The sequence below is a fragment of the Barbatula barbatula genome (assembly GCF_947034865.1).
Source record: "Barbatula barbatula genome assembly, chromosome: 14".
NCBI lineage: Eukaryota > Metazoa > Chordata > Actinopteri > Cypriniformes > Nemacheilidae > Barbatula > Barbatula barbatula.
In genome coordinates this window covers 4,887,242-5,010,663 of record NC_136777.1, presented here as the reverse complement: position 1 = coordinate 5,010,663, position 123,422 = coordinate 4,887,242, and the positions used below count along the sequence as shown (strand labels likewise).

Genomic DNA, 123,422 nt, shown 5'->3' with positions numbered 1-123,422 from the left:
ATGCATATTCCACCTATCAGTGGCATTTCCTTGCTTCTCTTTCTTCGCTGCTACTTGTTTCTTCTCTTGATAAATCGTGAGTCGTGACATCTCTCTCTCCACTCTTTCTACATTTCTGGAAGCTTTTGTTGTCTACGTGGTCTCTAGATGTCTCTGTAGGGAAGTAAAATCTCGCTGCAAAGTTATAAGGCAGTAAAAACAAACCCCAGCACCTTAACAAAAATCTAAGAAACATTAGATTAAATCCCTGTAGGCAAGATGTTACAGCTGTCACCAAGATATTGTATCAAATCATAACAGTCTGTTGCTGTGTCTGCGTACAGATGTTTATTCGTCTCAATGAATAATCCAGAAAGTGTCTCTCCGTCTTTCCAACAAAGGAATGTCATGCATAACGTCAAACAGGGACTCATGAAACCACCTCCACTGCTGGTTTCATCCTGCCGTATACAGCACTGCCAGTTTAAAATGGCCTCACTTCGTGGATTGAAATGATTTTCGAGTAGTTTTTGAGACCCTTTCGAGTTGGCTGCCTATTTTTCTTGAACTACTTAATGTGTAGGTTTCTTTTTAAAAATGTTACGGGTCAAGCCCTCATTAAATACAAAACATGAAAAGCCAAGACGTCATTGCCATCTAATGTATTAACATTATGCATGTGTAGTACATGTGGAGCAGCATGTGTTTGTGAGAGAGAATCAAAGGCCTTCATTGTTGGAATGAGAAGCAGATGTTGGGTGGAATTCTCCTGACTGTGGCAAAATTTCCTACTCTTTCTCTTGTCGTCATTTATGCATTATATCTGCCATGTTTGTAAAAAAAAATACTTGGATGTGTATTATTTTATTTATTTTAAGAGTATTGTGTATGTGAAGTGGCGCATTAATCTAATAGCTGGTTCTTTTTATAGAAAGAAGTGAGGCTGATTTTGTTCTATTAAGTTCCCAAAAAAGAAAAGCATCAAAAGTAAAAATGTTTGTGTTGTATTGTGCCATAATAGATTATTATTCCTAGGGGGTATTCCAGAAAGCTGGTTATGTGATATACCCGGCAAAGCTTAAGGGTTAGTTAGCTGATAACCTCAACTTTCGGTTCCAAAAACAGAGGTAACCTCTGGGTATTTAAGTAGCCATAGCAACTCACTCTCTGAAGGTAACCTGCTCTGGAGCAGGTTATATTCCAGGGTTAGTTTATTATAAGGAAACGTTAGCAATAGGGATGCACCGATACCATTTTTAAATGCAGAGTACGAGTACCGATACTTTTTTTTCTGGTACTCACCGATACCGATGCCTTTACCTTTTAACACAGTAAGACTAAAACAATAGAACTTCACATTATTAAAAGATTTCATGTGCTTTTCACAAACTTTCAAAGCAAATTTCACAACAAATTTCTGTCAATTATGTCACATGGGGCATCGGTCTTTGCTATCGATGCATTTTAAGAACGAGCTTAGTATCGGGCCCAATATCGGTTACTGTGGATCCCTAGTAAAAGCTTGTGTGCGCTTTTGAAGACCGTCAAGTGGGTGTGGAAACACAGATTACTTAAATTATAATATTTCAGTATTGCGATGATAACATTTCCAGTCACACCCATTTTGATTTACCATTCACAACTAATTTTATGATTTGTTACCATTCAAAATATAACCATTGTCAAATTATCTTTAAATAAAATAATGTGAGCTGTTCTTAATAAATGTAATGTGTTTACATTGAATACTGTACATACTTTTAATTAGGTCTATTATTAAATCTCCAAATATGATTGGATGCATAAATAGTATGCACACCTTTCTTGAAATTCAGAAACTTCAGAAAAATGTATTAAGGAATTGCGTCTTATTACTCTTCCCCAACCAACTCTACTAACTATGTAATATTTGATATTTAAATATTTCAGTATAAGAAAAGAACATATATTTTTCTTAATTTTTTTTATATTTCAAATATTTAGTTAAATAAGTTAAGGCGTTTCCCATATAAATTAAATAATATTATTTTTATGGTTTTTTTATCCCGCACTTATACACTGATGCAGATTTAAGCCTTCAGTTAAAAAAGACTCTTTATAACGCTTTTTTTTTACAGTTGAAAAACTTAGTGATCCATTGACCCATGTTGTTTCTGTGAGCACGAGTACGCAAATCTCTCTCTCTCTCACTCTCTCTCTCTCTCTGTTTAACAGTTTCAATATCTCCATGTTTGTAACAACATAAAAAAATTGTAATAGTGAGTGTTGTATCAAGTATGCATCATGTCTTGCTTGTGTCCTGCAATCTTTTCTCATTTTCTGAATCTGCTTCACAATTATAAAACAGATTGTTGTGGTCTTTACTGATTGGTCAATTGCTGTGGTTGGTTCACTGTGGATCTCACAGTGCAACACCCATTTATAATCTTTGTTTTTGTTGCATAGCAATGTTCTGTTCCTGTTTAAATCTAATTTTAGAAGGATGACACGTAATGGTTTTTAACAAAAAATAACATTTTATGAACACACATGAACATAATATTTTGTGGTGGTAACTGTTTTTTGAAAACAAATCCACTCCAGGCTGTAAAATGCCCCTTATGCATTGTTGCTTAGAAAACTATTATTAAATACAGCTGTTTTTGAGTTCCTCTTCTGGTCTTGTTGCTGTCTTTTTCTGAGGTAATAAATGTAATCACTTCATGCTATCTGGACTGTTCTTCAGACGCATTCTTGCCGAAACAACAAACTTATTTTACGTTTCATTTTTTTCAAAAGCAGAGTTTAAACCACGTCTTGTAATAATTGTGTATTTTATGTCTTTTTGTCTCTTTCAGAGTTTGACATCGGGACTCCTGTGTGTTTGTGTGCTTTGAGTGTGTGTCCATCCAAGAGAAACTGTTGCTTTGAAACTGTCGTGGGTGAGCTTGAGTTTCTCTGGTCACAGAGGGAGATCGTCTGTGTGTGTTTATGTATGTGTGTCTGAGTTATCTGATCCCATCATAAGTGGGAGGTGCTCAGGGGCGGAGCTCCAGTGAGGGGCAGAAATCCACAGGCTGCAGCCTCTCAAACATGAACAAACTGACTTTCCACAGTAACAAGACGATGCAGGACCGTCGCTGTGTTTGCGTGTTCCTCCCGAATGATGAAACGCTCAACGTCATTGTCAGTGTGAGTAAACTGTTACATTTAGTCTCAATCTTGGACACACTTGTTGTATTTCTCTTTTATATGTGTCTCATTTGTCTCTTTCAGGTAAAGACTGTGTGTCAGGAGTTGTTGGTGCAGGTGTGTGATCTGCTCCGGTTGAAGGACTGTCATCTGTTTGGTCTAAGTGTTATTCAGAGTAAGTCACAAAAACACACACCTTTAACAGCCTTATATTTCTTAAATGTTAACCTGAATCACAAAATCTGTCATAAGTAGCACAAGTATATTTGTAGCAAAAGCCAACAATAAGTTGTACGAGTCAAAATTATCTATTTTTCTTTTATGCCAAAAATCATTAGGATATTAAGTAAAGATCATGTTCTATGAAGATATTTTGTAAATTTCCTACCGTAAAAAAATGTAAACTTTATTTTTGTGAGAGGATGCAGCAAAATCACAAACAAAAATGGCCGGAGACACGCCTACAAATTTCGCTGCTGCCCACTCTGTGGGATTTACCCACTAAAGTTTGGTATCTATGTAAAGATCTACTCTCCACAACGTCATAACAGCAGAGTGTAAAAAAAACCTTCTTAGCAACAGCCTGGTACGGGTTCTCTGATGGACGACTTTTGATTTTCTCTATATTTAGATTTTTTGCACCCTCAGATTCCAGGTTTTCAAATAGTTGTAACTCAACCAAATTCTGTCCAATCCTAATGCTTTTGTGGTCCAGGGTCACATATGGTATTTAAATCGGCATAAAAACGTTTTTATAAATGCTTTGATAAAATCTAAAGTGTATTTTAATTGTTCTTTTCCTCACAGATAATGAACACATATACATGGAACTGGGACAAAAACTGTCTAAATATTGCCCAAAAGAATGGAAACGCGAGGCTAGCAAGGTATCACTCATGCAGAGCATTTATCAGATATTTTAGGGAACCTGATCAATTTAATTTTGACAAATGTTTGTGTTTCCACTGTAGGGAATTGATCAATTTGGGCCTCCTATGATTGTTCACTTTAGAGCACAGTATTATGTGGAAAATGGCAGACTTATTAGGTGAGATCTTATACTTTATCTCCGATACACTAATGCAATACATACACACAAACAATTAAACCACACTGCAGATAATGAATGACATGTTCTCAATCTTAATCATTTTCTGTCTTTTTATTTCTGTCTGTATTTTAGTGATCGCGTGGCACGCTATTATTACTATTGGCATTTGCGGAAGCAGGTCCTACAGTCTCAGTGCATCCAGAGAGAGGAGGCTTATTTCCTGCTTGCTGCATCCGCGCTGCAGGCCGACCTGGGGAACTTCAAACGCAACAAACACTTTGGTTCCTATTTCCAGCCGGAAGCTTATTTTCCCTCTTGGGTGAGTCTGCACAGCATCCCCCATTAAAGCGCTCTCTGATGACTCATTATGCTGATCAGGCCTGTAAAATGCTTGCGATCTCTCTGACCACCCTCTGCGAGGGAGGTTTATGGGTCACACTGTGCCGTCCCGAAATATTTCAGCAACACTGAACAGCGTCTTTCACAAGAAGAAACTTCATACATCAGTGCATTTAGTGGATTGAGCTTAAAAACAGTGAAGAGCTCTTATAGAAAATCTGGGTGCATTAGCTAAACGAATCCAGAGATGTGCTGTCAGCTGGGAACAAATGGGCTGAAACGGTCCTATTGCTGCAGGATGTTTCACTGCAGTCGTATTGCAAAAAAACATCTGATAGTTCTTTAAAGAAACAAGTTTGGAAAATGTTATGCTGTAAATAATCATATCTCCTTCGGCAAAGAAGCGAAAACGTGACATGTTTGTCCTGCCATAGTGCTTCGAAAGGGAGGGGAGGGGTGGAGTGAGTCGTTTGGTTGCAATTCACAATCTCACCTCTAGATGTTGCCAAAAGATCTACGTTGCTCCTTTAAATAATAATTAAAAGCCCTGTCTTTATTTAAAAAAAAATTCTAGGTGATTGCGAAAAGAGGATGTGACTATATTCTCCGTCATATTCCAAACATGCACAAAGAGCAGTTCGCTCTCAATGCATCAGAAGCCCAGCTGAAGTACATTAAAGAAGCAGCGCTTCTGGACGACGTGGCTGTTCATTATTATCGTCTTTACAAGGTTTGTGGGGGGCTCTGATTCTTCTTGTGTATGTGCGAGTGTTCAGATTTTTTGCATAATGTGAATTGTTATTTCGGCAGGATAAAAAGGAACTGGAAGCCTCTTTAACTTTGGGACTCACCTTACGTGGAATTCAGGTTTTTCAGGTATGTTTTTGGTTTTTAAGTGAAGTTATACAGCTGTCTTTGATCTTGATGTTATGCATTTCTTTGATGTGGTCATTTCTGTTTGTTTGTTCAGAATGTGGGAACTGTCAGGCAGCTCTTGTATGACTTCCCCTGGACCAACGTGGGAAAGTTGGTGTTCGTGGTCAGTATAATGAAATACTTTTTAACATTCAGTTTATACATGCTAAAATATGAAACCTGCTTTACACACCTGAATGTGTTACAGAATTGTTTAAAATACAGTTCTTTATCTCTACATAAAACAAACTTCTTTATTTATGAAGAATAACATTTCATAACTCGCACCACCTGATGCTCCTAACCTGACATGCAGCTTTTACTTATTTTCTTTCTAGGGAAAGAGGTTTGAGATTCTTCCTGATGGTTTGCCCTCCGCGAGGAAGCTCATCTATTACACAGGCTGTCCTCTGAGGTCACGGCACCTCCTACAGCTGCTCAGCAACAGCCACAGACTGTTCATGAACCTACAACCTGTGCTGAAACAGGTTCGACGTCTGGAGGAAAATGAAGGTATCTTGAAAAGAAAAGTTGGAAAAGCTATCACCTCTGTTAAGTCTGATGTATTGATACATTATCAGTCAAGCGGCAGATATGTTTGTGATCATAGAATTGTTGTCGTTATTGAAAGATTAAAAAGCACTGGGTTAAAAAGAATGTTAATATTTTGGGGATACCAATAAATAAATCCGCAGGAAGTATTGACTTGAATTACATTTATCTTCTAAGGATAGTGATCCAAGAGACATGAAACTAGGGCAGCTGATCAAATATACAATGTATTAGACGTTACTCGAAGGAAGTAGACAGGAAGTATAGAATAGAGACCGGAAACAGCAGTAGATGTGATGGGAAACAGGATCAGTCAGTGACCTATAGCTGAGCCTCGTAATACTTTTGTGTGATATGTTGGTGTGCTGTCTACGGGACCATGGTTTTTCAAAAATATTTGTCTGCAGTACACTGACAATTTGAATGAAGTTAATGTGAGAGACATGAAACTGTGTGTGCGTATTCAGAAAAGAAGCAGTACAGGGAGTCATACATCAGTGATGCTCTGGAGGTGGACATGGATCATCTGGACCAGCGTTCACGGGCCAGCGGCAGCAGCGTGGGCAGCACATCACGTCCCAATCCCTTTTCACGACACTCCAGCACGAGTCACGGCAGCTCCCGTACATCTGGTGTCGACACAGATAGTTTTCGTACTCCTACAAACACACCCCACAGACCACTGAGAACGCACTCGTCCTCCAACACCAGCCACGCCAGCACACACACGTCCGGTATCGAGAGCAGCAGCAAGGAGCACTGCTTGGATGAAGATGGTATGACACATTAGTAAATGCAAGCTTTGTGTTTATGTTTGTAGTATTAAGAGTTGTCGATAAGTCTAGACCAGCTCTAAAGACAGTATGTAGATGCATCTAGAGGCAAATCTGTATTTTCGCTGATGTCCTTCTGAAACTTGTATTTCCATATTTTGTTTAAAAAATTTGCCATGAATCGTTATTATTAGTCACACTTTATGTTTGTCACTGGCTTTTGAAAATGAGAAGTATTACATATTTAATCATTTAAAAAGTACAGTGTTTTTTCTATTTCATGAAAAACAGCAAATCTGGACATCTAAGGTTTCTGTATAGAAGACACATGCATATGGAGACTTTTTGAGGAGTTGAAACTTTAGCTCTTAGCTCTGAATGTCTGTTCACGTTTGTGTTTTGTTAGAGATTGAGATGTTGGTTGATGATCCGAAAAGCTGTGAAGATCTTGATGACTTGGATCTTAACCAGGAGCTGTGTATCCACATCACAGAAGAAATGCTGACATTAGCACAGAACAACGGCTGCTCTGGTATGTATAAGCAAACAGTCATTTGCACAAATTTAGCTAATGCTAATATACACTCATGGCGAAACTCCTGATCCCATCCTTTATCTCCACAACGATATCACAAATGACAAATGATTGAAGTGCTTGCATTTGGGATATGAATACACAGTGCTCAAAAACGGCAGTTTATCTCAACGTCATTTAATGTGAATTTGGAATGCGACTTCTTTCTTCTATCACCATAGCATCTGAAAAAGTATGCTAATGTGAATAAATAAATAAACACTGTAGTGTTAGTAATGTAAGTTATTTGGAAAATGAATGCTTTGTGACTGCGGCTCATGTGTGTTTTATATTTGTGTTCAGGGTTAGTGGTGAAGGAAGTAATTTCCTCCACATCCAGCTCATCAGAGACAGTTGTGCGAATGAGAGGCCAGAGCATCGAATGTCTCCCCCAGGTGACACACACGTGCATACACAAGCAGCTGGCACCTAAACACCAACATAACACAAACAAACACGTTTGTATGGTTTCCAACAGCTGTTAATTCAAACCCCCAAAAAGTCATCATTTATTAACCGTCATGTCCCTCAAAACGCTATTTTGAGAAAGTGGTTTTGTGTCCGTACAATGTAAGACATTGGGGGCCAATGCTGTTTGCGCAGCGATTTGAAATGGCATGATTGTGAGTAAATTATGACAGAATTGTAATTTTGGGGTGAACTATCCCTTTAACCAAGGGATGTTAAAGGGCTTTTCTACCGTGATGTGATGCAGGACATCGATCTGAATTTTGAGCTGTTTCATTCTACTGTTCAGTAATGCTGTAATCTCTTTTAACAGTGCTGGTAACCCCACTTCCTCTTAACAGTATTTGTTTAGGGCAGCCTTACCCTACACCCAACAGCATTGTCGTTTCTCATCTGTGAACTCATGTGAGTGTACAGCTAACCGCTCTCAGAGATTTTAGGGTTAGTGGAGAGTTAGTGTAGTCTGTGTACAGTTGCGTGTTTGTTTACTGCAGCTTGTTAGTTTCATGCGTGCTGAATTCTGTGTATTTCTATTTGTGTTTCATCAGACGGCGATGGGCAGGAAGGGGGAGAGCTCCACAGATCGACACAGCCAGTCACTGGATGATGTTCGTCTCTTCCAGAGGAACTGTCAGGAGTGGGCGGAGCTTTGTCAGGACACCGCACACAGTTATACGTTCGGCTGCGAACCGGACCTGGGGGAAGACGGCTGCAGGTACCAAGGACTTGCAGACCAGTGTGCTGGTATCCGGAATAACCAGCACGTGTTCGGCATCAAGAGAACCAGCAAGTATTTCTCTCTGGATCTTGACAGGGAGGATCTGACTGTAGGGCACATGAACAGTGAAGCAGAGCCAGAGTTTGTGGTGTGATGCAGAGGATTAAAAAGAGCCCCAGAACAAATCAAGAATAACGGGATGCTATTGTTGCAAGAGTAGTTCTCCAAAAATGAAAGTTGTGTCATCATTTACTCGCTCTCATGTCATTTGAAATCGATTGAAAATGATTTTCTTCCAGCCGTAAGCTATTTAGTGTTTTTATGTAGTGTAGCTGTTGACAAGGGCTGTCAGTGGTTCATATGATTTCTGTGCTAAATCTTTTGAAGTCATATGATAGCTTTGTGTGAAAATAGACTGAAAATCTTATATTTATTCGCCGAAAATGTATTTCATGCATTTGGATATGCACGTAAAATTTAGCTTTTCCCCCGGTCTCCATTCAATACCACTGTGTAGAAAGAGCATTCTTCTAAATCAGATTTTGCATTCTGTGGTAGAAAGAAAATCATGCAGCTCTTGGAAAGACAAATAATCATGTTGTGAGTAAATAATGTCAGAATTTACATGTTTCCTTGAACTATTCCTAAAAAGTCATTAGCGTGTGCGTTCGTGTCTGAGAAACTGCACCATCTTAATGCCAAAATACTAAAATCAAGAAACAGCTGCCTTACCAAAGCATTCAGAACAGAGATGTGTCTGTGTCTGTCTGTGTATGTGTGTGTGTGTGTGTGGGTGCTGGCTTCCCTAACCCATAGTGCCTTAAAACACTACGCAGGTTCTCAAAGTATCACTCCGGTTAACTCCATTCATTAAACCATCCACCCTCGATTCCAAGGAAACACCCCTCTCCTGTCTCCAAGAATAACATTAAACCTAATGAGCTTTTGGGGATTGTGGGACCTGAATCATGTAAGCATCATAATCAGAGGGCAAGAGACGGGGCGTGCCGCTGCACTGGAGGAACGGCCGATGGGATTTTAGGCCAGTGTGGCTTTTGTACACCGCCAATACTGGAGCTGCTCAAGGGTAAAGAAACTGTTTTCCATCAGAACTGTCGTCTTTAGACTCTCTCCAACTGGAACTTGCGTGTGGAGCGTAGTTATTTCTTTATGAAGTTTTGTAAAGAATGACTGCTTTGGATTTTTATGGTGTGTTGCCTGTCAGTATTAAGCTGTTATGGGAGACAGTATTAGAAACCTTATGTAAAGGTTAAGCAATGCATTTTTTACATCTAAATGAGGTTGTGTACACGGTTCAAAGGAAGGTAGAAATACATATTAATGAAGCATATCTTATTTGAGCATAATGTGCATAGATGATTCAGTGTAGATTAGTGCAGAGCACTGTATCACATGGAAATCCACTTTTTGTCCAAATGCAAGCTTCTTTCTTTTCAGGTTTGCTGTTTGGAAGTCTTTAGAGGAACAGCACTTAAAAGCTCATGTGTATGTGGGACTTATGGTGAACACTAGTATTAACTTTTTATTCCCCACAAACTGTCTTCTCTTTACCCGAACACCCTTTGGAACGGCAGTGATTAAAAAAAAACTTGATTTTCACATTTTGGTCAGTTATATTCTGTCTTAAAATATATTTCACTCCACATGATTGATGGAAAGTTTGAGTGTTTTTGGAGTTAAAATCAGATTTTATGGTGATGTTGGTCTCATGAATCAGTTCTGTGTGCAGATGAAAGCCAATCATACATGGACCCCATGTACTGTTTGCAGCTAGATGTTGTCCTTTCTGTGAAAGGAATTCCCTATGTGACAATGAAATGAGATTTTCCCTGATGGTTTGAAGACCCGTATGAATCTGTTCCCACATTGAAATGTATTCTGTGCCTTGCAGGTGCCAAAGTCCTCAAATGTTTGCAATAAAAGGTACCTTCATTTGTAAGTAACTCTTTTGCATTGATTCGTCTGTTTTTTGAAAAAGGTAGCGGTCTACTTGATTTTCATATTTGATTTGTTGGTTGAAATTAAATTCGGAGAATCCAATTCCAAAATTAACACTTATATGGGGTTTTGTTACTAAGCAATGTTCACAGGTCTAGTGGACCCTCATGAAGATTATGTACAAATACTTAATATTTAACTTAATGCCAAATGCAAGCAACATAAGTAGGATATATGATTAAAATTTGTCTGAAATTACATTTATGAAAAAGGTGCTGTTGAGTTTTTGTCAGAAAAAGTATTTTTTGAATACATAAAAATAGCTGAGGTTGTTTGTAAACTCTGGAAATGGGTCTTTCAGATCTGATCACAACACAAGGGTTGAACCTTATTTTTTTATTTTCTTGTTTTTTCCATTTATAAAGCTTGAAATTGGTTATTCAGGATAAACATCATTAAAGTAAATTTAATTATTTTATCTTTTAATGTATTTATAGACTAATAGTACTGTTGACAGTTTATTACAGTTTGTCTCTGTTGATTTGTTGCAGGCTTTTCTCTGTACAGATTTCATTACAGCAATATAATGTAGCATAAACTGACACTGAAGCACAGTCTAGCAATTATATTATATAAAAATATATATCAATAGAAAATGTTATGCTATGTGGCACTACTACTGATGTCTAAAGACATCTGTTTATTCTGAGTGATGTGGGCCATACATATCCAGTACTGCCCTTATGTTGTCGGAGCTGTATCTGATTTGCAAAAGCATATGTTATCTTGAGTGCTTGTACGTATTGCTCATGCAGAATGCTTAAAATACTGAAGTCCGGCCATGCTCCTCAGTTCTGTGACATCCTTTTGGAGCCATCGTATCTCTCTGGATGTAAATTATGATAAAAATGACAAAAAACAAACACCAATCTTAACTCCGCCAAGGCTGCGAAAGAGCATCAAGGCCTCTTTGAACACTTGAGCAGTTTGTAATCTCTGAGGAATTCAAACCTATGATGGAATGCAAAGAAGCTCCTTTTTACACATTTAAAAACGCAAATATGAGGACATGCATTTAAAAACCTTTTTAAAAAGCAAACGTACGAACATCTTAAATATAGAACCATGCAATCATAAGTCCGTAATAAAAACACGATAAATAGAATTGTGAGATTCAAGTTTAAAATCTTTGTCACCCAGCAGAGGGCGACAATGCTCACTAATAAAGGAATTAGACCATAAACTAAACATTTGTTTACTTTTGTGCAATGTTATAGCACCTTGATACTTGTAAAAATCTAAACACATTGACTTAACTACTATATCTAGGTCTATTATCTACTTTTAAAAAGTTATGTAATTAAAACCCTGCCCCCCGTGGAATAATTTATATGATGAGTCCATGACTGTATTTTTATACGACGCATTTTTCATTAGTTTGTGTAAATTGTTAACTGACGCAATAGTGTTTCTACTATAAATATCTGATTTAATGGACACATTTTTAAGTCTGAAACTAAAGACGGTTTAAATAAATTCTGCGCGTGACAGACAGAAAAAGAAAACGCTGAGATTGCGCTCGCTAAACAAAGAAAAGATATTAAAAATGTGCTCAAACAGATTTCTGATAATGAGTTTTTCTTTTGCGGATTCTGGGGATCATCGTCTATTTGCTTATAGTATTAAATCTGAATAATAAAAAGCTTCATTAGCAGTAATGAGAGCGAAATAAACTTATTTAACAAAAGTTTCGTAGCAGGTAGACAGTAGGAGAGTTTGAGAAACCTTTGCGACAGTTCAAATAAAGATGGACAAAAAAAGTTGTTTTCAATCATTTTAATGATTACAATATTTAATCCTCTCTCTCTCTCTCTCTCTCTCTCTCTGTCTCTCTCTCTGTCTCTCTCTCTGTCTCTCTCTCTCTCTGTCTCTCTGTCTCTCTGTCTCTCTCTCTCTCTCTCTCTCTCTCTGTCGCTCTCTCTCTGTCTGTCGCTCTCTCTCTGTCGCTCTCTCTCTCTCTCTCTCTCTCTCTCTGTCTCTCTCTGTCTGTCTCTCTCTGTCTGTCTCTCTCTGTCTGTCTCTCTGTCTCTCTCTGTCTCTCTCTGTCTCTCTCTGTCTCACTCTGTCTATCTGTAATGTATAAGTGGTTCCTGGAAACTGTGTTCGCTTTGGATTTTCAGAAAGTCTCAGTGGCCAAACACTCATGTATAGGCTACTGATGGTCTCCTCTGGTGCTCTGAAGGGCCAGCGGGTGGCGATGGGCTTTTCTACTGGATAGACCAGGGGTCTCCAACCTTTTTGTAAGCTAAAATCCTCTAGAGGGCTATTTGTTGATAACATACTTTCAAACTTTAAACATGCGATGCCTTATTTTTACACTCACATAACCAAATTCAGATTATTTTCAGATATTTTTGCATTTGAATATATTAAAGCTTATAACACTTGCTAATAATAAACTTTCATGAAGATGTAGCACTTGGCTGATCGGTATAGTCACAGATTTGTCAACTGTCTTGAGCATTATTGGAAAGCCCTGTGTTTAGCGGGCACGTTACAGAGTTCATGCGGGCTACCAGGTGCCCACGGGCACCACGTTGGAGACCACTGGGATAGATGTTTTTTTGTTACTGTTACTGCATTTTGTCTTCATCTCTTGTTTATGTGTGCTTGTTTTTTGACATGTTTGTCTCTGGCTAATCACTAAACAAATGAATGTGAATAGAGATGTTTTTACTGCATTTCAACTTTAATCTACTTTAGTTAGTAGGCCCACTGCAAAACCTTTAGGTGTGTTTATTTTCCTCCATTAAGGAAATGCGAGACCTGAACCAATTGGATCTGTAAATGAACCGGATTATCAGACAATCTTCCATGACAATTGAACGTGTGCAATGAGCTAAACCGTTCGAATCAGAGAATTTTAATATGAACGTGCTGCTAAGACCAAAAAATAGGCTTTGGGATGAAGCTTTATCGTTCAACGCCCTTTTCCCCTCCAACGCTCAAGATGATTTACGATTTTGTCCCAGATTTCATTTTCCACAACATCTGGCCTTAAAAACATTCAGCAAGTTCAGTAAAAAGAAATTATCAAAAACTATCTCAGCCCTGTAACAGTATCATTGAAATTCTGCTAAACGGTCAGACATTTCAGAGAATTTAAGCTTTACGGAATGAAATATCATGGAAAGAGAAGAAGGAAAAAGGCGACAATTTTGGTGCTTTAGAGTGTCAGATCTGATCTAGTAAAGCAGAAAGAGACTTTTTTTTCCAACCATCGGGCGAGTGATAATCTCAATAATCTGTTCTTTTCTCATGAGCAAATGTTCAGGTAGTATTAAGGTGTCTCAGTGTAAACGTGGGGTTTTGATTATAAATATGCATCAACACGTTTCTGAGCCAACCAGCAAGTTTACAAGTTTACAGCTCAAAAATAACAAATATTTTTCTTAGGTCCTTGAGTGTTTTTTTCTGTTCTGTTAAGCATCTATTAATGAATCTTTTAACATCTTTTCCAATATAAATTTATGGAATTATAGTCTGTTAGGTGAATAATTCAAAGTAATACCGCGCTTCTCCTCAACAAGTCACACAAATTGAGCTATCATTCATGTTTCTAGAACAAATGGTGCGGCAAAGTTGAATATTCGAACAAAACTATAACCTAAATTGTAGAAGTACTCCTTTCCTTGTGTGCTTTTCATATGAACCTATTCTTGTGAAAGTCTTTTGAAGAGTCTTTCATTGTAAGACTTTCACATAAGCTTTTCTACCCATCATCATGTTTTTACTATAGTATAGACTCTCTCTCTCTCTCTCATTCTCACACAAATACTTACAACCTGTCTCTAAATCAGTTACTTGACCTAGACAGCCCAGGTTTGAGAAAAACCTGCATGTTGCCATGGCAGCAAAGGCCTTCCATCTTCTAACAGAGGGTTATTAAAAAAATATTTTCTTGTGTTTGGAACAGCTTTTCTTGAACTAGTCTCAGCAGTGCTTCAGAGTTCAGACTCTGACGTCTGGTGCTTCTTCCCTGCTAAGGTGTCAACCATCAGAAGCCAGTTCTCTGCACCCCAAGCCAAACCATCTATTTCACCTGGCTCGCTCGTATAACCGCGCTAAAAAACAACAGTTAACCTTACAGTCACTGAAAACTGACCTTAAAGTCACACACCTGTCAAAACCCCTGAAAGATTCTGCCTTTGTTTTTGTCTCTACAACGGCGATGGGTTTTAAAAGCAGATGTTCCACAAAGACCACCTTCGTGCCCACCGCTGTGACCCTGCGGCTGCCGATGGCACTCTGAAATTGGCCCCCGCCCAAACTGCGATGGCTTGACCACAACCTCCCAGGCAGATCTTTGAAGGTATATGGGAGGGGAAAAGTCTTAAGTCACATCTAATTTGTTTCACTATACTGTACAGCCTACATTACTTCACGATAGGCCATTTAAACATCGCTGCTGCACAGGTCTACCTGTTGTTCTCAAAATCACAATCTGCCGATATCCCTGTCAGAAAAATGGTACAAAAAGTACACTTTTTTTTAAATCTAAAGTGTTCATATTAGTAGGCATATAGGCATCAAATGTATACATATCTGTACCTAAATGGGTCCCGTTAAGAACCTTTTTAAGTGGCACCGTTCCAGTGACAGTTTTTGTGTCTTTTTTCTGACAGTGTAGTTTTTCACAGTTACTCAGCAAAATGATTTTGCTACAGCTGTTGTACTCAGGTTTACTCATAAAATCTATTATTGCGATAGTGATATTGTTGATTTATTATTTATTTTTCACGTCTGCTAAATGAGTTAGAAGTATTGCATATAATGAGAACCAAGTCAAGAGATGCAGGATTGGCCAGCCTTGGTTAACTTTCATGTGTTAAGGGGAGTATGCGTTGCATCTTTCAGGGATGGAAGGTTCTAGATGCACAGTCTATTATTCTGACAGGAGAAGGTCTTTGACCAGCAGGTTCATGGACACCGAAACCTTACAACATCTTATTTTTCCATCAAGTTGACTTTATGGGGTAGTTCCATTCAGTGCAAGTCTTTGAACAGAAAATGACTTATCGTTACTGTAAAACTCAAAGTACTTGAGCAATTAAAACTAACTGGCCTGGAAATTCTGATAACTGATTTGGGGTCATCTAGCAGCTAGAATAAAAAAATCTGATTGTGAATCAGTTATAAGAGACAAGTTATTGCTTTGTATTTATTCACTGATGTCGAAAACAATATGAGCAACAGTCTTTGGCTAAATGTTGTTGCAAAACACTTGGTTTGTTCAACTGCCCTACTGTGCATCATAAAAAGTCCATTAGGACATGAAAGCAAATCTTGCAGAACTGAGTTTTATGACTCCCAGTCCACACTGAGAAAGAGTCGCAAAGAGTCATTTTTCTAAGTTACTTTTTGTATAATTATGATGTAAAACATTGTTCTAAACTTTCTTAGAATCTTAGAATTTTAGGACCAAAGCCAAACTGGTTTAAATGAAAAGGTGGGCTCTAGTACATGGAGACCTGTTATCTATAGAACTATCTCTCCCGAGCCATTAACTGAACCACCAATAGATCCATTTTCGAAAGTGAATGCCAGTTCATTTTACTAGCGACTGTCTATTACGGGAGATAATGGACTCTGCTGAAAACCCAGCTCTGCCCACTCCACCTGGCATTCGCCATTACTGCTTCCATGCAGAGACCAGCCGGAGAAATAACTGTAATTCAGAAATAATTACGAACGGCATTCTAGAGAATTAAACTTTCCCTGCCGAGAAACGTTGTAAGCAGCATATGACGGAACAAAACATTCAACTCGTTGCCCCCTCAGTATTCCTCCTCCCCCCTCTCTATCTCTCTGCCTCTTTCCCTCCCCTCAGTTTCTCTGCAAATGAAAGAGTATATGGAGAGATCTTGAAAAGGAACACACGGTTCTTTAATTCACCTCCCGTTCCAACTTGTGTTCCGCTATGGACGTGTAAAGCAGTTGGCCAGTCTTGTTAGATGAGAAGGAAATACAAGGATTTGCAGATGATTCTCATATCCCGCCCACCTTTTTTTTTAAAAATCATTTGTCAATGATGAAAGCGAGAGGGAGATAAAGAATTTCATACGTAAGATTTGAAAAACTTGAGAACAGAGGATGTCAGTGAGGTTGAAAAGAATATGAGTGCTCACGTGCAGCACTGTATCTATTCATTGATTCATTCTCAATGAGTCATTTTAATTGTCTAACATTTGCTAGAGTTTCTCTCCAGTTTTCTCTGTTGTTTTTCTTTGGCTAATGCTGCTCATATCTTTAAGTGCCGTTGATGTGGAAAACATCTTTCAGACCACAAACACTTCATTTGGACTCTGCTGTTGTGACACAGCTAATATTAAATACAGCATATGAATGCTAAGCATATGATGGATTCATTTGTAAAATAAATCTAATTCTTGAAAATTGTATTAAATTTTTTACTTATGATACATTTTTGTCTTCTGACCAGCTCCTTAAAAGCTGTAGCTTTAAGGTTCTTATGTAAAATCAAGAAGGACAAAAAGCATCCGGTTAAAGTCTGATGATGCAAAGCCTTAGAAACTAAATACTGTATAATGGAGATTCAATGAAGGTTAACACAATATCAGATTTAAGAGCATTAAACAGACATTCAATAAAAACTTAGGCAGATAAAAGGGATAAGGATCCATTAAATCAGGCGAAATGTTACTGTTATTCAAAATAATTTGCAAGTTTATGACTTACTGTAAATCTTTAAGGGACATTCTATCAGAAACGTATATTTACCTTGATAGGGCCTCACAATTTAGCTCGCCATCCTTCAAAAACATACAAAAACAAACTTAAAATCATACAATTCAATGACAGAACTCACCCTTGGTCAGCTTCACCTCAGTCAAATTATGTCTTCCAAAGGTGTATTGCACACATTATATGTTAACATGACCGGACCGACCAAAAACATGGGGACAGTTGTAAAATTGTACTTATTTGTAGAATTTATGTATAATTTCATGTTTTTAATCAATTGATATGAATTACGTGCTATGGATTGATTTTTCTTGTAAATAATTTTTTAGTACAACAAAACTATGAAAGCTGTAGGTCCAATTTGGCTGAGGACACAAGACATGATTTTCAAAATAGTTTTTATATATCTGAGAGCCTAATGAATGACATATTCCTTTACAGAACAACTCACATAAATCAAACATCGGTCAGTTTTAGATGTTGGATGAAATATTCACTGTAACAGTTCAAGGACAGATAATGTACGTTTCTGGTTTGTCCCTTAACCCATCAGTTCTTGGATCCTAAACCAAGTTTTTTGCCGGATCTATCTAGAATAAAACTCAGTTCGACTCTCGGAAATGAACCACAGAGATCCTTGCCTTAATGCATTTGAGAATTTTAATCAATTTACTGCAGTAGGCTACTGCTTTTTTGTCATACGTGTTGCAAACCTCTGTCTCATGCAGTGAATCTGGGGGCGGCTACGGGAGGGCGCGGCAAGCGGTGACGCGCTCTTTTTATCTCTGTATCCAAAGAACGATGTTTTGCCAAAGTACAGCCAGTCAAAGTGCGGTATTAGGACACTGCCAGGTGTTGCATCTCTCTCTCTCTCTCCCTCTGTGTACCCGTGCTCTTCTTTCGTTTTTCGTGCGCAGTAAACCAGATGCGTCTGACGGCTCTGCGCGTTCACAGCTGACCAAACAGATCTCTGCTCTCCTGCTCCACATCACCTGCTGACTGCTGTCGGTAAGTGGGTATTAATAACTTAACTCAAATGTATGATGTCAAGCACAGTATCATGGATAAAGCACCCTAGTAACTTTTTTTACAACCCAAACATGTCACCTTTGTTTTTTCACTATGATACAAAATTCCGGAAATATTCTTAAAGCTTTACGCAGTTTGAAAGGCACGCTTTATTTTTTATTGTGATTTTACTCACGTAACTGTTACTGCAGTAACTACGTTCCTGTATTTCTGCCGGAAACTGTGGTTACCATAGTACATTTTTGAAAGGGAACTTTTCGGACGCAATAAAGTTAATGAAAATCATTACGCACTTATGTAAAACTTACGCGCGTCTCCAAGCCCTGTAGTCGGACTCAGAAAGCGCATGTGATAGCCAATGCTTACGGTGTTTTGAAACACAACTTTACTGGAGCGCATTGCTTCGGGTGAACTGCGTCCTGATGTGTGTCTTGAGTGCTCCTCTAGCTGAATTGGTAGCGCACTGTTTTACCAACGAAAAGGTCTTGGGTTCGATCCCTATAGGAAACACGCACTACCATTAAATATGTAGGGTAGACGAAAAGTTGCGTAGGGCGTCCGATGCATAAATATAGAAGTGTAAACTGCTTTATGTGACACAAAAGCAGCTTTATCAAAGTTGTGCATCGAACGTCGCCTATACTTGATCAGTCATTTTTGAAAGCGAAGTTATATATTACCTCAGTTCAGTGTGTTTATTGGCTGGTACTGTTCTAAGATCTGTCTTGTTTTTGTGTATGCGGATGACTGACATATTTTTGAATTTTGCAGACAATGTTATTTAGCTCTGTAAACCCAGTCTTACTCAATGCTGAACATGATATATAATTGATATTATTGATCAGGCATTTTTAATAGGGCATATGGGTCCCTGGCGTGCAGTCATTTGAGGATAACGGACCGCCTGTGCAAAATAATATATTTTAAAAGAAACATTGACATTTCATAAGGAGAGATGTTCATAACATAGTATTTTTATTTTGTATAAATCAACCATCAAACAACTTGACACTTGTGTGTATTTTGTGAACCATGGTCACTAACACAGCCACCTGTACCATCTCATCTTTCTTTCTTGGTCGGTCATTCTTGGTCTATTTTTTATTTATTTCTTCGTTTACTTTATTCCAAAGAACATATTTTAAACATTTGCTCCTATCAGCAATTTCCCAGCTAATCCATCTCCCCTACCTGAAATGAAAGATTTTTATATGTGTGCTGTTGAAGGGAGACACCCTGGAGAATGTGAGGGAGAAAATCTGAGGTCTCTTTGCTCCTAAGCAATTGACGAGGGCTTCTGCTGGACAAAATGGCCCGTTATCACTCAAAATCACTGGCATTTGTCCTGATGGGTTCAGACTGTACCCTCTATAAACAAAGACTGTATTCTTTATCAAGTGCGATTTTAAGAATGAACCTTTCTTTGAAATGCTGGATGATCATGTCCACATAGCGGCAAATTAAAAATCCTGTTCATAAATATCTGTGCATCTTTAAGGGGACTTCTGCTTTAAAGGAGTAGTTCACCTCAAAATCAATTTCTCACCCTCTTGACAATTTAAATATGTGACTTTCTTTCTTCTGCAAAACACAAAAAATAGATATTTTGAAGAATGATGATAAAAAAAAAACAACGCTGGTCCCCTCCCACTTCTATTGTATGGACACAAAACCAATGCAAGCTAATGGGTACCACTGTTGTTCAATTACCAACATTCTTCAAAATATCTTCTTTTGTATTTTGTAGAGCAAAGAAAGCCACAGCACAGGTTTGAAATGATGACAGAATATTCATTTGGGGCTGAACTACTCCTCTAAGTGGGTTACATGAAAGTGGTAGCAACACATAGTAATTGAGAGATCTGTTTAATGTGTAATTGAATTTCTTTGCGATCACAGGTGTGCATGTATTGGCAGAGAGAGTATAGGTAATAGAAGATGTACTGCTTAGTATAGAAATGAGAGATTTCCTCATTTAAATACAGTTCTTAGTCCATGTATGCCCTGTATGCCGATTGCTTTGAAAGTAGCTGCACAGGGGTGTGGCCAAGATGGTCACCATGTGAGCTGACAGGGACTTTGATATCATTTATTTTACAATGACTTGACTGATCGTGCATGAGTCATCCAATCATAATTTAGATTTGGAAATGTCTGTTTTATTATGGGCTTTTCATTTTTACTGTGTGAAACAGTTTTCGCTCTGTTCCTTTTCACTTAGTTTTGTATGTTAGGTTTTCCTACATTGTGATCTTTGTCCACATAATGTTGAAGCAAGTCCAACCATCATACAAATAGAAGGTGGGCTGTTCCACTGTGTTACCACTCTATATAAAAAGTGACAGGTAAATTGGATCAAACTTCACCCTTTATAATCAGTCTGTCAATTGTCACTCAGTTTTCACTCTTATACTCTATTAATTTCTTTTTTTTGTGGTTATGTTTTCAAATAACTTTTTTTATGTTGTTCACTTTTCAGAAGGCCAACTTTTATTATAATCCCTCATTCCTAACGCAAGGAAGAGTGTTTTCTGTGAGGTCTTCAAACTTTCTCAATCAGGAGAACATGAGTGGTGTAAAAGGTTGGATGGCTCCAAATACAAATCATTTTGTGCATTAGTGAATGTGTGTTGACAGCTCTGTTTTGGTTACTGGGGTGATGTGGGGCTGTACAGTAGGTGCCCAAAAGAAAATGGAAACTTAATTCTGCTGTAGGTTCAAAGAAATTCTAAGTTGGCAGGAGAATCTTATTAAGACGGAGAAAGGTTCTCCAAGGCACTTTGGTGTGTGTGTGTAGGGGTTTCTTCATCCTGTCCTTGGCCTTTTGTTCAATGGCATGTGTGTCTGGGTTGTTGCCAATCAGAGCTTCACAAGAGAGGCAGTAGAAAAGTGCTAAACTCAGTTTCGCTGATCACAGTGAGGTTGTCTGGATTTAAAAGCAAAAATCTATAGAAGTCTATAAAAGCTGTGACCGTGCTTTTCTACTAGTAAAATTGTTGAAAGATCTTTTTTGATCCTGTAAACTTGAAAAAGATTTGCTGATTTGTGCGCAACTTCACTTAGGCTACTCGTGTTTGTGTAAATATCTCTTACATTGTAAGTGAGCATTTGAAGAATTGGCTTTACCTTTTTTTAAAAACATTTTTGGGTCAGAAATGAATTAATAATACCAAAAAGTGTCATTTACTTCATAAAATATACAACCAAAAAGGTTCCCCAGTAGATGACTATAAGCAGGGAGGAAGTGTTTTATATGGCTGGTGAGGGAAAAATGGCAAATTTCAAATTAAATGTCCGGTGGCAGTCAGAGTTGTGGCCTGATGGGTAGATGACATGCTACAAACATGTAGAGTGGTCACTGACATTTTGGGAAACATGGCATTTGTTCAATCTTGTGTTGTGTACTGAAATATGCAATTGCTTTTGTGCTCTTCTCAGGAAGAACACAGTGTTTCAGATGTTTTCGCATAGTAGAATTGGCACAGCGGTGTCTCACCTGTACTCTCTTTGTTTACTGAGTCAATAGGCCAGATGTCTGACCGAAGACCTGCAGATGCCTTTTAACCTAGAAAGCAGGGAACTCTGGGTATTAAAATGAATATTATTTTAATTTGTTGGATACTTTGCCTGTTCTATGTTACAGTGAATTATCTTTAACTTTCAATCGTTTGTTTACTCAGAATTTTCTCATAACTCACTGCAGAAACTTTGCGATGAATAAACGATTTTTGAGTGATTTACCTGGACTAGAAACATGAGGAAAAATGTTCAGAGAACTTTGTTGATGTCTTGGTAATAATTCTTTATAAGGTATTTGAGTAATGTTAATGCTGAATCCAATAGCAGATCGTACGATTGAATCGTTGAAATTTCGTCTCTTTTAGTATGATAGGTGCCGAATAAATCACTTTATGGATTTCAGGAGCATGCAGCGACTGCTCTGTTCTAGACAAACTAACACAGATCTCTTCTGGGGAATTTTGAGTAAAGATGAAACCTTTGAACGAGTGCGAAATGCATTATTACGGTATTTTAAACAAGAACACAGCAAACAAGAAACGTGATTTAACAAAAACGTTTTGATGGCGGATGGTGTCCGTGCGGAACCAACCTGAAGTGTCGACATATGTACTAACTGCTGTATAAATTTCTCTCACACACATGCTGGGCTGCTGTTTATTCTGGCTCTTTTGAGAATTATCATAGTCTGTTTGCTCTTCTTTGGTTACAATGTTACATAAAGCGCAGTGGACCCTGGACATTTGTGACAGGCTGTTTAAAAGAACTTTCCCCTCTAAATCTCTTACTGAATAAACATCTGAATTAAAACCAACAACTGACCTGACGGACCTCTACTGTACAATCCATTACTGCTGGTCCTAAAGACTCATTTGACAGTTATAGGGTCTTTTTAAAGTGTTAGATTCTTCTAAAAGTTACTGTATGGGATTTGTTTGAAAATTACAGACTTTGTGAATGTTAACAACCCTTTTAAAGCCATCTTCGCTGACTTTAAAATTGCACAGAAATCTTCAACCTGTAAAATCTGCTTTTATGGAATTCAACTTTCTGACAGCTATCAGTAAAATGTTATAACGATCACAAGGAAGTCATCCATCATCAAAGCAATTCTTGGCATAGCACTTTTCAATATGTCACCTGTATAAAAAAACAAGAGCCACTCTTTCAAAGCAGTTATGCTGTCTGTCCGGGTATGAGAAAGAACAGCATAACCTCCCACAGAGGCTGTTTACCTCCTTCCGCAGCACTTGTCTCACTATGCGTCATGTACCTGAGACACATTTAGAAATAATGATATTAAAAAATGTGCATCATGTGATTTCTTGCCGATGTTTTTCTCTTTTTCCAGTCACCTGTGCAGAGCGAACTAGTCAGTGGAAGAGTTTTTGACATTTGCTAAGGCCACCAGTTTTAAAGAGACCTGCGAAAATTTTTGAGAAGATGATATTGTCTAAGTCTGCTAAAACCACGGAAATATGAAACAGATTTAGGGACTTTTAAAATGAAATACAGGCAGCACTTATATACAACACTGACCACCATTAGAAAATAAAAAAAACTTATCTAATGATATTGTTTTTTCAGAAATGCTTTGTCCGATACAGTTGGGCCCTGCAATGCACTAATCTGTTAATCCAGGACCTCGCTTCAGTTCTCATTTCCAGAATGAGTTCCTCCCCTGGTCCGGTGGTTCAGTCATCCCCTCCCACCCTACACCAGGACCTGGTCTTCCGCAAGGCGGATCGTGGAGACTCGATTACCCTCTTACCCCCAGTCTACACTTCCTCGCTTTCCATGGACAATCAGACCATCTGTATTCCTTCTCCCTACGTGGACACCAGTCAGGGCTACTCACCACCGCACAGAGGAGAGTTCAACCACAGAGCTCTATCAGTTTACAGCCAAGTGTCCTCTACAGTGCTGGGGTACCCACGTCCACCCGTGTCTGAAAGCCTGGTCCCGCTCAGTCCGACAGTCTTCTGGCCTCCTCACGCCACACACACACCCATATCTCTGCACTGCCCTCCTCCACTAGCCTACAGTGAAACGCACACACATGGCACCTGGGAGGATGGCAAGACACACAATTTTAACCAGAACGGGTGAGAAAGCATAGACATCATGTACAGTGGACCAAAGTGTAAGAAAATGTATTTGGTTAAAATATATCTGTAAAAATGATGTCACCATAGAGACCAAAGGTTCCTTGTGTACTACTGTATATACGTATATATATATATATATATATATAATTTAATTATTTTTTATAGTTCTGTTCCTACCCAGACAAAGCTGTTAGGGCAGCAACTAGAAGGCAATGATGGGTTTAATCTTTCACCGGGTGTTGTGGGTAAAGGAGACACACACTTCTGTGCCGTGTGCCATGACTATGCCTCTGGGTATCATTATGGGGTCTGGTCATGTGAGGGGTGCAAGGCTTTCTTCAAACGAAGTATTCAAGGTAAGATCCAACCTTTTCTTGTTAAAAATACATGTTCTTAAACTGGACAAAATTCTGAAATGCAACAGAATTTAATGAAGAGCAGCTTCTGTTATTGGATTTTTTGGTCAGGGAAAATACATTATTTATTTATTTATTTATTTGTTTTCAAAACTAAAATAGCACTATTATGCATTTTTTTAATTGCCAAATTCATTTTGTCTCCTCATTATTTTCCTTGTAGAATAAATGTGTAATTGGGTAATGGATAGTTGTGATAACAGGGATGTTTTCTCTTACTCTAAAACACACATCCAGGAGTGGGATTGCGTACTGTTATTGTGTAAGGCAAAACCAATTATAAAAAACAAAGCAGATTTATGTTGATGCAGTTTATATACATTTATATTTACAGTTAATCATTTAACATATGCTTTTATGAAAAGTGACTTACAATAGTAAGGAAACAATTAAGCAGATCAATTGTACAATATAATGTTTATATTTAAAAATAATAATAATGTTAAAATTGACTGTATATACTGGCTACGGTACTGCAGCATATCCTTTTTATTTAATGTTTTTTTAACTACAAACAATTAATTATCTGTGATCAGATTACACTGTTGTAAATATACTGTATATATATATATATATATATATTTGTACATAATCTGAAAACTGAATAATAAAGCTTTCTACTGTTCTATGAGTTGTTAGGATATGACATACAACCGTTTAAAATTCTGTAATCTGTGAGTGTGAAAAAATCTAAATATTGAGAAAATTGCTTCTGAAGTTGTTCATCAGAGGTACTGTAGCAGGCCATCCCAAAAATAAAGTATTTATATATTTAGGGTAGGAAAATTGACAAAATATCTTCATGGAACATGATCTTTACTTAATATCCTAATGATAAAAATCTATAAGTTTGACCCGTACAATGTATTTTTTGCTTTTATTTCAAATGTTCATGTGCTGCTTAAGACTAGTTTTGTGATCCAGGGTCACAAACACACACACACACACACACACACATACACACACACACACACACATATATATATATATATACGTATACTGTATATATGTTTCATTATATGAATTAAAAAAAATGAAAGTTATATTTAACAGAAATCGATTTCTAGTCCAGCTGTACCCAAGACTTTGATTTTGACGTCTTATCTTCTTCAGGACACAATGACTACATCTGTCCAGCCACCAACCAGTGTACTATCGACAAGAGTCGACGCAAGAGCTGTCAAGCCTGCCGACTCCGAAAATGTTATGAAGTTGGCATGATGAAGTGCGGTAGGCAGTCGTCCGTACATTTTCTGTGTATTTGTATGTGTGTACATTCCACATATTTACTACAGCAGCAACCTTTATAACCAAACCGTCTTTTCAAACTTTATTGACTTATGCAGCCCTTAAAAAATCTTGCCAATAGCTTAGTGCAGTAATAAAGTGATTAAGGTCACGGCAATAATAACAAATAATTGGTCAATTGAAAAAGTGTTGTTGACTTGAGTCAGTAAATTTGTTATATTGTGATATATAGTATGATGAGTAATCGAGTATATTTCGTACGGTAAATCCTATGGCAGTTGTGTGTTTCTGATGCACGGGTGTAATCTTTGAATGAACAGGTGTGAGGCGGGAGCGGTGCAGTTATCGCGGGGCCCGTCATCGTCGCAACCCTCAGACCAGAGACAGCACAGGCGGTGCGCTAGGGGTCAGAGGTCGTTCCCAGCATCATCTAGAATTTCCGCTCATTCCCCCCCATCACCTCTTTCCTTCGGTGGGCGGTGCTGAGGAGCGTGGCCTGAATCTGTCAGCTGAGCAATTGGTCAATTGTATCCTTGAGGCGGAGCCTCCTCAGATTTACCTGAGAGAGGAGGTGAAGAAGCCGTACACAGAGGCCAGCATGATGATGTCACTAACCACTCTCGCCGACAAGGAACTGGTGCTCATGATCAGCTGGGCTAAAAAAATACCAGGTGTGGGGAATAGAGTAGAATAGAATATTGATGTGTTAATGACTTTACAGGGAAACTCAGAATTGTATTACTTTAATGTGAGCTTTTTAAAATATAGATTTATTTAATTTATATTGGTTAATAGTACTGCAGTATAATACGGAAGTAGCGTGTATCATTTGTTATCGCATGAGTTTCTTTGCAAAAGTGTACTAGTCATTTCATAAAATATGTAGACACACGTTATTTTTTATATTGTACAGCAGGTGTGTGTAAGGATGCGTTTGTGCGTTTTTACAGGTTTTGTCGTGCTGAGTTTATCTGATCAGGTGCATCTGTTGGAATGCTGTTGGCTGGATATTCTGATGCTGGGGTTGATGTGGAGATCCGTGGATCATCCTGGGAAACTCATCTTCTCACCAGACCTCAAACTTAACCGGTAAAACCTTTAAACTGGAAAACAACTTGTTCCAAACACGACACATCGAACACTTGACTTTTATTTTTTTAATGAAATGTTATATTAGGTCGAAACACAGATACGTTCAAATCGCTTTGTTGAATTTAAAGTAGAACAGGAATCCGTGGGAATACTTTGGCATTGGTAACACATTTTTTCAATTTGTTTTTCAAACGTTCATTAGCACTGATTATCTACATTGTGTCAAGTGTTCAGTTTGGATCTTTGTGTTCAGTGTGTGTCTTTTCACCCACTCTGGTTGCTATAGTAATGATGTAGGTTCGGCACAATGTCCAAACATTTCTGCAACAACTGGAGCAGAAGTATTTTCTATCTGCACAAGAAAAATATACAAAATGTTGACAAAGGAAAACATATTTCCCTTCCCACACTACAGTATGTTCTTCCTATGGCATGTTCTATAATGCCTTTAATGAGATCTGTCTACATTTTTTGACACTTCTTCTCACCTGCATTCGATGCCTAATGGATAAAATCAGATCCTGCTTTAGATTGTTGTCTATGTTTTTTCATCTGGATATGAGACATAAGATTTCTCATTTGCGTCCATATTGATCCAAGTTAATAACATTGAAAAAAGCATTTTTAACCAGATTCCCGCTAAAAAATGGGTCAGTGTTGTCTGCGTGAAGAAGACTTTAGAATAGTTTGAAGCCTGAAGGCGTCCTCCATCAGTGGGAGAGACCAGCTCATATCTTGTGTGATAGTAACATGTGAGTAGTTCTAGTGTTATTGGAATATTTCATTGACCTTCAGATAATCTGTTATGTGTGTAGGGCTCTATGTGTTTGATTGTGTCTACACCACATGTGTGAGAGTTGTGATGTCACTGTTTGGTTGTTGAAATCCAATAATTAGGCGAACAAAATGCTAAGTATATTAAGTACGACTTATGTCTTGTGTGTATACAAACGTTTCGTGTGTGTGTACTTTTGTTTATCTGGTCATGTGTCTATGGAACTGAATATTCTTCTTCCTTGGTAATTATCTCTAGGGTCTTAACTAACCTTGGTATGTTCTCATAACAAAGCTTAGTTTTTATTACTCGTTTTTCACACAGAGACGTTTGTGTGTGTCAGCGAGGAAGATAATGTTTGTGTATTAGACGGTGTGTTTTTCATTTTCTGTGATGTTATCTGAACACAAAACACGGTCTGCTGTTTTTGTAATTAATGACTGGATCACTTTAAAGACTCTTTTCCATGATCCTCCAATTTTGATGCATTTGTATTTTTTGTGAAATTAACCCTTTCAAATGTGTTATGCAGTGTCATAGTAACACTTTCTTTTATTTCTGACCGGTGAATTATTTTTGTCTTGTTTGCATATTTACCCTGTTATGGTCACACACCACAGTGTCTGGTGTTGATTCTCGCACACAGTCGACTGAAAACATGACGTGTACTGAGTGTCATGACAACGGCAACGTGGCCCTGTTCATTTACATGTTGGGCCAAAGCTGAAAACACACTGTCATTATTGACTTGCTCAAATTAGTTGTTTATCATGTGGAAAATGTTCCCAGCAAATACATTTGAAGAAACTTTGTGTAACTCTTGCTATGTAACATCAGGTCAGAATTATCAGGGGGTAAAAAAGGGTAAAAAACATCAGAAAGGCACCAACATAGTATCTAACATAGTGATCAAACGTAATATTTGTTTGCGAAACAAATTGAAAATAGAAATATAGCCCTTATCATACAGACCACTTCTGGCACAGTTTATTTAATTGTCTATTGGTGACTAGGCATCGGAAAAATCCTAAACAAATGGCCACATGGTTTTATCTTTTACAACACAGAGAGCAACTGCTACACTGTCATGACGTCTTATTGGGATTGATGTCACAGGTGTTGCTGACTGATATTAACACTGGTAGGAGCGCATGTTTGAGCAGTGCAGATACAAAAGAGAAATTGTTTTTTCTCTTTTGTCTCTCTTTCTCTCCCTCAGGGACGAAGGGAGTTGTGTCGAAGGCATCATGGAGATCTTTGACATGCTGCTTGCCACAACCTCTAGATTCAGAGAATTAAAGCTACAGCGAGAGGAATTTGTCTGTCTCAAAGCCATGATCCTTCTCAACTCTAGTAAGACACAGTTCTGTTTATATGTGGTATTGGGTGAGAGTACTTTTATTCGTATCCCATGTGCATTACAATACATCATACAGTAGATTCATAACTATACATAACCCTAGGTCAGAGAGGGGATGACATAGTAAACACTTTCAGACTTGTTCAACAACATTTACAGACTTGCTCGGTGGTCACCTGCCAACACTGCCCTCTTGTGTCTCAATACTGTAGTATGATCGCTGACCAATAGGTTATAGGTTAGGTTCTGCCCCAGACCAAAGTCCCTTTATGAATCCTTAGATGTCTGGTTTTGTTTGATTGGAACAGATAATTGTCCGGGCTCGCCCGAGACTCCTGAAGATGTGGAGAGCCGAGGGAAGGTTCTGAAACTGCTCGATTCTGTGACTGACGCTCTGGTTTGGACCATTTCCAGAACCGGACTGTCCACACAGCAGCAGTCCATCCGACTCGCTCATCTGCTGATGCTGCTGTCACATATTAGACATCTAAGGTACCTCTGGAGACGTTTTTTTACTTTAATTCTATTTCAACAAAAGTGGATTTTAAATAACCGAGTGTCTATTTACACTGAATACAAATACCCGCCTTGTTGGCATGAGATTATGTGCACTAGCTCTGCCCATCATGTGCCACTTCAGTGGCGTAAGGTGTAAAGTGAGTAAAGCTTTGGCACTGAAGACCAGGGTTCTAATCCACCTCTTGCTGAAAATGCTTTTTTACATTTTTCTATCACATTCCAGACCATAAAGGGATTGATTTAAGACTTATAATTCATTTTATTTTAAGTTTAGGTTAAGGGTAAGTCTAGGGGTAGGTGTAGGGCTTTACTATCTCAAAACCCCTATAAAAAACATTATTTTTGTGGTCTCAGATTTTGGGGAAAGATGGAGACAGAGAGAAAGAAACGTGATGTTTAAAAGCATTTTTGTAAAGGTAGTACTGAGAAAAAGACGTCAAAAATGAACAACATTGGACAAGTTGAGAGCACAATGCTTGTAAGGGTGTAGCAGAGAGTAAAGTATGGTCATTGATTATGGATCAGGAGCTTGTGGATGAGGATTGTTAACAATATTCTTTAGCACTTTAATTGTTTGTAAGTTTGCTGATCAGGCAGTACAGATAAAGCGGCTCACGCTGTTCTTATCCTGTTGCGCACAGCAACAAAGGCATTGAGCATCTGTCAAGCATGAAGAGGAAAAACGTGGTGTTGTTGTATGATCTGCTGCTGGAGATGCTGGATGCCAACACGTCTCAGAGCAGCCGGATGCTGGCGGTCCACACCGAATCCACACAGAACAACCATACGTCCAAACAGCAGACTGCAAAAACAGAAGAGAATAGACAGGAGAGCCATCACAGTCCAAGGTAAGTCAATTCTGATGATCCAAAATATTATGTAAATATATTTAGTGAGCTATCAATTCGTCATCAGAAGGTTTTGAAAGAACTTTTGAACAACTGAACAGCAGTTTCTTACTCATCCAAGAACATTGCTTAGTTAGGTTACAATGTAACATTTAACTAAAGGTTTTTAAATCTAGAAAAGTATTTTGTTTTACTGATCCTGTTATTTTACTAATAATGTTTATGTTATACATAGATTGTGAAGATTGATTCAAAACATCGAGAACAACTTATTGCATAACATCTTTGTCTTTCTAGTGCTAAGGAGTCAGTGGCCAAGGTGTTGCATTCTGGCCTGCACAGAGAGCACATGGAGACAGACTGACAGTTTTTTATTCTGTGGGGTGAAATCTCACACGGATCAAGCATTGGATACCAACCAGACCTGGAAAAGACAATTATCCTGTAGCAAATGACACAAATGACCTGACCCAAACCGGACTCAAAAATTGCTCTCAATCCCGCTTCATCATTAACATTACATTTGCGCTACATTATTTGTCTGTGCATTTGCCTGTGTCAGGTTGGCATAATGTCAACCTGATAAAAAAGTTATTTTTCCTAGAATCCTAAAATGTCGTGTTTAATGTTCTCAGTCTCGTTCTACTGCTGAATCTTTTTATAGACGTAGCGGGTTTTTATCAAAGCTGATATTTCACTCAGACAGAGATGCACAAGTTGCAAGTACACTCCCCCGTCTGCCATTCACTGGTCAGTTGTCCACAACAAATTCACAGCATTGGGTAAATCAGTGTTGTCATTGAAATAATGGTGCACTGACCAGTTAACCACCATCAGTACCAGTGGAGAAAAATATCCTGTCTTATTTGTTCCACTCATTCTCTAAAGGCCAAACTATTGCTAAATGAAAATGTGCATACACAAAATATTTTATGCATTTTTGTACATTTTGTCTGTTAATTTCTAAGATGCTTGGGTGGTTGTAATTGCTGCTCTGTGGTGCTTGCCGATCATAAACCTTTATGGTTTAAAAAGTACCTGTCATTGAATGTATATGTGACTTTAAAACAATGTCTGTGTTGTTCATGTAAAGCTCCGCTTACACACATTCAGAAAACCAAGTTAATTCTGGAAACGACTGTTGGATGTACTGATGTACTATTAGATTACTTAAAACAATGTTTTCCAGGTGCTAAAAGTGTTATATTGGTCTCTGTATCCTAAGGAAATAACAGGAAGTGGAATTCAAGTCACTGATGATTTTTATTGGCAAAACTGTTCACAGAGAAGTTAAATGAAGCCGTGGGGACTAGATGAGGGAACATGTAAGCGTTTATTTGTAGAGAGCAACTTCAAACTGAGAAAAAAGCACAAACTGCACACTTATCTCTATCGTCTTTGTCAACCATCTCACATTGGCAGTGCAACTTTTCTGCAAAATAAATTCGTAATGAAGTGAATGTTTCTCTGTGATTTATGATGTATTTCAGTTGACATGATATGCTGAAACAATTTAATTTAAACGCATCACCTGACCAGGAGATAAAAATGATTTAGTTAAATTGAGGACAAAACAAAGTTTGTTACTTTGGCAGTTAGTAAAAGTGAATCTGTGACAAGTTTTTTTCCACCCACTCTGAATTTCAGTGTATAGATTTTGACACTAGAGCCGTAACGTAAAATGTCAATAGATCTTTTTATGATCATAGAGACAAATGGACACCGAAGTCTCCTACTAAGCAACCGATTACAAAGCCATAGAGCTTAAGCAAAACAAATATCATTAATTTAAAGCATTTGATAATTTCAGTAGTTATACTGTATGTTATTCACACACACACACACATACACTAAAAATAATAATAAATTAACCATAAAAGACTTATAATTTGCACACACCCTGACAGCTCTCTTCATTCTAACCTCCATGGCATTGACCATTAAAGTCATTAAAGATATTTAATATTATCGTCACCGCACAACACCTTGGATTCTATGTTAGCTATAAGTTAAATGCATCTGTCATTTACATTTAAAAAATAAATACATTTCTTTTTGACCGAGACCAAATATCTCTCCATGAAGTTCTCTCGATGAGTTCTCTTCTGCTACATATTATAGTTTCAGTGCACCTTTGCTGAGGCTTTCTTGCCCCTTGTATTTTCCCACGAAAGCTCTTAAATAATTTATATATATTTCGAACACACAGGTTCTTGAGGAGAGGTTTCATGTACAAATAGCTTTATAGCAAACCCTTTCTGTAATAATAGACAATTGCACGGTTCTGACCGTTGCAGTAAAAGTTATGTGTCTCTCATGGCTACAGCATCTGCCACACGAAATATATCCAAGAAAAGATCAATTCTACAATCAAAGGTCCAAGGGTTTATTCTCATGTGGGTGGGGGTCCGTTGGTATAGAGGAGCATGGGGTAAAATGATCGGGCAAAGTTGTTGGAGAGAGTACAGCTGTAGTCGTCTTCTGAGAGAGGCACCAGACAGGCCACAACCAGCAGGAGAAGAAAGAGAATGTGAAGCGGTATTGCAGCTCGTAACACACGATACAGAAACGGCCTTCCGGGGGATGAATCTGACTTATCACGCCTACAGAAAGAAGAGAGACACGCTGTAATTCACAAAATGACTTATTTTATGATAAAAGTTAATTGTAACTGTTTGTAATATTTTGACGAACACCAAGGTCCTGTGATATTATATAGCAAATTGGCATCTCTGTGATTTGGCGGGTTCATTTATTTTTCAAGGTTTTATCCACCGTTTGCGAATAATGGCTGTTTTGAAGTGTCTTTATATTATTTCAGGTGCTGGATATGCTCACATACTCACGCAAATAAAAAAAAACTATTTCTGCTTACTTGACACTCGTGGGAGATCCCCGTATAACAGCTCCATCCCTTGCGCTGTCCTTTAGAGAAAGAGAGAGAGAAAATAGTCTGTGTTTCTCAGAGGTCTCTTAAAGGGGTCATTTAGGGATCAAAAGAGTACATTTACATATTATTAACCTTACTTGGTTTATATAATTTATATAATACAATTTCTTCAGAGGCGGGCAGAAAATGTAAATACATTTAATGGAAGAATTGGTTCTGTACCTGATGTTGTGTTGACGCTGTCCCTCGAATATCAGAAACCGACAAATCCTGCAAAATAACAGCAAAACTGTCATATGTGTGTGTTTGTGTGTGTGTGGGGGCTTTGGGGGTGGAGTCAACTGCAGCCTAATCTGCAAACAAAGAGAGAATGTATCAGTTTGAAAGTAAAACATACCAGTCTGGTCTGCAGCGTCTGCAGGTCATGTGCGATCTGTCTGATCAGCAGCCGTAGTTTGTTGTTGATGACGTGAACCTTCTCTTTGGCCTCCAGCGTGTCTTCTCCCTGGTCCTGTAGCAAGATCTGAGAGGAGATCTCTTGCAGGGAGCAGACCTCATTCTCACGCGACTGTAAGTCCTGGTGAACAGCCTACGCGCAGAAAACACGGTTCTCAGTAGGACTGGTGTGGTCAGGGGTTACACAAATGTTTCACAGATGCCGTACTTACCTTGAGTGTGTCCTGATGCTCTCTGAGGATGTTGAGGTCTGTGCTTTGGTCGTGGATGTTGACCATGTAACGCTGGCTCTCGGCTTTAGCTAACCACAGAAGCAGAGAATGAAGAGTCTCGTGGAACTCCTGAGAGAAAACACAACGTAAAGGCTGAATGACACGGTGTTCTTGTGCGACTTAACATAATTTTTGGTAAAACAGGGGCTAGGGAACCATTAAAGATGAGAACATTTTTCAAGGACTCCCATCAAGCAGTTTGAGCACCTCATGTCTGTCTGAAACATTTCTATGATGGTGGTGGCATGTTAAGTTACAGTAGCAGCAGAAACAAGGGTTTTGTTTCTACAGAAATGTGACAGCTTGACAAGTTGACGGGAAGATTTAGAGACCTTTGAAACGTATGCGGTGCATGGTACGCTAACTGTTCAAGAACAGCTTGTACCAAAGTTAAGAAGCAAACAATCAACCACAAAACTCAGTTTTTTGTTGGAGCATTATGTAAGAAGCGAAAGAGTCTAAAATCTTCACTTTGTTGTGAAAGTGCACAGAAATTTGGCTTTGCTTGCTTAAAGCATCCAGTGATGATGTCGAAAAACAAACCTCTTGTGATTCCTTGTGGTTTTATCTTTCCATCAAACTCATTGTCATTGCGTTCAAAGACTTTTTCAAATACGTCACAGTTGTTTTCCTCACCTGACACTCCATGAGCGCTTGATGCAGTCTACGTTCCCAGCTGTCCAGCGCCGAACATGCTTGTGCCCATTTCTGATTGGCTGACTGGAGATTCTCACGCAGTTCCTGTAGTTCTGTGCTGTCTCCGTGCTGGAAGCCCCGCCCACTTAGATTAACACCAATCATCACGCATTTGTAGCTGTTAAACGTTTTCTGCATTTCCTAATGAGAAAAAACAATCAGATATGACACAGTGAGTCTTACATTTTCCAAAGCCGTTGTCAAGTTGCTACTTGGCTTGGCAACTGTAAACAGCCTATAATTAGATGATTGTCAACCTTTAGACACGTTAAAAAGCAAATAATGCAAAGCGTGAACTTTGATATTAATTCATTCTACTTTGCCCCAGTTTCTACGGCTCCCAATTGTCTCTCTCAGTACCTTGAGTTTGTGGATATCGCTCTCAATGTCTCTGATGGTGTTTTTCGGCTCTAGCGTCTGAAGTTTTTCTAGCTCAGGCATCACAGCGTGCAGCCATGTCGTGACACTGCAGAGGTCAGAGTTCAGTTTGTGCCAGTGCTGAAGGTCCTGCGGCACATCGCACGACTGCACCTGCAGGAGTTCCCATCGCTCAATGACCCCTAAAGTCACCGGAGGGCAAAGGTCAGCCATCTTTGAAACTCAATTTAGTTAGGGTGCACATGATACAAACAATGTGTGTTACCTGTCCGGTCTGCTGCAGAGAGGGCCGTAAGTCCATGATCCACCAGTTCTTCTTCATCCAGAATAAGTTTTACTCGCTTGATACTGTCTATGTTACCAGCACACTCGGACATGAGTTTATCCTGCAGAAACAAGTGATATGAATCAAGACATCTGTGTGCATGTAAACTTACTTGGCCAATAAAAATATAGATTCTGAGTGTGTAGGGTTGTGTGTGTACTCACATAGGCCTCTGGGTAGTACTGTGAGCTATTGTCAGCGGGTGAAGAAGTCAGGTTGTGCATCATGTCTCTGTTCCCTCGTTTTCTGTCTGGCATGTCTGGAGAGTGCCATGTCTCCATTGACCTCCCGCCTGAGAAAAAGAGAGACGAGTAACCATGAATATGGCAGCAAGCAGCCGTGCAGGAAGTCAATGGTCACAGATGATCTCAAACCACACATAAACAAACATTCATGTGAACCTTGTGCATCGTATTGTACATGCAGCCGTGCAGCAATGCACAGGTAAAAACAAATCCTGGCAAGCATAAAACATCAAGAGCCATCAAGAATGTGCACTTTCAATGCCTGAAAGAGATCAGTAAAGAAATGTAGATGACCTGGTTTTGGTGGGAATAAAGAATGTAGGTCACCAGGGTGTGCACTTGGCTTGGGTTAATGATGAAGGTAGTGTTAAATATGCTGAAACATCAGAAACACATATGCATTTTTGCAGGCACAGTGTTAAAAGCATGCAGCAGGCTGATGCCTACCGGTCACATCTCTCAGAGCTTTAGCAAATGATTCAGAACACTCAGTGACCTCTACATCTGTAACAGAAAAGGGGCAGACAGACAGATCTAGATACATTCTGAAAGAGCAGTAGATAACAGACAGAAATCTGAATACACTCTAAAAAGCAGCAGATTACAGAGATCAAAACTCACCCTTACAAAGCAAATAAATATCAGATCTAAGCCCCTTTCACACAGAGATCCTGGAAAATACATGGAAAATGTGTCCAGGAATTTGTCCCGGGATCGTTAGATTTTGTTCATTCACACTGCCAGTGATTTTCGAGAATCTATGCGTGGAATCTGACACTTGACGTAATATACTGCAATGTAATGTTATGTGCATTTTTTTTTGTCGTGAAAATAATAAATACGATTATTCTGTAGCATGAATTGTTGCCTTTTGCAAAAGACAAGAACTTAAATTTTGTATTTATATTTCTTATTGGTAAATGTAGAACAACGAAGAGAAATGAGGCAGGTCATTTTCAAAATATGGTCACAAACCTGTCCCTACAGTTTACAGGCATGTAAAAAGCTTCCAAATGAAAAAATCAACCTGATTTAGTCATTAATTCAGCGCCTTTTTATAATGATGATTCTTATTTAAGTCTTTATCGTTTTTTCTAAATTAATTTGAATTTCTTTTGGACTTGCGTTCATATTTCACTCGAACTGCGCCAGAGTTCGTTTAAGAGCGGACCGAGACCCCTCTCTTCAGAGGTTTCGCTTGTTTGGTGCGCCCCGATTTTCGGGTGGCAGCATTCACACTTACAGAAATAAACCACACTATCAGAGCAATCGCACCAGAGTTCGTTTTAATCTAACCAAACATTTCAAATGTGAACACACCCTAACAGAGCAGGAAAAAAATGACAGATCCAGATGCACTCTAACAGAGCAGCAGATAACAGATCTAGATAAAAACTTACATAGGAGGAAATAAAAAATCAAAATACGCTCCAACAGAGCAGCAGATAACAGCCAGATATGTATAGGCTGCAAAGTCTAACAAAGCAGCAATCAGCAGATCTGGATATGCTCTAACAGAGCAGGAAATAAAACGGACATCTAGATACACTCTAAATAGCAGAAATTAACAGTGATCTTCAGTAGATACAGATCATCAGGCAACAAAGATCAAGATTCTAGATACTGTACACTCTCTAGATATAGATAGATCTTGAAAACCCCTAAAATAGCAGTAGATAACGGAGACCTTGACACAGTTCGAGAGAGCAGCAGATAACCGAAAGAGACAGAGAGATCAAGATTTACTTTATAAGATTACATCTCTGTCAAATTGTCAAAGTAAAAGGAGAAGGTTTAGAGTCAAATGCTCTATAAGGGACTGCATCAACTTCACATTATTGTTTTCATACCTGAAAGAGCACTGCAGTACGTCAACTCTTCATCGTCTTCTGGAGATGAAGATCCCCCCACATCAACGGTGTGGTCCCACTCCAGAGGGATGGAATCCACACTGACAGAAGTTTCACGCCCAGAGCGCTCCAAAATGGGTGGAATGAGGTGACACCCGGCCTGCTGTACCGCCAGAGAAATGTTGGCGCCCATGTCAGCCTCGTCTTCCTCCCTTTCCCTCTCCCACACCCCACTCAACTCGGCCGAGTCCTCAGGATCTGTGTCTCTGTCTGAGAAATCCCTGTCCTCATCCAGAAGCTAAGAAAGATGAGAGAAGGGATTCAAGTCATGTTGGAATTGCAGTGAAAAAAGTATTCGCAATGCTTATTAATATTTGCAATGAGTCTCCAAACTGACCGGCCGTCTGTTGATCAAACGATGGTGGAATCGGACGACTCTTCCAAACACTTCTTGACAGTATGAGTGCAGCTCCTCTAGTTCATCTTCAATGAGTACAGCGTCCAGTGGAGCGCTCTTCTGGATCAGATTCTCTCCAAACACGATAAGAGCATCGATCTTATTGGTATTTAGAGTGATCTCCTGCTGAAATGCCTGTAGTAAAGAGGTAAAAAGCCTCTTTAATCTTCATTCCGACTGACCCACGACACAAACATTGAACTGAAAAGCGTCAGGTTAGATCAAAATATACTGACGTTTAATTGCCGCATTTTTTCGTGGATGTCGCTCTCTGAAAAATGCTCCACATTGGTGAGTTGAAGGTCCATCTCAGTCAGCCAGACCAGAATGCCTTCCCTCGTCCCTTCAAAGTCTTCACGCTGAGATGTGAAGTGCTACGTGGAGAAAATAAGTTTAGATCCATGGACATTAACTCATTCCTTATTGTTATCATCATCATCATTTTTCAAACCTAAAAAACAAAAAGATATTTAGTATGTAGGTAGAGTTTATGAATTGACTAAAACAAAATGAAAGACATCATTCGGTCAAGTGTGTCTAAATGGTGTAATATACAGTTTGACCGCAGTCTGACCTTTAACCTGCGGAGCACGGCATATACTCTCTTCTGTAGCGTGTCCCATCGCTGGTTTCCCTCGTGTACCATCAACTTAAGCTTACTGGCACCGTCAGTTCGATTCTCTCGTGACAAGCGTCTGTATTGTTTATTTACAAGCTCCAGCTGTGTGAGACGCTCATGAACCTGACGCTGGAATGCCTGCGAGCATGTTACAAAAACTGAGTTAAATCGATTATGTCATGCTACTCTAAACAAAAATGTATTCTTATTAATATTAAATACATTTGCAAATTTAACCACAGGATTTAAGAAGATTACATTTTAAATATAGCTGAACATCATCAGCACACTGACCTCAAACTTCTTAAGTTCTTCTTTAGCGCAGGTGTAGAGTACGTCTTTGGTGGCCGGGTTGGCCGCAGTATGTTCTGCTGTGTTTAGCCACTCCTCAAAGCGTGTGTAGTCATCCAAAAACTTGCACCACAGGCGCCATGTCTCCTCAATCCTACAGGGGGTGCCATACAGGGGTCAAAATAAAACCTTGTGTGAGCTTGTTCTATTTCAATAACATTTAATGAGTCTCAAAGTGGGACACCTTTGTGCTTGCGTGTTTACATGTAAATATTGTGTGTGTGTGTTTGTATAGACCTCATTCTTCTTTCCATAGACATGGCACATATGTTTCTCCAGCGGCGGTCAAGGCTGAGCGTGGTCTGCTGAATGGAGTCATTTTCCCCATCGCTGCCACAAGCATCTGCATCATGCAGCAAAACGTCGCAGAGGGTCAAGACAGACGCTACTCCCTCTGTGTGCTGTTCAATGTCCCTCTGCAAATCCTGGTTTAAAACAAACAACACAAATCTTAAACCTAACAAAAGAATCAGCTGACCATTAAATCCTGCATCAATGATAAATCATCCTCATCATTTATTGTGAAAATAAGCAGAATAAGAAATTAAGCTAAAGGCAGCTACTTGTTGCCATCATGCTTATTGTGTCTCCATATTATCTTATCTACTAGAATTCTTTTAATATTTTTTGCATCAAACGCTTTACAGACATGCCCTCTGAGCTTAGATATTTCTATATAAACCAGTGGATTAAAGATGCTGAATACCTGATGTTCTGTGAGTTTCCGCTGTATCTCATCACTGTGACACATGTTGTAAATGATGGGTTTTGCCAGCTCACCCTCAACGCGGGAAAGCCAGGATCGGAGATTACTCATGTTCTTATCAAGCTGCTGGACTGTTACTAAAGTCTCCTTCAGCTTCGTCACCCTGAAATACAAGCAATAATCAATAAATATTTTTCTTTCTCAGTCACTTATATAGTAGAGCTACTGCCATAGTTATATGAAAAGAAGACATTTTTATTCTATACTTAATAACGACAATAATCATTTACACTTTATCATCCTGACACATTTTAGAATTATAGCAATCCCATCAAAACTATAAAATGTAACTGGAAATAATGTTGTTAATTTAAGATAAATTAATAAATAAACTGTATGTTATATTTTACCATCTTCAGAGTTGGCACCCTTTGCAAACATTGCAAAATCATAAACTTGACATTTTATCATCCAGCTTATTTTCTTTTCTGGCTGCTTTATTCACTGTTTTGTCCAAATAATAATAAAATATATATTTTTAATAAAAATGCAGTTTTCTAATGAAAGATAGTAATATGTCATCATGATAAAAAAGGCAAAAAATGTTTAAGATCATGAAAAACATTTCAATTTTTGTCTAGTGATCCTAAAGTTTTGACCAGTAGTGTGTATCTCTGCTGTCATGTACCACAGTGTCCTTCCTTTACAGCAACTCTGTACAGCTGAGGCTCACAAAGAACACAAACAGGACAAAAGCCTTTTTGATGAGTCTGAAAATGCAGTGACCCACATCCGGTCCACCTGCTGTGCTCCATTCACTGTTCAGCAAACATCACACTACTCTAAAAGTGACGTCATATGACTAAGAGGATGGAGGTATTCCTCTGTAGTCATGTGACCATTCCAATGGAGGACCGACCAAAACAAACGGTGATGTGGAAGAAGTGACATCATACACAACTGGCTGCATGTGATCAAAAACAAGCTCTTTTTAGATGATCAAACACACAGTATGAATGGAAAACACAATTAAAATAACACAACAGGGAATATTTTTTTCAAATATGGTGCATGAAAAAAACTGTAGCATGCAATGAAGGATGATGCTATCGTAAAAATAATCATATCATTTTCTATGGATTAGCACATCGTGCATGATCCTTCATGCACCCTGCATGCTTTTAAAGCTTGAACTGTTTTGGTTAGAGAAGTGAGAGCATGCACCGTTTTTTCCGTTCATCCTACACGTCCTCCATAGAAACGTGTGTTTCCATGCAAAGCACTATTTTATTAGTCACACAATTGAGGCTTGTATTAGTGTTATCAAATGAACACTGATAGCTGCTTTCTGTACACACACACACACACACTGACAAAAGCATCATCCTATCCCCCCTGTCTCTCTCATACACACACACATGGTTACACAACATCCCAGTGTGTGAAACACTTACTCAAAGACCGGCGAGGCAGCTCCATGACTCTCTCGTGTTAGCGTAAGCATGTCTGAACGGTTAATCACACACACCCCTAACAGACTGACAGCTACTGTATATATAACACCATTCCTGGTCTTCCCTCTCTTATTATTCAAGCTCCCTCGCTCCCTCCCTCCCTCCCTCCCTCCCTCCCTCCCTCCCTCCCTCCCTCCCTCCCTCCCTCCCTCCCTCCCTCCCTCCCTCCCTCCCTCCCTCCCTCCCTCCCTCCCTCCCTCTCTGTCTCTCTTCCTCCCCCTCCCTCTCTGTGAGTGTATGACCAAGAGAAGACTGTATGCATGCAATAGGGTCTCATGGGCATCTTATATAACATACTGTATGCAGTGGTGGAAATGGACGAAATTCAGTGGGGGACCCTAGTTGAGGAAACATCTGATCATTTTAAATCCCTATATTTAAGTATACAATTCGCATAGTGATTAGAGGCCATAACATAAATACAAGACGAAAGTCCTCAAAATGTTGAACTGGAACGTTTCACTCCCCAGTTTTTGGGGGTCCAAGACACACTCTTAAAATGGATGTGTTCATTTTAACACATTGTTAGTGTTATTTAAAAGTAACACAAAACATGTTGTCCCAAGAAATAACATAGAGATGATGTGTTCAGTTAACGACAACACAAAATGTGCACGAGTGTTCTTTTACATTTAGCTTTTGGTTTGTTTAAGCAAATAATCACAGAAATCACCCATAAAATAACATATCACCATCAATGAAACAAAAACCATACTCTATTTGTTATGTATTTGGGATTGTAAAACATATAGCTTTGCCTATCGCTGACTGGTCATCCTTTTCTAAGCGTACATTGTGATCTATATGCATGACCAGCTGCATATTAGAGAGGCATTAACTGGCCATCATATTCTTCTGAAATTTATTATCCAAACAAGACTCAAAAACACATGGGAGTGAAGGATGGAGAGAACAGTAAACTATGTGTATTGATACTGTGTAAATAAACCGATCTACGTGTGATGAAATCCTCTGCGGTCTGAGATTACGTTCCATGGGCTAATCTCATTAAATCCAACCCTAATTTGAGCAGATTATCAATCCCAACGCAGAGCCTGTGCAGTCTCTAAAGGCAACAACAACATGTGGGAGAACTTTAGAAATCAAGAAACAAACTAACGCAATATCCCGCAGCACATGTGAACAAAATAGGAATTTACAAACAGTCAATGGAAACCACTAAATAACAAAGAATTAAAAGTCACACGTTTTCTCTCTAGATGGATTAACAAATATACTTAATAGTAGAATGTGAATGAATTGATGGTATAGTTCACCTAAAAATAAAGATATTTGGGAAGACATTTGGAAGAATGTTTACAACCAAACATTTCTTGGCCACCATTGCATTCTTCCAAATATCCTTCTCTGCGTTCATCAGAACAAAGACATTTAGGGTCAATTTGAGGGTCAGCAAATGAAGACAGCATTTTCATTTTTGGGCGAACGGTTCCTTTAAGTCTGCAAACAATCAAATTTAAGGGAGCAAAATAAAAGTGGAACCACAAAGGGGTGGGCCTCACCTAGAGCTGCTTGTGTCTTTCAATCCTCAAGAAGAGGGGGATTCACAGGGGCGAAAGATTTAAGAGCACACTTTACCCGTCTAACAGGTATAATGTAATTTTCCTCATCCAATCACGTGTGTGACCTTCACATAGAAACACACAGTAGTGTAAATGGGTCCTAAAAAAGTGTGTTTTATCAAACTTGGTTATGATGTTTTACACTTTTGATGTTGGAGTGTGTGTGTTTAGGGGGGTGTTTTCAACATAACATCTGCCCCATTGTCCAACAACATTGGGCAGACTTTTGTAAGATGCCAAAGGTTCAAAAATATAAAGGCTGCTGTCAATCAGCCAATGGCAGGAGAGCTTTCTGCTGATTGGCTCAGAGACACAATAAGCGTAGACAGCAGACTTATGGGATGGCGAGTGGACACAAAGGCCCATGCTAGCAGACACCAGCTGCTCTGTGTGGGTGCAGATGCCGGGGTGAGCTCTGCTGTGATTTTAAGTGACAAAAGAGTCGGAAGAGTCTGTGTCAACTTCTGTAATCCTGTTTAGAGATTTGTCTCAATCACGGATAAACTGCACAGTGCACACATACAAGTATATTCACTTGTGAACTATTTAAATGATTTAAACAGACAGACACTCACACCAAAAAATTTTAAATACAATCTCTGATCACTCCATAGAGATACAGATAAGCGAGGCTAGCTAAGACATGCACAGGCATGCTGGAGTCAAAGCTGTGAACTTTGACCTCGGGCACAGAGAAAACAAATGACTTCAACAGATTTATCAACACCAACATATTCTTTCTCTCTCACACGTTTGTTTTGATCGTGGGGACTTTCAAAGACATGATGACTTTTATTTAGTACAAACTATGTATTTTGCACTAAACGCAAAAATACTAATATTACTCCACACCTGTAATATCCAGTAAACTGTAGATCTATGCATATACAACTGCTGAAGAAATTAAGAGATCATAAAATTTATTTTGAGTTTTTCACAAGTTACTATTTATAGGTACGTGTTTAGGTAAAATTATCATTTTTGTTGCATTCTATGAACTATCAACAATATTTCTCGCAAATTTCAAGCAAAAATATTGTTTATATTTGCATCTATTTACAGAAAATTCAAATTTAAAACCGGAAAACAGGTAAAAATATGGTATTTTTTCAGACCCCAAATACTGCAAATAAGTTTATATTCACTTTTAAGCAATAAAACTGTAATATTTGTACATGTATTTAGGAAAAGTTCATGTGATTTTTTTATGTGATAACCTTTCTGTTTATCTCAGTTTGTGTCTTGTCATGTGTCATGTGTCTTGTCATGCTGTCAGTCTTTCACATTAGTGCTGGATGACTTTATGTCCACTCCTGAGGTTTGATTTTGTTAAAATTCAACAGACACTGGACTGGAATGACCACAATACATCTAAACATTCTTGCAAAACGCTTTGATTGGTAAAGCTGACCAGGTCGGTCATTATTGGTTCCCCGCTTAGAGTGTGTGTGTGTGTGTGAAGATGTCCCACCCATACCATATCAGCGAGCTTCCACTTCTCAGGCTGTTGTGATTGGTCGGTTCCCCTCTCAGTGCATGTGTATTCATAAAGTTTGGCTTTTAGCAATAAACAGTAACAACGGCGTCAGCTTCACTTTATCAGTTAAAAACAAGCGGATCAATCAAAGTGTAACAGATGTCTGCTGGTGCATGTGCAAACGTCAATCTTTGTTAGAGATCGGAATTATTTTCCTACTATTGTGAGGGAAATGACACCGGACCAAATGGCATCAGACCAGTTATACTAATAACGCTAGAAGCGTTAGTTTTGCCTTTTTATATTGGACCCGAGTTGGATAATATACAAGCAGATTGACCAGGAGACAAATGCAAGCAGGACTTCAAAGGACGTTTCATAGAAATGTTTTGGAGGAATGCGCACACACAATATCAGCGTATTACACAGAACAGCTTTCACAGCCAATGTTAAAGTCATGGAAGCTGCTATTTGACCGTTGGTTATCCAAATGTGTGTAGCTGAATTCTTATTACCAGCTGTAGGACTGTGATGAAAGTGAAAATAGTTTAGCCTATAGCTCAGTCAAGTGTTTACAATCTCTGAGAACCAAACACTACTCCAGCGCCTCTTCCTCTTCTCTAAGGAAGGACTTGCCCCTTTTTTGGCATATTCCTTTGGGCGGAGGTTATTAAAAGCGCTCGGAATAGTGACATCATGTACCCGGGAAGTAGAGGGCTGTAGTCCAATTCCAGCCGTTCTCTGTAGTCCTTGAAAAGCGAATTCTGTTAAAGAATTATTTTTGCTTTATAACTTTACAGGTATCGTTTATGCTCTAACAGCAGCATTACACACTAACTTAAGGTTGAAAAATGGCATCGCGGGGAATGGGACCTTTGAACTAAAAAATGTCCCTGAACTGTACATTGTACTGTACAATTGTTATAGTGTGGAGTCTCAAGGGCTGACGGGATTGTTGATAGATGTAAAGCTCTAGCTCAATGTAAGGGCAGACATGACAGTCTCGTGCCTGTTTACCTACTGATCCTAAAAGCTATTTTTAGTGTTTCCTTGCACCTGCAAACCTCTACATTGTGACATCAGTGGCACAAAGCTACTACCGTCTTAATCTTCTCTAAATCTCAGGAATCCGCTGTGAACTACAATAAAATTTGTTGCATCAAGCCATGATTTTGCCAGCCCAACTTTTTGCAAAACAAACTAAATATGCAATATACCATATGAAGCTACAGCCACCATCTGTCTACTAAGAGAGCTGTCAATCAAACGAAGATCAGGATAAAAAAGCACTCTACCCTGCCTCCCTCAGCACACGCTCCACAGTGACTGCCCATCTGTACTGACGTACTGCACGTCCACATTAAACATCACTTTGGTTCTCCTTGACTGTCTCTCTCAAATATACAAACAAACTCAAATCAGTAAAAAAAAAGGTGCCAATAATTACAACGGCACTTCCCAGCTCCACCGCTATTTGTACTGCCGTGTGATTCAGGATTGATATGCAACAGATCAAAGTTTCCATTCATTCCTTCTCACAACACAAATCAGTCCGTTTGACATGCTTGAGAAACACAGTAATTCTTACCTGGCCTCTATATGATCAAACAGATGCTTCCAGCGGTCATTAATGTCTTTGATCTTTTCGTTAATTTCCGTCTCTTTGGTTTTGTTGCTAGCGGTGATGAGTTGTTCTCCAAGCTGTTTCAGATGCGTCTTATTCTCACTAAAAAGGTTGATCTCCTCCATGCAGTCCTGCAGTGTGGAAAAGTAAAGTGTCTTTAGGACTCTTCACATATATATTCACAAAGAGCAAATTCCACTCAAATCCTATTAGGCAGTACAACTACAACATTTTATATGCCTCTAGTTTAAAGATTAAGACTAAGAACTAAGCAATTTATATGAAACTAACAGAATTGCAATTGCATACGCTTCAGTTATACACAGTTCTCAATGTTGGTTGGTTTGCTTAAAGACACTGTAAACTAAAGCAACTAAAGACAGAAGTTAACAACCAAGTGAATGTGTAATAATGTCCTTTAAAGATTAACAAAACAGCGTGAACTGAATGCCGGCACATGTGTGCATTATATCTGAGGTTGGTTTATGTGTATTAGGTATGAGTGTTTGGTGATTCATCTCACCTTCTGGAGTTTTTCTACCATCTCCTCAATGCTGAGCTCGGCACTGTGTGCCACCTTGTTTTCCATCTGTGTCAGCCATTCGCACAGCTCACGGTTCTTCTCATTGAAAATGATCCAGGCATTGAGCCGGTCAGCAATCTCCTGCTTACGCATAGACACCTACACAGAGAGAAAGATAATTCATAAGAGATATGACAGCAAAATCACGTAAAAGGCATACGATTTCATATTACACTTTAAGGACTAACATGAACCTTTATCTACAGATTTATTGAGGGCTAAAACACAAACTATTAAAGAGACTGATAAACTAAACCCGTCAACTTTCAATGGCCAAATTAAAAATGTTTTTGTGATTTCCCCCCCTAAAAGTAGTGTTCTTTTGGAATCAGGGGGATGGGTTAATCTTCAGAAATTATAATTTGATAATAAACACAACAAAAGACTATGTTGTGGTGATCCACAAGGAAAGAGACATTCACCAAGGGACTGTGCCTTTAAGGGGGTGTGTTTTGTGTTGATATAAAAGTTCCGGGTTTACCGGTGTGTAGCAGTTTTACCCTGACTCGCTGTTCGTTTTATTGTTTTAAGTGGAGTAAAGTTGACTCGACGCATCTCCGTCTCCTGTCTCCTTATTTATCACACTCCACAATTGGTGACCCCTGATGCGAGTTGGATACGGCGGAATTATGTCCCACAACGACGGCAGTGAAAACGCCGCGGCTAGCGGCTCGGCTAATGGCGGTGTCGTTTACGCTACCACCATCAAATTACCGGACTTTTGGCAGCAAAACCCACGGCCGTGGTTTCAGCACATCGAAGCACAGTTCCAGCTGAGAGGAATAACTCAGGACGTGACGAAGTATTTCCACGTAGTAGCGGCTTTAGATGCCTCGACGACGGCCAGAGCTATGGCGCTGTTAGAGGCACCTCCGGTTGACGGCAAGTACGACGCACTCAAAGCTTTCCTGTTGCAACTATTTGAACTGTCGGAGCTGGAAAAAGCGGATCGCCTGCTTTCCCTGAACGGCCTTGGCGACGGCAAGCCGTCCGAGTTGATGGAGAGAATGCTGGCGGTGCTGGGCACAGCGGATCCCTCATTCCTTTTCGCCCACATATTCCTGCGGCAGCTTCCAGCACCTGTGCGCACTGCGCTGGCCAGTTCCTCCCTCCCTTCCTCCAGAAACTACCGGGCGCTGGCTGTGGAGGCCGACAGGATTTTCCTCGCCAACCGGCAGCAGTTTGTCCATTCGCTGCTACCCCACCACCACACGTCTACCTCCTTTTCCCCCCCAGAGGACGACCCGGACACCGCAGCCGCTGTGACAGCTCGCCGACAGCGTGAGGATGGGTTGTGTTATTACCATTCTAGGTTTGGGGCCAAGGCCAAGCAGTGTCGCCAACCTTGCAGTTTTGCAGCCCAGGGAAAAGCCAGGGCCGGCGCTCATTAGCAGCTATGGGCGCTGGCCGTGACTGCAAGCTGCTATTCATCACCGACACCTTGTCTGGCCGGCGGCTGCTGGTCGACTCTGGGGCTCAGCGCAGCATATTGCCAGCAACGCCTGTGGACACTATGGCTGGCGGGCATGGCCCCCCGATGGACGCTGCTAACGGCACGCCTATTCGTACCTATGGCACGAGGTATGTGGAAGTGTGTTTTGGCGGGCGACGTTTCGGCTGGGATTTCGTCATGGCTGCCGTGTCTACGTCACTCCTGGGGGCAGATTTCCTCTGCGCTTACAGGCTGTTGGTGGATGTTACAAACTGCCGCCTTATCGACGCCCTTTCTTTTGCTTCGTACCCCTGCACGCTGGGAGGGGTGGGGGCACTCTGTCTGGCGAATACACTTGCTACCGGGGACCCGTATCAACGCCTGCTTGCTGAGTTCCCTGACATTACCACGCCCACCTTTTCATCAGCGGTGGCTAAGCATGGCGTGGAGCATTACATCACCACGGTTGGCCCCCCAGTCTATGCACGAGCACGGCGCCTCGACTCTGCCAAGCTTGCGATCGCCAGGGAGGAGTTCACTACCATGGAGCATCTCGGCATCGTGCGCCGCTCCAACAGCCCGTGGGCTTCCCCCCTACACATGGTGAGCAAGGCTGCTGGTGGTTGGCGTCCCTGTGGCGATTCCCTGAACAATGCCACCGCCCCCGACCGGTACCCTGTGCCACACATACAGGATTTCTCTGCCCACCTAGCCGGTGCCACTATCTTTTCAAAGGTTGACCTGGTGCGTGGTTACCATCAGGTGCCAGTCCACACGCATGATGTCCCCAAGACAGCAGTCATCACCCCCTTTGGCCTTTTCGAATTCCTCCGGATGCCTTTCGGCCTCAAGGGTGCAGCGCAGACGTTTCAGCGCCTCATGGACTCTGTGTTGCGGGATATGCCGTTCCTCTTTGTTTACCTGGACGACATTCTGGTGGCAAGCGCGTCCGTGGACGACCACCGGGCGCATCTTCGACAGCTGTTCGGCCGGCTCGAGGAGCACGGTCTCATCATCAACCCAGCCAAGTGCGAGTTTGGCCGGTCCTCCATCACTTTCCTCGGCCACCATGTCACCCCCCAGGGGGCCGTTCCCCTCCCTGCCAAGGTGGAAGCCGTCGCCAGTTTTCCATGCCCGCGCACAGTGAAGTCCCTGCAGGAGTTCCTGGGTATGGTGAACTTCTACAATCGTTTCCTCCCCCATGCGGCCCAACTTATGCGACCCTTGTACGCCGCCTTGCGGGGTGGGAGGCCTGCCGACGTGTTGGCTTGGTCCCCAGAGATGATGGAGGCTTTTGATGCTGCCAAAACCGCGCTGGCCAACGCTGCTCTGCTGGCGCATCCCTCTCCGACTGCCCCAGTTGCGCTTACTACAGACGCCTCTGATTATGCCGTGGGGGCTGTGTGTGAACAGTGGGTGGGCGGAGCCTGGCAGCCGCTGGCCTTTTTCAGCAGGAAGCTCCGTGACAACGAGAGGAAGTACAGTGCCTTCGACAGGGAGCTCCTGGGGCTTTTCCTTGCCACCCGTCATTTCCGTTTCCTGTTGGAGGGCCGGCGTTTCACGGCTTTCGTTGACCACAAACCACTGACGTTTGCTATGGCCAAGTCTTCTGAACCATGGTCTGGTCGACAACAGCGTCAGCTCTCTGCTATCTCGGAGTTCACAACTGACATTCAGCACGTGGCCGGTAAAGACAATTTTGTTGCCGACTGCCTCTCCCGGGCAGTTGCTGGGTCTGTCCACTTGGGCCTTGACTATGCTGCTATGGCTGCGGACCAGACTGCGGACTCAGAGGTGCAAGCTTACAGGACGACCCCTACAGCGTTGCTCCTGGAAGATGTGGTTTTTGACACTGCCAACTCTACACTCCTCTGCGACGTCTCTACTGGCCAACCACGCCCTATGGTACCTGCTGGATGGAAGCGTAAGGTTTTTGATGCCATCCACGGCCTCTCCCACCCGGGGGTGAAGGCCTCTACTAGGCTGGTGGGGGCGAAGTTCGTTTGGCCGGGTCTGCGGAGGGATGTCAGGGCCTGGGCTGCTGCCTGTGTGGCGTGCCAGCGTGCGAAGGTAACTCGTCATACCAAGGCCCCCTTGGCGACCTTCAAAGTGCCAGAGCGGCGTTTTGATCATGTGCATGTGGACCTAGTGGGCCCACTTTCCCCCTCTCGTGGTTACACCTACCTCCTCACCATGGTGGACAGGACCACCAGGTGGCCTGAAGTGGTTCCCCTGTCCTCCACTACCTCAGCTGACGTGGCTCGGGCGTTCGTTATGGCTTGGGTGGCCCGTTTCGGTACACCATCCGACCTCTCCTCGGATCGTGGTCCTCAGTTTACATCGGAGCTTTGGACGGCGGTCGCAGAGATCCTGGGGGTGAAAGTCCACCGTACCACGGCTTATAACCCACAGAGCAACGGCCTTTGCGAGCGTTTTCATCGGGACATGAAGGCCGCGTTACGGGCCAGCCTTACGGGTTGCGACTGGGCTGACCGCCTCCCCTGGGTGATGCTTGGCCTTCGCTCCGCCCCCAAGGAAGATCTTCAAGCCTCGTCCGCTGAGCTGGTGTATGGCCAGCCTCTGCGAGTTCCGGGGGAGTTTCTTCCAGATGCCACGGCCCCTTGGTCGGTGGCCTCTCATCGGGCTGTGTTCCGGGGCATTGCCGATGCCTTCGTGCCCATTCCTACGTCTCGCCATGGCCTCCCCCAGTCCTACGTCCCCAAGGATTTGCCCTCCGCCAAGTACGTTTTTATCCGCCACGATGGCCATCGTACCCCGCTGCGGCCCCCCTACGATGGGCCCTTCCGTGTCCTGGTGGGAGGGTCTAAGAACTTCATTGTGGATATGGGAGGTAGGCCTGAGCGGGTGGCTATAGACCGTCTCAAGCCTGCTCATGTGGATGTTGGCGAGCCCCTTCAGCTGGCCCAACCCCCTCGGCGAGGGCGCCCCCCTGCGGCAGCCTCAAAGCCGGCCCTGCCCCTTGCCTTACCCTCCCCGGTTAAGCGTAGCCGTTATGGCCGTTTGGTCCGCCCCCCGATACGCTGACTTTTCTAGGCACTGGTAGTTCTTGGTTTCGGGCCTGTTCTGTCTGTGTTTGTATGGGTGAATTCTGGGGGGGCCTGTGTGGTGATCCACAAGGAAAGAGACATTCACCAAGGGACTGTGCCTTTAAGGGGGTGTGTTTTGTGTTGATATAAAAGTTCCGGGTTTACCGGTGTGTAGCAGTTTTACCCTGACTCGCTGTTCGTTTTATTGTTTTAAGTGGAGTAAAGTTGACTCGACGCATCTCCGTCTCCTGTCTCCTTATTTATCACACTCCACAATGTAGTGAGGTAGGCGGGACGAGAGCCGGGACGAGAGCCGGGACGAGAGCCGGGATTCGAGCCGGTGCGTGAGTGAAAACAAGCGCCAGCTGTACGCACCGGTTTTGTTGGGAGCACGAGCGACCGGACCGTCAGTGGGAGAGGACCAGGCCTGGCTTTTAGTTATGGTTTGTGTGTGTCGCCGGCAGTCGCCTGTGAGGGGGCTGCCGGCTGTCTATTTACGTTTACATTTATTAATTAAAAGTTGTTTTATGTTTGCCGGTTCCCGTCTCCTTCCTTCCATCCTTCATTCCTTCCTTTTATGGATCTTTGTTACAGTCTATAATGTCTAAAATGTGGCAATAATGTTGCAAATCTGGAGCTTTTAATTCTGTCCAAAACTTTTACCAACCATTCACGTCATTAGGAAGTTTAAAACCCAAACTAACCCAACAGCTGACACATGTGGACCCCACGGTTACCAGGCAACCCCCCACCCAACACATATACACCCTTCAGCGTGTGACAGAGTAATTTCCAAAACAAAGAGCAATAGAACTCTGCTTCCATTCACCCCTCTGCTTCGTTCTACCATCTGTTCTCTCATTCCAGTGTTAAAGACCCCAAAACTCACACCAGACCCCCAAAACATGACCCGACAGACTCCAGCTGACTGATTCGCCTGGATGAGTGACACACACACACTCAGAAAGCAAATCAATACAACAGCCACCAAAGCCACATGCTACATCAATAAACTTCAAACAAAAAAGCAAAGACAGAACTGAATCAATGAGCACTCATGAAAAAAACATTAAAGAAACCTTCACACCTGCTTCTTGAGAAATAACAACACTGGGAAGACACTCTGTATTTAACATAGCTGAGATGCCTGTATTTGTGTCTGTTACACGTTTGTGTACACAAAGCTCTCTCAAGAAGTTAAATAAATCTGCAAAAACCTTCTTTTGAGGCAGAAATGAAGGTTTAAATGAATAATTTTCTAATCTTTTTAAATAGGTTTAGTATGCTGTAATCATAAACTTTCTCTTTAGTATGTATGTACACTTGTAAATGTTTAAGATAGATATAGGTATATTTTTTAGTAAACATAGTCTTTCTTTTTACATAAAGAATTCCTCAAACTACACACACAGACTTTTTGAGGAAACAATCTTACTTTGATGCAGAGATCCTCCCACTGGCAGTGTAGATGTTCCACTTGCTCCTGCAGGAGGAGAACATCATCGGTCAGGATGTACTGGGACAGGTCCGTCTTCATGGTGCTGAGCTCGGACAAACTGACGGCCCAATCATCCAAACAATCCTGAACCTCCTGCATAACATAACACAGCACAGTCACACACACACATACACACACATTGGAACACCACTCAGCACTGACTCCCTCATACAATCACTCCCTCTCTCTCTCTCTCTCTCTCTCTCTCTCTCTCTCTCTCTCTCTCTCTCTCTGTCTCTCTCTCTCTCTCGCTCTCTCTTTGGCCCAGCAAGCCACAGGACACAGGGGGAGGGGAAGAGAGCGAGAGCGAGAGAGAAGGATCAGAGCTGTATAAGCTAATACCACCACACAGGACGTTAAATCCAAATGTCTCATGTAACACAAACATTGGATGTTGTGTTTGCTTGCAGTTTTTAGAGTGCATAATAGCTTTTCCCTTTTTAATTGAAATGTTGCTAACCCCCACAATGGTCCATATACTTTTTCCTACTATCAGAGTCATTGCATAGCTGTTTGCTAAATTATGAACAGGCAAAAATAAGCAAAATAAAACATGAAACTTGCACAGCTATGTATGAATTGTATGTATGAATGCATTGGTTTACCCTGTAGGTTAGGATATATGTTTTATTTTTAGGTTTATGAAAAAAATAAAATTGTAAGAGGTCATACATTTTTTGACATGAGGAGGAACCTACGAAGCTCACCTGTATAAGTTATCATACCTTTACAAGGAGGTGCTCCTCCTGCTGATCTGGGATCGACTCCTTCAGTCTGGATCTCAACTCCTCCAGGCACTGAGCCTGTCCGGCTAGTCTGGTCTCACAGGTCTCCCACTTCTGCAAAAAATAATTTGCAATAAAATGATTCCCTCAGTTGCTCCGACATGCTCTAGATGCATTATCTTATCTTATACCGTCTTTATTCGGGGTGGTTCTGGGACTTTTTTATTGGTCAGGGAGTAAAACATAGACAAAAACAGAGCACTAATGGCCATAAGAACACATATCTATCTATAAACACATGACACGTGCACATATGCACACGTGCACATATGCACACAAACATCAGTGACAATGATTTGCATAGTTTTAAAGCGGCTATCCATCATGAACACATTAGGATTACTTCGAATAACATCAAAACTGCAATAATATTGAAAACTATGGTGTGTGGTTGAAAACCAGGTGGATGACTAGATGGAAATACAGAAAAGCAGATATTGCAGAATAATCAAACCATTTTAAATGCACTTTTTGTTGTCCAACACTGTATGTGTGTTAGTGCGTATAAAGGTCTGATCTGGATTAGTCCAGCTGTTTAACTGGAATCAGAGGGAATGTAGGTCAAACTATACGCTCATTCCTGAACTAAACCCCTAAACCTTGTTATTCTAAACACACACACACACACACGCACACACAATCAAACATTTGTATTGTCCTACAAAAATCTATAGTGATTTACGGTGAAATTGCAGTTGTGTGAATGGGCAGATGATGCAGGATAACCTACTATTTCCATCCAAAGTGACATCTATAATCAGACTTTCAGAATTTTAGAAACTACGTTAAATCTGACTGTAATAGAGAAAAGATACCATATTTCCTGTTTTTCTATGATTGAGTTTCTATCCCCGTGTCTGTAAAACCAGCTTTATAATGTGATCGCACTCCTCACCACCTTCTCATATTGCTTTATTGATTTACCATTTCACCTCTGACCTTCAATATCCGGAAGAGCATACAGTACATAGTTGAATTATCTCACGAGTCTAGCCAGTTAACACATCTGCTGGTCTATAGAAATAAACATTGACAGCTAAACACGCAGGTGAGCAAGTCGACAAAAAGGTACCCTTTCAAACCCAATTACCTTGATGATGTCAGAGGTGAGCGTCTTTCTCTTTCCTAGCCTGCACTGGCATTGCTCCCAGTCCTCTTGAAGGGCGGCCAGGTCTGTCTGCAGCTGTGTCTGTGTTTGCATGTCACTCACAGAGAACAGCTGCCTGCCCACCTCCATCAAACACAGATAGGCAGACACTGACCTTTGAAACAACAGCTCAGTACGCTGAACAGAGAGAGTAAAATAAATACAAAATACATTTTTTATTTTGGCAGCCGTTACTTAATGCAACAATAAAATAATAGTGCTGAATAATAATAACTGTAATAATAAAATGATCAATATTAGCACATCGTTCAAGATTCATTGTGATAATATTGTTTATTTCTTAACCTTTTTCTGTGTGTTTAATGTGTGTTTTGTATTGTGCCATTGTGTAAAGCTGCTTGCAATAGTGTAAACTGTGAAAAAGGCTGTACAAATAAACGTGAACTGAATTTTATTGAATTAAACTAATACACATTCTTTGGGGTTTAAAACCACAGAGAGAAAAGAAGCAACAGAGACGGATAAAAAATGCAAAAATAAATAATGTCCCTCTGTTAAATCACATTGATGAAAATGGGTGCACATTTATGTAAAATTGTAATAAAACGTTGACAAATAAAAGAGTTAAATTCCTGATATGGGTGGAAAAAACAAGTTTACTGTATCTTGAATAGATATAAATGTCAGAGATTTAAAAAAGTCCCACAGACAGAAAGCAACTCTTAATCTTACACAATACAGTGTACAGAAAGATTGTCTTTGAACATTGCTCACCTTCAGATCGTCTAAAGAGAGTCGCAGCTGAAGAACACTACAGTGGGTGGGACCGGCTGGTGACAGAAGTGTGTGCGCGAGTGTGAGGAGCCTACGGAGTTTCTGCAGTGTCTGTGTGTAAAGGTGCCAGTGCTGTATCAGCCCCTCCACTAGAGCGCGCCGCTGAGCTGCTCTCTGCACCGCCCCCTGCCAGTGTTCTCTCAACTGGGACAGTTTTAACAAAAAGTCACTCCTGAGGGAACACACAGGGCAGTAACTATAAATCTCATTTATGCCAAAGATATCATCTTTTTAACGTTACATTTTAAAACCAGCGATATGATACATTATGTCATGAGCAGAGTTACACGCTGTGAATATTACCTGTCTTCCACCTCCCCCTTGTGCAACAGAAGGAGGGATTCACTGATCACGTTGTGAAGTATCTGATGGCCTAAAGACAACTCAGCCTGAAAACACTAGACAAGATTAAATGTGAGATTTAATACACGGTTGAATCTTTGAATCACATGTGGAGGGCTTATGTGTCCTGGCTTGACCTAGATTATATGGATAAAAATAGCCTGACATTTGTCCTTCTAAATCTTTGTCATTCAAATGCCTGCGTGTGTGCACACATACAGTACATACTAGCACTTCATGCTATTTATTGTTAAAATCATTTGACATTTTCTTTCAAACATATTGTACACTCTTGTACACACACTTTTGAGTACATTTGCATCTCCGATCTGATGGATGCGTGTGACAGTTATACCTGGTGTGTGCGTTGTTGTTCTTTTAGTCCAGGGTAAGTTGATGAGATTTCTACAGCCAAACTGTCTTCCATTCGCTGTAGGAAAGCCAGCCAGCTCTCACATTTCTGCTCGAAGCTCTGCTGCCGCAGACTGGCTGCCTGTAACTCACTACACACACATTCAAACATGAACCGATTTTAAATGCACAGTACTTTGAAGGTGTATATTGCTTATATCGTACCATCTAAATGAAATGTTATACACTTTTAAAGAACTAAAAAGAGGATTGGGACAATCACCTGCATCTCTCCTGAGCGTGTGCGGAGGCCTGTGCCCACCTCCTGTTCAGGTTCTGCAGTCTGTGTGTCACAGAATCACTGAGCATCAGTCTGTAGCTCAGCGTGTTCAGCAGATCCAGATCAGGAGAGAAAGAACTGAGCTCCATTAGACCCGACTGGACACACTTAAAAAAAGTCAATGTCAGTTACTCCTAAATGTTTTAATAATTTGGTATGTATACAACCCCAGAAAAAAACAAGAGACCATTTTAAAATATTTTTCAGATTTTTAAATCAACAATTTATAGTTCTGTCATAACAGGTCTCAGAGGGTTTAGCATGGTTGTGTACATGACATATAAAAGTATTTGGTCTTGGCGGAATAGATCTGCTACGCTGCTGCGGTGGAGCAAGTACAGAGACTTACTACTGCCAATACATCCACAACATTCAGCTGTGTGCATGTAAGGAATGCTGGTGATGCAGTTTCATATAACATATATGAATAACCCCGGTATACCATCTATGATCACCTGGTGGAGATGGAGCTATTTGTGAACTTTTAACAATATTTCTACCAAACTTCAAATAAAAATAATGTTTTTATTTGCATTTATTTACAGAAAATTTAAACTGAATTAACAGGTCAAAATAACAGAAAAGGTGCTCTTTTTTTTAGACATCAAATATTGCAAAGAAAACTAGTTCATATTCACTTTTTGGCAACACAACAGTAATATTATTTAATCCAGATGTATTTAGGGAAAGTAAAATAATAATAATTTTGATTTTTGTCACAGTTTTCTTGTGTCTTGTCATGCTGTCAGTCTTTCATATTGCTGTTGGATGACTTTATTTCACTCCTGAGGTTTGATTTTGTTTAAATAAATATGTGTCACCTCTCATCAAACACATGTGGTCTTTGAATCGGTCATATGACACGGCTAAATCGAATATTGTAGTTTGTTATAGATGTACTGTAATGTGTTTACACGATTTAAAGTAAAAAAACTTAATATTTTACACATATATTAAGGTTTAGTTTAGTTCAGGGTGCATGTTTGTATCTCCTCTTTAGTCCGCCTCTCTGAAACGTGCATATTTTTTTACAAAACTCATCGCTCTGAAAAGTGAGGTGTGCTGTGATTGGCTAGTTCACCAGTGCGTAGCGAACTTATAACACAAGACACAAAAACACGTATTTGCACCATATGACCCCTTTAACATCTCTGTTGTTTGTGTATGTATTTATCACCTCAGAAATGTCGATGTGGTGGTCGTCCGTCCTTTGGTTGCTTTCCCACTGTTGTAACTGTGTTTCAAGGGACTGAAGTAATCTTTCAAACTCCTGAAACTGTTCAAGATCCTCCTGAACAGACACATTAAATTATATTAAAAAAATTTGTATTGCTCATCCTAATGTCATTTAAAAAATGCTAATGTTTGTATGCCTTTTAACGCTGCCACACAGATGTGAGTCTCACCTGCATGTGTTGAATTCGTCCTGCCAGAGTTTGGTTTAATTGCAGGTAACCGCGGGTTAACAAGCGGCACTCTGACCTGATGAAAACATCTTCAACATCCATCTGTTCGATCAGATCTTTAGATGCTTCAAGCATTTGATCCACATCAACCTGCAGAGTCTCCGAACTTTTCTGTAACACCTGAAGAGATGAAATACATTTATATGCAATACAATATATTTTACATGTACAGTTGTTATTTTAGCAGACCCTTTATTCAACTTTCTTACAAATGAGGGAGCATTTAACAATAATAAAGGATACAATAATAAACAATAAAACATGAATAATAAATAAAACGATACATACAAATAAATAAATAATACATCCTTAATGTCGTCAGACATTTAGTGTGTTTGCACTGTACTCACTGTCTTCAGCTGTTCAATCTTGTATGCAAGTTGTTCGTGATCAGCTGGTGTTTTAGTGTGCATGGCGAGTTGCTCTTTGTAATGCTGGAGTTGCTCTGAGCAGGTGTGTTTCATTAAGGAGTATCTCTGCCACATCTTCAGAAGATTTTGTGACCATTGAAAGATGCGTGTCACCTTTTCCTTCATCTCTGACCACCTAGAGCACAACACAAAGATGTTTAAGCTCAAACACACATATCCATGTTTTCTTTTGTGTTGGCAGGTATGAAATCTTACCCTGCTTTTTCTTTTTCTATTTGCTCCAACAGTATTTGTGCGGAGTCTTCACTAATTCCACCATTAAGGGTTGAGAATGTTTTTCTAAGATCCTCCCACATCATGTCAAACTCCTCTGCTTTGGCTTTGAGGACCTACAGACACAAACAAGCCCTCGGTAATGATAATCTCTGTCTGTAACATTTGTTCAGTTTACATTCATTTAACTGCATCAAAATCAAATAAATTTCTTAATTGAGTTTATTACTTAATTATTTATCAATTTTGTATTTATGGTACATTGTTTAATTTATAAATACTCAAAATATATAAAAAATACGTAATTAACATTAACAGTCACTTTGGAAAACTATAGTGATTGACAGAACCTGTAGTTTATCAATGTTGCTCTGGAGGGCGAAGAGGTGGAGCAGAGGGGCGTTGCAGTACTCTAGCGATTGGGCGATGCTCATTGTGTTTAGAACTGCCTGACTCCTCCCACTTTCAAACTGGGACCACGTGTTACACACATGAAGCAGACTCTTCCCTAGGTTTGTACCCTATAAATTGAATGTTTGTTTAATTCTGTTATAAGAATGAAAAAAAAATGTAAGCAGTACAGAAGCTTCTGTGTCTATACCTGCTGAGAAAGATCGACCAACGATCGGGAGAGATTTTCAACTTTTGAGAAGAATTGTTCATCTTCACGTTCTTCATCAGGATTAAGTCTCCTCATCCTCAGTTCAGCAAGTTCAGAGAGTTTGGACTTCAATGTCTCCCTTATCTCCTAAAATTGAATATAAATAAAGTACGGTTAAATCTTAGAGGTTTAGAAAGCTTTCCATACTGTACGTGAGCATCAACATAATCAGTTATAAAGAATCAAAAATCACATACTTCACAGTCTTTCAGGCTCTTCTCGGAAAACGAGCGACTGACAGGTTTTTCAGCCAATCGCATCCACCTTCTTTGACCTTTAACCCAGTTCTGCAAGAGCTGGAGTTTACTCTCACGCTCAGCACAGATCCTTACCAGTTCTTCAGTATGTCGGATCTGAGAAAAACAGAACAGCTTGAATTGTTCCTCTGTGTGTTTGTCTGTCCACCATCATGAGGACAATATCATTGTCTAAATGTATGTCTGCTATGTTTTTTTATTAATTTTGGTTGATAAACTCACCCGTGTATTCAGACAAGCCTGCAGAGTGTGCCAGCGCAGATTGACATCTCCCAGGCTTTCAGCAAAAGCAGTGTGTTTGTACCTGCAGCAGTGTGAGTCGAACCCGACCCTCTTCAGCTCACACTGATTTAAAAACTCAATAGACTTCTGCTGACTGCTCATCTCTAGCTTCATCTCCTGGACAAAGATTGCAAAGAGAGATGGATGAGCAATAAACTAGCAGTTATTTCAAAAACTTCAGCATCAATACAATTTCTAAACCTTGCATTAAAATGTGTTCTGCATAATTATTGTTGTATGCAGATGCAAAACCTTTGGTAATACTATTAAAAAAAAGTTGACAACTATAAAGTCCATTTCATTTGAGAGAGAGAGAGAGAGAGATGATGAGATACCTGATATGTTTTGAGCAGCTTTCTGAGCTCGGTGGCAGTGCAGGTGTTGTGACCCTCTCGCTCGGCCGCCTGTAACCTGCTCTCAGCACCTGTAATCCAGCCACACACATCAGCCAGCAGTCCTTCAGGAGATAGCCTCTCCACCACATCCTGAGGAAGAGAGAGATTAAAACAGAAGAGGGAATGAGGTGAAAGGAAGAGATGGAGAGAAAATACAGTAGCGAAGAAGGGCGAAGAAGAAAACTGTGGAAGGTGGTGAGGGGTGATATATGCAATCACAGAAAAAAGGAAACGAGGACCAGAAAAAGATGCCTGATAATGGGTGAAATGATAGAAAAGGGACTGTATTCTTTACAGATCTCATCTGCTGCTGGAAATCATGCCTGGTTGGCCACCTGACCTTCATGACAAACTTTAACACCTTTAATATTAGACAATACGCCAAAACAGGAAAACTTTAGCAATATACAGGATTTTTTAAAGTTCCATGGGGCTTGTAAGTTCAAAGTTGTGGGTTCAATCTGAAACACATATTGAATTGTCGAATGCTTTGTAAGTCACTGATATGGTCTGCCAGATCCATAAATGTAAATATACCTGATGTTGTTTCTGTTGGATGGCAGGTATGTTTGAATGTATCTCCACCCAGTCCTTCTCCACTTGAGATAACTGGGACTGAAGAGACAGCAGAACTGGAGACAGAATCGTGTCCTGTTTAACAGACAATCCTTGTGTGGATGAAGCGGTTTCCTCAGAGACGTCTTTATTTGTGACCCTGTTTAATAAGATAATGTGCTTGGCTGCAGATTTAACGTCTGTTGGAAGAACGTCTTGAACACATTCTTGAGAATAACTAGATTTGGCTAAACTCCTTGTTGTAGTTTGGGTTTCCGTTGAAGATATGTTTTGACTTGAGGAAAACATGGTTTCTAAATTTTCCTCAGCAGCAGATGAAGCGGTGACATCTACAGATGGCTGTAGGTCTTCTGATTTTCCAGAGGATGTTTTACGAGCAAAACTGGTTTTGTTGTTGTTTAGTGTCTCAACGTTTTGCTCTTTTTCACCGAGCATCAGGATAAAAGATCCAGAACCAATGACTGATGCCTTTAGGGCAGATTTTTCCTCCAGCTCCTTAACAAACTCCTGTTTCAAAATCATCACAAACAGACGAGTCAAACAGAATAATGTGCTGCTGTCCTTGAATTTCCATATTTCGTGATTAATTTTTTTTGCCTTAAATCATTATTATTATTATATACACTTACTGTTAATTGCTTGGAGTAGGATAGGGCTTTGTCTGTTTCATGGTCACCTGAGATCACATCATCTTTCCATGTGTGCAGGTGTTCTTTAGCTTGGTCCATCCACATATTCAAAGCCTCAGAATCACTTCGGTATCTAGTAAAATGTACAGCCATGATAGATTTATATACAGTCCTCTTTTCCATGCATTGTACTTTCTATATATTCACATCTTATTAAACATCTACATGACCGCATATCACACTCACCTGTTCCAAAGCTGTTTTAGTCGGTGGGTGGAGTCCAGTCCCTGCTCCACCCTTCTCTGAAGAGAACCCAATCGCTGCTCAAGTCTTGAAGTAGATCCGGCTATTATATGTATAGGAATGCCCACTTCACTGAATGAAATCTGTGACTGCTGTCTACGGCCCTCATCCAGAACCAGACCTACCTGAGCTCTGTTTTCCTCCAGAACAGCCTGAACAGACTATCAAACAGAAAATCAAGGATCTTTCATAGGGGTGTCGTAAATAATTCAGCACCCGTTTAAAGGTTTTGCCTTAAGATGGTTACAAACTCTGTAAATAATAAACCAAAAATAAACACAAAATTTACAAATTAAATCAAATAAATTTAAATAAAAACATGTTAAGACAATATTGTTATCAAGAAAAACCATAATGTGACAATCCGAAAGAACCACGTTAACCGTGACGTGAAAAATCCGATATCGTCACAGACGAAATCTCTCAATATCCCTCTTTTGTTCTTAAAGGTATACATGGGGGCAAAATGCTAAATACAGTATATTAAATAAGTGTCACCTGATAGACTGAAAGAGTTTTGCTCAGCTGCTCCTCAGTTTGTCGTCGCAAAGGCATTATGGGAAGTTGAGTTTCTAAGCTCTGTAGCAGCTTTTCTAACCAGGAATGATTTTCCTCACAGTGAGTCCAAAGCTGAAAAAATACCAAGAACTGAAATTAATTTATGTAATTGTCGGCTCAGTTTTTATCCATTTGCTCTTTCGCTTATTGCTCTCTGAACTATTTGTAAGTCACTTTGGATAAAAGCCTCTGCTAAATGACAATGTAAATGTGAATGCAATGATCAACAATTTACATTAACATTAAGGCATTTATTTATCTATCCACCCTGTATGACAGCTTCGCTTTTAGAAATACTATAAAGTGTCATTACACATCAGAACTTTATAATTCTCTCTCTTACCTGTAGCGCTAAATGCAGAACTGTTCCGACACCCTTAGCCTGATGCAATACACTGGACACTTGACTTTCCATTTCAGACACTGCAGTTTCCCAGCCAGAAGGGGCGCTGTCTGACATCCGCAAACTCAGCTGCTGCAATCTCCGCAGGTGGGAGCCCAGAGACAGGAAAAACTTCTGTGTGGATTCACAGGATAAATGAGAGATTGGCCTGCTCTGGTGGTCTTTGGAGATGTTTTTAGAAATGTTTGCATTTGTGCAGTTGGAATAGTTTGTTTTGAGGTCTGTTGTCAATGCGTGCTACACGTACCGTGTGTGTGCTTAGCTTTGTGTGTAGCTGTGTTGCATTCTTGAGCTCTAGGTTTGAGGCGCAGGTGAGTATCTCCATCCCCACATGCAAGAGTATCTGGAGACCCTTCAGTAATCTCTCGCTCATCTGCTGATGATCTAGACTCCATTGCACAGCTCCACAGCGCTGTTCTAGATCACTCCACACACTGTCCAGAACCGCCTGCAGAGTGAATCTTATGTTATAGGCAGATTTATATAAATTTATATACAAGTTGTGTAAAGTTGTGGCCTTGTGGTTAGAGAGTCGGACTCGTAACTAGAAGGTCACCGGTTTGATTCTCAGGGCCAGCAGGTAGTGACTGAAGTGCCCTTAAGCAAAAACCCCTGTCTGCTCCCCGGGCGCTGCAGTGATAGCCCACTACTCGGCTGTGTGTGTTCAGGACTCGAAGTGTGAACACTCACTGGATAGTTAAATGCAGAGGTCACATTTCGACTATGGGTCATCATAACTGACAAAAAGGTAACTTTCACTTTGACAACTTCCATTTTGTCCTGTTTATTAAGTCTTCTGTAGTGCCCACCCCTAAAGAGAATGTGAAGCTATGTTGCGCCATCCCGGGAGGATTGCTGCTAGTGCATTCCATGCAATGTCATTTTTTCTTGTTTGGTTAGGAAATATATCCATGGTAGGTCGGTCTTGCTGCGTTAAAAACTGCAATAGCATTACGACAGAGTCGTTCAGGAAAATCACCTGGTTCCTTCACTTCCGATTTCTCCATATATCAAAGAAAACAAGTAACGGTTTATATCAAAACAATAATTGCAGTGGAGTATGATCCTCCCAAGATGGCGGCACCACTGCAACATAGGCCATGATGTCAGCTTCACATTCTCTTCAGAAAGTACAGGTGTCTTTATATCATATAAATATCATATTTAAAGTGACTTTTAAAAAAGTTCACCCAAAATTCTGTCATCATTTACTCACCTTCATTTCATTCCAAATTTGTGCAACTTCCTTTCTTCTGCAGAACACAAAGGAGGGTGTTTTGAAGAATGTTGGTAACTAAACAACATTGACCCCCATTTACTTTCATTGTATGGACACAAAACTATTAAATCATTTCTCAAATAATCTTCTTTTGTATTTCGCAGAAGAAAGAGTCATATAGTCAATAAATGATGACAGAATTTTTCTTTTTGGTGAACTATCCCTTTAAATACAAATGTTAAAAAAACAACTACTATTTTGTGCATCTTGACAATTTTAACAAAGTATCTAAACATTTTAAAATTGTATTTATTACTCTTTAAAACACTTTATTTATATATTGTTTATTGTCGCTGTCCTTCCGAAACCTTGTATGTACAAATTCGCTGTTTTTCAGGAAATAGAAAAAACACAGTACTTTTTTAATTATAGAATACAGTGTTGACAAAGTTGACAAGCACCTTTTAATACTTTTTATTGGTTTAAAAACTTAGTGAGAATCGTGAAGAGTGACCTATATAAATGATTTAAGGCAAAAGTAAAGATATAAGGTTTCAGAAGGACAGCAGCGTTATGGACTTTCTAAATGTCAGATTCATTTAACTTCTGTTGACAAATTCTGTCTCCAAAGTACACATCCCAGCTGTACCTCCAGTGTGCTGATTTGCTGGAGGTGGTGAGATGAAGGTTGACTCTGACTTTCATTTTCTTTGAGTTCCTCTAGTTCGCTCTCTGTCTCTTCCACCTCCTGTTTCAGCCTTGCAACAGCCTGCACATGGAAAGTTCAAAATCTCAAACACCTCAAACTTTGAGTGGTCTTTAAAATGACAAAGCAGTACCTTTCCCCCTTTGAGTGAGAACTGTGTTAACATACGACCTGGTCTTCATTATAAGACCTTATAAAAAGCAGTAACACCTTTACAGTGTGATTCCCCTCTGGCAGGATACTCTGCACATACTGTAACTTTATTTTCAAAGAGCCTCTTGTAAAATTCTAAAAACGCAAAGTTTATGAGTGCATTTTGAACAAGAAAGTCCAATGTCACCCTCTTATTGTGGGAATGACGGCACCATGGAGAACATATACTGTATTTAGATGCCCGGGGGTACGCAGAGGCACCAGTTCTAAGAAACAACACAGACTCATTCATTCCTCATTCATTCCCTGAAAAATATTTAAAGCTTGACTCATTCATGTTCAGAACACTCACATCATGTGGTGTTATTCACAGGTACATGCTCTCACCTGCAGCAGTGAGCGAAGATCACGATGGGTTTCTCCATTAGTTGTAGGGTGAAGGGCTGACTTGTTAGTTAGTACTGAGTCATGCACGTCTTGCATTTTTCTCTGTAGGGTTTAACAAACACAGAGGAAATGCTACATTTCTATCTTATCAACAAGCTATTTGTAGGAAGCATGTATAAACATTGCATCTATATTAGAGGACATGGGAAAAAAACATACAGTGAACATTACAAGGTCACATAGGATTTGTGCTGTTATATCATAACGAACAAGAGTCAGTTATGAAAGGGAGAACTTGAGTTTTTTGGGTGTTAAAGCTGATAAGATCTAACTGCTGACATATAAATACATACTATAAATACAGTATCAGCTTTCAGAGTAATTTATTGCATTTGTCTTTTTAAAATTAACGTAAAGCTCACTGCTATTCAACATAAGGTCTAGTGTGTAATTGTTTAGAGGATCTATTGACAGAAATGCAATATAACATACATAACATTGTCTTCAGACCTTATGAAGCGTTATGTTTTATTACCTTAGAAAAAGCTATTTTTATCTACATATGCCATGAGTTTCCAACATCAAAGCCCAAAAGGGACAAACTGCTCTACACAGCGCGTTTCCTAAATACATTATCTCCTTGGGCAAAGAAGCGAAAATGTGATGACATGTTTGTCCTGTGTCAGCTGTCGTAGTGCTTCGAAAGGGAGGGGTAAAGGGATGGGGTGAGCCATTCACCACTGCCGCTATAATCTCCACATTGCTCCTTTTATAACAGTTCACATCTAACACCATTTATGCTGATAATAATGGCACTAAACCAGGTGGAAATCTGACCTGCAGCTCTGTCATCTGTTTTTGTCGGTCTTGTAGCTGTCCCTGTTTCTCAGTCAGAGTCTTTTGAACTTCACACACACGCTGCGTCAGCAGGTCCAGGCACATTGAGGTCTCCAATACCACTGAAGCCGAATTTAACACCTTTATGACATCTGACCCCTGGGAGGTCAAAACTGCAGCCAACGAGGTCAGGTCGGCCGATAAACCCTATCAATGAAACAGAGAGGAAATGAAATGAATTAGAATATAGACGATGATTAAACAGATGGGTTGATGTTTACCTGTAGCTGCTGCAGCTGGATTTCTATGTCAGTGTTCAGAGAGTTGGCTGGTTGTAACAGGAGAGCGTGTGTAAGAGAGCAAAGAGTGAGATTTACACCACTCAACACTTCAAACAGACCCTCATCAAGAGACTGATGGTCCTGAAAAGAAGACAGACAGACATAGAGTATAACAGCTACAGTTAAACAGTCAAAGTAAATAAATAATATTAAACTTTTGAAAACAATGAGATGAGAGTAATTAAAAATGGCATAATTTCCCCTAAAACATGGAAATCCAACTTGTGTGTGTGATATACATATTTGTGTTTGACACCTGTGTAACTGCAGAGTTTTCCAGCTCTTTAATATGTGCGATGTTTGACTGAATCTCCTGACGACAAAGTGAAACGGCTGATTCACTCCACAAACATACAGATGGAGTGAGTATCTGTATACACAAAAATAGACAGCACCTTAGCGATTAGTGTCAAATGCAAACACTCAGAAAAACCATTCACGCTGGATGAGTGTAGAATCACGTGTGTTCAGACCTCAGATGGATCCTGTTCTTTGTCTTCTCCCTGCTGTGTCTCTTCTTTCTCAGTCAACCGATTGTGAAGGTGCGTCCACTTCTTGTGGACTGCTAATTGTTCTTCATGTCTCTTGTCTTCATTCTCTGTTGCTGCTGGAGGGCTGCAGGGTATTGAGATAGTTTTAATGTTACTGTGTTATACATTTAAAGAAACAATGATTTTTTAAAGAAATGGTAAACGTTATATCTTTTTCGAAATATGTAAACTGTGTAAACAGTGTTTGTATGTGTGTATTTAGATACCTTATGTGTTCTTCAGTGTTCTGGCTGTGTGCTCTTGCTCTGCTGCCTTGAATTGAGATGGCTTTGGTTAGATCTCTCTGTTCGTTCAATCCGTGCTCCAGTTCCTGAAAAAAAGTGAGTGGGACTGAGTGATGAGCTTTATGGCTAGTGATGAATAATGTTCATCGTGCTTTTGAGGATCATATGAAGAGTATATTTCGAAAAAGAGATAACGTTTACCATTTCTTTAAAAAATCATGGTTTCTTTAAATGTATAACACAATAACATTAACAGTAACGTAACGTAACGTAACGTAACGCATAGCATAGCATAGCATAGCATAGCATAGCATAGCATAGCATAGCATAGCATAGCATAGCATAACAAAACAAAACAAAACATTGAATTTCAGGTAAAATATAATCAAATGAAATACTGTTTTCTTGTAGACTGTTTCAGAGGCAACCACATAGACCTCCACAGTAAATCGGAAACTGGTAAGTTTTAATTTAACACAATTACAATACAGTAAAATATTAACGCAAATTATTAGGTTGAATTAAATATGAAATAAATAGTTTTATTATAACCAAACAGACCGGAAGTCAACTTCAGACCAGGCGCGAATGAACCCGTCTAAAACGTCTGAATTTATATAACTTTTAGTTATTATTGAACTTTAAAAACTTGAAGTGGCAATCCATAAACACATATCTGTTTGAAACATTAAATGTAATTGAAAATATTATTTACATATTTTTCTTTATCATGAGCTAAAGAAAAAAAATATATTTATATTATAAATTATTATTATATAAGCTTACCATTGGGAATTGGATTTTACCAAAAAGGTTACAGATTGATATATTATACTTATATTTTTATATGAAAATCAAAATAACTGAAAATGTTCGAAGGGCTCCTAAACATTCATCGTTTTGTGCACTCTAAAAACAGTTAATGTGAACACATTATTTCTCGAGGCAACTTTTTTTGTGTTACTTTCAAAAAAGCTTGTGTTAAACTTACTGAAAGTAACACATAATGTGTTTAATGAATAATGTTAAAATTAACACATTCATTTTAAGAGTGTGACCTGTTTTAACACAAGGTGTGTTGGATAGACTAATGTTTTAAAATGTGTATAAATGTGCACATTACCTTCTGTTGTTGAAGACTGCTCTGTCTGAACAGTTTGCCTCTGGAGGAGCTCAGCATGTCTTGCACACTGGTGCTGCGTGTCAACCTGGCCTGCAGGGGGCTCGCTCTCTCAAAACACACCTACAGGGACATACACACCATTGTAACACCCCTGATTTTCTCAGTTCACTTCCAAACACTTTGCAGCCTCTCGCTAGCATCACTTCTGGATTTAAGACCTCCGAAACGGCAAATGTGCAAATCAGCTGCTATTAGCATGCTAATGATCACCTGCCATCACAAGCAATGTGTTCTTCACAACACCTGGATTACGCTGTTCCCAACCCTAAAAATACAGGATACAAAACAATTCGTCCTGGATTTGGATGTGTGTACCTTGTCTTCGCTGTGTTTGTCCTGCAGCAGCAACTGGACGGTCACCAGTCTGTTCTTTAACAGCTGGAGTTTTGTGTTGAGAGAATCAGCCTCATGTTGTTCCTGTTCCTTCAGCCCACACAAGGGAAGACAGGAGATCTTCTGCTCAATCTCCACCAGAATCGTCTACACACACACATAAACACTTAAATAAGTGTTCATTCAATTTCATCAATTTGGTGACCGGTAAATTCTTATAGTATTTGCGTAGTTTTATATAAATAGTAGCATTTTGTATGCCATCAGTCACACTGATCTGAATCCACCAGAGCACAAAACAAGAGATCCAGCTGAAAGGCAGGCAGCAGGTGTTTAATGCTCCATTTGACACATTGCTTAGGAAAACAAATATGAACAAACTTGCCATTAATAATCAAACACACGAAATTGACATTGCGATTGTGGTTTTCCATGTGTACATCCTGCAGCAAATATTGACATCCACAGAGCGTGGCAATTCTGGATTTTTTTTACACGGTTGGGGGATGCTCTCTTCATTGTTATGATGTATGTCATAAATGTACATTTTAAGTCGATATTCTATTATAACTGGGCAATTCCAGCGTTCTGTTCCATCAGAAACATATCAGTCTATGCACAAATATTCTATTTTGAAAGAGGGACACATTTATGAGTTGACATTTTGGAGAGATATCATACTTTGTAGGATTTCTGTGAATAAAATTTGCAAACCAGAAACAATAATACCCAACAAAATGGAGAAGCGATGTCTCTTTATAGAACATAAAATAGTTACTATATATTTTTGAGGAATACAATATGGATGTGATGGACGTGACAGTTCCGTTATTGATTTGAAAATTCACCTATACCTAACTAAAAAGCTATTCTTTAAAAACACCAAAAAATGTTTTAAAGAGAGACTTCTCATGGGTATTTAAACCAATATTGACATCAGTATTGTAAAACCTTTGTTTTTCATTTTAAGGTTGACATTTGCACTGCATTGCCCTACTCGTTCAAGTAAAATTTGCAACAAAATTTCCACAAATTCATTATTCTGTGTATCTTTATATCACAAACGTTTGTTGGTCTCATAAAAAGCCTGCACTTTTCTAGTTTGTATTGTATTTATGACAGTTTACCAGGTCAGTGTCCTAGAGCGCTGCTGAATCTCTGAATTTTTGATGAGCGAGTCAGGTTACACAGATGGAAGAGAACAGTATGATGAAAAGGTTTGCACTACCTTACAGGTCTAACTGAAACAGATGCTCTGCAAAATCAAACACACACTTGAACTTTTATAGTGGCCAAGTCCGGCAGAAAATAGCTAAACACCCAACATTTCACACAGCTCCAGTACTTAAATATATCTAATAAAAACAAACAGCACAGCATTAATAATACTTAACCACACCCAAACAGCGCAATACCACTGAATGTTAAATTCCAAACTCAACAAATTTGAAGAACACAAACATCCTTGTTCTCTTTGGCCTTTAGAAGATTTTAGAAGATATGACAGGCTAAATTAACTCATTTTGACACAGAACACCAGCTTAAAGTTTATCCTGCTGAAACTAACTGGAGTAATATTGGATCTTTGTTTGACAGACAGGGGAGAATTATTACCCTGCAGACTCTCACCTCAGAGTGGAAGTGAGCTCTCGCTAACTGAAATATCTGCACAGAAATAACCACAGGAAAATACTATTTCCTTTAGAAAAGAGAAGCTGAATTTCTTAACATATTGCCGCATTCGTGGCTCTGAATAAGATTTCAGTGGGTACACAGACATTCACATGCGTCATGTGACATAAAGAGAACGAAAAGAGAGATCCAGACGTCCTCACAACGCCTCAAAGGTAAATAAGTATATTATTGGTTCATGAAATCATAATCTTCCGCCCACTTACACACACTTATCTTTACAATGCCTTAAAACACACAGAGATCTGGAACTGTATGTACCGTCCGTGATTCGGCTCGAAAAATGTATGTAAATGAAAGCAAAATAATAAAAAATGATCTATCATATAAGTTATGTTACCGTAATAACTGGACCAAATCCATGCGGCCCCGATAGAATTTGGACAGTAGAAAGTATAATATACTTAAAGTTCCGGTGCATGAAATTTAGCGTCATCTAGCGGTGAGGTTATGTATTGCAACCAATAGCTCACTACACCCCTCCCTCTCGAAGCACTGCGGCAGCTGACACAGCATTAAGACAACGTCACATTTTCACTTCTTTCCAAAGGAGATTTTTACATATCGCACTGTAGGGCAGTGGTTCTCAACCTTTTCATGGCCGTGCCTCCTTTAAACGGATTTAATAAACCGACGCCCCCCCCACCCATACTGTACATTAAGGATAGATAACATAATGTGTAAAATATGATATACTATTCAAAGAAGCAAAAAATACCTGTATTTGACAGATTCATCTCAAGAGATCAGATTATAAATGTAACAACCCTGCTGATAAAAATGAAAGAATTTCACATAAATGAATGGTTTCCATTAAAAAAACACTGTGAACCATATGTTTTTTGCATTAAAACAATTACAAAATTGTAGTGTTTTGGACATTATTTCAAAAGGATTAATCTGCCAGATTACGAACGATGCGAATGCGCTTTTAATTGATTTTAACACGAGCGAGGACTAATATTGAGAGCAAGAGTTTATTAGCAGTTTATAATACAGACACAGTGTACATCTTTAATAACTGTTAACAGCTTTAAATAGCCGTCCAAGTTCAGAAATATATGGAATGTTAACATATTAAGTTAAACAAAGAGAGAGAGAGATATGCACTATTTATACCTTCCTGCAAATGCTTTGGCAATACAAATGTAAGAGTTTTGTCACCGTATTGTGTGAGAATTGAATGTGGCAGGACGTGAATTTATAGCAGTTTTTGACATTTTAACACGTTCAATGTGTTAAACACACAGATCTAGGGCACTTCCTCTGTTGCTGAGCCAGCATTTCACAACATAAAGAATCAGCAAAATGCCAGAAATGAACATACTAGATTGTTACACACTAGGGGTAAAAATATTAACTATACTCTTCCCTTAACCCTCACACACACCTGTTGAGATTATTATTGACGTTGTTGAAGACAACGGGTTCCTCTGACCTTTGAACTGTAGATGTCTGTATGTGTGTGATCACCTTGCAGGTGTGAAGTTGTTGCTCAACGCTGTGTTGCATGGCCAAGTCCTGCACTCCCTGTCTCGACCCCTTCAGGCTGATTTGCACTTTCTCCAGACACACCTCCAGCTGCATGGCCCTCTCACGGCAGACATGGAGGAGACCGTCACCAGACGACCATCCACCCGAGACCCCAGCTTCACCTATGACCTGGACAATCACACAGAGAGGCTCAACAGATGCAGGAAGAGGCAGAGGTTCTACGTGGCAGGTGAAGGGTGTGTAATAGAAAAGGTAAAGATAGGTGTACTGAAAGACAGAGAGAGAGAGAGAGAGAGAGAGAGAGAGAGAGAGAGAGAGAGCACCTGCTATGCAGAAACACAGTTCACAAAAGCACAAACTGTGACAGAATGGGTGTGTCTACTGACCCACAAAGAAACAGAAACACTATGTCACACTTTCGCACTTATTTTCTGCTCCCTCTCTCTCTGTTTCTCTCTCACTCCAGCTTTACTCTTTTGTTTCTTTATTCCCCCCTGGTGTGATTCTTTCTTCAATGAACTGTCTCAGGATTCATTCTGCTCATTTTTCATGTGTCTCTCTCTTTCTCTCGTTCCCTGGTTTACTCCACCCACCCGCGGCTACCAATACTTCCTGGAATGTCGTCACTTTCGAGGATAGTGTGACATGAAGCACAAACACACACCCGCATGTTTGTTTTTCTTTCATGATTTGGGTAACCATTTACATTCCACCGATAATAAAACAACAAAGCATATTGTATAAAAATGCCTATAGAAATTATATTATTATTTGTTTATTTACTAGCATGTGGTTCAAAAGCCCAGTGCCTGACTCTTTATTCTGTGCAACACATAAACATATTTTGACAAATCTCTCTGTGGTTTTGTGTCCATAGAATGCAAGTCATTACGTTTTTCAACAAATCTTGTTTTGTGTTCTGCACAAGTCAAATAGGTTTGCAATGATCTGAGCAATAACTGTAAATGATAAAGGAATAAGCATTTTAGGGTGAACTAGATCTTTAAACAGTTTTCTTGTTGGTTCTCATTATAATAAAGTTGATTTTAGGATGGGGTAAAGACAACCTTGTGTTGGGCAAGGCTGTACCGTTACCTTGACCTGACTGAATTTATCCATTTTATATTTCAACCGTTATACCAGTCCTATTTTCTTTAATTCATGCCTTCACTCCCTTTTTACACCTAGAATGTACATTAGTATTGGCTTTAACATACTGCATACAGTATTATGACATTTGTTATGGGCATATATTGATAGTGCCCCCCTGTGACCCTGAAGAAGATACGTTTTGGGAGAATGGTGGATGGATGTATCCCTCAACGTCTTTGCCAGTTATGTTATATGCTATTGACTTGTTATACTTTAACTAAAAATAAATTATGTATTAATCTTTAATAACAAGACTTACAACTTGCTTTCTTCCTATAGCCTGAAAATGTTCTAGCATTCTGCAACTATTAAACGTCATATAAATACATGTGAATAAATGCATAATGTCAAAGTTCACTAAATCTACTGAACAGTTCCCGGATATTGTTAGCTCATTGTTTCCTTCTGAATTTTATTTTTAAAATGGTTTGTTAGGGTTTGTTTCTACTAACCACATGCACACACTGTTTGAAACACACTCAATGTTTTAAAACCTCACTCTTTGTAATGGTAATAACATAACGGTCAATGTATTAAATATTAATATTCAGGATCTCATGATTAATAAACGGTTATTTTAAGGACTCTAAATTATGCCAAATTCATGTTACTAAATCCAATCTCATACAAATGTTGATCTCAGACAGCATTTCACACATTAAAATGGTTATTCCAATATTTCATTGGAATAAATTGACATTGATTAAGAAGGGAAAGAATGCTCATTTAAGGGAAAATAAAGTCAAATGTTGTAGAACATGATGTCTGTTGTAAGTAGGGTGAGACAACTCAACACTAGTGTTTCTGCGCTTACCAAAGATCTGCTTGCTGCCTTTGGCTCTGTCTCCTCCATTTGGGGTTTGTTTGTGATTTGTGTGTGAGTGTCATGTGTGCTTCTGTTGTCTAACGCCTGGTCCTCTGTATTTGACGTGATGTGTGTATTTGCGGCAGGTGTCATAGAGTGTGTTAGGTGACTTGGTGCAATAGCTAATGTTGTGTCTATGGGCTTAGTGGAGCCCACCTCCTGAGGAAAATACAAGGTGGTCTCTGATACATAACCATGCTGGATTGGTGTGGATGGGATTTTCGAGAACCCCCCAGTGTCTGACTCTAAATGTTTGTTGTGTGCGAGTGTGTGTGTGTCACTGGTCTGTTCCCCCCGCCATGCACCCTGCTCCTGACAGAGAGAAAGAGACGAGCGATTTTACATTTTTGATTGGAATTTATTTCTTTCCTTCTGTCGAAAGATCATTTCGATCACAAAGTATTTGGAGAAAGAAAACAGAACATGCACAGGTTTGTATTATAGCTCAGTGCGTTTACATGGCACAGAATGAAAAAAATACTCTGCTTAAATAACATAAATAAATCATATACTTATTACTTAAACTGTAAAAATCTTGAGCGGGAAAAACCTTCATTTCAAAGAATGTGTATTGTAAACAATCGTTCATGAAAAACAATAAATAACTCGTAATACACATGCACTTAGACATTATTGTGCAGTCATAGGTACAGACGCTTGCAGAAATTTGTTCACTTTTAATATTCTCATACATATGTTTCACTCCACGAAACAAAACATGTCCAACAATTCTTTCACAAAAAACACACTTGTACAGAAAATATAAACACATGCCATAAAAAGAATCTATGGTCTTTTTTGGTATTGCAGTTTTGCATTTAGTAACTAAAAATCCAATACAAGTTACCATGCGATGACAAGCATGAAAAATAACACAGATTTTCCCCGCTTAAAACATATGCAATAAGGAATATGTTTGCTGTATTCCTAAAACAAGTCTTTATAAGTACTGCACAATAAATGTGCATCAGAAGCTTTTTGCATCCACAGATGGATTGTTCTCTATGGCTCTTTTACACAGTGTCTACACTGGAAACTGCACATCACCTCATGGCAGACCTACTCTGTAAACTCGAGACTACACTTCAGCAACACTAACATGGGAAAACAGCTTTATTTTCTGTGGAAATCAATTAAAATAGTCTTTGCATGGGCTATTTAAGAATTGCAAAAAGCTGGAATTTGAATGTGATTAAACATAAAACTAATAAAATAGCATTAAGCTTACTATTATGCTACTTTTATTTAACTTTATTTACCCTATCTGTTTAAAATAAAAGGCAGCGTTAAGCACTGGCAGTGTAATGGAAGCAATATTTGTTGCAACATTGTATATATCTAGTATAGACACAGTGTAACGTGTAAACGTAATAATACTAAGAAAATACTAAATGCTCTTTTCTTTAAGAATGTTCTGGCAGAATTACAGGACACACAAATGTCCTTTTATTCCCTTTTAATACACTGCTTTGATCTACAGGGCACCACAACACATCGGCCATGTAAATGCACTGAGATTAGAGTTCTAGCTTTAGGAACATCTACATCTAAGGGTTCTAAAGGTAAATGTTAAGACACAGAGGTTCTATAAGGAGGAAACTACAACTAGGAGACCAGACACCTCTGTAGGCCTCTGGGTGGGGACGAGGAGGAGATCTCTGTAACAGAGGAGGTATTGGTTACCATGTCTGCAGGGAGAGATTCGCTTTCCTCTGTGGCTTCGGATGAAGCTTCCGACACGCCTGTTCCAGAAGCGGCAGATGTGTCTGCTTCTATGTCCACTGCTACCTGCAAGCACAGAGGAAAATGGTTGAATTCTCTTTAAGGTCCAGTGTCATTTTTTGGAGGATCCATTGACAGAAATGCAATTTAATATACATGTCTTCGGCGGTGTATAAAGATCTTTCATAATGAAGTGTTATGTTTTTATTATCTCAGAATTAGCTATTTCTATCTACATACACCGCAAGTCCCCTAAAGCCAGATTCACATTTTGTGTCCTTTACGCAGCAGGCTCACGCGCAAATAGGGAGCGACGTGTTCGCAATTTGCATGCGGTGCGACGCTCTCACTTTTCTAGGCGTGTCGGTGCCGCACCGAGATGAAAATAGCTCAACTTTTCAGAATGCCGCACGCGCACCGCATTAGAAAGCAGTGCGGCTAGGGTTTTCCGTGTGGTTTTATAAACAAAATATGAGTCGCCCGTTAGAAGAACAAGTTAACTTTCCAAATTTAAATTTGCAATGCATTGCGTTCAAGGTGCATTTAAAGGCGGGTGTCCGATTTATCTTAGCCGTTGTTGATGTTCAACTTTGTCCAAACAAACGTAATTCAGAAATCGGACACCCCTCCTTTAACCAGAATGGAGATTAATGATGGTTTAAGATCCATTCAGCAGGGATATTTTCAAGCATTCTAACCATAGAGGTCCAGGGAAGCTTTGAAACTGTAATTGAAATTTAAATACCAAAAAATAGCACAACTAAATCGTTGTGATGAGTTTTTATATAACTTCATTAATTGGGTGTGTCATATCATATCTCAATACTCTTCTCATATGTTTTGGGATTTGCTGTATTCAATATCATGAAAAACAATTAAAACAATTCCTTTCATTCCTGAGTTACCTTTGAATCTGTTGCTTGTGTTTGTTCAGGTTTCTGCTCTGTGGGATCTAACAGAGCTGCAGAAACAGTTTCCTGCGCAATAAAACAGATTTTTTAATGTCATTCTACAGGACTGGTTACCTTAACACCGAGCCGAGAAGGCTGTGGCTTACATACATTTAACAATCTTTATGAAAATAAACTTTATTTCTTTGGTTAAAGGTCAACAGGCATCATACCAGATGCATTAATACAATGTATGGTCCCAGATGTGTGTATATGAGAATTCTATAATAGCTTTGAATGAATGTGGTTCATCCACTAATACACAGTCAATATTATCCTAATGCTGAATTTAACAGTCATTAAATAGTATCTAAATAAAAAAAGACAGATCTGCATAATTTATAAATGATTGCTGAATCCACAGTTGTAAATGAAGATCACAACACTAGTTTTAATTCACAAGTACAGACGGATCTGAAAGATACCATCAATGAAAGCTAGGTCAAGCTATACTGCCTTCTAGAGGACATGACAAACCATGCACATAGCCCTCCAACCAATTCTAGAACAACTGGACCGTTTAGAACAATTTTACGAGAATTTAATAAAAAAATATATATACTAAAAACGTGATAAGCAAGCATGTACGTAGAAATATGGATATATCCATGCCGGTTTGCATTATTCTTCATTACCTCCATGATCACACTGGATGACGTCTCAGGGTTCAGTGAGGAGGCAGACATTCTTCTTGCCTCCTCCTGCTCATTGTCTGTTTGATCTTCAGATTCTTCACGGCTTTCATCATCTTCATCGTTATCATCTTCCTCTGTATTCTCCACATCTTCACAGAGATTTTCCACATCTTCACAGAGATTCTCCACATCTTCACAGAGATTCTCCACATCTTCACAGAGATTCTCCACATCTTCACAGAGATTCTCCGCTTCTTCAGACTCCTGCTTTCACACAGTTCAAACACACGCACACACAAACACTCAACACAATTAGATACTGCAGGTCTTATGAGCTGTTTTAAAAAAAACAAAGCTTTTACAACGTGTGAAAATATACACCGTTATGAAAAGATACAACCTTTAATAGCATGCACTCTGAAAATCTAATTTCATCTGAAAATTTGCCCTGACATTTTACAGCAAATCTGAGAACCTTGAAAGCTTATTTTTGAAGAAAAGATAAAATATGATTTAATATCGCCTTTCTGCCGGTGTGTGTGTACCTGTGCCTCTGTAGGGATGTTTGTGTCCCTCTCAGAGATCCAGGTGAGTCTCTGTTCAGGTGTGGACTGCCCCACCGTCATCAGCGTAGCTCCTGATTTCTTCAATGCATCCTCCTCCACGTGCACAACCTGAATCTCACCGGTCTCCTACATGCACACTCTCATCAATATGTAACCGTGGCATCTTGGTAGTTAAATTCTAGTTGTTCAATTTTGTCTCACCTGTGTTTCCTCCTCAGCGATGGTGGGTGGAACAAAGAGAGGTGTGGCACTGCTATGGGGCCGGGCATGGAGGGGTGCGGTATCAGGAAGCTGGGCAAAAATCTCCTGCACCTCAATCGAGTATTCTAAAGCCAGCTGAGAGAGATGGACATAATATTGCGCCCTGCACATGTGCGGTGTGGTTATCTGCAGTTTGTGAATGTGTGTGTCTGTACCTGTTCTAGTTCCAGGAGTTGTTTCTGTAGTAGTTCAGCTCGTTGGAACACTAGGAGTGTGTTTTCTGCTTTGTCCTTGAGACAAAGACCCTCCTTACAGTTCTGGATCTCAGCTACAGTCTTTTTCATCAGGTCAATCCTGTTCTCAGTAGCCTGCCGACACATTTACATTCATGCATTTGGCAGATGCCTTCATCTAAAGTGACTTACAGGTTTCCTAGTCATGACTTTGTATTCCTTGTCTTCTTAAAAATATCTAGAATCAACATAGGCCTATATGTACTTCATTTATGAAAGAAAATGTAACAATTATGTAAGTTTATTTTTAAAACAAGCTTAAAAACTTGCCAATGGGGTAAGACAAATAAACTTCAATTTAGTTGTTATTCGGAAGTTAATTTTCTTATCTTACCCCATTGGCCGATGTATTTGCTTGCTTTAAACATAACTTTTCCTAATTGTTATATTAAGTGGCTTAACTTAATTTCTACTTAATTCTTAAATATCTTAGGTCACATTCATTGCCAAATAAATGTATCTTGATTTAAGAATGTTTAGATATTTGTACTACACTTTTAAAAAAAAAGGTGCTTAAACGGTTCTTCGCAGCGATGCAATTGAAGAACTGGTTTGGTTCCACAAAGAACCACAGAGTCAAAGATTCTTTAAAGAACAATCTCTTTCTTAAAATTATCACATTTTATATTAAAATACAGTCACAACTTGGTTCTAATGTCAACACACACACTTACCTTGAGTTTGTCCCGACTGATGCCCTCCTGAGCAGTCAAGGAAGATTTGATTTTGGCCACATCTTTCTCCATAACCTTCATCTCGGACTCAATGGCGTCCACTTCCTTAAAATCACAAAACACACAGTGTTGATGTTGTACCATCAAATTCATTTTAAATGTAAGACAAACAGGTTATCAGAGAGGCAGAATATGTTTGTGAACTGACCGCTGCTGCATGCTCCAATTGAGAGAGGGGTCCCAGCAGGCTGTGCTGCGTGTCGACTACACACTGGTCAGCATTTGAGAGTTGTTCCTTTAATGGGCTGACATCAAACACGCTTCCCATCTCTGTTAACACGCTGCCAAAATGCTTCAAAGTTCGTCTCATCTGAGCAGAATCATCCAGCACCATCTAAAAAACACATACGTATGGGTCATTTGCTGGTAATTTAATGTATGGTTATTGAATGTATATGTGTGTGACTGTATTAATGTGATGTGTGGCATCAGTGTATACGAAGTTCCTAAGGGATGAATAAGCTGCTACTACTACTTAACTACATAAACTACATAAACACACTCATGTTCAGCATCCTCTGCAACAAACATTGTAAAATGTGTCTTATGCTAGTACTTAAAGATTTAGGCTGGGAACTGAAAGGTTTCAGGAAGAATCCTGCATAAAAATAATACCTGTAGTGCGTTTACATGGCTGTCCAGGCATCTAGCAGTGGTGTACGTACAGGCTGTTGTTAACCATGACTGAGCCTCTGAGATCCAGCTCTGTGACCCCTTCACCATCTCCTCATGCTCCTTAAGCCAATCAGGGACCTACAACGAGAGTGTTGAAAACTTTAGACAGTTATTTTGTGATCCATGATACATATTTAAAAAGAACACAAGGTGGAGTAGTTGACTCCACATTTGTATTGTTTTGTAGTTGTGCACTATGGAAGTTTGAGAACAGGAGTTCGGAGTTTTGTTGACCTTGCTGAGAAAGCCGGTCCTCTGTTCGGCCTGGTTGGTAAGCTTGCTATATGTCTGCTGAGCGTTTGCCAGGTTTTCTGAGATCAGACGCGTCTCCTCTGGATACATCTCGCTCATGTCCTGTAGCTCCACCTCCACATCTGTCAGACGAGTGTGTAAACCCTCCAGGTCGTCCCACACACGCTGTGAGAGTACATAATGTGTAACATACATAAATCTTCCAAAATCTATAATTTAATGAGCTCAATACAGACACTAAAGTGATTTATGCACAACCACAATGAGTATTTTTGGCCAAAAATGATAAAATGGTTAACAGGAGTGTGCATTAAACAAACAGACAACTTTCTGAATGTGCATGAGAGATGAAAAAGGTGGACTGAATTGAATGGATGTGTGACCTTCTGTGTGCTCTCAGCTTCGCTGAAGTTCAGGCTCTTCTGCTCTAACCAGCTCTTAACTGATCCCAGACCTGCTTTAATCTCTGAGATTTTAGCAGCCAGCCTGTAAAGTGGACCACTCTTCTCCACCGCCGTTTCCACCTATGAACGTAAGAGAAAACGAAAGAAACCAACATTCATTCAAATATATTCGTAACACACAAGCAGATGCACGGAGGGTGTGTGAAGGACAGTACTTCCAGGAACTGCAGGAGGTCCAAATCTTAATGAACAAACCCCACAGGAGCTTATCTAACCCCTGTCACACACAGTGTAATGATGTAACACTTTGAACACCTGTGAATGAGTATGTGATGATTATGTGTCTCTGATGCAGGGATCTATGTGTTCTAGAGTGAGATGTTCTCCTCTCTTCATTCATTAAAGATGAGATGAGGGTGATGTTTACAGGGGGTGTGTGTATGTGTGTGCGAAGCACATTTAGTTGTAATTTATTAACATTTTATGTCATTTTATATTACAGCGTTCCTTCTGGTGGTCAGTGACATTTAGAAAAAAAATTAAATTATTTTTAACCTTTAGTCTAGAGTAACGTTTACATTTAAGCTTTCAAAGAATGCACTGCTGCGTCAAACCTGCTCCTCCGCTTCCTGTAACGAGTTTGAGACTTCCTGTAATAGTCCCTCTATCTCCTCAGGAACCAGCGTGTTTCTGTCCGAGTACATCATTTTCAAGCCTTCCGAGATACGCTGCACAACAGCCTTCTGGGTACACAGCTGTGAGTGAACCTCCTATTAAGTCAAGAGAGGTATTACTCATCAGTTAGGATACATCTGTACTAAGCACATCTATTTACTACACAAATTGTACAAATATGTTCTTTTTCCATTTTATCCATAATATGTTTTTGGTACGGCATCATAAACAAAACTGGCAGAGTTAGTTTGACTCCACAAATGACACAAGCAGTCAGTATGAGTGTTGATTTAAGTAAAACCATCTTTCTAGAGCATTACAAATGTGTGAAAATCTTAAACAGATTAATTCTCAGATTAATCAATGTAAAATACCTATTTCTCAATTTTAATAAAAAAATGTATTTGACTAAATTGGCTTATATTTCTTTACTTTTTTACTTATTGACCTTAACAGTGTTTTGAGGGTCTATTATAAAATCATATATATTGTCACACGCCATTTTAAAATGAGTTTTTAAAAAATATCTCCATAAAATGTGTCTTAATAATATAATTTTATCAGCTTTGCTACATCTTTTCTGACAGTAAAGATTATAGAACACTAATATATTTTAGGCTTTTGCATTATAATCTTGGGACAGTTATAGCTAATGGTTAAACATTTTAATTGACTTTTTAAGAAAATTAAACATTTGTGTATTAAAATAAAATTATTAAAATGTATTGAAAACATGTCTTCATCATCATCATCATTACTACAATAAGTGTTTTAATTTTTTGTACAAGATAAAAGCATTTTAATGGGTTTACTTTGTATATTCGAATAAAAAAAATTCTTTAGGCAAACTTTTACAATACATGGAGCCTAAAATATTTATTTTGTGACACTTTAGAGAAAATAGTAAAATGGTAAAATATAATAAAGTAAAGACTTACATTTACAGAAATCACATGGAAAAAGATGACTGATGTACGGTATCGCCGTATAGGTCTATTATTAATATTAACACTTCATACATCAGCATATTTCTTTACTTTTTATAGAACGACTCCGTTTCTCATGATGATGATGATGTGAATGGTTAGCTTCAAAATAACAGAGCCAGAATAATCCAGTCAAAAAGCTTCTGTCTCTCTCAACCCTCTTCACCTCTCCAGCTCCTGTCAGCTAGATAAAGAGTCTAACCCCTATTTATATTATAATGAACCATTCAAGGCTGAAAGCTGCATAAACAAGATCCCCAAATGACAAAAAACCCAGAGGGATTGACACAGAGCAAGAGAGACAGAGAGAATGAAGGTTATACTTTAATTTCTACCGATTATGTTTCTCTATTGGACATTCAGACAATATGATATGAAGATAAACCGAACTTAAACGAATTGAGGGAGGTAGTGTGTGCCTGCAAGAGTTGGCTGACATCATTAATTGCCTCAGGATCAACCCGAGGATCCACTTACATGGTAAAAACAAGGTGTGTGGGAACATCTGAACAGAATGTGTGTGTGTGTGTGTGTGTGTGAGAATGAATAGGAGAGAAAGAGTGTGTCCATCTGAAACAGTGAAGAGATGTTGTCTGGAAATGTTGGAAATGACTCAGCTTTTTGTCCACCATGCTAACACAGAGCCCTCTGTGTGTGGAAAAGAGGTAATGAGAGACTAAAACAACTGCGTCTAAAGCAGTGTGTGTGTTTGTAAAAGAATAACTCTTTAAATGGGGTTTTGAGTGTTTGTGTGTCTGAACAGCTGCTGATTGAGACTGAATACAGAACCCATTAAACCCAAACAGCCCCATTCTCTCCAACACTGAAACCAGTACTGTTTTTGAACAATAACATCTCAAATGAAATTCAGGTGCACCCAGTCCCCTCATTTTCTCTCGTTCTGCTTCTGCATTAACTGTTTATTAATTTGTTTGTGTGCTTATGCACTTTCTACGTCTGTCAAGCTATTTGAGTCCAGGGTCTACATATTTTACCTACATCTAAGGGAAAATATAGGACATATACTAAGGTCATAGAGTTAGTTGATGGCAAAGATAACGTTTGTTGGGTGCAAGGAGGGACCAATGGAGCATTGTGTGATTAAAGAAATGCCCCTGCATTAGCTTTAGTAGTGTTAGTATAATCCTAAGAGCAGGAAATGCTGCATACAGTAAAACGTACAAAGAAATAACGGCAGACATTTAAAACTGTATTAGTGTCGTATTCCAGTCCAGTGTCTGTTGAATTTCACCAAAATCAAACCTCAGGAGTGACAAAGTCATCCAGCAGCAATGTGCAAGACTGACAGCATGACAAGACACATGAAAAGTGTCATCAAAATCAAGGTTATGTCATTTGGATAACCAGTGACTGACCTGTAGCTGTTTTTTGCTGGGCTCGTGCTCCAGAACAGAGAGAAGAGAGACAGCAGCATCCAGCCATTCTCTGACTCCCAGCAACTGTTCCTGGACCCGTTCCCTCTCCTCCGTCTCTGCTTTCACTGCCCTCTGACCCTGACTACTGCGCTCCTTCAGACTGCAGCAGACACAACAAAGTTTCAAAGACACCTTTAAAGCAGTGAGTTTTTTATTTTGCGTAAGTTAACACTGAATATTGACATTTTAATGATTTAAAGGGATAGTTCACCCAAATATGAACATTCTGTCATCATTTACACACACCCGATCATCATCATTTACTCACACCCGTGTTTTTTCAAACCGGAATGACTTTCTTTCTTCTGCAGAACACAAAAGAAGATATCTTGAAGAATGTTGGTAAACACCAAGCAATGGCGGTATCCAATGACTTGCATTGGTTTTGGGTCATTACAATAGAAGTAAATGGGTACCGCCATTGTTACGTTACCAGCATTCTTCAAAATATCTTCTTTTGTGGTCTGCAGAAGAAAAAACTTCGGGTAGTCCATAAATATATTTTCTTTTCCAAAATGCATATATTATATTTAAGTAAGGTATTAAAACACCACAGATTAACAATAAATAGTTTTTAAATGACTTACCAACCAAAGAAATGAAAAAAAATAATCAACCAATCAGCTACAAGCGAAGAATATTTCTGACCTATGGTAACGCTCCTGCAGGGCTTGAAGTTCTTGGCATAGAGCAATAGGTGGAGCCTTTTCCAGGTGAGAGGGTATACCGAGCAATCTTGCAGCTCTTAATTCCAATGCCGAGAGAGCTCTGTGTTCACAGTCTAGTCTATCCTGGTACTGGGACCAGAAGAGCAGCAGCTCCTGCAGCTCATCACCAGACATACCCTCCTTGTTGCTATCTGCAAGTTCAGCCTCCACCTGGTCCAATACTCTGGCCGCTCGCTCCGCCTGTGGAAAAAAGACAAATTCAGTTCCACTCACCTTATCTGTCAGTCAAATATGCACAGTGGAAGGATTTGCTAAATTGAATCGCAAATGCATACAACACAACAGATTAATTGCTCATTTTAAGTGCATGTTGACATGATTGTTGTTCAGATTGTTCATACACTATGGGTGACATCATTCCACTCTTGTTCCATTTGTTCTGTCCTTTTCTGAAGATCATTGGCACAGCGCTGTAACCTTGCCGCCTGCCCCCAAAGGGCACTCACTGCATCCTCTCTGTTGGCTCTGCAACCATGCAATGGACACCACTCTCTCAGATTTTCCAGTTTCCCAGGAAGCATGTCAACCTCCTTCACTAGAGCCTTAAATATGAGAAATATGTTTATACATTTGCTGTTATGATTGTAGATTTACAGTTCTACAACATTACTCGGAAAAAATACACATATTATGTAGGGTAGCTAACGTGTACGAATAGAAGCTGCTTACCTTCAGTTTCTGTCCCTGATCTTTGCACTCTTTGTGTGAAGTAATTTTTTCTGAAGTAGATTGTGACAGTGATGTTTCTAAGTCTCTCACTTGTTGGCAAAGGTCTTCATAACATTTACGTGATTGTTTTTGGCACTCAACACACCTGGTAATGTACAAGAAACACCATGTTTTGTTTAGCAAAGCTGGTTTATCTTTCCTAAAATGTGTACTTAGAGTTAACTAGTGTACTTAGATTGTACTTTTTTTAGATTTGATAAACATAAATAGTATACCTCATCAGTGATTCCAATTGAACTTGTGCTTGGGCCTTCAGGGTCGACAGTCTGACTAAGAGCACACCTAGAACCTCTGTCTGAAGACACTCAATTTTATGTGGTTTGAAACAGGGATGCTGTGGAGCTTGGGTTTGGAGCTTCGAAATATGTGACTGGAACTCTGTGTCTAGAGTTGATAACGCTTGCTGAGTATATTTAAGTCTTTCTGAACAGCTTGTAGCAGCGCACACTGATGGAAGAACAACCAACGTGGTGCTCTGGAGGAATCGAATGGTGTTAATCAAATCCTTGGTATAGTTTCTCAACAGTTCTTTGGCTTTTGTTAGGTTCACCTGGAAAAAGAAAATCAAGTTCGAATTTAGTAAATAAATCTTTATGACTTTGTATTGTGTTGAATTTCATCCCTGTCATTGAGTTGCTGTTCCAAAACATGACTCACCATTCGTTGGTCACACTTATCCAAAACCATTTCCTTCAAGCAAGTAAGCTGTTTGAATTTCTTTTCAGGTTCAGCTACAGTCCTCTTTTCAAGAAACGCAAGCACTCGCATTCTGGATTCTATATGCTTTCTGAGCATAAGACACTTTCTCAGTTCTTTTTCAACTACTCTATCCTTTGGTTCAATGTTACAAGGCTTTTCCAGCTCTTCATTGGTGTCTTGAAGGAATTTCTGAAATGCTTTTTGTTCTGATGGGTAATGAATATGTTTTAACACATCCCATTCCAGTATCCGAAGATTGTTGCTCACTGCCAATTCCCGGGTTTGGAGATTTTCTAGGATTTGCTTAAGTCTTGTTTCTTCAGTAGAGAGCTGAGTTGGATAAAGATCTATTTTGATGTCTAGGAGTTCTCGTTCAGTTTCCTTGCACAAGAGTTTTATTAAAGACATTTTGGTCAGTAGGGCATGACAATCTCTGTAGCGCTCCACTTTGTCAATGCTCTCATCTTTGGTCCGTGGAATCTGATCCTCCACATCTTGCACAAGATCTTCAACACACTGCCTAAGACTCAGGTACCTTTCATGCTCCTGTGCTTTAAGGTCCAAATCGTTCATTTGGTAGTGCAGTTCAGTAATAACACACAATAGCTCTCTTCTCTTGTCTTCTGCACAAGGGCTGACTTGCTCAATCTGAGATTTGCGTTCCACAACCATCTGCTTGAATGGTTCGATGGAGGAGAGGGTGTCTTTGGTAACCGGGAACCGGTGTCTTTTAACATCAATCAGCATTTGTCTCAAACTATTCTCAAGTGATGATACCTTCCTCTGAGAGGATTCCTGACTCTGTATGACATCCATAACTTTCTGGCAACAAGCTTTCTCATAACTGATGATATTCTTGATGTCCTCTTGAAGGTTAGTGAGTTTCTCATTAAGCTGAGAACTCTCAGAGACACTTAGCTCTGAAAACATGTCTTTGCTTTTCATTATGAGAGCCTCAGTTACAGCAGAATGTTTTTCTGCCTCTCCAAGAGTGTCTTGGATTTGCCTCAACCTGCGATCTAGTTCTGCCGCACTCAAACTCTGATAATCCTCTCTTCTTAAAGCCTCTTTCCGGAGATGTCCCACTACCCAGGAATCAACATCTGCAATCTGCTCTGACATCTTCTCCCTGGTCTGAAGCCCTGACTCCATCTCTCGGACCGCCTCGGCCAGTTGTCTTGCTGTAGATTTAGACAAATCTTCAAGATATTTTAAGGATAAGGTGACCATTGGAACATCTGCCTCTTCTAATTCGGGTATCAGCTCTGAGACTTCCTCAACCAAACTCTTCAACTGGGTTTGCTTGGAGCTCACCTCCAACTGCAGTTTCTTCACATTTTTAATCTGTCTATGGACTTCTTCGGGAAGCAGCGACACCTTCTTCTGCCGTCCTTTGATGTCACATTGTGTCTGCTTGGCCCATGCCAGAGCGTCTGTCACCACCTTTACAATTTTACTTAACGTTGGGTTACTGCAGGTAGGCATTTCAGCTGCTATCCATTCACCCATTTGATCTAGCTTATCCTTGATGTTTTGAAGCTCTTGCTCTATGCTGGATGTCTCTGCTTTGAATTGGAATCCTTGGGCAACAGCATCCGATGTCTGCTGAAGGTTGAGGTACTGCTGCTGGCTGGATGTGAGTTCAGCATTTATGTTCATAATATTTTGAGCTCTGTTGCTGTCCCATATTACTGCTGAGGATTTTGATGCATCCATGGTCTTTTGTATGTTCTCTAGATGGTCCTTTAAGGCACTGACCTCTTGAAGAAGGCTAGCACTTTCTTTGGCATAAGCATAAACCTTGTAGAGTGCTCTTTCTGCATCTATCTCCAGCACCCTCCACTGACTTTGTACGTTGTTTTGCTGTATTTCTGCTGCATGTCTTTCGGGCAGACTGAGGTGCGGTGAAAGTTTTGCAAGAGTCTGAATCAGCTCACCAAGAGCTGATCTTTCCTGCTCCACATTTCTCAGAAAAGAGCGCAGTCTCTCCTCCTCAACAAAACTGCTTTCAGCTGGAGATCTGCAGATGTACAAGCTAATTTTTAGATCTTTCCAAGATATTAACCAGTAGTGTCATGCAATACAACTGCTAGTACAAAAACTATTTCACGACTTTGCTGTAACAAATACTCACTTCCTTAATTCCTCCCGCTCAATTCTGAGTCTCTCTAGAGTTGCTTTGACTCTCTGTGTCTGTCTTTCGAAATCTGCAACCATCTGTAGTTGAGCCTCTTTGGAGTGGACAGCGCTTGCTGCATCCCACAATGCTGCATTCCATTGAGCGCTCAGTTGTTGCATGAGCTCAGAGTTATGGACTGTGCCCTTATTGCTGGTGTCAATGTCCCCATTTGCCTGATCTTGCTTAGACAGCATAGACACCTGTGTCTGGGCACACATTCTACATTCCTAAAATGAACACAAATACTAAATAAGGCCTCCACATGTCATCTGGATTTTTAATATGACCAGAATAATGCAGATTTAAACATTAAATAGGCAATACGCTAATAGAAGTGGTGTTCTTATGGGACCGACGTACCTCAGCCTCCTCTAGCTGTTTGGCCATATCTTTGGAGTTCAGTGCAGCTGGGTGATTTCGTAGGTCCAGTAAATGAAACACGAGTCGTTTTAACCGAGCTTCAAGATCAGCACTATATGTGTCCAGAATATTAAAGGTACTTTTATGTGGCATACCCTAAAAAATAACACAGTGTTTTGAGTATATGAAGCAGACATTAAACAAATGTGAAACATAATTCATGCAAAAATATATTTTGATCTTAAGTAAAAAGTAAATACAAAAGTATTACCATTATATCATCACTATTTGAAGTAAATATTTAAAAAGATACCTCTATTAGCACACGCTTAGCTCCTTTTTCAGTCATTTGTTTGATCTCTACAAAGATATCATTCATTGTGGATCCCAAAGGCTCCTCTACTTCCTCTACTAAACTCTCAATATTTTCGGTGGTAAGAACATTTTGAGCAGAACTCTCCCCTTTTTGATCCTGTGGCTGCAACAGATCAAATAAAAGAGTAAGATTAACCCTTACCTGCAACAAATACAACAACAGAGGTAATAACGTGAAGAAGATTAAAACGTTCATGATAAAAAAAAATCATGTTCGATGGTGTTATCCTGTAGTTATTGCAAACATACACAACACTAACATACACAGTGCGTCTGGAAGCATACATAAGGCAGAGATAAGGAAATATAAACAAATGTTTTCACTATTTGTTGCCACTGGGCAGTAACAGACTGCTTAGTTGTGACAGGAGTTGCAACATAAATGGACAAGTGCAAGTATCCACATTATTTTTCTTTATGGGAACATTTAAACAAATATTTTTACACATTATTTGTTGAAGGTCTCAAACAGAAATCCATCATGCAGGCACAATGCTTCATGCAGGTTTGTTCCTTTGGTTGCATCATGCACAATAACGTTACCTGCATCTCATAGATGCTCTCGGTTTGACTCATTACATCTATGGGTTCCTGGACCAAGGTTACAGAGTCCTCGCCCTCCTCCAGCTGCTCCTGGCTGATCAATAACTTTCTGTCATGCTCCTCTACTTCTTCCTGATTAGTTCCTGGTTCAACATCGGTTTCCACCTGTAATCTTACAAAGATGGAAGCCTTTTCTTGTTCTGAACTTTCTTCATTTATTGTTGGAGGAGTTGGTATGACATGTGGCTCTGCTGGCTTTAATGAAACACTGTCAGTTTCAGATTCATCTTTCTTTCTTCTGGTTGGTGGTGTTGGTATTACTTGTGGATCCTCTGGTATGAATGGAACCAAGTCAGTTTCAGATTCATCTTTCTTTCTTCTGGATGGTGGATTTGTTATGACACGTGGTTCTTCTGGTATTATCGGAACTATGCCAGTTTCAGATTCATTTTCCTTTATTCTGGTTGGTATTACCTGTGTATCTTCTGGCATTATTGGAACTATGCCACTTTCAGATTCATCTTTCTTTCTATTGGTTGGTGGATTTGTTATGACACATGGTTCTTCTGGTATTATTGGAACTATGCCAGTTTCAGATTCATCATCCTTTCTTCTGGTTGGTAGAGTTGGTATTACCTGTGTTTCTTCTGGCATTGATAAAACTATGTCAGTTTCAGATTCATTGTTCTTTCTTCTGGTTGGTGGTGTTGGTATTACCTGTGATTCTTCCTCCATTGATTGACCTATGTCAGTTTCAGAAGCATATCTCTTTCTTCTGGTTGGTAGGGTTGGTATTACCTGTGAATCTTCTGCCATTGATGGAACAGTTTCATTTTCAGATTCATCTTTCTTTCTTCTTGTTGGTGGAGTTGGTATTACCTGTGAATCTTCCTTCATTGATGGACCTATGTCAGTTTCAGATTGATCTTTCTTTCTTCTGGTTAGTGGAGTTGGTATTAACTGTGAATCGTCTGCCATTGATGGAACACTGTCATTTTCAGATTGATCTTTCTTTCTTCTGGTTGGTGGAGTTGGTATGACATGTGGTTCTTCTGGTATTATTGGAACTATGTCAGTTTCAGATTCATCTTTCTTTCCTCTGGTTGGTGGATTTGGTATTACCTGTGAATCTTCCTTCATTGATGGACCTATGTCAGTTTCAGATTGATCTTTCTTTCTTCTGGTTAGTGGAGTTGGTATTAACTGTGAATCGTCTGCCATTGATGGAACACTGTCATTTTCAGATTGATCTTTCTTTCTTCTGGTTGGTGGAGTTGGTATGACATGTGGTTCTTCTGGTATTATTGGAACTATGTCAGTTTCAGATTCATCTTTCTTTCCTCTGGTTGGTAGATTTGGTATTACCTGTGAATCTTCCTTCATTGATGGACCTATGTCAGTTTCAGATTGATCTTTCTTTCTTCTGGTTAGTGGAGTTGGTATAAACTGTGAATCGTCTGCCATTGATGGAACACTGTCATTTTCAGATTGATCTTTCTTTTGCCTAGTTGGTGGAGTTGTTTGGGTAAAACCTTCATCAAGCGGGATTTTAGATGTGGCAAGAACAATCTCAGTCTCTGCTTGACTGTCTTTTCGCCTCAAAGGTGGAGTTGGTTTAACTATGCTTTTCTCTTCTAGCAATTTATCAGCAGCTGCCATATCTTCTTTTTCAACTTTGCTATCTTTTCTTCTTGTAGGTGGAGTGCATGTCACAAAGGTCTCCTCTTCTTGGGGTGTGCAAACTGCCAAAGTCAAATCAGCCTCCACTCCACTAACTTTGCGTCTGACAGGTGGGGTTGGTTTAAGAGTGGACTCTTCAAACTCTGTGTTTTTTTGTTCATCAGTTTGTTGTGTCTCCAAATTGAACAACAATCTTCGATCTTTGTTGTATTTACGTCGTCTTGCTGGTGGTGTTGGTTGGGCTTCCAGATCAAGCGACAAACTTCGATCTTCTTTATCTTTACGTCTTCTTTCTGGTGGTGTTGGTTGGGATTCCAGATCAAGTGATAATCTTTGATCTTCTTTATCTTTACGTCTTCTTTCTGGCGGTGTTGGTGGGACTCCCAGATCAAGTGAAAATCTTTTACCTTCTTTGTCTTTACGTCTTCTTGCTGGTAGTGTTGACTGGGCTTCCAGATCAAGTGAAAATCTTTTATCTTCTTTGTCTTTACGTCTTCTTGCTGGAAGTGTTGGCTGGGCTTCCAGATCAAGTGAAAATCTTTGATCTTCTTTATCTTTATGTCTTCTTTCTGGTGGTGTTGGTGGGACTCCCAGATCAAGTGATAATCTTCGATTGTCTCCGTCTTTACGTCGCCTAGCCGGTGGTGTGGGTTGAGTATCCAGATTGAGTGAAAGCGTACTTCCAATTTTCTCTCTACATCTTCGGCTTGGAGGGGTGGGAAGGACTTCTCCCTCGAGTATCTGTAATTCAAGGTTAAGAGACAACCTATCACCTTTACTTCGTCTGCTGGGAGGTGATGGTATGACATCCAACTCGAGATTGGTTTTGTCTTCAGTCCGTCTTCTCACTGGTGGTGTTGGTTTAGGTTGAGTTTCTATGCATTGTGATCTATCAGCTGATGCTGTCATCTTTTCCACTTCCTCTACAATTACATACATAGTGTTTACACTTTCAGGATTTTCCTTTGGTGCAGATGAGACATCTACCGTATCTAACTGTATTTCAGGTTCACCCTCAGCTCCTTGGCTTATGGCTTGCACTTCTTTAGGTTCAAATGTGATTATTTGTGCTATCACCTGTGTATCACCTGATGGGGTCTTTTCTGCCTCTATTTCTCTAAGATTAGTGGTATCTCCAACTTTAGTTTTTTCTTTTGTTGTTAACGAAACATATATCTTGTCTGATTGGACATCAATTTGTCTTACTGGTGGCGTCGGCTTAGGTTCAGCTTCTAGGCATTGTGCTTTAACACTTGATGGTGTTGTCTCTTCCTCCTCATTTACATGCACAATATCTTCACCTTCATGTTTCTCCTCCGGTGTTAATGAGATATCTACCTTGTCTAACTGGACCACAGGTTCACCCTCAGATTCTTGCCTCGGCACTTGCGAAGGGACAGGTGACATTTGTTTGGATTCAAACTCAATGTATTGTGCTTTTTCCCCAGATGGGGTTGTTTTTACTTCTGCGTCTTCATCAATATACATACTGTCTCCACCTTCAAGTTTCTCCTGTGTTGGCAAAACATCTACCTTGTCTGACTGGAGACCAGTTGCACATTGATATTGTTCTGTGACTGCTGTTGATGATAACGGATCATATTCAATACATTGTGCTTTATCTTCTGATGGGGTCTGCACTGTTCCTTCCTCTTGATTGACATTCATGATCTCAACATCAAAGGACAAACTTTGACTAGTGACTGAATCTTTCTTCTGCCTTGCTAGTACATCTGGGATAGCTTCAACTGGCTCAGTCATCTCTGATGCTTCTAAATGCTTATTGGAGTTGTCCAGAACCGCCATCTCATCTTCAGCAGACAGTATCTCAGCGTCTGTCTCCAATGTTCCTGATGCTGGATGTGTGAATTCCTGAATTTCTGCCTCAGTAGGTTCTCTAAAAGAAGTGGCAAAGAAGTCCACCTCTGGGAGGTCAAGAACAATATATCTGCGTTGGAGTTCACTTTGGCCATTATCTGTAGTCCAGTTCCCCTCTCTCTCAGCTTGTGCAACGGTTTGACCATTGCTCCAAGTAAACGTTCCAATACTTCTTTCAGCAGCATCTTCAGTGCCTTGGGTTGCAGTGGGTGTAGCTTGTGTAGCTTGCACTTGTTTGTTAGTGTCAATATCGGAGAGCTGTGAATAATCTGATGCTATCGCTGAACTACCCTTTGAAAAACTTGCCACACCGGGTTCATTCATAGCAGATTCAGTGGTTTTTGCTTCTATAGCTAAACTTATGCTTATTGTACTGTCAGTGTCCAAACTCTGTCTGTGCACTGTATCCACATCTAAAATCAGCGCAGTTACCTTTTTGCTACCTTCTTTCTCTGCAGTTACTACCTCAATCTTTCCACTCTCCAGCTTCTCAGAAAAAGAGTCTGAACTCAAAACCTCAGTAGAAAACTTGCTTTCATGCATTTCATTGTCTTTGACTGTGGCTTCCAGGTAGAGAGCTTCAGAAGAGAGTGTCTGCATCTTTTCATCTATTACTTCATAATTTCCAGGAATTGTTTCCAAAGCAACAGAGGTAAAACTCAATTCCTCTTTATATAGTTCACTGCTGCTTGTAAGAACAGGTGTTTTGCATAATCTTGTGTCTAATTCAGGTACCATCTCTGTGGCAGTTGTTTTAAGATCAACCTGTTGGGTGTCAGATTCTAAAATTGGTAGCGATTGTCTTGTCTTGTAGATTTCTATCTTGGTTGTAGTTTCTGAGATTTCACATACAGGGATCCCGCTGTCCGAGTCTTCCGACGGCTGTATAATAGGCTTTTCATTATCATCGGTCTGGTTGCAGCTCTCAGTGGTAAAGGATGTAAGTGAAACAATTTCTGAATGTTCGAATTCAACTTCAGTTATCACAGTGGGAACCTACAGTACAAATTATATTTTATATACAGGACATAGCATTATGGCCGAACAGTACAAGCGTCAGGAAACATCTCTTCATTATAATGTTTGTAAAATGACTTAAATTCATATAAACATACCTGTGAGTCCTGCTTGCTTCGAGTCTCCAGTGACAACCTCTCAGTTTCTTGTTTCACCTTTTCCTCGAGATTCTGAAACACAACTCATCTCTCTAAAACTAGATAATTTATGTTAAACAACATTTCAAATAATTAAATAAAGTCTATTACCTTAAGCTCCTGTTTAAGAACACTGCTGTGAGTGTCTGTTTCGTTAAGTGCTTTTGTTCCATCTCTTTCAAGTTTGCCAGCCAAATCAGGACCCAGACAATCCCTCAGCAACTGCTTATGGGAAAGAGCAACCTGCAGGCTTTTTCGCAGTTTCGCACCTTCCTCAATTGCATCCTAAGGAACAGTAATGTAACAATATAGAACATAAATAATTTACGTTACACAATAAAACAACTGTACACAAGAACACATCTGTAGCAAAGTTCGTTAGAAGGGAAGGAAGGAGGCGGGAACCGGCGGACATTCAAATAAAACTTTAATTAAACATAAACCATCAATAAACACGGAAGTAGCCGGCAGCCACCTCACGGTAGACTGCCGGCCATAAAACATACACACAAATGTCCGGCCCCGGTCCTCTCTCGTCCTGCCGGTCGTCCTTTTAAGCTCCCAATCTCCTCCGTGATAGATGCGGGACCGGTGCGCGCACAGCTGATTGCACTTATCACTCACGCCACCGGCCCCGCGTCACGGCTCTCGTCCCGCCTTCCTCACCACAATATCATTATGAACTTATATTATAATATTAGAAATAAACTTATATTTAACATATTCAAATGCTCTAGTAGTAGAAGTTTGTGTCCACATATACAAATAAGAGATTAGACACACCTGCGTCGATGTGGTTGAATTGCAGGGAGGATTTGCATGATTCATCTGGTTCCAGGATTGTATGCTTTGTAAGGCCAGTCTAACACACTGCACGGTGCTGTCTGCACAGTCATTCTGCTTTTCCAACAGCTTTGACCGCAGACTATAAAGAATAATAATGTGGATTTACCAAAATGTAATTCTGATAAATAATATTACATTGCAATATAATAAAGCAAAAGTTTATTGCAAAAAGAGACAAAGATTTACACTGTAAATTGCTAAATAAAGTCTCATGTTTAAAAGTCTTACAAATATACAGTCTCAACATAATTTATAAACTATGATTCTAGAAATTATTGTATCTAAATTCAGTACTGTACTGTGTTTACCTGCAATATTGCTGTGTAACGGTGTCCACTAAAGAAATTACATCACAAGGGGGCTCCTCATTTGTGGGGGCCATACGGAGGACCTGTCCTACGTCACGAACTTTGCCCTCTAAAGCTTCAATCTCTTTTTCACAAATCTATGAAAACATACAATTGAATTTAAAGACCTTGTGAAAAATAAACCCACTGTATAGAACAAAGATTTAATAACTTATTATCTAAATACCTTGAAGTTATGCCAGTTTTCTTGTAGTTGGCTGATGTTCTGGCTGCTTTCTAGAAATCCTAAAGAGTCATCTTGAACACGCAGCTCACCCAGGAGGCTCTCTGCCTGCACTCTGAGAATCTGTGCTTTGTCTGCGATCCTGAGCTCAATACCACCCAGTCTGCCCTCACAAACTGCTAACCATTCCCTCATTGCCTCCTCCGAGGACACACAGAGGTCCTGAAGGTGGCTGACCTCCAAGGTCAGGGCATCACAACCTCCTGGTGTGCATAGGTCCATCAGGGATTTTTTAACTGCATCAAGTTCTTTCATCTCCTTCTTTTCCCTCTCTACAGTCTGAAGAAGAGCCTAGAGATGCAATACATTTGTTTTTGTCTTTTTGCTTGAATTCCAAAAAAGTTTCAAATGGATAACGATAAATACAGGCTAACAAAACAGACCTTAAGAGTGTTTATGGAGTTTTGTAACCCCCGGCGTTCAGTGGGCAGAGCACCGAAAGCTTTGACCTGGTCTCTCAGCCAATCCTGGGCTACAGTGTGCTGCTCAACTAACTGAGCACAAACTCTTTCTTTCCGGATATCCTCCTCAAGATTTATACAATATTCCTACATAAATACACATACAAAAGAAATACATGTAAATCAAGTTTTTGGCATCTATTAGTCGTAATTAATCACAGAGATATGTAGGGCACTACTGTTCTTAAAGGGAGAGTTTATAAAAAAATATACATATTGTCATTCTTTAACAAACCTGTATGTTTTCCTGAAGTCATCATTCACTTACATGGCATAAAAAAATAAAATAAAGGTGAATGCTGACTGAGGCTTTAAGTCCTTAACATTTCATCTTTTGTGTTCCACGAAAGAAAGTCATACACGCTCGCAACAACAAGGCATTTAAGTTTCTTACTTTTAGCTCTTTGATTAATTCAGGTATGCACTCCTCCATGGTGGCCCAAGATGGGTCAATCCAGCTGGAATCTCGGGTTAGCTGGCTCATCTCTCTTCCGAGTGCTCGAACAGCAGATAGAGATGGTGTCAAGGCTCTGGTGCGGTCCAGCAGACTCTGGGCCTGCTCCACCGTGTGCCTACGATCCCCCAAACAAGGCCAGGGGAAGTGGTGAGGGAGAGCAGCTATCTGCTGTTTCACTTGCTCCAGACGGGACTGAAGCTGCTCCCTCTGACAGTGACATGACTCCAAGCGCTCCACTACACTTCTCAGAAGACTGAAGAGTAGAAAATACATGTTGAAATAAGAACAGCCCTTTTAAAATGGGTATTATAATGACTTTATGTACATTATTTATAAACACAATTATTATTTATTCTATTGTATAAAATGGTAACTTTTAAGCAGTCATACACTATTTAATATACTTATATTTTTATATGTAAAATATATTCTATACTGTACATATACTGTATGCAGACCAGTCATTCTTATAAAAATGTACTTTTATCTGTATATTTAGGCGCCACATTGTTACTGTACTAACCTCAACTCTTGGTTTATTATTTTTCTACTTTTGTAGAAAATTTTCTCATTTCTACCTACAAACAGAATTGAATCAGAACAAACCTATGCAGCTCCTGAGCCTCTTGCAGTGTCCCTTTCCATTCAGCCTCTAAACTTTCTATTTTGTCAATAAGTGAATGTTTTATGTCTTCATCCAGGTCTTCACGGATTTTCAGATCGTCCGCTGTCCTTTTCAGGTCTGCAATCTTGGAGTAGCCTTCTGAGCGAAAGGTTTGAATCGCCTAAAAGAAAGATTGTAAACTTTTTCATAAACGGCACATTTTGTTTTTACATATTTTCTTCATTCTGTATTACTGCTTACTTGTGCTTTGTTCAGTCTCTCCGCAATCTGCTCCTGTGTGCCATAAGTGCTTTTCCCCAGTGATTCCAGGTCATCTTTCTGGTTCTTCACCCAGGTGCTAATGCTCTCCTCCTGGTTGTGGAAGATCTCAAGCTCCCTTGAAAGAGAATCCTGATGCTCAGCCTTGTACTTTAGTTCCTGTGCACCTACTATGCCCTTCTTCCATTCTTCTTCAATGGATTTCAGGTTCTGGTGGATTTCCTGCTTCCTCTTCTCATCCACCCCTTCCCGAGAGCACAAACCTTCTGCTTGTGTCCTCAGAGTGGCAAGCTTGCAAATGCCATCTGATTCTGCGTTCAGGATCGCCTAAAGTAAACAAATCCATCAGTTGGACTGCATTTCTTAAGTACATTTGGTTAAATATTAAGCATTGTCTCTTACTTGTGCTCTCGTAATTCTCTCTTGTGACTGAGTATCTTCACCCAGTAATTCAATCTTTATCTGCTGCTCTCTGATCCAGGACTGAGTATTCTCCTCGTGTTCTTGAAGATCCTGAAGGTCCTTAGAAAGAGATTCCTCAAGTTCTGATTGGTCCTTTAGCTCTTGAAATTTTGTCATAAATCCAGTCCAATCTTCCTGTAAACCATGTAAATTCTGTTGGATTGTAAGACGTTTGTCCTCCTCGAGCTCTTTGCAGAAACATAGACTTTCTCCTTTTCTTTTCAACTCAGCAAGTTTAAAGTCGCCCTCAGATCTGTGAGCTAGTATTCCCTACAAAGAAAGGCATCTCTGTCATATGACTTTGTAGTGCTTTATTTTATAGTCATGTTTCAGCTAAATCCAAGTCTTTGAAGTGACCTTATATTACTATTAACATCTGCCAACTCTGTCACATTGAATCATGTTTCTTACATGCATATTTGTACATTTTTATATATTTTAAATATATTTAAACTTTTGTGTAAATATTGTTGTCTTGTTTTACAGTACTATTTATATGATAATATTAATAATATCGAAACATTATCTAGCGATATTTAAAAATCTAGAAACATTTTCCTTGAGAATCCATGGGACCAAAGATATAAAGCCTTGTTGAGTTTATGTATAAAACAAGGTAAAGATTATCTTGAAATAAGCACTTAACAAAAAACTTAGTTCAAAATTGTTTTCTTGTTTCAAGCATTACCTCAATTTATTTTAATAAATTTTCTCTGAAAATAAGACTTAATAAAATCTAGATTACTTACTAGAAAAACTAAATCCTTAGCTTTTGTTTTTTGCTTCAGTAGCACATATTGTAAATAAACCTTAAATATTACCTCAATTCTGTTCATTCTCTCCTGAGTGGATAACAGTACATCAAGAGATTCCAGGTTCTCTCTGAGCTGTCTGATCCAGCAGCGAATGTCTTCTTCTTGATCACAAAAAGTCTGCAACTCTCTACAGAGAGAATCCTCATGCTTGATCTGGTTGTCCAGCTCCTGAGCGAGTTGTATCACTTTCCTACACTCCTCCTCTACCATGCTCTGGGTCTGGTCAATATGGCTCCTCCTCTCATTGTCAAGTTCTTTATAAGAAAATATAATTTGCCTTTGTCTCTTTAAACTGGCCAATCTAGAAACAGCTTCCTGATGAAGGTCTAAAACAGCCTACGGGACAAACATTACTCCTCACAATGTGCACGGCTAGTAACCTTTATTCAGATGCATGTGAATCATATTTAAGAAGGACTATGCACCTTTTCTGTCTTTACCTGTAATTTGTTGAGTTTTTCCTGTGGCTGAAGATCCTTCCCCAGAGAGTGGAGGATTTGCAATTGTTGTCCCATCCAGGACTGGATGCTCTCTTCCTGGTCCTGGAAGACTTGTAGTTCTCTGGAGAGGGAATCTTGAAGCTCTGCCTGTTTTTTTAATTGTTGAGCAAAGTCCAGAGCTCTTTTCCATTCATCTTCTGTGTTTTTCAAGGAGTAAATAAGCTCATGTTTTCTGGTGTCCTCTAGTATCTCATGAGCACATAACGCTTCAACCTCTTCCTTCAGATGTACAAGTTTGGCATCACCTTCAGTACTGAGATTAAGAACAGCCTTAAAACACAGAAAAACATCTAAATTAAACCGGACGCACTGAAAAAACAATGGTGTAATGCAATGGTTCAAACCAATAATCGAGTTCAAGCTGTTTTGCAAGTAGATCAGATGACTTTAAATGGATAAGCTATTAGACCAACTTGGATCTCAAACAACTAACTATCATGTTACAAAAACCATCTTAACCATAGAACTGGAAATAAGGATCATCTAAACCAGTTTGAATCAGTTAATGATTGTTAATGATAGTTATCGTAGTTAGATGAACCACCTGAGCTTTCATCTGTTTTGGAGTGTCTGCTTCCATTGTCTCTAGTCCTTGCTTTAAATCTCTGATCCAGGCTCTGGTCTGCTCAACATTGGTCTGGAATGTTTCTGCTTGATCATCGAGGGCCTTGTGGACCTGAGCCTGGTTCTCCAAAAGAATCCCCATGCTGTGGTATTGATCTATCAGGGATTCGCTGTTCTTAAGCAGAGGGTCACCTCTCAGGCCACGCATCCTTACAGTGGATAACAGGTCATGGAAAGCCTCCACACGACCACTGTAGAGTTTGAGTAAAATTTGAGTTATATAGATTTTATGGACCAACAGTAATAATGTACTTTTATAGCCTGGCAAGCGTTATACTGCGGAACACAAAATAAGATATTTTGTAGAATGTTCTTCCACTGGACACAAAACCATCGAGACATTTCTTAAAACGTTCTTAAAAACATTAGTGCAGGGGTTGACAACAAGCGATAATATCTGGCCTGCGCCAGCAACATTATTTTGCCCGCAGTTGTTTCTGAAATAGATTCGTCACAAGCACTTCTTTAATGAATTTGCCTTCAAAATAAAAGTTTATATTTACATTTACATTTAGTCATTTGGCAGACGCTTTTATCCAAAGCGACTTACAGATGAGGAAACACTGGAAGCAATTATAACAACATAGGCAACAAAAATACATAAGTGCATCAAACTATTCCAATTAAAGCCTAGCACAGTATACAAAGCTAAGAATAGTGAGGTTAGTGTTTTTTTATTTTTTTTAAGAAGGAAAGGGAAAAGAATTAGGATTAAATCAATCAGAGACGTGTTGACGGAAGAGATGCGTTTTTTAAAGATGGCAACAGAGTCTGCTGATCTTGTAGCAGCTGATAAATCATTCCACCAATGTGGAACAGATCCAGAGAAGGTACGGGAGAGTGACTTTTTTCCTTTTTGGGATGGTACCACTAGTCGTTGTTCCTTTGCAGACCGCAGTGATCTGGCAGGAACATAGATCTGCATTAGTAAGTGGAGATACGATGGTGTGGACCCGGTGGTGGTCTTGTAGGCGAGGAGCATAGCTTTGAACTTTATGCGGGCAGCAACAGGGAGCCAGTGTAACCTGTAACCAGTGTAAAGCGGAGTTACATGCGCTCTCTTTGGTTCATTGAAGACCACTCTTGCCGCTGCATTCTGGATCATCTGGAGAGGTTTGATTGTGCAAGCGGGAAGTCCAGCCAGAAGCGCATTGCAATAATCCAGTTTGGACTGGACAAGACAAGAGCCTGGACTAGGACTTGCGTAGAGTGCTCCAATAGGAAAGGTCTAATTTTCCTGATGTTGTAGAGGATGAATCTACAGGACCGGGTGGTGCTGGCAACATGAATTGTGAGGTTAAGCCGATCGTCGATTACCACCCCCAGGTTTCTGGCTGTGCTGGACGGTGTGATAGTTGATGAGGACGGTGTGATAGTTGATGAAAGTACGAGAATGTTTTTGCAGAAATGTTTTTTTTAATGAATTGAGAGCTTTTCATTTGAAAAGTCCTAAAAGATATTTAAAAGAGTCTGTCGATCGCCAGACACACTTGTAAAATAGCCGTCATGAAATATGGGGTATGAAAAAATTAACAGTGAAGAATTGAAACTTTTGCTTATAACGCGGAATCTCAGCACCAACACGTGAATAATAACAAAACAAATTCAGCTTTATTTAAAGGTTTATTTAAATGCCCTATTTTCGCAGTCAACCTTTTCTCTTTAGACTCTTTGATAGTGCCATTTTATCTTACCATCTACCGTGAGAGAAATTTTAGTGAAATCACAACAATTAGTTTCAAGAATACCTTTCTTGAAGTAACTCCTCTTGCAGATGTCTGAGTTTTTCTCTCTGCATAGGCATGTCCTCTCTCTGCTGAAGCCAGTCCTTTAAATGGTTATGTTCCTCTTGCAAACTAAACATATAAACAAAATTATAAACAACCTAATGGATACATGAATAAATAAATGGATGCTTAGACTGACACAAAGCAAAAACAACAAATGACAGGAGTGACAAGAGCTTATTTCCACATACTTGTTGAGATTCTCTAAGATGTCATCTAGCTGTTTATGTCGTCCATGGCAGTGAGCTCTTAGAGTGGCCAGTTCTCCTTCCTGTTCCTGTTGCCATGTGGAGAGCAAAGCCTGAGCTTCAGAAGGGATTTTTTCCATCCCGCTTCTCTCAAACATCTCCTTTAACTTGCCAAGACGCTGTTCTCCTTCTTTGGATGCCAGAAAACTCTGGAGAAAACACAAATTACAGATATTATCAGCATTGCTAGCAGGAATCAGGGATATCTGGGCTGCATGAACATTACAGGTTCAGTCCAAAATTATGGGATTCACAAGCTGAAAAGATACTGAGATCCTGTCTGCTCACCGTCAGTCTCTTCATGGACGCTTCCACATCCTGCCTCCTCTCAGGGTTCTCAAAGCACTCATTGACTGAGAGTTGCTCATCCTGCAACCATTCCTCAAACGAGTTGAACTTTTCTACAAAGAGCAAAAAAAAAAAACCAAGCCACATTTTAATCTTCAAAGCAGATTATATAAAGTAGCGGATCAGAACATAATTTAAAAACGCAATTGCACGATTTATAGCTTTCACACCTTTAATAGTCTGAAGGAAGCTCTTCTCCCCCTGATCTTTCTTCTGACGAATCAGATTCTTTGTTTCCGCAATGCTCTCTTTAAGACGCTTGTTGTGATTGATCAGGTCCTCCATTGCCTGGGGTCCAGTGATGCTGAACATGAGAGTGATCTCGTTCAGCATAGCATCAGCCTGCTCTTCCTGATCCAATAGTTGTTCACACAGGTTCTACAACAGAAGACCAATCAGATAAAACTAAAAATAATCTAGTCATTCATCTAGCCCAGGGGTTCCCAAAGTAGGGGTCGGGCGAACCAAATTTATTTTATTATTAGGAATAGCGTATTTACTCAGAAAGAGTAACAAAGTATAAAAATATTAGTTAAGTTAAAAATAAAACCATGCAAGTAAAAAGCCATCTGCCTTTGGAATTTCCTTCTCCTTGATCGTGACACCGAGGGGATTATGCCACATTAGCAACTGCATTAGGTTAGGTGCAGCCAATTTACACCACTACGTAAAACATTCCCAAATGTGCACGCTGATCATTTTCACGCTTTTAGTTTACGATATTTATATTTGTCGAAATGAAACGTTGGTTAATACCGGCCAAAGACAATGCAGAGGCCAGCGGAGGAGGGTAGAGAAGCGCTGTAGTCAGAAAGGCCATCGTCCTCGGGTTTGAAAAGAGGCCGGCATTTGCATAAAGAGGACATCCATCAGCCCTCGAATCAGTTTGATGAAATTTGTAGTAATAGTTCATGGTTTATATTTAACAACAAGTAAAATAATGAGTAAAAACTATAATGTCATATAGCCTGTGCTTTTTGTGTGGTCATTATGCATGTGTTTGGATAGTCCTTATAAGTGCAGTTGTGCACAATGTTTGTATAATTTACCCACTTTGGAGTGTAATGGGGGTCTGTTATTTTGGGAGTCGCAGGCTGAAAAGTTTGGGAAACCCTGATCTAGCCAAACATCTGACCTACTTGTAACTGTGCTTCCAGTTGTACACGGTCTTCAGAATGGACCATTTCTATAGCGGAACATATGTTCTCCACAGATGACTGACTGGTGTCGATCTTCTGAGTTAGATGAGCTTTGACCGTGAGGAGCTCCTCAAACACATCAGTGCAGTCGGAAAAGAGCTCTTTGACCTGCTCCATTTTCTTTCTCAGGTTTGTTTCAATAACCTACAGTAAAGACAGATGTTATGCAGATGAATTATTTAGCACTAGAAAAGTACACAATTTTATACAGAAAAATACAGTCCATAGAGAACGAGATTAACATGTACCTGTAGCTCGAGAGGAGATTCTTTGCTCTGTAGAAGTTCTTGGATCTCTAATAACTTTCTGTGGAAGTGCTCAATATTGTCTTCCTGTGTTTGAATCTCATTCTAATAAAGACAAAACAACATTGAAGGGTTCATCAGAATTGAAATCATTGTCTATGATGTTTAAAGCGATCTATATTCCGGTATACTCTTTAAAAAAATCTTTGAGTCCATAAAAGAACCTTTAACATCTGAAGAATCTTTCCGTTTCACAAAAGGTTCTTTGTGGTGAAAAAAGGTTCTTCAGGTTATAAAAAAGTAAGAAAGAGATGGTTCTTTAAAGAACGTTTAACTGAATGGTTCTTTGTGGAACCAAAAATGTTTCTTCTATGGCATCACTGTGAAGAACCTTTTAAGCACCCTTATTTTTAAAAGTGTATATTCCCCAAAACAATTTACAAATAAAAAATGGGCCACGTGTTGATACCTTCATACAAAGAACTTCACTCTCGCTGGTGAATGGGTGAGACTCTGAGAAAATGATGAGTTTAGTGGACGTCCAGCTGTCCACCTCTCCACCCAGAGCCAGCTGTTTCTCCCATAGTTCCAAACCCATACGCAGGTTATCCATGTAACTATCGGTCTTCTCTGACACCTGCCAGAAAGAGACATTTTAAAGAAAGAGTTAATATTGTTATGGTCAGGTGATGGACAAATGTAAGACGTGTTGGGTACAGATGATTATTATATTCTCACATCCAGCCACGAGTCGACCAAACCATCCGCCTCGGTCTCAAATGGAGTTTCTGAACAATCAGGAATTTTCTTCAGCTGAGTTTGTAACTGTCTGCACACAGCTCTGAACTCCTCTATCTTGGATCCGAGACCACCGAGATCCTCCTTTATACCAATGACCTACAATATGGACACGTCAATTAAATTAAAACAAAACTACACTCTTAAAAAAACAAGTTGCTTCAAAAGGTCCTTCGATGCCATAGAAGATCCTTTTGGTTCGAAGGGAAGGTAACATATTATTTCAGGTGAGAAATTAGAGATCCCAGGGTCTGAACTGTACACATTTGGTTTAAGTAATGACTGACTCCTGTCGGTTCAAATTCAAATAATCCAAGTGAAATTAAATAGAATAGAATTAGTGTGTATTGTATTACAAATGAGGTTGAGATTTGTCTGAGGTTGACATACTTTTGTGAGGAGGCGTTGCAGATTGTCTTTGCCCATATATGACGCATGCTCATTAATAGTTTGCTCCGCCCTCTGGAGAGTGTTGCCAAGGTAGCTGCGACAGCTCTGAAACTTCTTAAGCAGTTCCATTAAAACAGTGCACTGCTCTTGCCTGTCAAACACACAATTACAGTCTCTGAGTACCTGATTTTGATTCAATGAAATGACAAAAAAGTACATTTTTTTTTTATCTCAGCTTTGTCCCACATCATCTATAACCTACCTGTCAGATACAGCCCTATGTGTCTCATCCCACAGAGAGTTCAGCTCCTCCTCTGCTGGGTTAGGCTGCTCTTTCTGTGAGGAGAGAGCCATCTTGATGCTTTGGTATGCCGGACGAAGGGAGTTAAGCTGAGATTCCAGATCGGACAGTGATCGCATCCTAAACGTAGATGCACACATACAGAAGGGTCAGAAGAAGAGACTACAGTAGAGCTGAGTGAACACATCCCATAATCCCATAATCCCACAATTTAGTATTCTGAAGGGATTCTGCAGTCCCATTTTGAAAATCCCCCATAAAACTACAAAAAAACACACCCACAAAAGAACATCAAATATCTAATGTCGATCTCCTGTACCTGTGCTGCACAGCTGGCAGGGTGGGATCCTTTAGACCCTGTTTCTCCGCCGCCCCGTGCACCTTCCTCAGCTCAGCGAGCATGGTCTTCCTCCTCAAGCCGAGTCCTTGACTCTGTTGTTCCTTCTGAACGTCCTTCTGTCGAACCATCAACCTCTCATCAACCTCTTCCACCTGGCGCACCAGGACCCCAACCATGTCCAGACAGGAAACCGGTCTGCCCTCCTGAGTCACCTCGAGCTGTGCTCCTCCCAGGAGCTGGTCCAGTTGTGGGGCTTTCTCATTGAGGCTGCTGACTCCCTTCCTGATTAATGCCAATTTAGAGCTGCTGTCCTGTAGTACCGCAGGGTCACTGCTGGGAGTACTCTGTACAGAAGACACATCCAGCTCCACGGTACGCAGGGACATGAGGAAGCGATCAAGGGCACGGGCTGCGGCGTCGCTCTTGCGCACCTGTTGTCTGAGCCGGTCCAGGCTGGATCTGTGATTCAGAACCACCTGAGTGAGAGGTGACCGGTCACGCAGGTCCAGATGACTGGGCTCAGAGTCAAATCGAGAGAGGCGGTCCATCTCTGCCTGGATACTTTCATCCAAGTCCTTAAAGTGAAAGAGTCAGACATACAGATAAAAAGTAAGAATGTAGAGAAATGAAGTGCTAAAACCATTTATGATTTTAATATGACACAAAAATCACTTCCAGTAGGATGTTGTTGTTGTTTTTTGCAGACAAAACATTACATAATTCCTTTTGAATAACCATGCCTATTCATTTTTGTATGAACTACAGTATATTGTATACTGTGCATAAATGTCCATAAAATCTGTTGAATGTCTCATACCTTCACATCTTTCAGTATGGCAGGGTTGGCTAGTGTGTATCCCTTAATGTCTTTTGGTTCTTTGATGAACTTGTCTAGCCTTTCAGAAATCTCTGAGATCTTCAGCTCAATTGAGTCCATGAGCTCCAGGGCTGCTCCCAGTGACTCCACCCTGATGGATTGTAGAGACACTGGTTTAACAAACATCACGGCACACAGCCTGGACACATTTTATTTTCTCTGAAACCTTTTTTGGCAGATGGAATGTTTTTTATATGTACGGAACAAAACAACCATTTCAATGCTGAATATTTATTTTGTGATGCAAACGCACCTGCACTGTAACTGGGACCTCTGGTCTCTCCACCTGACAGTAAGCTCCATTCGATCCTGATCAACAGTGCGGTCTTTAAACTGTACAAACTGCATACACACTGTTTCATACTCCTTCCACAATGACTCTGTCTCATCCCACAGAGACTGAAAAACACAACCAATATATCAGGGCCAGGAAAACATTGGTTTATAAACACAAATTAAGTCAGTCCTAAAGGTGAAAATATATTAAACGTTTGTTCATTTGTTTTAAATGCTCAAACTAATTATTTTCTACTGTATTATTAAGTTCAACAAAATGGCCATTTTTAGATGATTGTAAATTCACATACTGGATTGATGGTTTACTATTGGTTCTTTACTGCATTCCTTCAACAGGTTTGTCAATTTGGTCTTAAAGTTGTTCTTATGTGTCTATGTTTTTTAACTTAAAATAAAGCTTAATTTTTAAATGTCTAAAATGTTTAACTTCAAAGGAAATATAGAGTTTTACCTTTAATTCCTTGAGTCGTTTTTGCAAGTCTGATTCTGAGGGACGATCTCCCAGCATGCATTGCTCATTTCTGTTCAGCTGAGCCAAGAGTGCGAACCTGCAGCTTCGATACCTGAGAAGACAGAATTTTTGTGCTGAATCCCACAAAAACACATAACAACAGAAACTGTACAACAACACGTGTCTAGATTTTATTTTGTTTATATTGTTCCATACCTGTCCTCCTCTGTACTTGTTTGTTTCACAATTTCTCTCTTCTCCACAGTTCTTGGCTGTGGGGGGCTGATGGCTGTAGCCGCCTAAAACAACATTACAGTCTATAAAATGTACAATCAATATCTTTAAAATGCTTTATGCATTCAGTTTTGTACACTTGTCAGATGATTGGCCGAGATACCAACCATAACAACAGAACACCTAGCTTTACCATGCTTGGGCACAGCTATTATAAATAATCTAAAACCGGCAAACCATGCAAGTTTATACATTATCAAAAGTTAAATTTCATGTTTTGTAAAACAAACCTCTTTGGGCTTCTCAGCAACTGTTGGGGCCGTTTGTGCTTTCTGAGCAGATGGCTCTTTTGTTTGGTCAATTTGAGAACTAATGAGAAATGAAATGGTAAACAGAGAGAATCATTTATGATATAAATGCAAGAAATCTCAGATGCAGATGGCAGGTTGCCGCATGACTTCTTTCAATCAAGATTATAACCTGCACCAACTCAATTTGCATTTTTTTTTTTACCAGCTATCTGGAGGAGATGTGTCTTGATCTCCACTGAACTGCCTCTGAATGGCAGCAAGCCTCCTCTCGCACTCTCGGAGTTGGGCCTGCGCGAGCCTGTGTGCATCCTCGGGGCTCAGAGTATCACACAACTCCTTCAGAGCTTCCAGCTGCTGCCCTGCCTGTGCCAGACTGCCTTCTGCTGAAAAACAGGCCTGCAGGAGCAGGGAGAAAAATAATTATGCCTAATGTATAAATAAACATTTTCCTGTCACTCCTTTTTGAAGTTTTGATTTTTAACATTAATCTTTACCATGGACTAAAAATTATATTCACAAATATTATACAAACTGAAACATTATGTTAGAGAAATTACAGAGAGAGAGAGAGAGAGAGAGAGAGAGAGATTAATGTAAGAGAATGTAAAGATTCACCCAAAAATGAAAATTATTTCATGAATTTCTCCACTCCAAGTTGTTCCAAACCTGTATACATTTCTTTGTTCAGTTAAATACAAAGAAATACTGTATATTTGGAAGAACGTTAGCAACTGACATTTCTGGGACAACATTAACTACTATAGTAGGAAAAATATAAATGGTAGTCAAAGGTGCCGTAGAACTGTTTGCTTTCCTACATTCTTCAAAATATATTTTGTGCTCAACAGAACAACAAAAAAAGATACAAATGTTTATACTTCGATATTAGTTTTTCCTACTATGGTAGTCAATTATGTCCCAGAAATGTAAGTTGCTAACATTTTTGCAAACAGCTATCTTTGTGTCTATCAAAACAAAGAAATGTATACAGGTTTGGAACAACTTGAGGCTGATTAAATGATGAAATAATTAAAATGTTTGTGTGGAGTATCCCTTTGAGAACCAAAGCACAAAATATGAGTAGTAGTCAAAAATGTCAAAAACAGAAAAGATAACAAAAATGTAATGCAGCGAGAAAAAAGTACCCCCACACCGATTCAATGATAATTCTCTAGGAGCTGGACTTTACCTCTTCTTTTGATTCTGACATTGATTCTGGTGTAAGCTTGACATTTTGTCTTCTAAAGTGCATCTCACAAGCCTCAACTACACGGTTAAAATACTGGCGGGTTATCTCATATCTGAGTTGCCTCAAATATTCAGAAATTTCAGCTTGTATAGTCTGAAAAGATTAATGTAAACAAACAGCAAGCAAACATTACATGCAAACTGTTACAGAAACATTTTGTTAAATATTTAAAATAAAAAAATATGAACAATATTATGGCAAACCACACAACATACATAACCATGCACCGATTTTAAAAAGATACGATACCTCCCACTGTGTTCTGACAGATTGGGTGAAAAATTCCATGTCTCTGAGTTCAGATGGGGTGCAGAACGCCTCCATCGCCTCAGCTGCCCTCAAAAACTCTTCAAGAAGCTCAGAGTCAAGAGCCTTTAATGTCTCCTGAATTAAAAAATAAAACATGGCGCATACACATCAGAAATGAAAACAGCATTTCTCAATCCTATAATATTATTTTATCATTATTGGGCTTTCTTGCCCTGCAAACAATGTTGTCTAAAATGTACAAACCTCTTTAACTGAGGCCTGTTCACGTGTCATTTGTTTGTCCTTGAATATGCTGATACCTTCAATAATGTGCTCCTGAAGACAGTGCTTGGCTTCTTCGAATCTATTCCTAACAAGGGCCTGTGCTTTCATATAAGCTTCAGTGTATGCCTGAGGAGGAGCCTGGGCAAGTGTTGGCTGCTTAACTCGAGAAGCTGAGTGCTGTTGAGATGGTTCCTGTGCTGATAACTGGAGCTTTGTTGGGACTTGGGGCTGAAACTGCGCTGATTGGCTATGGATGTGAATTTGAGATGGGGTTTCTGTCTTAGGTGGACCCAGTTGAGTTTGCTGAGACTGCTGTGGACTTTGAGGTCTTGTGGGAGCTTGTGCAGGTGGATGGTTCCATTGAGCTAATGTGTGAGGAACACCTTGGAACATAGTCTGGGCAGAGACCTGGGGCTTGTGTTCGGACCGGACTGAACCCCACTGTTGTTGAGGGCTCTGTGGTCTCTGTAGAGCTTGATTTTGGGAGTACTGAAGACTTTGAGTCTCAGCTATAGTGTAAACTGGACCGACAGGCCTCCAGTGCTGTGGAGGAAACATTTGCTGAACTGGACCTGGGGGATTTATCTGTCCATAAAGATGGGGTTCAAGTCCAGGAGAGGGCCACTGCTGAGGCTGAGTTTTAGTATAACTTGGTATTTGAGGTTGGGCTTGTGACTGACCTGGGGGTTGGAGAGTGGAGTAGGTCTGGGTTACTATGTCTGGTCTTATTTGAGGCCATTGCGGATGTTGAGCTGGATGGACAATTTGAGATTGGGGATACATTTGGAAATGAGGGTGCATTTGGGAAGTGATAGAAATTGGTCCTTGGACTTGTGGGTAAGTTTGGGTAATGGGAACCCACTGAGGTTGCTCTTGTGGTTGAGCCACATATGGTGCACTGCCCTGTGATTTGAGCTGGGTTTGACCTATAGTTTGAACAGGCTGGACAGGCATCGGAGGTTGAGGCAGAGAGATGATTCTGGGTTGTATGAGGGATGTCCTTTGGGGTTGAGGAGGAATCACAGACTGAGGGTACTGTGAGGGTTGCAGGGATTGAGTTTGAACTCCAGTCTGAGGTGATTGTAGCCTCTGCATCATTACTTGTGGTTGAACAGATGTTAGGGGCTGTTGGACTGCTGATCTGGAAGTCATTTGGGGCATTGCTTGAGATACTGGAAATCGTTGTGGTTGGGGAACTGAAGGTGTTTGAGCCACAGTCTGTTGTGGTTGCCACTGGGCCATAACTGGACCATGTGGCTGCATGGGAGCTATGGACTGATGTTGTATCTGCTTTTGAATCAACTTTTGAGGTTTTGGTATTACACTCTGTGTTTGGGCTTTAATTTGTTCCTGAGTATGTGCAATGGCTTGTTCTTTTTGTGTTATTACTTGAGCTTGAGTTAAATTAGAGGTTTCATGTTGTTGGGTCAATACTTGATGAATTGTTATTGGCTGTTGTGGTTGTTTTGAAGTAACTAAGGGTGCTGAAGTTGTTTGAGGTGGTTGATGTTGTGTAACTTGTTGTGGCTGCGTTACTTGCTTTGCCTCACTCTGTGCACTGATGGCATCTGTCTGCAGTGGTGCTTGAAAACTTATTTGACCTTTGTACTCTGACTCTACGTGAGATGCCACCACTTGAGCTGGATTTTGGGTAGCACTTTCCAAATGACTCTTCTGCTGAAGCCAAGGTCTGTTCCGGGCCAATAACTTCCTTGTTTTCATCTGCTGTTGATGTAGAGAATGATGTTGGATTGCACTCTCTTTTTGTAACTGAGGTGGACCCTGAGGCTGTGGCTGGGCTGGTGTTAGTACCTGAACTTGTAGCTGCTGTTCTTGTAGAGTTGATGCAATCTGAATGTTCTCCTGTTGTTGAGTTTTCAACTGTGGCATTGCTGCTGATTGTTGTTGATTTTGAGCTTGTGATGCTGCTTGTTGTAGTTTCTGTTGTGGCTGACTGACAGCAACTGGAGCTTCCACCTGCAACTGGTTATTCTTGTCTAACTGTTGAGTCACAGGCTGTGGTAAAGTTTGTTGGCTTTCCTCTTGAGGCTTTGTGTGGATTTCTATTCTTGCCTGTGACTTAATTTCAGTGAATTGGGAATGGGAGTGTTCCCATTGCTCATAGGGGTGTACTTGTGGATTTGTTCTTTCTTCGTCATATTCTTGTACAACAATCATGGGCACAGGATCACTAGATGGTTCCGACTTGCGGTCAACAGCCTGGGAAGGTACCTCCAGGGGAGCTTGAGAGGATGCTGGGACTTTAGCCTTGACTGCAGGCTGGGGGTATGATTTGCCTTGAGCTCCTGAGGGTGAATGCTGACTTGAGCTGACTGTTTGGGCCTTTTGAGATTGGGGTGCTTCTTGAGCCTCCTGAGGCTGGACAAAGATCTTAGCAGGTGGCTGGTCTCTAGCAGGACTTCTATCTCTGCAAGCCCCCAATGAGCTCAACATTCCTATTGCTTCCTGTTGAGATTTAGCAGCATTTAACTATAATTACTAATAGGCCACTCATATGACTTTAAATTAGGATTTTACTTGTGGGAAAAGCTGTTAGCATTTTATTTTATATGTGTACAGACCTGCGACTTTTCGACAGATGCGCGGACCCTGTCCTGCATGTTGGATGCAATGAGATACTGCAGTGGGGAACTCTTCTGACTCGTCATCACCATCACCTGCAGATCCTGTTCCTCCATAACCGCCTGACCCTCTAATTGTAGTCCCTTTGAAATCAACAGCTACAGGAAAAGAGAACGTGGGGAAAACGGAAATTAGCTTGTAAAGAGAGTTTTAAAAACAAATAATTTGTACAAATATCTTCACTTTAATACATACAAATGTATTCATTACTGTATTGCTTGTTTCAGAATTAGAATTGTTTTATTTAATCAACCAACAAGCATGAAGCCCACTTGGCATCCTTCACAAACCACCAGTTTAAGAGCACTAAAAAGCATATACTCACTCGAACTCTGGGGTCCTGAACCCTCTTTCTCCTGTGAGTTTCTTCCTTTAGGACCTGGTAAAACTCTCTGGCTTCGGTTTCCCAGTGTAAGAGTTCAGCCAGACGACTGTCCAACCCACTTACACTCAGACGCAACTCGTCACACACCTGTTCAGCCTCACAGAGTGTCTGCAACACCTGAATATAACATTACACAAATAAACACATAAATATATAGCTACATATAGAGTACAGTTTATGAAAACAGGAATCAGAGACTAGTTAACTGTAGATAGGAGGATTAATATACAAGAAACACTAACCTGCAAAATACCAGAATGGATTTTAATATATACAATATATTAAAGACATAGTACATGCTGGGAAAATGTTATCGTAATAATGACCCGTCATTTCACAGGGGTGTTTGTTTACCTCAGGAATGGCCTGCTGAAGTTTGCTCAGGGTCTCACGAGAGCATTCTAGAGATGGAGAGAGGGCCTCAAGATCCACATCCTTTATTTTCTTCATCATAAGCTAAAAAAAGAAAAAAATGAAGCTAAACTGTTCTCTGAAATTCCTAAACTAAACTGAACAAAACTTTTCATTAGTCTCACATTAGCAACCAAAATAAAGCAAAATAATTTTAAAGAGCAACTAATGAAAAAGGCAGGGCAGACAATATGAAGCAATGTGTGTCATTACTGATTGAAAGTGTGTTTATACCTGCAGTCTCTTTGTGTAAGTTCGTAGTGTGGCAGAAACCACCTCCACAGGTTCTTTCAGTAACTGGTTGGCTTCTCTTATCAGGGACTGAACAGTCTGAGGACTAGACGGGCCAAAGTTGTGCTCCTCGGTTGATGCCTGGAACATACAACTTACTAAGTATACTTACTGTCTTACTGTCTGTCTAAAGCAATCTGACAAACGCAAATTATCTACATGTGAAATGACTACATGTTTGAAATATTTAATAAAATTTTTGTTATATTTTTTCTTTGAAAACATTGGGTGACTCACAAACTGTGCTCTTTTGGCAAAGTCGGCCCAGAGCAGATTTATCTTGCAAATTTCATCGGAAATTGCACGGCTAGTCTGCGGGTCTGTGACCTCAATCAGGTAGTTGCCAACCTCATTCAAATGAGAGTGGCGAGAACTCCACTCTGACATCATCGATGATGTCACCTAGACAAGCAATGAGAGGTCACATTTGCGTTCCAAAAAACAGTAAACGAAAAGAAAAACATACTTTAATAATACTTTTGATATAACACAAGTAACCCTAAACTCAACATTAAAGGGATAGTTCACCCAAATTGTTGTCATCATTTACTCACCCTCTTGTCATTTTAAACCTGTATGTCTTTCTTATCTCATAAGAACAAAAGAAGATATTTTGAAGGATCTTGGTACCCATTCACTTGCATTGGCTCTGCGACTATACAATAGGAGTCAATGGGTACTGCGATTGTTTTGCAATATTCTTTTGGGTTCTACAATAAAACATACAGGTTTGAGAAGACAAAAAAAAGGTGATGAAATGAAGACTGAATTTTCGTCTTGGGTGAACTATAACTTTAAATACATTTACGTTTTGTCAAGTGCATGTACTGTATCAAACAAACCCAAGATAACTTATTTTTCTTCTTTCTTCATAATGCATACAGTATGAGAGTCTGTTCACCTCTGTTCTCTGTCCATGTCGCTGTCCGAGTGGCCCCTGCTCCAGCCACGCGTGGAGTGATGTGAACGTGTCACTGTATGTGTCCCACACACCCATCACACGTGCCATAGTTCCCTTCACCATGCGTACCCCCTCCAGAGTCGCTGCCACATCTCTTTCTAATTCAGCCACCTGACGATTGACCTGAGTGGAGTCTTCAGCTTCATAAGCAAATCAATGATTACTTGTTTGCTCAACAAAGCAACAGAATTCCACATTTGAAGCACCTATATGTATTACCCAAAGCAGCCTTGCTGGTATATTTGCTAGCGATTTGTTTGAGTCTATGAAAGGCTCCATCCAGCATAGAGGCTAGCTCCTGGTTGTTCACAGTTTCCTAAAAGAGAATCAATGATAATTGAAGTTTGACAATTTATTTAGGTGGTTTTTTTAAGAGCAATCAAATTCTCACTCACGTTCCAGTCCTGCATCAGCACACGAACAGACTCCTGGGAAATGTAGGCTCTTTTCCAAGAACGCAATTTAATATTGAGTTGATTTAGCAGGTCAAACACCGCATGTCTTCTCTCTTGGTATTCTAGCTTAATGCTGTGATATTTAGCTGTTACACGAACACTGGTAAACCTGGAAAGTGGACACACTTAAAAGTTAATACAATAAACGTTGATACAGTTCATATGCACTGCAATACAATAATAGATGTAATAGAAACAAAATCCTTGGTTGTTATATTCCCAGGACTTTTGTATGATCAAACAAACCTTCTCTTCATCTCTTCCATTTTATCTCTTGGAACCAGAGTCTCTCCAAATTCATCTGTGTTCTGAAACATGTTAAACCTCTTGCTATGGTGGGGCATTTCTTCCAAACAAACCTGCAGACACAGACAAGCATATATTTATACTGTATTGTAATGTGTTTTATTCATTTATGTTTTATTTCTTGAGAAAGCCTGTTCCTATTATTTAATTAAAATATTCATAATATTTTCCAGTTATTCAAGAGTAAGGTAAGTAAGGTAATCTCACAAAATAAAATTTATTAAATTACCATCTGTCAAATGACTGAAATAAGATATTAATACTGATAATAGCATTCATAAAGTAATTACTACAGACCTTTAGCAGTTCGAGTTTTTCGCGAGCCTCTTCCGCAGCTCGGGCATGATCCAGTGAGTCGTCCTCTTCAGCAGCTAAAACCTCTTCAATGCGTAACAGCCAGCGGCCCACAAAATCCAGTGGCGATGGGAGACTCAGGTCCAGCTCTGTTTTATACTCGCGCAGCTATACAGAGCACATACGGCACACACCAGAGCACTACATTTGAATGCATATAAACATCTATGTCCCTTTATAAACAAAGCAGCAGTTCATCCACTCATATATATTATGCACTCATTTACATCTAATCATTTGAAATAACAGTTCACCCCAATTTCTTTATTTTGTATTCATTTAGTTGTTCATCAAGTTATTACAAATCTGTATACCTTTCTTTGTTCTGATTAACACAGAGAAAGATATTTGGAAAAACTAAACAGTTCTGGGGCACTTTTGACTACCATTGTAATTTTTCCTACTATGGGGCAACGTTGGCCAAGAACTGTTGGTGAGTAAATGATGAAAGAATTAAAAATTTTCACAAACGCTTTTATCCAAGGTGACTTAGAAAATAGGGAGCATTCAACATTTTGGCTCAAAAGTCAAGACCACAAAAATGTGTCAAATAACACACTGTATTCAGAAATCATTCCTTATTGAAGCATTAATGGCTGCTAACCTTCTCTGCAAGTGTGTCCCATGCCTGTCTTAGTGCTTTCTGCTCTGCGCTGAGCTGAGGTGTTCTCTTCATCGCTGTAAGTAACGGCATCACGGGCCGGCGCTGCTCATTAAAGGACACAATGAAGGTATGGAAAACCTAAAACAATAGAAAATTAATGTTAACACAAACATTGGCACAGTGTAAAACCGGTGCAAATATGAAATGTGTTTAATAAAGTAGAAAAGATGGATATTTAAAGGTTTGTGTGTGCAAATAAAATACATATATATTGCTCTAATGGCAAAATGGCAATTACTGTGATTAAAAACAATTCAGGGTCAGAACATGGAACATTCCCACATTGTCTCCAAAAAATGGCCTTTATGACATTCAGAACTTACATGGTATCTCTCAGCATAGGTCTCCCCCTCAGTGGAGTCCCATCCCTCTATCAGCTCCTCATAGGCCTGAACCAGCCAGCAAGTGACTTCCTGAGCCTTCTGATTGGCTGATGTCTGGACAGGTAAAGAAAAAAAGAAGTACAAAGAAATCAGTTCGTATGCGATTGTTTATGGTGTCATTGCTCTAAAAGCATTCAATGGACAACAACACAACAATCAGAAGCTGCGGTAATTGATTAATGTGAATTATATTAAAAACTGTGCGCAAGTCATTATACATCGTCCATTATAAACACTAAATAACCGAGTTGTTTAGTTTTGCTAGTAATGTAGCATTAGTATCCTCTAGAGGACGTTATTAAACGTTTACAGCATGTCTGTAATTAAAAAGCTCCTCCCAAATACCACGAGTCACACAGATCTAATAAGACAGACACAACACCTGCGTTCAAAGGATAATCATTTTAGTTTCATGGATTATCTCTATGACGTCTGGTTTTAATGGATTAGCTCTGGAATTTCTGGGATTATATTCACAATTAAAAGGATAGGGTATCGCCATCAGCACATTTGCACATGCAAAGAGGGGGTGGCTTAAGGGCTGATGGGGCTGATGATTTTACCCCAGGGACAGCTGCTTTAGTTGGCTCAGTTGATGGGATAGGAGCTGATTTGATGGGACAGGGCATTAGCAGGTGGACCTATTTAGAAAACAAGTCAAAAATGTGAGATGACTATTGAAACTCAATCTAAAAGTTTTATGTTAGCGTCTCATACTTCAACATTCCATATTTTGAGGTATTAAACTGACCAACAATTGTATTATTGTAGTTCATTTTAAAGTAACAGCTTCAGAGTCTGTTACAAAGTAGGCTTAAAAGACAGAGATAGATGGAGAGCTTGTATTTATGTTGACATCCCTGGCATTCTTGAACTTTGGCAAATATTAATAAATATGAATGATTGATTGAAGATCACTTTCACCCACATGTCGGCAAACAGTTAAGCGTACAGCCTTAACAGTGCAGACAAGCCTTAATAACAATTTTATTGCACTGATTGACATTAATGGCTAATCCTGGCAAAGAGGGAGAAAATGCATTGACACACCCAATACCGCACCAAATTATCATTCAGAACGAGAAGGTACAAGTACAGAAATGTGTTTATTTGAATGAGCCAGAAAGCAAAGCTACCTGTCTTATCGGTGATGCACCTATGGATGGGGTAAAGTCAGACGGTAGATTGACAGGAGAGAGTCGCAGCTGAGGACTGTGACACTAAACCACCACAAAAGCGGAAAAGGGAAAGAAAAACTCAGCACACAAGAGAAGTGAAAAATAAGTGAGCATGCAAAGAGCATTCAAATAAAACCTGTAAGTATGGAGGCCAGTAATAAATAAATAACTGAATGGCAAAATAATTTCTTTATATTTACATTTAGTCCTTTAAAAGACGCTTAAATCCAAAGCGACTTACAAATGAGGCATAACAATGGAAATTTAATTATTGGTTTGTTTATTAAAATCTAAACAAACAAGAATGTGTCAACAAAGACCAGAGTAAGGGTAAAGTAACTGTAGGAACAACAGAAGTTAGCGATGAGCCTAGATTTGTGTTCAGAATATACGACTTACCATTTCCTCATCAGAAGCAGGAGTGTCTTTTGAGTACTGCAGAAACTGAGCAACGTAAGTCATGATAGATTTCTCATCTGGGTCCCTAACATCAACATCTGCGACACAAAAACATAACTGTTCCATAATTATATGTCGTATAGGTACAGTACAAAAACCCCTAAAGCACTGTTCAATGCACACTCACCGGCTGGATCTAACAGCCTCGGTATGTGAAGTTCTCTTTCAGCGATGAGAAAAGCCTCTTCCAGGTTTTGTCTGTTGGTTCTGGTTCGGGCTCTAGTCAGGTCCACTGAGTTGGGCCTCAGAGCAGAAAGTATCGCCAAAAACACCACTCCGCTCCTCCAGCTTCCCTTAAAATCCTTCACATTCAGAGTACAACCAGCCCTGAGAGAGACAGAATGATGTATTACATTGTAGGATTGGCAAATTATATACATTTAGGAAAATAGGTTACTCGTAGACAGTTCAGATTTTCTAGTACGAAATGCCACTATTCACACTAATACATTCTATATGATTGATTTATGTTCCTTACCTGTGGCACTGCTCTCTCACCCACAGCAGCAAGGCCTTTTTGGCAGATACACGGAAACGGGCGTGCAGGGGTGAACCGTGGGGGGGCACTGGACTGCTGCGGGCACTGCTGCTGGTCGAACGAGAGTCCAGACTTACCAACGACTCCAGAGAAGACTGGCGAGAACTAAAGGACAATGTGCTTGCTAGCTCCTCAATCTAAACAAGGTAGAAGAGCAACCAGGAAAATAAAGTCAAACAATTTTATAATAGAATTGTAATTATTTATTATGTTTCTGGGGATCAGAGGTTGACTTACATGAAAGTGCATGATAATGGTCCACACCAGACCCAGAATGATGGAAGGCTTTCCATCCATGATGTCTGAGACATTGATGTTTACCAGTTTTATCTAGAAAATATACAGTATTTAAACCATGAAGGTTTATATTAACTCTTCCCCCAACGGTGTCATTCTTTTAACTAGACAGAATAGTCCTTTCCAGTGAACCCATTGCAGTGGCATCTTACCGATTTCCTTTTGAGAAATGCCAATGCTTTCTCGATGTTTGTTCTGTGCTGAAACGTCCCCCTTCCTTTCTCTCGACTCTGAAGCAAAATTTGATGCAATTCTTTAATGTACACAATTTTATGTATATTTAATTAGTCCAATGATCAGAAAAATATATATAAATGTATATATACAGCAACTGCCACCATGTTCAGATACTCCCTCTTGTTGTTAAACCACCAATGAGTAAGATAACACTCACCATTCTCTGACCACTCATCACCTCCAGCAGGTCCAATAATCTGGATCCATCTCTGAGGTCATTAAAAAGATCAAGCAATGTGACCGGAGGCGTCCTCTGAGAACCAGAGCGAATTATCACATATGAACAACAATCAGAACAAGATAAATGTACACAATGTACAGTAGTATTGTCTACAGTACACTCACATTACAAACACATTAAAATCTGAAGAAAGAACAATATACTGTACTTGCAAATGAAGATTTGTTTTATATTTTCTGATACATATTAATCCCCACTATGCTCAAAATTGATTCTGAATAGATTTCCGTTTTTTCGCTTTAACAGATAAAAATGAGATATAATCTAAGTAGCAGTGGTTCTGGGTATATATGTGAATATGAGTGTTCATGAGTATGTGTGTGTGCGCGTGTTTGGCAACGCCTGTCGCTGTCCGTCTTTCTGTCTCAGGCCCTGTTCGAGAAAATTATATTTACCCCTGCACACCCCTCAATGCTATTGGTGAACCTTTAGGAATGACTATAGCAAGCCTCTGTGTGTCTCATTTATCTGTGATTCAGTTTCACATGACAAAAACTCACTTGTTATTTATTAAATGCAAACTTTATATTCAGCATTCAGCTACATAGACTGTACTTTAAGCAGTCACATACAGTGCGCATAGCTTATGGTTTTTGAGTTCTTGAACTTTAATCCTCACCTTGGACAGCTGGGCATTGATCCAGTTGGTGAATGTTCTCTTCTGAATCTGTTCCTGTTCCACTGAGGGCCAAACACACAGGAGAACAACATAAACCCAACAACCACACATGGAGTAAACGTACACCTGATACAATTACATACAAGATCTGCAGCATTACATCGCTATGGGCTGTTTTTCAATTCACATGATCTAAAATTAGATGGTATACATGAAAAAGCATGAAACGGGTGCAGTAATTTTCCACATATTTGGAAGGTGTTACGACACACTGGCTCGGTTTTTCCATCTTGAAAATAAAAGACCTGTTATATTGGAATTACACAATGCCCCAAATTAAGTTAAAGTCATGGAATTCTATTAAAATAATTAAATGATTTTAGAGCAAATTCACTCATTCATATACACATAAGATATCTTTGTACATGTAGTATACACACATGTAGTACATATTTGTATATGTAGTATTATGTTGTTTGCTAAATATTTGTATAATGCAGCACAATTGACATCATGACATTACCATCATGAAGTTCCACAAAGTCATTGAGGTCATCAGCTGTGTGAAGATCCATATTCGTCATATTCCTACAATCCTCTTTTATCCTCTTTCTAAAACTTCTCAAAATATGACGAGCACAAAAGCTGCAGAAGAGTCTTGCCTCATTCCAGAGTATCTTACCCCTGCGTTCTGACCTGATTTTCTTAAAATTAAAAACGTTCCTTTCTTAATCATCGAAAAGTGTGTGATCACTATTATTGCTTCAAACCCATGGAAGATAAACCTGATCTTTCAACTGACTCTCACCACAAGCCTGCAGTGACTAAAAGAACTTTCCTTCATAAGCTGCTAAACATGGCCACACTAACTAATAATAAGACTCTGAGCTCAGTTATATCAGGATAATGTCTCAGAAGTGTTGCTGTTGACCAACTGACCCACAAGCGGAAAGAAGAGACTATGTGTGAATATCCTTAAAGCATGATGCTAGCACAGGCAAGGACATGGGTTCAATCCCAGGGATTGCACATACTTAGAAGCAAAATGTATAGTAATACAATTTAGGTCGCTTTGGATAAAAGATCCATAAATATGGTTTGATGGACACGGTTTTAAGAGACTTTAACAGTAACAAACTGATCTTCTTGTAGTCATAAAATAAACACGAAAGATTCATATTTTAAGTATTTCACAGTCTAAATGATATCAATGTGCAAGCCTAGCCATGAGACTGAATATTTCTAGATTTCACTGAAAACAGGATGGAGATCAAGTTTGAAATTTAGGACTGCTAAGATTACCCATTAGAAGTCCAAAACAGTGACTCGTAACAAAAAACTGAGGAAAAATATCTATATTCTTTTTTTAACTATTTAACAAACATTAATATTAGAAACTGGAATCAAATTTCATGTAGGCCTATTTATCTTATTTTGTATCTTTGACAGACATAAATTGAACAAAAAACACTAGTAATTTTCCTTAAAAATGAAAACAAACACACACACACACACCGATGCATGTGCAGAAAACAAAACACAGATATGCAAACAGCCTGAATAATAAAGGTGTGTAAACCACCTTGCCCTCAAAGATTTCAAAACAACAAAAGTTTCTTGCCGAACCCTCCCATTCACTGCTGACCTATTTAAATGAACTCTGCAGAAACATAATGACAAAACAAACTGGAATGTTTTCATTCAACAAAGTTGCACATCTTGTACGGTGTAATATCTTCTGAGAGGTGCAGTTTTAAATCTTTAGAGACAACTCCTCTGAATGAACAACAGAAGGAGGAGAAACAATCATAAAGTGACAGAGGGAAACAAAAGTGACGACTCGTAACACAGTTTTAAAAAAATGTGTTCAGGGACATTCAAGCATATTGTAATGAAATGACCCTGTGAAGTTAAACCTTTGTACTTAAACATACAGTACTTCCACCACTAAATTAAATATAGTCAATATACTGAAAACAACAAAGATTTGTAAGTTTTATGTGATGTTTCATTAGTTGATCAAAACGATCTATAACCTCGATGTTTCTTTTCAGCTGCAATCGAATATGTGCAATAGATTTTGATCAAATGAATGTGCACCTCACCTTGTGAACTGTGTGTCTCCTTTTGAGACCTTTCAGATGGGCGTTCGACTCCCACACTGTAAGGTAACTTCTTTTTGGTGGCTTTTAAAAGACATTATTTGTCATTAAGCAGCATCAGCAGTGTTGATGCATAAAAGTATTGAGTTGAAATTAAAATTATGCTCAATGCTCTTTAATTTCCAGTGTGCATTTTGCCACGAAAAGCTTATTTTAAGGGATTTAACTAAGAGAAGTTACATTAAACTCACCCATTCTGGAGTCATCAGATTAACTAGTTCCGAATTCCCTGTATTATTCGCATGTAGAAAAGTGCAATGGTAGCAATTTTTCATCAACCATCCTCATCTTGCAGTTGAACCAAGTAATAAAGTGCAGAAGTGATACAAATTCCGATTTAAATCCCCTTTATATTCCTTTTAAAACCATTTTCGTGTAAAATACATCTACAGTGCTGAATTGAAGATACTGATCACATCACAAAGTTCCGGGTTATCTTTACCTATGGTAATTCAAAATCAAATGCCAGTATGGCAGGTTTTAGACAAGCTCCACCCTTTACCTATGCCCACACACAGCATGTCCACACAGGTGCTGATAATGTGTTTCATATTGCAGAACTGCTGAGCCCTCAGGGCTTTGGCTGTAATGCATATGTAAAAATATATAATTGCATATTGATATCAACTTCAAAATTAGTTTTTATTAAAAAAAATCAAGAGAATACTTAGGCAGTAAATCTTGAGATGAATGACATTATCACTCTCTACCCCTTAAACTAACTGCTTCATATGATGTATTACTATAAATATTGATATTATTAGGTACATGTACTAATGAAATTTCCTACCATATCCCAACTTGTAATAACCATGTCAACAGACTGTCCTGTTCCAAATTTTAGCTTTCATTGATTAAATGCTAGACTTGTTGATGTTCAAAATAAATATTTAACACGACAGCAGTTACATCGCACATGTGATGGTGTTGACACATATAGAGTTACACCAGAGCAAAATAAAGATTTTGTTGCAGGACCAGGAAGTTGCACTAAATGTAAATTAATACATCTCTGACATGTTCAACTGGTTAACCCAAAATCATTTTTCAGTCCTGCAGCCTGTTCTCAGAAATCATTGTACCATATTATTAAATGTAAAACAAACTTTAATAGAAGTGTAAAACTATAATTTAGGCGTTAAATTGTCATTTTCCATAAGAACAAAAAAACATATCAATAAAAAAATTACATTTTGGGGCAAACATAACTTGTGAGAGTAAAGAGGGTAAAATAAGCTTAAAAGCTTTACTGTTTTGGATGCCTCATAAATGACTTGAATTTGCTCTTTCAAGGACAAAGGTCAAATTAAGCTGAATAAATGAATGAATTTCATAGTGCCATTCCAATTCCAATAAAAATCACATTTAAATAGACACATAATGTCAAAGCAAAACAGATCATGAGCAAACCAAATGCGAAAGAAAATATATTTTTTAATTATGCTCAATCAGAGCTGTAGTCTGACCTTGCAGAAGTATGTGGACATCATCGATGTCCAGTGGACGTGAGCCAGATTCGCGGGACGAGTCCCCAGATGTCCTCTCTGATGTCATGGTTCCCACAGAGACACGTCAGCTGAACGTGAACTGAAGCATTGCAGCGTCTGTGAGGGGAAATATAAGGATGTCACAGGTACATATTTACAGATAATATTGCTGATAAAGTGAACAGGTCATAAAAAACTTACATGAACACTCCTTTAAAGTCATTAAATACACCAGTACAAAGCAATAAATGAACAACAGTGCCATCCAGGGGCTCAGAACTACCAATGTAAACATTATTTACAGGAAATATGTGAAGGGATATGATATTGGTGTAGGATTATACAAAAGAGCAAATTCAAGTGAATAAACCAATTTAAATACAGTAAAACATTTATCAGATCATAATAAAACAATATTCAATGTATGAGTGCGTTTAATGCACTCTATAGAAAGGAAATAATATGTGCCGATTATCTTGAGCTGGACTTCCAAGGATAAAAATGTAATGAAAGCATAACATTGATTGAAAACACAGAAACAATGACTGACCACCACAGCAACTGAAACACTTTGCACAACACAGAGCCGGAGAGTCCCACAGGACAAGCACCTTAACAACACCGTGACAAAGAATTTTTGTCATTATGCCTGAGCTAAGAAGAACAAAAACACTGACTAACTAAATTTAGAGTATAAAATTAAGCATAAACATATTTTAATAATATACAGAACTAATTTCAATTATGGGTATCAGAGGACCAATACAATTCAATCAATCTGATTGATGACACAGTACCACCTAAAAAGTCAACATGGAACACACATTACAACAAATTGTGTTCTCGTGTGTCTACTGTAAAATGTACAAAACTGAATCTTTATGAGATGTGCAAGAACACCCAGTCCATAATAATCCGCGTGACCTTTGACACGCGGAATGCCATGAGCGCGAGAGGGGCGTTGCGCGCTCCACCGGCCCAAAATAGTTGCAAATAC

The 123,422-nt window shown here is 39.6% G+C and overlaps 5 protein-coding genes across 10 annotated transcripts in view; 2 read left to right on the top strand and 3 right to left on the bottom strand.

Annotated features, from left to right (window-relative positions):
* The window catches only part of frmd6 (FERM domain containing 6), a 14,310-nt gene extending 3,808 nt beyond the window's left edge, over positions 1-10,502 (top strand). Inside the window, exons 2-16 of one of the 5 annotated variants that reach the window (XM_079473021.1) lie at positions 2,817-2,900; positions 3,075-3,150; positions 3,235-3,325; positions 3,958-4,037; positions 4,122-4,198; positions 4,334-4,520; positions 5,115-5,270; positions 5,351-5,416; positions 5,511-5,579; positions 5,794-5,968; positions 6,475-6,783; positions 7,187-7,312; positions 7,658-7,749; positions 8,164-8,227; positions 8,371-10,502. In XM_079473021.1, coding sequence (XP_079329147.1) covers positions 3,085-3,150; positions 3,235-3,325; positions 3,958-4,037; positions 4,122-4,198; positions 4,334-4,520; positions 5,115-5,270; positions 5,351-5,416; positions 5,511-5,579; positions 5,794-5,968; positions 6,475-6,783; positions 7,187-7,312; positions 7,658-7,749; positions 8,164-8,227; positions 8,371-8,429 — 1,617 coding nt within the window. In that variant the 5' untranslated portion in view covers positions 2,817-2,900; positions 3,075-3,084 and the 3' untranslated portion in view covers positions 8,430-10,502. Of the gene's footprint in view, positions 1-2,816; positions 3,151-3,234; positions 3,326-3,957; positions 4,038-4,121; positions 4,199-4,333; positions 4,521-5,114; positions 5,271-5,350; positions 5,417-5,510; positions 5,580-5,793; positions 5,969-6,474; positions 6,784-7,186; positions 7,313-7,657; positions 7,750-8,135; positions 8,228-8,370 lie in introns of all 5 variants that reach the window. The other 4 variants (XR_013787568.1, XM_079473020.1, XM_079473019.1 and 1 more) reach the window with 4 other exon arrangements.
* A 7,555-nt stretch (positions 10,503-18,057) lies between these two features.
* esr2b (estrogen receptor 2b) lies at positions 18,058-31,642 on the top strand. The gene is made up of 10 exons (XM_079473017.1): positions 18,058-18,272; positions 23,400-23,917; positions 24,086-24,276; positions 25,450-25,566; positions 25,905-26,255; positions 26,535-26,673; positions 28,671-28,804; positions 29,120-29,303; positions 29,972-30,178; positions 30,476-31,642. The coding sequence occupies exons 2-10, from the start codon at positions 23,481-23,483 to the stop codon at positions 30,540-30,542; spliced, it is 1,827 nt and encodes a 608-aa protein (XP_079329143.1). The 5' UTR covers positions 18,058-18,272; positions 23,400-23,480; the 3' UTR covers positions 30,543-31,642.
* On the bottom strand, positions 31,425-108,832 carry LOC306903664 (nesprin-2-like). Of its 2 annotated transcripts, XM_079473015.1 has the most exons (105): positions 108,334-108,832; positions 108,070-108,204; positions 107,761-107,913; positions 106,774-106,967; positions 106,551-106,629; positions 106,243-106,325; positions 106,027-106,138; positions 105,532-105,677; positions 105,219-105,369; positions 104,381-104,976; positions 104,023-104,181; positions 103,761-103,911; positions 103,311-103,469; positions 103,042-103,209; positions 102,576-102,677; positions 102,268-102,471; positions 101,299-101,506; positions 101,069-101,181; positions 100,724-100,929; positions 100,494-100,601; positions 98,666-98,936; positions 98,062-98,391; positions 97,628-97,957; positions 96,747-97,076; positions 96,327-96,671; positions 96,068-96,246; positions 95,399-95,714; positions 94,927-95,091; positions 94,487-94,834; positions 94,261-94,397; positions 93,890-94,031; positions 93,218-93,391; positions 93,068-93,139; positions 87,790-87,954; positions 87,477-87,632; positions 87,072-87,343; positions 84,896-86,957; positions 84,454-84,788; positions 84,179-84,323; positions 83,851-84,051; positions 83,430-83,689; positions 82,722-82,881; positions 80,299-80,454; positions 79,664-79,804; positions 79,263-79,445; positions 78,969-79,106; positions 78,502-78,687; positions 78,294-78,398; positions 77,542-77,694; positions 77,327-77,461; positions 77,105-77,251; positions 76,560-76,823; positions 75,880-75,951; positions 74,936-75,040; positions 71,215-71,403; positions 68,032-68,196; positions 67,657-67,776; positions 66,516-66,619; positions 66,232-66,373; positions 66,015-66,128; positions 65,699-65,839; positions 65,418-65,624; positions 64,581-64,682; positions 63,984-64,103; positions 62,363-62,563; positions 62,056-62,229; positions 61,653-61,784; positions 61,098-61,315; positions 60,852-60,984; positions 60,184-60,729; positions 59,587-59,736; positions 59,192-59,368; positions 58,910-59,065; positions 58,653-58,799; positions 58,402-58,572; positions 58,034-58,167; positions 57,758-57,953; positions 57,348-57,527; positions 57,119-57,232; positions 55,885-56,048; positions 55,606-55,753; positions 55,212-55,306; positions 54,849-55,080; positions 54,057-54,251; positions 52,907-53,020; positions 52,119-52,274; positions 46,145-46,303; positions 45,586-45,752; positions 39,424-39,586; positions 38,955-39,142; positions 38,661-38,811; positions 38,322-38,504; positions 37,984-38,121; positions 37,688-37,882; positions 37,291-37,588; positions 35,888-35,944; positions 35,360-35,487; positions 35,136-35,256; positions 34,853-35,052; positions 34,433-34,633; positions 33,737-33,865; positions 33,466-33,657; positions 33,291-33,338; positions 33,054-33,103; positions 31,425-32,781 (listed from the first exon to the last, which is right to left on the bottom strand). In XM_079473015.1, exons 1-105 carry the CDS (start codon positions 108,745-108,747, stop codon positions 32,571-32,573), a joined length of 20,637 nt encoding a protein of 6,878 aa, XP_079329141.1. In that variant the 5' UTR covers positions 108,748-108,832; the 3' UTR covers positions 31,425-32,570. The 2 variants fall into 2 exon arrangements, with proteins under 2 accessions (XP_079329141.1, XP_079329142.1); XM_079473016.1 differs by lacking the exon at positions 35,888-35,944.
* LOC306903416 (uncharacterized protein) lies at positions 87,983-92,605 on the bottom strand (the record flags this gene model as incomplete). The annotated part of the gene is made up of 4 exons (XM_079472554.1): positions 89,760-92,605; positions 88,395-89,516; positions 88,112-88,124; positions 87,983-87,993 (listed from the first exon to the last, which is right to left on the bottom strand). The coding sequence occupies exons 1-4, from the start codon at positions 92,550-92,552 to the stop codon at positions 87,983-87,985; spliced, it is 3,939 nt and encodes a 1,312-aa protein (XP_079328680.1). The 5' UTR covers positions 92,553-92,605.
* Positions 108,833-109,079: 247 nt separating the features above from the next.
* LOC306903888 (nesprin-2-like) lies at positions 109,080-121,398 on the bottom strand (the record flags this gene model as incomplete). The annotated part of the gene is made up of 23 exons (XM_079473428.1): positions 121,130-121,398; positions 120,882-120,962; positions 118,777-118,838; positions 118,074-118,169; positions 117,832-117,909; positions 117,620-117,712; positions 117,323-117,519; positions 116,972-117,171; positions 116,785-116,882; positions 115,148-115,261; positions 114,765-114,902; positions 114,104-114,268; positions 113,747-113,859; positions 113,441-113,609; positions 113,265-113,361; positions 112,986-113,185; positions 112,322-112,486; positions 112,028-112,165; positions 111,737-111,838; positions 111,323-111,499; positions 110,937-111,095; positions 109,213-110,820; positions 109,080-109,106 (listed from the first exon to the last, which is right to left on the bottom strand). Exons 1-23 carry the CDS (start codon positions 121,131-121,133, stop codon positions 109,080-109,082), a joined length of 4,281 nt encoding a protein of 1,426 aa, XP_079329554.1. The 5' UTR covers positions 121,134-121,398.
* Between the last annotated feature and the right edge of the window lie 2,024 nt (positions 121,399-123,422).

What these genes read in the sequence shown, in the direction of transcription:
- esr2b (XM_079473017.1), top strand. Translation starts at nt 23,481, where the DNA reads ATGAGTTCCTCCCCTGGTCCGGTGGTTCAGTCATCCCCTCCCACCCTA. An exon ending in CTGGGCTAAAAAAATACCAG is followed by an intron (nt 26,256 to 26,534) that starts GTGTGGGGAATA and finishes GCGTTTTTACAG; the next exon opens with GTTTTGTCGTGCTGAGTTTA. An exon ending in GAGAGCCATCACAGTCCAAG is followed by an intron (nt 30,179 to 30,475) that starts GTAAGTCAATTC and finishes TTGTCTTTCTAG; the next exon opens with TGCTAAGGAGTCAGTGGCCA.
- LOC306903664 (XM_079473015.1), bottom strand. Translation starts at nt 108,747, where the DNA reads ATGTTCCAAGGTGTTCCTCACACATTAGCTCAATGGAACCATCCACCT. An exon ending in CACAAGCAACAGATTCAAAG is followed by an intron (nt 75,041 to 75,879) that starts GTAACTCAGGAA and finishes CTGTGCTTGCAG; the next exon opens with GTAGCAGTGGACATAGAAGC. An exon ending in CTCTGCAGCAGACCGGACAG is followed by an intron (nt 35,053 to 35,135) that starts GTAACACACATT and finishes CGGTGACTTTAG; the next exon opens with GGGTCATTGAGCGATGGGAA.